This window comes from Epinephelus lanceolatus, chromosome 4, assembly GCF_041903045.1.
Source record: "Epinephelus lanceolatus isolate andai-2023 chromosome 4, ASM4190304v1, whole genome shotgun sequence".
NCBI classification, from domain to species: Eukaryota; Metazoa; Chordata; class Actinopteri; order Perciformes; family Serranidae; genus Epinephelus; species Epinephelus lanceolatus.
Window position 1 is genome coordinate 17,149,025 of NC_135737.1, and position 144,179 is coordinate 17,293,203.

Here is a 144,179-nt window from a genome sequence, read left to right on the forward strand (position 1 = left end):
TTGCATACAAATGTGCTTAGGGTAGTGCAGATATCATTCCGCTTATCATTTGTGGAACAGAGTTGAAGTGCTTGCCTCTAATTGACTACACTGCAAACAGTTGAAGGCCAGTCTGCCACCAGGCCACATTTAAACAAATGACATTGTGTGAGCTGGTCAAATGGCTTAATGTTTAACCAGAGTATGTTGTTTACCTTTTTACTCCTTTATTCACTGCTAATGTGTTAACAAAATTAAATTAAATAAAGAGGCAATCCAGCTCACCAGCTCTACAACTGATTAACAGTGTATTCTTAACAGTAATTTTCTTAAACACCTTCAAGAAATCAGTTATCTTTCCCCATCAGTCTGGACGTTAATGACGCTGGAAGAGTCTACAAATGTAGTGGACTGCGTTCGTAGGTTCATGACAGCTCAACAGAAAACACAGCAGAGCCCCAAACCTCAGCCAACAAGCCACAACTCCCAGAGTTCCCCCTGCTCGGAAGGTGTGGGCTGTAAATTACCTGGGCGTGTCGTTAACACGCAGGTAGTTTCGACACTCTCCTCTCGCGCTATCCGGGTTATTGACAGTCTCCACTTGGATGGTGAAGTTCCAACAAGACAGCGGAGGACTAAGAGGAACTAATAAGGATAATACGGCAGCAGCTGAATAAAAAACAAAGGTGAGTTTTCTCTCTACTTCCCGATCCTTACGTAATACTAGTGTTAGTATATTACGAAACATTGTAACAAATGGTGATTTTAGTAGTGTATAGATGAAGTTGGATAAAGTTGGCTGGATTCATCAAAACACCGGGGCCTTTATAAGCTACAATTTAGCCTTCATGCCTATCTTTATTCACTTTTTTCTGCCTAATAAGCATCTAGATTGACTGCATTTAACATTCTCAATATCTGTTTCTTCATAGTAGCCTACTTCCTAAAGTGCCCATAATAATCCCACAATAATTCTGGTGGATTTGGAGTTACTTCTGCATGATGAGTGTAATGTGTATCATAGATTATTACAATGGTTTTCTTAAGTTTTGAGAACCCTTTGAGTCACTAGAGTCGTTTATTTTAGTTACTGTGGAGAAAGTGAATGCTTTATCCATTGCTAAACCCAAATGCTTCCAGTCGTAGTGTACATGAGACTTTTTGTAAATCTGTCCCCACCCTGTTCTGTTTCTTTCAGTCTGAATGCATCATCCTAACTGACAACATTTTGGACAAGTCTCTTCACCACAACAGCTGCAGCAAAATCCAATAAAACATTCAGAACAGTTTATATTTTGCTGCCAATTTATTATAGATTTTACTCCTGCTTGTATGTGTGACTGAGACCATGACTGTGTCCCAAACCTGCTGAAAGATGCAACCAGGAGATCCACCCGCTCCACCACCCCCACCACCACCACCACCTCCGCCTCCACCACCTCCACCTCCACCTCCAGTACCAGGCCTCCCTCCATCCCTACATGGCCCAGGCCTGTCTGCCAAGGGAGCGCACCGGCGCTCCAGGATGCGCAATTTTAACTGGGAAACCCTTCCCAAACACAGTGTGGTAGGAAAGCACAACATCTGGACAGCAGATAAGACTGATGGGGAATATGAGCTGGACACTGATCACATGGAGGAGCTGTTCAGCCACAAGCAGGACCAGCAACAACTCAAGGCCCAGAATCGGCAGAGTCTGAGGGGCCTGCCATCTACTGCTTCAGGAGGGGTGATGGTGAGTTTTCCAGCCACAGGATACAAGTGTCAAACTTTGCTGAGTCTGTAAAACTTTAACTCCAAGAGTATGTCGCAATACATTGAAATGTTTTCTATTTTTGTTGTGTAATGCTGAGATATGGAGACAGCTTCTTCAGACCTGGATTGACTTTTTTTTCCCTCTGCTAAAACCTAAAACCAGTCTGCAGCAAACTCTATTGAATGTGGATATCCTATGTTGACTCATTCCACGTATGACATAAATCACGTGACTTTTTGGGAATGGGACTATAGTGATATTTTGAAAACATCACTTTTTAAAAATCTAAATAACCAGTTTATTTGTACAAGCATTACCGGATATAATGTTTGTCTAAGAAGCACTGTGTTTTGATTTAGAATCACTCAATACAAGGGTGGAGTTTAACTATTCTTCATCTCTGTCTCGGTATAATTGTGTCCTCTCACAGCACTATTCTGTATAATAGCATACTTATGCTCTGTATTCCAGCTATTGTGTCTAATAAACTACATTTATTGCCATTAATTGAAAGTCTTAAGCCAAAACACATCTATTCATGACCTTCTCTTTTGTTGTTTATTTGACGTTTCCCCAACAAAACTGGGTTAAAATCTGTTACCAAACTCATATTTTGACCTATGTCCCATTTTCCAAGAAAATGCATCAATGATGCAATGGTATCTTTGCCCTGATTGTTCAATACAATCATCTCAAAGAATCCCTAACCTTTGGAATCAACTGTCTGTTTGAAAAGCTGAGGTATCTGTGATACAAAAGACACTGCTGAAGCCAATAGTAAAATTATCTTAGCGACTGACAAGCTGATTATATCCAGGTCTGTGTCTGTTTCCATTCACAGGTTTCCATCCTCAACTCCAAGAGGAGCATGAACATTGGAATTTTCCTAAAGCAATTCAAGCGGTGAGTCAGTGTTAGTACTTCTAAGGTGTAATTGATTTTGCTCAATAATCTCGTCATACTTCCCTGTAAAACAGCACAGGATTAGGTAGACTAGTCTGCAGCATGACTGGATCATACGCACAAACATTTAAAAGCCAACATGTCCTGGCAGGTCTTATCTACGCTGTTCTACTGCTCCAACAGGTTACCTCCCTGGTAACCCTCAGATCAATTGTTGAGAATTATTGTAAATGTATTGCCCAAGGCTGTTTGGCATGTGCAGCAGATCCAACAGGGATGGAAAAAATTACCATACTGCTGTTAACAATGTCCTGCAAACTGACAACATTTTCAGTGACAGTAAAACAATATGTGTATCAACATATTCATCTAACTACTCAGGGCTTCTGTCTACTGTATTTTCCTCTAAACGTGTTTATGTTTCTTTATTTTTTCAAATATGTATCTTGTTGAGGGATATTCCATCATTATAATGTCCTGTACAGCATGTGTGTTTGTGAGGATTGACATCAGATGTGCTGCTATTTCGCAAAGTTATTTGAGCAGGTAGAGGCTTGTAGGTGACAGCAGCCCAGCTTTTCCAAACATGCCAAAGTGTGGTATCAACATAGACACAGACTGCTCATGAGAAGTCCCAACCCTAAACAAAAACATCAAGGTAATTCGTGCCTAAAGATCTGAACCCTATCTGTCTCTTCGTCTCACTCCACAGGCCTGTAAAAGAAATAATTGAAGACATTAAATCAGGAAATAGTCTCGGTTTTGCTTCTGGAAAACTGAGGGAGCTGTGCAAGCTGCTGCCAGATGAATGGGAGGTACTTGTGTCAACTGCTCATACTTTTGTAATGTGTCAAATGTGTTCTTTAAATCTTCAAAACTTGTTACTTGTAATTTGACCTTACTTTTTTGGGGGGCTCTTTTAATGAATGCAGCAGAAGCAGCTGGTTGATTTTAAGGGCGACCACTCCACTCTCCCAGAAGCAGATCTGTTTATGCTAATGCTCGTCAAGATTCCCAGGTGAGCTACCTGACTGTAATTTCATATATTGCAGGTGTTAAATGTCAGTGGTAGTTTACTAATGATGGAAAACCTTGTGTCTGACAGCTATGAGGAGCGTCTCAGCAGTTTGGTGCTCAAAGAGGAATTTTTTCCCCTCATGGATGAAATGAAAGAATTTATTGCCACTATGACAGCAGCTGGAAAAGGTACTGTTTGTTTTCCTGGATTTTATATAAATGAGACTCATAACGATATTGAGCAAAAATAGAATTGCAAACCCGTTTAGACTTAGAATTCACCATGTGTGTCTCCTTTTAGAGCTGTTGGAGTCGGATCATCTCCATTCTGTCATTCGCCTGGTACTGAAGACTGGGAATTACATGAATGCAGTGAGTGTGTAATACGTGATAATGACGTTTTGTATTATGTTCCTTTGTGTTTATGCATCTCTGAGTATCACATTATTTATTTGATTACAGGGTGGCTATGCGGGTAGTGCAGTTGGCTTTCGAATGGCTTCTCTGTTGAAGTTAGCAGACACCAAAGCAAACAAACCTGGAATGAATCTTATGCATTATGTCGTCATGGTAAGTAACTTTTATTACTTTGATCAGATTGCAATGTAGAGCCAGTTTTTCTGTATCCTAAGATATGTTTCTGAAATGTTTTTTTATACATATATATACAAACTTTTCTATTCACCACAGCAAGCTCAGAAGGTAGATGTGGAACTGCTTAAATTTACAGATGAACTCAAACACATTGAAGCTGCAGCAAGGTAAACAGTCTTGTTTACAGGCACTCAGCATGTTTTAACCCTCTTTTTATTTACTGCCAAGTCACAATTGATCTTGTTTTTATTCTCAGAATAAATAAAGGCGAAATTGAAGCAGAGTTTGAAAAACAGGTAAAGAAAGTTCAAGATGCCAAAGCAGACATCTTGAAGGAGGAAGATCTAATGGCACAGATGGAGGATTTTCTTAAGGTGAGGAAGCATTTTGTTGAGGAATTCAGCTCAGTTCGTGTGAATTTCGAGGGGTTACATGTTCTAATGTTTTGATTTGGGCTCCATTTAGGAGGCTGATGCCTGCTTGGCAGAAATAGAAACTGATCTTCAGGAATTGCAGTCAGTGAGTGACTCTGTGGCAGAGTACTTCTGTGAAAACCCAGACAAGTTCAAACTGGAGGAGTGCTGCTCCATTTTCAACTCCTTCTTTGAGAAGTTTAAGCGGGCCATGCAGGTAAGCCTTTGCGCTGGCATGTTTTCCTTAGCTGAGCTATAAGAAAACACTGCTGCATAAAACATTAACTGTGTGATTTTCTGCAGGAAAACAAGGCTCGAGAGGTGGCAGAGGTGCAACGGAAACACAGAGAAAGATTGCAGATTGCTGCTAAGCGCAGATCCACAGCTACATGCTCCAGTAGAGACAAGGAACTTGATGGGGTTGCATTGCAGTCCATGCTACAGAATCTTCTTACCAATCGTGCCTCTCGGAGGAGAATCGGAACCGGAAGGCCCTCATCCATGTTTGGAAGTCCCACAAGTGGCAGCCCCAACAATGGAAGCCTATCAGAAATTACCTCTCGGGCAAACCTCCCACCTGGTGATGAAAAAAGTGGAGGCTCTATTAGAGTGAAGGACATGGGCAGAAAAGAGTGGAATTCAGCATTTGAACTCACAGAGAACCCTTCACAAAAGAAAGCCCAGTCTAATATCGAGGATAACAAGACAAAAGTTGACATTCCTCATGAAGAAGAGGTGAAAACTTCCAGAAAAGAGGACCTCAGAGATTTTACAAACCCAGCCAACAGGACCACCAGCATTTCTTCCTCCTGTAGATCTTTCTCAGCCACCACTGATGATAGCGAGGAAGATCTACAGGATAATAATGAGGAGGAGGCCCACAGGTTACGTGAAGCATCCAAAAAAGTTTTGCACTTTCAGAAGAGCCGTGGCAGTGTCTCATCTGGGGACCATTCTCTGGAAAATGTGAAATCTCCTGGTCCAATTACCACCTTGCCACGTCAGCGCACCTTCGATGAAGAGACAGATAGGTATCCTGGAGACCCTACCAATGAGGATTTAATTAGATTTTTGCTCAGTCCTCAGTCCTCCTCAAAATGTAACCTTGGCCGCCGCCATACTCTACCCACCATTGTCTCTAAAACTCAGGAAGAGGAAGATAATCTGTTTGCTAAGCCTCCACTCAGAACTCCTAAATCTGCAGCAAAAGAAGAAGGGACACAGGCAGCAGGGAGTGCTGGACACCATTCCTCAAAACAAGTGTTTGACTTTACTGATGTATCTCACAGCTTTCAAAAATCTGCTTCACAAGACCAGACTTCTCCATCAGCGGAAAAGAAAAGCAAGCCAAATGATTCTGTGACCAATGCTTCCGATCGAGGGCTTGGGGAGCAAAATGAAATGGGCAAGGCAATGGAGCCCACAGGCAACCACTTGCAGAAGAATAGTGAAAATGTTCCCCCTAAGAGTACGTGGATTAAGGCTGAAAACCCTGGACTATTTTTTAGCTTTTTAAAACGCCTTGGAGACATGAGCAAACTACAGAGCAGCAAAGAAACTGTTCATAAGAGCACTGATTCTACTGTATAGGCAGGTCAGGGAAGCACATGTAACTTTAGTGTCACTTGTAATATACTCATCATGGTGATGATGTAGTGTTATATTTTTGTTACATTTGTAAATCAATAATGTGGTTGTGCAGAGATTGAGAGATGGTTCCAGAAAAGTAGTTGGAGAGGGAAAAGTTGAGGAAAAGCTATTTTGTATGTTGTACCACTAGATGGCAGAATATAACAGTAACATTGTAAACTGTTGCACAGAAAATAGGGCTGTTGTTGATCTCCAGGCAATCTGTACATTGTCTGGTGAACAAAAGAAAGATGGGCACACACACTATAAACATTTTTAGTTATTTTTTTTATCTGTTAATAACAATATTACCTTGTCAGTACAGTGTTGTTCTCTTTAGTTTGATAAATGGGTCAATACTTACAGTGTGTGTTCTTTTTCCAGATCAAAATATACAACCTTGCAGAATGTATTGAGAAAGTAAGTGGATGTTGAGTGTGAGCATAAGAGAGCATAAGAGTAAGAGAGCATAGAGAAATCAGATTGTAAGTTAAATCGTGGTTTAATTATTATTTTTGATACTTTAATAACTGGATGCTTGGATTTAGTGCTGTTATTTTTCAGTTTTACAGTCATAAATATCTTTGTCTTTTGCCTCTTTGTTTCCCTCCCCCGCTGCTATCACAGAATCACATCAAAAAATGCTGAAGGTTGAGGATGCTTTCAGGGTCTTACTCAATTCAGCTATTGTTTTGAGCTAAAATGGGTCAGTGTTACAAAGGCTGCCAGTATCTGAGCAGAAGTGAACCATGGACTGTCAGTGGAAAAATGAACAGTGCGGATCTCAAGTTAACATGGGAAGAGATTACTGGTTGAACACCTGGTGGCCTACTATGATGTAAGGGAACCAGTCTCCCTCCATTTACACAGCTTGTGGCAATGCTGGGCAACACCCCCAATGTCTCCACTTGCTAGAAGCAGAGACAAGAGGTCAGTGAGGCCACAGCTTGTGCCAATACATCTAGGATTTCAAAATGTAAGTTTGACTACTGGCATCTATTAGCAGTCAATTCTAGGGTTACAATAATTAGCTTTTTAGGACTATGTCCAGCTGTCTGACTGAAGTGTTACAATGAGGTAATGTTTGTTTTTGCTCTTATTTAAACACAACTAGAGTGCTATTTCTTTGCAGTTGAAATTGTACAGAACTAAGATGAATGGTCATCAAAATTACAGAAAAACTAAATCTTAAGTTGTGACATTGTTCCTTGTATCTCTCATCAGTGAGAACAGTAAATAAATTTGTATAAAACCTCGTTTTTTGTGTTAGAGAATCACTGAAAGTAAAAGGTCAAGACAAGTCTTCTCTCCACCTAAGAGTATTCATATTTTTATATTATATATGTATGGTCACAATTAGAAATTCAATCACATATTTGTACAATTCTACAATTGTTTGTAATGTGTGATAAAACAGCATACTCATTATAAGGTCCCAGGACATAATTATATGTATTTTACTACATTTGTTAGAAACATTTTACACCTGCTGTGACACATGCTGTCTATGATTTGATTGCATTGCATTATCTACGTATCTTTCACCCTGTTATTGCAGGATCGGCAGTTACAAATTGCTACAAGCAGCCATGAATATTTTTATTTCGATATTAGCTTATTTAATTAAAAAGAAAAGTAGCCTTAAAATATTTGACATGAAACAATGATTTGTTTTAATGTACAAATGTGTGATGAAATAGTTGGAGAGTTTGCATTCTCCTCATGTTACAAATCATATTATAAGCTATTTTGACTGTATCTGTCTTGGCAATGAGAGGTACCTGCAGTCTGTATTGTGTGACCTACTCACTGCTGCTGCTGCTGCTGCCAGACTGCAACAGCCATCTTGACTAAACTACGATGGATGCAGTATCCATGGCAACTCCACGTTGCAGAATAAAACCCAAAGATGACTGTGTTTGCCTCTCACCCCATGCCCCACCCCCAACAAACTCCCTCCCCACTGCATGCACCACCACAGCAGCCTCACACAGTGCATCCACATTACAATACAATGCCAATTTTTTTTTAATTCATCCGTTACGTCATCCTTCATCTCATTAGGCTTTACCTTCAGCATCTATCTACCCATCCCCCACTCCCCTGAAAATAAACCTTTAGAGTGAAAGATCCATTGAGCCTGAGCTAGTTGCTTTGTTCTTCAAATTCCCTGTTCATGTAGTTCTATAAAAATATGTATCTTATATTATTACATATTCCAATAGACTCTAAGACTTCCAATAGAAGTGCCCCGATCGCAACCCCCATACCACCATCCCCTGACTCCACCCAAATAAATGTATCATCCATAGCAGACCAAACAGGACTCCCCCTGTCTCTCTGCCTTCCCCTGCACCGTCTCATTTTCCTGCTGTCATAATATTACTTAGCATTTTCCCTTTTTACTGTTACAAATGCAAGAAACTGAGGCCTCATGAGGCAAGATTCAAAAGAACAGGACATGAAACTACTGTGAAACAGTGAAATCACTGCACTACAGTCTATTTCAGGTTTGAAGTCTGATTATTTTATTCAGCAATATATTCCCTGTGTCTTTGTATTCCAGTAATCCTTGGCACCCTATCAGTTCAAAGCTTAATGGTAATAAACTGCATCCTTTGTCCATTTAAGGGAACTGGGCGGTATCTAAGGAAGCCAAACCCCTTTGCACCAGACAGACTGTTCCCCTCAGTCAGTTCCTGAGATTTCAGCTCTTTTGCATATTCCCTACCCCTCCATATGTCATGGGTTCCTCAGCTCCTCCCATCAGCCATCTGACCAATGCTGCATGCAAGCCACTCCCCTAATCTCCTCCTTTCCCTTCTCCTCTTCCTTACTGTCCCCTTCTTCGCCCAGACAGACCCTGCCCTTTCCTTTCTGTCGCCCGGTCTCTGGATTTTGTTGTAGCGGATTGGGACGCTGACAATGGGAAGCTTTCTCTACGGCCTACAATGCTGACACTCCACTCCCTCCTGCTGGGTATTCATGTGAGTACAATCTTGGCTCTTCACTTCTTTTTATCGTATCGTATTTCTGCTTTCTCATCCTGTTTGTGACATCATCTGTAGTCCTAAATAATACAATGACTGGGATGAGAACAGATGAATAATTGATAATTCCATCCCATCCAGCATCTGTATTGGGAAATTACATAGGGACTGTACTTATTAACCATGATGTCCTCACTGTTGTTGTTTTTATTCATCTGTCATTCAAAACATAAATTAAAAGCGTTTTATCCCAGCCTTGTTTAAAAGCAACTGTTGCACTAAAACACTCTACTGCTCTGATTCTTTATTGCTTCCTCAACCAGCCCACACACTTCTCCATTTTAGCTCCTAGGCAGCCCTGGCTGCCGGCTCTGAGGCAGGTGGGCATCTCTGCTGCAGTCTGAGGGCTTGGCTCTGTAATCAGGCATACATGCTCTTTTGTTTAGAGGATTAGTGATCTTTCGTTGGTTTTTGGATCTGAATATTAATAGGGGTATATTGCTGGGAAGCTGTGTGAGCCACATGTGAATCAGCGTATTGTTTGCTTATGTCATACTGTGAGTCCTTGTGTTGCATTGTACTGCAGCAACAGCAACAGCCAATGCATTTTTCACACCTCTGGCCTCGACTGTGAGCAGATGGTTCAGTGGTTCCTTATTGAGTGGTCTTTTGTTCAGGGATATGGCTCATCTTTGAGTAAAACTATCTCAGAAGTCACAGGTTTGATGAGTTAAGCTGATGGAACTGTGTGCCTGGTTTCACTCAATTGGCTGCCTGCACTGGGTCACAGAGAGGTTGCAGACGGTCCTGGAGGCTGTGCCTGAGGGCAGATACTTAGCAGGGGTTACATGTCTGTCTCAGGGTTTCATTCAGTTTGTATAAATGGCTTGAAGTCTCAGATTATATCCAGTGTTCTTTAGGTAGACAGGGCGGGCAGTGTACGAGAATTGTCATAAACAGGGGTGCTATATTGAGCCTACCGGTACATTCTGAATTGTTTCAATACATTTTTGTAAATCTTGTGTAGGCTGCCAGGAACAGCGTTCAGATTGTAGTTTAGAAATGACTAGACATAGCTTTTGAACACAGGCATGTAGCAAGGATGGAGGATTGTAGCTGGACCCTACTTGTTGTCAAAATCAATTTGCTTTGCACCCAGACAAAAGATAAGATTGACAGAATGATAAATTATTGATTATTCAGGATAATTTGACCCTGGTCATTCCTTGTCATTGATCGAACAATCTCCAGGTTACATCACCTTTATGCAAATGAGGCCTATGACAGTAACCCTTACTGTGTTTATTTACTTAACCTGTACACTAAAATCAAATAGTACAGACCAAATATGATTTAATTCAATATCAGCTGAAATAATAATTTGTCGTCTCGTCTAACTAAATTAATATGGTGCACATGTTTGGATTTTTATACCACCCCTTAACCTTTGTAACTTGTTATCATAAGGTCTGTAAAAAAACAAAAACAAAAAAAAACATGCAGGACAATAGATACTGAGCTGAAGTGAACTCAGTTGTAGGTATTACAGTGCAACAACTTGGGCTATGAGAAACTACAGAAGAAATCCCATAGTATATTTGGTAATTTGATACTTCCATTTTACATCACTTCCTCAATAAAGATTGTCCATGAATCAGTTTCAGACTAACTGCATAGGCATATTGACTACAACTGATTGTATTCTGCTTATTATACTGATATGTTATAGGTCTACGCTTAAGATTGATCAAAGCCAATCATTGGACTATGTAATTTGCCCTCCCTTTAAGATGGATTTTCCCAAACCATTCGTTTAGGCTTGGCCATTTTCAATAACATCAGCACTTTAACTGGTTGAGGGCATTTTCTTTAAGTTCTGAATATGAGGCATCATAAGTATAACATAACCTCATGAAGAAGGATATAGTCACATAAGAAATTATATAATGTGCATTCTGAATATTAGATAAGACATTATGAGCATTGTTTTCCCCAGTCTAAGCTTTACATCAGTGATTTCAGGAAACAAATAACTTCACCAACATTGCACAAAGATCTTCAGGGTTGGTGGTTTATTTTATCTTAAAAACTTTGAAGAAATCAAACTTAAATGCCATCCTTGTTTTTAATGAACTATGTAGTTTAAACGTCTCTGACTTGGCACTATATAAAGACAAACTGAACCCAGACGATGCAGTGCCCCCGGGAAAGACAAGTACTAGCACCTTTTTAAGTTTATCATTTCAATATGTTACAGCCCGAAGATTAATAAAAGTGTGATCACTAAATCAGTTAAAGTTAACACAACACAGCACAGATCTCTGTTATAGATGTTGCAATTGCCAATTACATTTTTTCTTTTGCTCTTTATTATGATATAAAGAGTTGTTTTGTAGTCCATTCAGCACTGCTACAGTGCATTGCATCAAACTAAATATCTATGTTGCTCAACAAACCGCCATGCCAAAATTACATCCATTTCATGCTACATTCTGAACATTCACTTGTCATGTTGTGAAGTTACAGTTTGTTTGCAAGTTGCAACACCACCAATTCTTCATAGTGCACACTGATCATTCATAATCAAATCATCAAGTATAACATTGCCAGTGTATTTTGACAGGACAGAATATCCAAGACATCATGTGACCATCTGAGTCACTATATGAGACACCACAGTTACGCTGTAGCTCTTACTGCAGGTGGATAAGGGTAGCAGGCCGGGGCCCTTGCTTGTGCGCTGACCAACCTTTTATAAAATCTGCAGTACATGTTGTGCCTGCAGACATACTGCCTGCATGCCGCATTGTCTTCTGCCAGCCTTTGTGATAGCGGGCTCACTGGGAGAGACACAAATGTCTCCTGACTCCCTTTTTGTGTCAGTGCTGATTAAAAATTCTGCTGACCTACTGTACTTGACACGATGTGGTCACTCAGTTGTCAGATCTTATCAATGTACTTTCTGCAGACAAAGGCATAAAGATGGCTACAATTTTTCTGACTTTTCAAGTGCAGTAACAATTGCACCTTACAATTGATTTCTATAGTTTTTCAATGTAACAAGTGTACAGGCTTGGTCAGCAACTTTGGTCAGGTATTTATTATACTGAATATGCAAATGTACACCAATGCCTTAAAACTGAGGCAGGCATAAAATATAAATACAAACACGGAGCCCAGTTGAAGGTAAGATAAGCCACATGGAAACAATGGAACATGGAACAAACAGCAGTAAATCAAATCATTGCTGCACTGAGTCTGTTGTTCTCAAAAACCATACAGATTATGTCTACAGATTGTTTTTGTTTCATTATGTGAAACCCAACGTCCACCGCTATGACCAGTCTGACAGAGACTGATGAATTGAGACAGATGCCTTCATCTGATGCAGTGAAGTGTGAGGGGAGCTTGTTAGATGGAGGAGCAGGGGTTTCTGTGTTGTGTGAATAATGATTGATGAGTCATCATAGAACCAGGCACCCTCGCTGGCCCCACAACAGCCCCTTAACACTCCCAAAACACAAAAATGTACTTTAAGAAATTTGATTATCTGGACGTCCTGTACTCAGGTTTACATCAGCTTTGTTGTTCTAAACAGTACAAAGGTTCTTTGGGTTGTTATTGCTAGTACAAATGGGAACATGCAATCAGTCATGCTTGATCTGTATCTGAATTAGATTCCATCAGATATTGCTGCCATTTGACACACTGAACACAAGTTTCCCGTTTGTTTATTGATTTACCCCCTATAGGAAACAGGGAAAAAAAGCAAAATTCACAATACTTTATAGAAATGTAATTTAAGCCTTTTTTATGCCTCCCTGTGGTGAAACTAATTAACGTTGCTGGTTCAGTACATAACCATCTTTTTCATTTTTATTCTCTCGTTCTCTTTTTTCTTTCATTATCTCTCAGTCAAACTCAGGTATTTTTTCATTACAATCTGCACGCTTTTCAAAACTTCATCAAAGCAAAATCAGTAATAGGGAGTTTTTGCTAAATTAGATCAAAGCTATGTTTTGCTCAGGCCGAGTGTAGGCAGGAACAATTACTGCATGATGACACATGCACAGGGACACAACAGATGTGGATGGAAACATAAACTACAGTCTATATTTAAACACAATCTTGACAGCACATCATCGAGGGCCAGCACTTTCTACTTCAGGTCACTGAGACTTTTGCCCATGTTTACTGCTCCAGCACACAGCTGACTGCTGAAATGAACGATTGGAAAAACTCTTTAGTCTGAAGTTCTCTCTGCTGTGACACATACTGTACAGCAGTAAAATAAATTACACAGGAATCATCCCAAATAATGGTGCATATGATCTTAGATGCAGTTTGTAGAAAACATACCCACCTCTAACTCAAACATGGGAAGAGGAAAGGAAGGGAAAAATACTTTTTATGGCCCTTGAAGTGCAAACATCCTGGAATGCTGAGTAGTCACAGTGTCATTACTCAACTTCCAGTGGAATCACACCACAATGATATGATTGTAGTAGGCGTGTATTAGACATTTGCACACCTGTAACAGGTTAATTGCTTTGAACGTCAGCTTTTTTTATTCTATATGTGATGATGGATACATTTGCTGTGTCATGATATATCAGAAAGATGTCCTTATTAATATTAGAAGAATGATTTCATATAATATCAAGCCAAGTATAGGCTACTACTTTTGTTTTATCAGCTGAGTTTTCAAAATCATTGCAAGCGAGAAAAAGTACTTAATAGTTCTTTCTTTGTTAATGCTCATAATAGCATTTCTTTCTAGAACCATGTCTAAGTTAGTCAAGATGATCCATGGATCATCTTGTTGTGAACAGTTCTCATCAGAAACTATTTTCTGCCAAAACTTTACAAATAAATTATGGATTTTATCCTGTGGATGTTTTTTTCATTAACTGACCTGTAAAAATATATAGCCTATATATCTAAATTATCATTATACGGTTTTCTGCATCACACTTTATAGTAGCCTGACTTACCCAAGAGATAATATTTTGTTGGGTATTTCTGCAGAATCTTATGTAACAGGTCTCATAGATAATTTAAAAACTGTGGGTGAGAGAAGCAGATCATCTATTCAGTCTGACTTTTTGGGTGATTCTTAGTGGAACATTTTCTCATCCACATCCATTAGTCACAAGGCAAGAAAAAATGTTTTTCTTTTGTTCATTTCACTGTACAAAGTAGTGAAATGCAGTGTACTAGCAGACATGAGTCATTGCTTTTGCATTTAAGAGGACAGAAAAGCCTTAGAGTGATAATTTGCAGAAAGCATGGAGGCTCTTTAGCCCACGTACACAACTTATAATGACAAAAACAAGCGACACTTTCTAGGAGAGGTGAAGAGCAGGGCATGGCTACCTGCTCTCGTGCAGCAGACGAAATCCAAGCCGATTAAGCTAAGAACAATGTTTTCTCTGGATGTGAGCTCATGTTGCTGAAATCCAATTAAACCATTCATATCAGACATCCCTGTCTTTAGGAGGAAGGTGTTTAGCACACAAACAACTTACCTCAAGTATGGAATACCTCCTTATAGTCTGGTGCCTGTCACTGCTTCACTGGTGGTAATAGCATTTGAGTAGTGTAAGGGCAAGTTTATACAAATTTATGTGAAGTGTTTGCTTTAATTCAGATTTGAGTTGACTGGGGTGTGATGGTGTCATCACAGTCTGGGAGATACAGTAATCCAGATGGCAGACAGGGCCTGACCCTGCAGGAGGACATTAAGCCACTTAACTGTAATGCAGGGTGAGAGTGGCAAGAGATGCTTTGCAGTCTAACAGCTGAATTCACAAACAACATTTACATTCAGTGGATTTCCTGCAGGCGTCATGTTCGAGTATGAAAGATAAAGTACAGAGAAAACACAGTCGCATACTGACTCGGATAGCTGACTCCATCTGTATGAAGTGCTGATCATGCAGTTCCCATGACGGAGCAATGAAGAAGGTCTCGTCACATGCTGCCTCAAACATTACAGAATCCTGCAGATCCAGGGTTCTAGTATTTATGACATATTTAGGCTTGTAAAGTGCAAAATTTAACAATCAGCAGTGATTTAATTGATGTTATTTTTGTCTTTTCTGTCTATAATTCGATGCATTTTTTGCTCATATTATTCAGCTTTTCTCTAAGGACATGCATAACTACTCAGAGCTGCTGTCAGGGGGAGACTGTTTTTAAGAAAGATCCTCTTTCTGTGGTGAGGCGAGTGGGAGGAACTGAGCTGAGGAGGACTGCTGACAGAACGGACAGGCAGGGAGGAAGGGAAGGGAAGGCGGGAGGAGACTGTTACAACCCTAAAGGCAGTGGATAACCAGCCGAGAGGGGAGGAGCCTGAGGGCTTTGGCTCCTCAAGCTTCCTCCTGATGTCACTGTTCAGCTGCTGCAATTCAGAGTCCATGTGAAGGGAAGACAGTTCAAGGAGGGGAGGGCTTTTGAGGGGAGACAAGAGGAGGGGGAGGCAGAGCGGGTCGGGGAAGGGTTGGCTGTGTGGACGGTGAAAAGGCTCAGCAGAGCTCCGTAGTCAGTAGGTCTTGTAGTCACTTGGCAAGGAGCAACAATGGGGCCTGCATGCCTGAGAAAATCCCCATCTGCAAGACGTCTGTGGCTGAGATCAGGCCTGCTGATGCTATAAGTGCATTTATGTGGTTGTGAGAGAGAGAAGAGAAAAAGAGAGGACAATAGAAAGAAGGAAAAGAGATGAAGGGAGGGGAAGAGATGCGGGGTGGTGAGCTGTGAGCAGATCTGGAATGCCATTGTTAGAGCTCGCTGCTCTGTGTTGCAGAGAGGGACAGCTGCCTCTGAGGCCTGCTTGCTCATGTGAGACAGGCAACCCAGTTCACTGTAATTTTTCCCCCATCTCCCCACAGGCAGACAGACAGGTGGTGCCTGAACTCAGCCAGCTGGGTGTAAAGGGAAGGAACTAGGATTTGGGGAGTGGCATTTTAAAGCTTCCTCTTTCCTCTCCTTACTCTCAAAGAAAAAAGGCCTAGCTATATTTGTCAAGGCAGAGCCAAAAGGCAGAGAGGGGAACTTTAGCTCTTGCTGCTAGATGATGTGCAGGCCTCATAGTTAACCCTAGGGGCAGACCGAGAAAGCTGTTGTGTAGATGCGACCTCAAAGGAGAAATTACAAACCCTGCTGTTGCAACGGTGGATGAAAGATGAGGCGAGGCTGAAGAATTGTACAGTCATAGGACTGTGACGCATGAAGAGGCAATGGGTGAGTTGACATGGCCTTCTAAGGAGAGGCTTGTGTGTATTTTCTTAGAATTAATAATGGCTAGATCATGGCTCATAATTGGAATATTAACAACTGCAGTTATGCAATATTACAAATAATAGTAAGTCTTTCTTGGTTGAGTGGATCAAGTGTGGACACAGGAAATCTAAAAGACCAGTGTGCACTTTAAACTAGAAAAAAAAAGTGCACACTGGTCTTTTAGATTTCCTGTGTCCTTGTGATGTGTCGATTTGCAATAAATATGTTCTTATTGCACGTCCTATCCTCAAATGGTGCAGTGACGTTTCACAGTTACTGAGAATGCATTACGTTCTAATCCACAAGACTGTTTTTGGGACAAAGATAGCATCTGTTCTCATTTTAAGGGTTGCTTTTGGGTTTGTTGCTTTGGAGTTGAATCAAGTCAGTTACTGCTGTTGGGCTCACATTGTGATTGTATTAGCACCACAACTTCATGCACACCATGAAGCATGTGTGTGTCCTATTTTATGCTATAGATGTGAATGTAAACTAAGCAGAGTTCACCTTTTCATATAAATATGCCCTAGTTTTTTCTTGTGTGTCCTAAACAGTATGCTGCAGAAGAGGGTAGCTCCCAGCAATGTTTGTGTACTTATTAAATCGGCCATATCTCACTCGGTCAACTGGATGTTCTCATTTTTTTGTTTTGTGTTTTTTAATATGTGGGTCCCAACTAATAAAAGGATATTCAGGAAGGATGTTGCTTATTAGTGTTACAAAGTAAATACGTAGAGAGAAAACAACAAGAGAAACACTTGTGTGGAGGCCTAATAGTTTCTCAGTCAGCCGATATAACATCCACAGTTTTTACAGAGAAATGCATTACAGTTTTCAGGGTTTGACATTCACTATTGAATTTGTTTTCTTTTTGTTTGAAACAATGAATTGCCTTTGCTAGAGTTTTTATCATAACTCAACATGTAAGAGCTCTTCAGATACACAGATTTTTGTCAGACTTCAGTTTTCATGAAAGTGTCCTTAGAAAGTTAAAGTGTCTATAATAAAATCTAGATGAAGTGGATGGAGAGTTTTTATTCAAGAGGCACTATGTAGTCTCAAGGTTATTAGAGGATGTTGCTTGAAAGACATGGTTAGTGACAACAAGAGCAGCATCAGAAATTAAGTGAAAACTACAAAGCACTAGTTGCTAATGGAACATTTTAACAGGGGGCTTAATAGTTTCTGATTGTACAGCTGAACTGAATAAAGATACCTAATAATGTTACAACACAAACAAGCTAACATCACAACAGACCAATGGCAAATATGCTCCTAACATTACATGTAATACAGATTGATGCTGTCTTGTAAGCAGTCGTTGATTGGGTGTGTCTGTGGTTTTGATGTTTATGTAATCCTTTCTGTGCTCATGTGCAATATGGCAGATGTACAACATGTCATTGGCACACTAAGATAATCTGTGCTTGACCCAGTGATACAATTTCATGTAACAGCAACTACCATCTGAAAAGAGAACCAGCAGGAATCCACTCATCATCTGTAAATCAACAAATGTCAAACAATAAAACAGAGGACATTGTAAAATATTGCCAGGAAGTACACACAAGATGCATTTAAGCATTTTTTTTAATTACATATTTATATACATATATATATATATATATATATATATATATATATACATATACTAGACCTCTACCAACACTGTAAACACAGACATGTTGGCTCCTAGACTGCATAGTTTTCACGTCTGAGAGTTCTTCCCTGTGGTGTTAATCACGTGTATTCATTTTTCTTCCACTGCATGAGCTTATTAGAATTTTCATTTACAAAGTCAAACAACCTCTGGCCATGCGGGTGTTTGTTAAAAAAGCTCATCCTACTGACACAGTTAAATAAGGGAGGGTAAGCATTAAAAGGCCAGCAGATACATGATTTGAACGAGGTTTTATGTTAACAGCATTATGACTCATTTCTTCCTTTGCTTGTGCTGAGGGTAAGTGAATACGCCCTCCTCACCCGGCTTGAATGTTTCCTCAAGGCTTTTTTTGACCTTTCTCCTGTTTCTTTCACCCTGTGTGTGCAGGTTAAGCGGTCCCTGTGCCCCCTTTGAATGTCCGTCACTATGGCAAAGCGTGAGACCGGCAGCACCAGCCCTGTGGTCAGGCAGATAGACAAGCAGTTCCTGGTCTGCAGCATTTGTTTGGACCATTATCACAACCCTAAGGTCCTGCCCTGCCTGCACACCTTCTGTGAGAGGTAAGCTCTGAACCCGCCAGTCAAACTTTATTTGTACAGCATTCAGTGCAGTTTAACTTGCTTTACAGGTGATATACAATCTAATGTAAGATTATCTGAATTAAAGAGTAAAACAAAACCAGATGAGTATCTAATAAAAGCCATGAAACATTTTTAAGCAAAATTAAAAAATGAGACAGCTTTAACCACTTTAGAGCGAGATATACTGGAATTTATCCTTGTAATATTATTCGTTATTCAGAAACTGAGCACATAAAAAAAGACGTATAAATAGTTCAGCGCATTATAATGTTGTTTGTATTCACTTTGCCTGAAGTAAGTTTTTAATGGCGATACATTAAAGGGATGTTTAAAAATATTTTAAAATTATGTGTAATGGCCCAAAATTGCACCACTTATGCCAAGCTATTCTCTCGTCATTGTGGCTTCTGCATGATGTAAGGCACCAACCACTCTGAGGCTGGCCACATCAAAACAGACAGCATTCTTACTGGCACAGCATTTTTGGCAGCAAGCACTGATTTCCACAGCCAAAACTGCAAGGACCAGAATCGTATTGTCTTCTAAAGTCTAAAAGAATGGTTTTACATGTTTACACTATGTTGACACTGAAATAGGTGCTAGCTTGCAGCTTCAGCCTTCTAATTTATTTTTTTAACATCTTGTTTCTTTGTAGATGCCTACAGAACTACATCCCTCCTCAGTCTTTGACACTGTCCTGTCCAGTATGCAGACAGACCTCTATCTTGCCAGAGAAAGGTGTGGCAGCCCTGCAGAACAATTTCTTCATCACAAACTTAATGGAGGTGTTACAGCGAGACCCAGAGTGCATCCGACCTGAGGCCTGTAATGTTCTTGAGTCAGCAAGTGCAGCTACAGCTTGTCAGCCCCTCTCATGCCCCAACCATGAGGGCAAGGTAAAGTAAAACAAAAAGACAGAGGGTGTTATATAGTAGGACAGATCTATAAGAGATCATCTACAAGTTCATAACAACACTGTGCACTGTTAGAAGATCTCGTATTTTTTGGTATTCTTAATGTGTTTTAATTTGTAAGCAGATTTACACACAGAAATATGATGTTCAGTTGTCTCGTTCTCCACTGCACCATCTGCAGGTGATGGAGTTTTACTGCGAGTCATGTGAAACTGCCATGTGTCTGGAGTGCACAGAAGGAGAGCATAGGGAACATGTGACAGTTCCTCTGAGGGATGTGCTAGAACAGCACAAGTCAGCGCTAAAAAATCAGCTAGACGCTGTGCGCAACAGGTATGGGTTTCAGTACTTTAATCCATAATAAATTACATGATTGTATTTGGAAGATCTTTAAAGTACTGAGAATATAAGGAATGATAATTTAAAAGTTTTATTCTGTTTTTGTCTTACTTGCTTTTCTTCTGGCAGACTACCTCAGCTGACAGCCGCCATTGAACTTGTGAATGAGATCTCCAAGCAGCTTACTGAGCGGAAAAATGAGGCAGTTACTGAAATCAGTAACACTTTTGATGAGCTGGAGAAGGCCTTACACCAACGCAAGACTGCTCTCATTACTGAGGTGGAAAACATCTGCAGCTCCAAGCAGAAGGTCTGAGGTCTTTTCATTTTTTTTCTAATATTTCACATTTCAGTTCAAGCACCACTGACCGTCTCTTTGGACATTCATAGGTGCTTCAAGCCCAGCTGACCTCCTTGCTTCAGGGAAAAGAGAACATTCAAAGCAGCTGCAACTTCACAGAGCAGGCCCTGAGCCATGGCAGTGCCACTGAGGTCCTGTTGGTACAGAAGCAGATGGGTGAGCGGGTCAGTGCCCTGGCGCGACACACCTTTCCCGAACAGCCCCACGAAAATGGACATTTGGAATGCCAGGTAGAGACAGATGGACTGAGGCGCTCCATTCAGAACCTGGGAGTCCTGATCACAACAGGGACTGTAGGCCATACTAGTGTCGCCACTGGTGAAGGCTTGCGACATGCACTGGTCGGGCAGCACACCACTGTCACAGTCACTACGAAAGACAAGGATGGAGAACTAGTGAAGACTGGTAATGCTGCTCTGAGGGCAGAGATTTTCTCTGCAGATGGAGCGTGCACTGAAGCTGAGGTGGTGGACAACAAGAATGGCACCTATGAGGTTGGATATACCCTCCGCTCAGAGGGAGAATTCACCTTCTCTTTGCTGCTATATGAACAGCCTGTGAGGGGGAGTCCATTCCGTTTGCGTGCCGTCAAGCCTTCAGATGTCCTGCAGTCACCAGACGACGTGAAGAGAAGAGTGAAGTCTCCGAGTGGAGGAGGAGGTCATGTTCGACAGAAGGCTGTACGCAGACCCTCCAGCATGTACAGCACCACCAAGAAAAAGGAAAACCCAATAGAGGATGAGCTGATCTACAGAGTGGGTGGGTGAATAACTGGCTAGATATGCCGTTAATCATGGTGACTGAGCTGTCTAATGTTGTTCTTTATAGCAAAATAAGCTATTTTGTTCCACACAGTTGTTTCCTCTGTCTGTTCAAACTGTTCAAATGACAAGTAAAAGCTAAACAGTTGAAGAGATATGCCATGCAAAGTACAGCAGAACTGAGCTGCACATTTTTTACACATACATAGTGCTAAAGTAGCCTGATGTCTTGTTGTTATGAAAGGAACAAGAGGACGAGATAAAGGAGAATTCACTAATCTACAAGGCATCTCCACCTCCAGCAATGGAAGGATTGTGGTGGCAGACAGCAACAATCAGTGTATACAGGTCAGTGTCATCCTCTTGAGCTGAAATAAAAATGTAATGACTTCTTTACTTGCTGAGGTTTTGAAGTATTTGATGTTTCTCTTTTTCTAGGTATTCTCAAATGATGGCCAGTTTAAGATGAGGTTTGGGGTCAGAGGTCGCTCACCAGGGCAGTTGCAGCGCCCCACAGGGGTCACAGTGGACATGAATGGTGACATTATTGTAGCTGATTACGACAACAGATGGATTAGCATCTTCTCCTCAGATGGCAAGTTCAAGGTGAATGGTTTTAGCCAGACAGAGCAAATGTTTTCACTGCATACATTTAATATGTCCCACTGAATGAGACATATTGTGTCCCTCTGGCTGTCACAGAATAAAATTGGTGCTGGAAGATTGATGGGACCCAAAGGTGTGGCTGTGGATAAGAATGGACATATCATCACAGTTGATAATAAGGCATGCTGTGTCTTCATTTTCCAATCAAATGGGAAGCTGGTGACAAAGTTTGGAGCCAGGGGAACATCAGACAGACACTTTGCAGGTACTGTATGATACTTAGTACAAGTACCTATGATCATTTCATTAATGATGTCTCTTACAGGATGACAAGATGCGCACCAACTGATGCTTTATGTCTCAGGGCATGTGTTTGGGCCAGATTTACAGACTTTTTATGTTTTGAAATGCTGATTTGCACAAATCTCATTGTGATCAGCATGTTTCTATGCACCCTTTAGTTTTCTATGCAACTAATGTAAGCATGTATTGTTGGACAGGCAATGAATGATTCTTTACTATTGCACTGATAATCTTATACTGTAAACATGCATCTGATCATCATAGTACAAGACAGAGCTGTATTGGGGCGAAAGTTCATGATGCACGCTAATGCACGAAAAAGATTTGATGGTTGTCTTCTTGTCTGTCTTTCTCTCAAATTTTGGGAGAATAAAAACTTCTGTTAATAGGATTTGCTTGCCTTACTGAAGTCCCTCATTGATATGGCTTCAGTTGTTACACAGAAAGCAGTATTTCAGTTGAAACTCACCCGTTCTTTCAATTTAATTTCTCACTTGGACCTTTTCTTTTCTTTTAGAAAAAAGTGGTGCAAACATTGCACTGGAACAAAAGCTTAGTAAATCTGGCCCTGTTTTCAGTAAGTAATTAATTCACTGTGAATGTCAGCTAAGAAAATAAATCTATGTTCTTTTTACATGTTGATGCATCAGCTCTGTCATGTCTCATGTATTGTCCCACATCAACTCTCAAGAGTGTGTTTGTGTCCTGTGTGACTTGTAGTCCAAAAATAGTGTGGAACTTCCTCTCATGTGTTGTAAAGGAGTTGATGACTCATCTTTCCTCTCTTTCCCTCTCCGTCTCCTCTGCTGCTTCCAGGTCCTCACTTTGTGGCCGTAAATAACAAAAATGAGATTGTGGTTACTGACTTTCATAACCATTCAGTCAAGGTATGGCTTGTTGCAAGCATGTGCACAATCTCTGTTGTAGTAAACCTGCATTGAAAGTAAATGAATAAATGGCTTACAGGAAAAATATCTATAATTGAATTAATTTTACTTTCCACATCAACAGCAAAACTGTTCAGCTTTAATGAAACAAGACAAGGCATAATCAGTCAAACATAAACATTAGGAAACATACAATTAACAAAATAAGTGATTTTTTTAAGTTAAAAGTTAAACAAACAGCTGTGTGCCTGTCTGGCAGTGTTGTTTTAGATCATTTTAGCAATATGCTTTTTATCCTAGTTCCTGAACATATTTGTGTTATATGTAACAGCAGAGTTCACTTTCCTATTCTCTTCCCTGTTTTATCTCGCTTGCAGGTGTACAATGCAGATGGAGAGTTCCTGTTTAAATTTGGCTCCCATGGGGAGGGGAACGGCCAGTTCAATGCTCCAACAGGCGTGGCTGTGGATGCCAATGGAAATATCATTGTTGCCGATTGGGGCAACAGTCGGATCCAGGTTAGCTTGAGAAAACTACATCAAGTTGAATGCAGAGAGCAAGTTTGTAAGTATATCACTTAACTTTTTCCTCTGTGCTGTGTAACCAACCAGGTGTTTGACAGCTCAGGGTCCTTCCTGTCCTACATCAATACATCAGCGGACCCCCTTTATGGCCCCCAGGGCCTGGCCCTCACATCTGATGGTCATGTGGCAGTGGCAGATTCTGGGAACCACTGCTTCAAGGTCTACCGCTACCTGCAGTAGAGACCGGAGACAGCCATCTTCACCACTGCAAGCACTGACAACGACACAACACAATGTATTCCACAGGGTGCAATGACCTTTCCAATACAGCCTTTTGATGTGCACATCAGCTGATCTACTGGATATAATTAACTGTCTGATCCGTTTACCCTCCTTAACGTGTATTGAAGGTTGTTTTTAAAGTTGGATAATGTAGCATCCTTGGGACAAGTAATGGACATAAAGCTATGGACTGGTTTTATGGAACGTGCAAAAACATTGTTGTATGCTGTCGATGGTATTATTAAACCACACTTTATGTGAGACCGGACAGGGTAGGATGTTGACTGAAGTATTTAATGAGCCATAACTTGTCCAATGCATGACGTTTTATTTTATCTTACGGCCTAGGAAACAACACAGTGTACCCACCACTTGCTTTTCTCATAAACTAGTTAATGCTTACAGTGAAACTAACCGCTACGCTTCTCCAGCAATGAAATGTAAAATTCGTCATTTTCTGACATCTCACATAAAAATGTCACCACCATCTGTGCATTGATTTGCTGTATGTACTGTATATACATAAATGTATATTGTGTATATTAGATCACTCTGTATGTATGTGCTATGATTTTGAAACACAAAGCCTTTTGGCAAATCAGAGAGCAGCAGTCAAGGATTCCAGGATTTAAACGTGGTGTATATGGCAGCTGTTTCAAAGTGTGCTTTTTAAACATACTCAGCACATGCTTAAAAGAAGAGTGTCATATTTATTTCTAATGTAAGCAGCACAATAATCTTTTTTGTTAATATCTGTTGTTTTAAAAGGAAAAAAAAAATTAAAAAAATGGTAATTTATTTTATTTTGTACACTAGCTCAGCATTTACAAATTATTTTTCTAAATTGATGTGCTTCTTCTTCTTTAGAGCTTCAAACTTTACCCCTTTCCCTTAAAGGGAAATTTCACCTTAAAGCAGAATTCAGTATCCCCCCACATCTGGAAAACTTTAATTAGTGTTTGTGCACATGAGCAGCTCTTTTTCAAAGCAACAAACCCATCTTTTGTTTTAATTTAGGATGCCCTCAAAAACGAAAGTCTTGTATGTTTTCTGTTCAGAATTAATGGCTAATGGTATGGGCAATAGAAAGATTGTTTTGCCTTCAACAATTAAAAAGCTTTATCATTCATTGAAGTGCTAACACTTACAAACCAGAAAGAACACACATATCTCAGGAAATCTAGCTAAATTAGATCATCATGTCAATGGAACAACTTTAAATATTTATTTATTTTGATGATCTGATTTTTAGGGAGATGTTGGGAGCTTTGTGAGAAAACTGTTAATTTGTGCAAAAGTAGTCTGGATCCATGACCACAGAAATGATCGGGATGGAATATGAATTCTGTTTTACAGTGTTTTTTTTTTCCTTCATTTTTTGGTGTTCACATAAAAAATTATGAAATGATCTATAGTCTATTAGATGATGTTTGCCAGCAAACTCATCCATGCTTTAGAGTACACTCGCCTCTGATACTGTTGTAAGCCATCTAACAAAACGCTGTTAGATCTGAGTTTCTGCCTGCACTACTGTACATCAAGCCATGACTTCCAAGACCTGTACAAGTAGAGCTGTTGCTGCTCTTGCTCCCCCCAGTGTCCATTCTGTGTAAAGTCATAAGAAAACCTGTTGCCACAGCAGAAGAGAGACCAGGTGCAGGAAGAAGGCAGCTTCCTGGTCTGACATTATTACCCACAGCACTGTGCTAAACACCAAAACACAATTACCCTCCCCAGTGAAGAGATTTTCTAAGCTACAGGATATTACACTATCTCACCAGTTTAGTAAACCAGGAAGCTATTTTTCATGCACCTAATCTGTTGTCTGACTTGTTGCCAAACAGAAGCCCAGACATCTTTAAAGAGTCAAGGCTTTCCTTTTTCAGATGTGTCTGAAGCATTTACCCTATGCTGTGTCACACCAATACAAACAATTTTGTTTTCTCTATGAATATGCACTGGTAATAAAAGCACATGGTTTACTGAGTTGTTGTATATGCATTATGATCACTTATTATGCTTAACTTACACTGAGGGGAATTTGATCCGTTTCTAAATATGCACATTAAATTTAATGACTGAATAATGTAGTAAAGAAAATGATGAGTTAAGGGTCCACATCTTGGTTTCCAGTGAGCACATATTTAGATTTTATGATAATACAAGCAACTTCTGAATAGTTTATAGTACCTATTTCTGGCCTTGCATCTCATTTTCTTGGTAGTCCTTAAATGTTTCATTCATAGATAGGTTTGGTGATGGCTGCCTGTGAATGTGGGCATTTTTATTAGTCATTTATGGGCGTTGTATTATCTAGCGGTGAGCTGAAACTTCTCCTGGTTAGAATTCCTTAATTGTTGTTCAATGTTCAGGAGTGTTTTAGCAGGAACCAAATAACCCTCCTTTTCAAAATAATAATTAAAACCAGGAAAAACACTGCATAAAACAGTTTCACCATACAAATCAATGTTTCTCTGATGCTGTTGGGCATGAGATAAGCCTTTAGCCCAACACCTGCTACTGTGTGCTCACCATTTTTCTCTGATAACTTAAGATTCAGATGATCAGGAGGTTTTTACTGTGAGCTGAATAATCTGCAGAGGAGTCTTCCTCTCCAAAACAAACAGACTGTGATTTAAACCACCACTTAAAACATTGAATGAAGCAGTTTAATGTTTAAAAAAAATCTGTGTTTTTTCTATGCTCTCATCACAGTGGGGCTCCTAACAACAGTGGCTGATGCAAAAACAAGAATAGCACCATCTAAAGCCAGTGTTTAGTTTGTCCATTCTGGGCAGCTGTAGAAACATGTTGGTGCAACATGGCGAACCCCGTGGACAAGGACCCACTCCCTATGCAGATATTAATGGCTCAATGAAAACACAGCAATTCTTATTTTCAGGTAATTATACACCAAATAATGCATATTTATATTACATTGCATCTCTGCCAATATCTCCCCCCAAATCCTACACACAGAACCTCTAAAGAAACTGTTTTGTGACCAGTACAAAGAACACAGAAGACATTCACTGGGACACTGCCCATAAATGTTTCACACTAAAACATATATTTATTCAAAAAACACACAATTTCTTGAAAAATTATTTATTTGCAGACCATGCTGTGCTTGTGGTCTATGTTACAAATACTTACATCACATACAGTATGCATTTTTAACAGTAACCATTCCCAAAACATCCAAATGGTATATTTATAGGTAATACATATGTATATACATACATACATGTGCATAAAAAAAAGCTCAGAATGCACTCAAAGCATTAGAGTGGAATAAAAGAACCACAGTACATTAACACGGTGTCAAACTTAGATAAGCAAGCAAATTGAAAATATAAATCACATGTGGGGTAAACATTTCATGACAGTATGATATCACAGGTTGCATAGAATTGTTTTCAATTTTAAAACAAAAATGCAAATAAACTTGGCATTTAAAAAGTAGTGATGATGAAGTTAGCGTCTATTATACGATATACAGTAATATGAGGTAATCAGATTTTATGGCAATCCGGTGCCTGGATCTGGAAAACAAACAAACAAAAGCCAAAACACTGATACATGGAAAGCTTGTATGATGTTCATCTTATCTCCACAATGTTTAAATGCAAACATGGCACATAACCTATATATGTGTATTGTATACTGAAATCCCAACAACAAACAACTTACACAGTTTGAGAAAAGTAGGTTTAAAGCAAAATTTAAAGGGGGTGATACAAGATTTGTGTTGGTGCTAACAAGAATTGAAAAATAAATACATTTCAAACTAATAAATCAGGGAGAGGACAGCAGTTGTGACGGTAAAGATAACTGAGGGTAAAACGTTTCATTCCCTTTAAGTGAAATCTGCTAAACTTATTAGACAAGATATCAAGGTTTAACAAAAAATAATAAAATAACAGCACAGTCAACACATAGCCCTGTTGTGAGAAGGATCAGGAGTCCCAGCTATCTATACTAAGCTACAGTAGTTAACACTTAGAAATTTAGCATACTATTTGTGCCAAGAGTGAAAATAGTTCCTGTTGGAAATAGTGGATCTGGAACCGCTACTATAGTACACTGTACATTGCAGACCAGCTGTCTTGAAAGTCAACTCAATACTACAGATTCTAACTATCTCACATCTCTTATTTGATTTAGTACCATGTATCAATTATAAAGACTTAAAATCATACAGTGTTTTAACTACTAAATATTGGGGGGGGGCTTAGCAAGAACAATTGGCCATTGATAAATACTATTTTTCATTGGATACACTGTAAAACACAAACTGGTGGAAATACAGTAGATCAGATGTGTCTGTCCATTCAAATCAGCATTTAAAATCTTTTTTTTTTCTTTTTTACAATTTTAAACTGTCTTAAAATACAAAAATATAAATGCATGCAAAAGCATGTGCACAAGAAAACAATGTGAAAAACATTTTTTTCACTTGAGTGAATGTCTTACTGATCACACAGGACAAAACATAACATACATCAAAAAAACCTCAAAATTCTGTGATTTCTTAGGCACGCACTGAATCTAAGGACAAATCATTCTCTATAGGAACAGACAGGTTTACCCAGTGTAAGCAAACTATGGACAGTGTCTTGATGCAGCAAATCAAACATACAAAGCTCGTTGTTAACAACTACTACAGTATGTAAAGTATCAACCTTCTCTTGACCTACTCAGATTAACACCAAATGCCATTCAAGTTAAGAGGCATTTTCTGTAGCACCTTTGGAAACGTAATAACACCTTTTTTTGGATCAAAGGGCATCAAAAGCAAATCAATAAGTGAGTGCTGACAACTTGACTAGTGCCTTGTAACAGCTGCTAACAAAGTCCGTCTCCAAGTTAGTGTCCAGACCACTCCCTGGCTGTGGAAGTGATGCAGTATTTCAAGTAGATTTCTGAATAGAATCAAAGCTCTTGTAGTTTGTGTTGCTTCACACACAATCTTCAATTTTTATCTAAATGTGAGGCACTTGCAAAACAAAAATATTAACTAAAACTCTCAATCATCAGTCTGTTTGTTAGACCTCTGAGCTGTCACTGAGGGCTTGTGTCATCATGGGCTCTGCACTGCTGGAGCTCTTGGGTATGTCTTTCTTATCTTGCTTGGACCGGACCAGTAATACTACCACGATGATGATGAGCACTGTGAGGAGCAGCCCGACAAAGACCCCAATGATTAACACTAGTCTGTCATTACTGTTGTCTTTCTGGTTGAGCTCACGGGGGATAATCCCTTTGGTGAAGATCTCCCTCTCTTGGCTCGTCCTCTGCTGGCTGCTGCGATCCAGTGTGATGTGGAGGATGTTGGTACCACGGTTGTTACTCTGACCTATCTCCTCTATTATATCTGGCACATCGTTGACCGATCTTCTGGTGCGATGTTGACCTTTTGGAGGCAGATTTGTGTGCTGGCTCATCACATGGTACTCCAGGCTTCTCTTTCCTATGCCACGGTTAGCGTTGTCTCGAGAACGGACAGTATAGATGGTATGAATGTACCACTCTCTCCCTGCAGACACCTGGAGAAAGTTACAGTTTTAAAAAACATTACCTGTAGGTCATTTTATGGCACATCTTTCTGCAGAACACCATTTGTTGATGCTTAAGAGTTCAGTAATAAAAGAAAAAAAAATCTCCATAAAATACTGTTAATACTATTACAAATACAGCTACTGTTAATGTAGCTTACCTTCATGGACCCATGTTTGTTGTGGGGGTTTTTTTCTGCACCACTGTATATCTGGCCACCTCAAACATACGGTGTGACCAGTGAGTTACTGTGCAGTGGAGTTAAAAAGCAGACTTTTTTTTAACTACTGGAAAACACTCATCAGGCCTGTGGACATACTGATACTGACTTGTTCCTACTTAAAAAGCCAAGAAACACAGACTAACTGACCAGAGGAAGCTATCTGGACTCGATGAAAGAGGGAGAGTCTGAGTCACACATACGATCCTGTAATCAGAGGCCGCACAGTATAAAGGCCAGCCTGCACGGTGACAGGATTGCTCAGTCACAATAAGGTTTCCACGATGAAAGAGTCAGGTCAGTGAGTCTTTTTTTCCTCTAGGCTTGTTAAGAAGAAAAAGTAAAATATCAGAGGGTCACTTTCTGTGACTATGATATACATTATTTTCATCTTGCTCTTTTCACTTGCTCTACACACAGCGGGATGCCACACCAGTTCCCTGAGAGTTACATTCCAGGCTGAGCTAAGTGGCCACACAAAAATGTGAATTCCAGGACAAAATATCCTCTTGGATGCACCATAGATTGGTTAAATAATGAGAATGTGGACTATTCAAGCGTGTGCATTGAATGTGTCTCTTGTACTTGACCTTTACACTGACCTGGAAGAGAGCTGAGGACTCAAGTCTAAAACCATCTGACCCAGGTTGTCTCACTAGAGCTAAAGCGCTGTGGTCATCAACTGCAAGGAAGGCGTTAAAAGCTACAGTGCCAAATGACCGGGCCTGGGTTTCTGGCTGGGCCTTGTCCTGGAGTGAGAAGATGACACAGGAAGGAATGTAGGTTTGAATGGACACAAAGCACATGTGACGTGATGAGATATACTTTTGTTACTTACAATTATCTTGAATCTGTAGAGTAGTGAGGGAGCATCAGCCAGACAGCCAAATTCAAAGTTGCTGGGGTTGTATTTAGGGACGTATCCATCAGCACCAGTGCACAGGAATACTTTCTCTATGTTGCAAATGAAGGAGTCGCCCAAATTCTGCACTGGATCCACCATCACACGGCCATAAATTGTATCCCCTGTGGGAGGAAAAATACAGTTTTCATCGATGCAAAACACATGTAACACATGACGTGCATTAACTTCATGGCTTAATTGAAAGTTGTACTAAAATGGTTTGGTTATTTACACTGGTGCAGTTCTCTCAAATGATTTTATTTGGCTCAGACAACAATATCAAGAACCACAACAAAGTGCAGCTAACACTACTCTGTCATTTTTGGCAACAAGAGCTGTCCACGCTTACACTGAACAGCAGCTTCAAGGACTTTTCAGACTTCAAGACGTTGAGAAAAACAAAATTCAGGTTCTCCATAATTAGTTTGTTTTTGGAAATACATTAAAGTAGTCAAAATGACACTTCATAGAGGGCTTATTTTCATTTCAATTTTATTCTGTTGGGTCAGGAATGAATTTCTACTAAACTCGTTTCTGCTAAATCAACGAATGTATTCATTATTCAGGGATTTCTTTTTGATCTGTAGAGGGATCTGTAACAGTCCAAGACGCTAAGCAATGAAATACATGCAGCTGTCCATGCAATTTCAGTAACAATTTGGGCTCTGTTGCTTTTTTTAATCCACAAACTTTCAAGGGCAGTTGGCATTTTATGACTGTGTATTATTGCCTTACCCTGTGAGAAGGCAGTGTCACTCTCCTGTCCAAAGCCCATGGAGCCATCTGAGAGCCAAAGCGTCCGCTTAGAGAGTAAAATCATCTGCGTGTTCAGACTGAACTCAGTAGCCACTGGGTCGCTAACCTAGAAACACATAGAAGACAGACAGACACACGAACCATATTCAGAGACAAAGCCAAGCAAAGTTAACAGGTGAACAACCTTTTCTGATTCCGGTAAACACACCATTGTAATTTTTGTTCAGATGTCATGCGGATTACTGTTAATTTATTATGCTGATCTGTTCGGTACGACATCTATTGCACATCTGTCCGTCCTGGAAGAGGGATCCCTCCTCAGTTGCTCTTCCTGAGGTTTCTACCGTTTTTTTTTCCCCGTTAAAGGGTTTTTTTTTGGAGAGTTTTTCCTTATCCGCTGCGAGGGTCATAAGGACAGAGGGATGTTGTATGCTGTAAAGCCCTGTGAGGCAAATTGTGAATTGTGATATTGGGCTTTATAAATAAAATTGATTGATTGATTGATCATACACTATGCCTGGTAATTTGTAGACTTGTCAGTGTACACTGACATGTTTGAGGCTTGTATTTGCAAATAGTTTCAGTCTCATTATTCACATTGTGGACAATCAGACCAACACGTGTCAAGCTGTAACAAGTTTAGATAAAGAATTTGGTCACTTTTCTACAGTTCATATAATTGTCAGTGGGGTCTTTTTTTAACCTTTTGTCATGCAAAATAAGAAATTCAAACATCTTTTTGTTTTTATTTCTGGCAAAGCCATAAATGAATTTGGCCAGCCTTGCTATTATAACTGTAAATGTTGTTTTTGATGCTGGGGTGGTTAGATGTTGGCATCAGCATCAGGAGCTGGATACATAGCACTGCAGGTGCAGCTAAATGGATTAAAGGGGGGGGGGTTTGATTAGAGATTTGTTCCTGTCAGCGTAAGTGAGAAGAGTTGCAGTTTTATGAGTGCTTGATTAGATGAAGAGAACCAGAGGGGAGTTACCTCTTAGATTTTTCAAATGATGGGACAACAGAGAGAGGCAAGAAACTAAATAACCTAATAGAAGCCAAGGGGTGTGGCTTACAAGAAATAATAAATACAGAGAAGGGGTGAATTAATCTTGTAAAATAAACTTTCACAAATATTTATATGCACAATTTTTAATGTATAGTAGTAGTTTGTATTTAAATAACCAGTTGAGTATCTGTGTCGACTATATCCATGTCATCCATGCTTTAACTTGTTTGCCATGCATAGTCTCATACTGAGGACACTGGTCAGGTGATCTGTTTCTCCAGATCACAGGTGCAAGGGGGTATGGCCTGAGGAACAAAGGGAAGTGAATTCTTTGGGTGGTGTGAGACGAATGAGAGGGATAGATAGAGGGATAAAGAAGGATTGAGGAAGACTTCAGTTGAAAGGGGGGAAAGCATTTAGACCATTTTATGGTTGGACCTCATCCATCTAAAATCAGCAAGGAATCAGTGTGATTTGAGAACCACAACTGTTGAGCAGTGGGCTGAAAATCACGACTAGGCTGGATATCCATTTCCCAATACATCTGGTGAGCTCAGTCCTTTTTTTTCAGTGCATGGCTTTTTTTCCCCTTTTTATTGTGATTTGAAACGAAGACAATTTGATTTTGGACATTTTGGTCAGATTACGCAATCTTGTTAAGGTGGACTTTTTTTGAGTTGGACAAACCTTGTGGACAGTCAAGTGAACATTACAGTTATCTTATTGTGAGCTTATTTGGGGAGTGGTGGGTGTTCTTAATAAGTTGTTTAAGAATACATCTAAAGGTAGTGGGGGTCAGCAATTCTGCTGATAATGGAGCTGTGGAGTTCAGCATGTTAGCTGTACCAGATTAACCATCCCTCTTGCTTCCACTGTTCTTTTCTTTTTTTTTTTTTTTTTTTACATCCATCGCCTTTCCCTTGTTCTGTGCACAAGCACGATTGCCCCCTGTTGCTGTTCGGCTTGAATAGTGTTGTGTGGTTCAGTCTGAGCCACTTTGTCCCATTTACAGTGTATGATCACTAGATTTCTTTCATTGCACACACAGACAGCTAGTGGACCATAAGAAGATATTAGCTCAACTTGACAATATGTGTACTGGAAAAGAATCACTGGTTGCACCTTTAGATGATGTCTTAATGCTTTCCTTTGTTGTCAGTAGGATTTTTGAAGGCAACCCAAATTCTTTGAATTTCGTCTTTTAACCAGGTCTTGTGCAAAAAAAAAAACCTCTGACAAGGACAAATGCAATGAAACTGTCATTCAAGTCAGACTTCCAAGTTGGAACCTTGGGTAAGATCCATCCAGCCTGAATTCACTGACATAAACACACCTGACAGGTGGTGCACACAGTGAAGAGTGCAATGATATTTTCATCGCTTATATTACTTTATGTAGTGTTTTATGAAGTGTGTGTGTTGTGAGGCATGCTGTAAGAACATTGTAGCTGCCATTTCCATCTCCATTTAGTTGATTTGTGCGTCATAAAAGTCTTTGCGAGCATGCATCTCTGTCTTCATCCACACAAAACAAATGCACACAACAACTTTATGCCATGGCTGTAGTGGTTCACACTTGGTGCCCGTTTACACAATTTTGACAATTTGACAACAATTTTTGGTAATTGATGTAGGTCCTCTATAGATGCTTGTGAAGCTCAGAGACTTGACATCAACCATTGTTTATTCAGGGAAAATTGATTGAGCGTTAAGCTCTTTTGATACAAACATCAGTTTGCTGTGGGTGTCCATGTTGTCCTGAGCAGATGCACTGGGACACATTCAGATCTTAAGTCAGGAATACCAGTTCGGAATTACTGACTTCCAACTTGCACTGGATTGTAGCATTATTATCACAGTCGCTTTAGAAGTGTTGTCGTACCTTGGCTTCAAAATTAAGTTGATTGTTATAAGATGGCTGAACCTCTCAGTGCATTTTTAATTATGCTGATGTTAATTTAAGAAAATATTATCTTCCATTTCTTCCTATCTCATTTTAGACAAGGTGAGGTCACCTGCTGAAAGCGGATGTCCACGTCAAAGGTAAGAGGTTCTCTGGGATTGCAGACAGGAGGGATGGTGTACTCTAGGCTGGGAGGGGATGTGCAGGGGATCAGCTTTACTGTATAAGTGCCAGAGTAGTCACGCACCTGAGAGGGAAAATTAGGTTTAGTAAGAATTAGGAGTACAAACAACAGAAAATAATTAAACTGCTCCTTGGAAAAAAAACAAAATGTTTACTCACAGCAAAATCAGATATAAATGTCCACTGCTGGATGGGCTGGTTGTAGGTGGGCTCATTCCTCACAAGACTGAGGTTAAAGGTCAAACCAGGGTGGTCCGGACACATGACCATGGAGGTAAGTGGAGAAGCTGATGGAAAAATACATCAGTTAAGATATGTGTAGCATCAGCATGCTCAGCAGCCAAATAAAATACCTCAAAAAACAAAAATGATACATTTGATTTAAAATGAGTATTTAAGTGTGGCTTGAAATGCATCGTCACAGGTAAAAGCCATGAAGTTAAAAGCTGAGTCACATCATATACCACATCAAATTTACACAGTTAAACCCTACATCACTTCTATGTGACATACTGTACCTGGATGTGCAAACACAAATAGGCCTCTGAATCGAGCCTCAGTGCGGAAATTGACAACAAGTCGTCCCTGGCCATTTATACGCATGCTGGTTGGATACAGAGCGCCTGCAAAGACAATCACAGACACAGTTTAAATTTGGCTACTTAACTAATTCTTAATCCCAATTTGATGAGCATGACATATTGTTAAGTTATCTTCAATTTAATGCAAACTACTGTTTACGTGTTACCTTGTAGTTCAGCCTCTGGTGGGCTACCGACACCATCCCTCCATAAGATGGCAGTGTCATACACAAATGTGAGCCTCAGCTCTGACTGTAAATCGAAGTGCTGCCATCCTCCTGCTCCCACAGGGGAGTGGAAGACATAGGACACATGGAGTGGGACTCGTAGGGTCACATAGGACTGAACCAGATTCAATACCTGCAGTAAAAACCAACATGTTGTCTCAGGGAAAAACAATTAAATTATACTTAACAGATAAATTTAGCCTTGTTATAGAGATATCAGGAGGAAAACATCAAGATGCCCCAAATAAAGTGCATATACAATATCTCTCAAGATAAAATATTCTACCATTATAGCTGATTCAAGTTTTATTCTGCATAATGCTTCAGTCCATATATTGATCAGAGTTGGCAATGCATATTGGTGAACTTAAAGCACACTTCCATGCCTATAATGATAACTTTAAGTAGGCATTAGTAAATTAATATGCTCGCAATTAATATGCATGTACAGGGCTTGAAGAAAAACGGTGGCTTAAATTAAGCTGCTACATTAAAAGGGCTTAGTGGTTACATGTTGTGTTTTTCTTTTAATGAAGCAAAAGAGATTTATGGCTGCCATGTTTTTTCCTGTGTTGGACTGGATCTTTTATGCCTCTGCTCAGGTATTGCAGCTTACCATGCTTTACTTAGATTCAACACAAACTGAAAAGCCTTAGCTAATCACTGTAAGCTTTACTCCTGAGATGGCCTGCTCTGGCAACCCTAAGGTGCACACTGGTATACATATAGATATATATATATATATATATATTTTGCAGATTGTTTTAAAACTCCAATATTTTGAGTCCTGAATGCTTTAAAATCTATTTTTAAAGGACAAGACAGAATTGCTGTGGTGTCAGTGCTTAAACTGATATTTTAGATGCATGGCTTGCACTGTACTTTGTTTCTCTTTGGATGTCATGTGTTTAAGTATTGTCTGCTTTGTGTCTGTGTAAAATCAACTGTTTGTATCTTGTGCTGCTGCTCCCCTTGGCAAGGACTATTTTTGATCTTGATGGGAACTATCCTGATTAGATAAAAGTTTATAAATAAATAAGAATAACTGTAAGATTGAATATATACTCCAAGTGTTAATGGACTCTTGCCACCTTTTAAACTTAATCAATTTAAAACATTTCTATAGCAAATCTAATGTATCCAAATCACAACTTTTTGGTTAACATTAAAAAAACACAAACTGCACTACATTTAAATTTGTTAGGGATATTGAATTGTCCCAAACTTTCTCTCTCTAAAAGAATTGTCCTAAAATGGTCAAAACAAGTGGTGAAAGTCCTCAGAGGGAGCGCTCTCTGGTATCTGCACTTTCCTCTGACCTGTGAGAGGTACCTGCCTACACTGGCTCTGTGTTCATGTGGAGGCGTGCCTCTGGGAGCTGAGAGCTCAGGCAAATGATTTGCAGAATGGCCTTCTGACACAACCTGCTGGGCCTTAATAGATTCCTATGGTCCTGTTAAGCTGGGCACTAAGCCCTACACTGTGACATGACACTGGCCCTGGCCTGCACAGAGCTGTCTTCGCTCGGGCTGCCAACCCACTTAGAGGAGCACTCGGGTCACAGGGCACCCACAAACAAAGGCACTTTCTTTTTCCCTTGATCCTGCCTGCATATCCTGAAACTGAACCTGTGACGCCTCAGTCTGTGCATCTACATACCGTCTTTTGCTCTGCTCAGTAACCATAGCAACAAAATCTACATACAGTGCTGTACAAGAGCTGAATGTATACCATTTTCCCTCTTGATGGAAAGACATTCCGGACAAGAGGAGAGGTTTTATTCCTACAAGAGACTGTCTGAGTAGTCTGAGGGTCAAAACTATTCATCTCTTCCAGAACTAGCTGTTATTTTCTTTTATAAATGATTGAATTACTGCTGAGCAATGTGGTCACTAATTAAAGAAGATAAAAGTGGAGTGCTTACTGCTCACCATTTTGTGCAAAGTATGCCTATTATTGGTTTAACCTCAAGGTATTACTACTGACCAAGGTAAAGTTTATATTACCAGCAGCAGTCTGCTTACTTGTCAAGACATGTTTATTATTGCCACATTCTCATTTATATCACGTGGCTACAGGCAACAAAGTACCACTTGTTGAGAAAGGCTGCTATCACCTGGGTGATACCTTTGTTATTAAATAAACCTGAAGCCATGTAAAATGAGAAACTCCCATTATAATAACAAACCAATATACACTCTTATATACCTTCAGTGCCAAATTTATTTGCAAGTGCTGTAGGGGTTTAATTAATAATCCTGGGAAGGGAGCGCAGTGGAGGTTTTCACCATGATGTGCCTCCTGCACTCTTACTGCCCTTCTTTATCAACACTCTACCTTAATTAACTGCAAGTCAACTAACAGTAGGTTTCCAAGGTGAATGCAAATGTTGAAATCTGCAAGGCATGTATGCCAGGAGGACACAGAGGGCTTTAATATTTCCTCTTTCCAGCTTCATATACAACAGCTGCTGCTGCAAAGACCTCATTGCACACATGGCAGAACAGACGAATACAGATTTTTATGAGGCTGTTGGTTATTGACTTGCCACTTTGAGAAGACAAATAACTGCTCTTACCAGGAGTTGAAGGGAGCAGGGTGTCGGGTTAGTCATTACTACAGAGGTTAACATGGGTCTGCAGACAATGATGGATGACGTCTCTACAGGCTAGTATTTACTTTAGAATCTTGAAAAGAAAACCATGTAGGCAAGCAGGGTTTTAATATGCCTGTAAATGATTAATTTGGATTGAAAACCCAGGGAGATTTTGAATTGAAAAGTGGGAAAGACTCGTTACAGGACAGAACAGACCAGTGACTGCTGAGTTCACATTCCTTTCCTCAAGGGGGTCTGCTGCTTTACTGTACTGAATCCTTGCTCCTCATGTCTAGAGATGACAAAAGGGGTCAGAGGTTAGCCAAAGCACGAAGGTGGGCCTGCTTACCTGTCCATCAGTCCCAATGGTGCCTCCACAGTCACTGAGTAGCTCAGACATGTCATAGTAGCTGGTAAATTCCCACAAACAAGCCTCCAAGTTGAGGTTTCTGTAGAATCGTAATGCACTGGATCCCCTGAGGGAAGTGCTGTATTGGTAAGAGGCCGTCTCACCGATTACTTCTGGATTTTTGGTGGCTTCAGTAAGGAAGCTGTAGCGAGTCTTGACCTCAGTGTAGTCCAACAAATTGGAACAACGATGATTACCAACACGGGTACCGTCAGGGCTCAAAGTGAGCTCAAAGTTAGACAGGGCTCTGGTGGAAATTACAGGCAACATACCTGAGGAAGAATACACATAGCAGTCAGAAGGTGTAATGTTAGTTAGTGTAATGTTAGTAATGTTAGATTCACAATTTAGGAAAAAAACATTGAAATTGCTTCTTGTTAAGAGTGTAGTTGATGGGTGACATATGGGGTGAAGATGTTTCCAGCTTCACAGTTGAAAACTATGGTAGATATTCAATCTGCTGTTCCTACCATCAATATGGGGCATGGTGACAGTTAGTTTGATGAGGTTCGGGTGGTCTGTATCTTCTGTTCCAGTATACCGCAGCTTGGCAGAGAAGGGCTCAGCCCCCACTGTGCCTGCAACACGAGGCTGGCACATTCCTGCAACCACGCCGTAAACAAACAAACATCAAACGTTTTGTTCCCCTAACAATCCTCCACAGAAAATTCTTTTATGTTACAGTTTTCTGTCAGAACAAGGACAACAAGTACTGCGGTGGGAGAGCAAAATGCAGCCAGCAGCTGCTTATCGCGTTGAGCCATTTCCATGAGAGAGACTAAACACTTTAAGCTAGAGAATGAGCTGCACTCACCCTCGTCCATGCTGATAGACACTATGGGGCTACTGAGCTCCAGACCTTCATCACCATTAGAGTTCACACCCCTTGCGGCACACTGGACCCTGGAACCAGCCTGAAAGTAGACTGAATCCAGAGTGATGAGCTTGGAGGAGGTGAAGAAGGTATCAAAGTCCACTTCCCTCATAGGGCTGGTGACACCATCGGGGCCGGTGGGAGCGCTAACAAGCCAACGATAACGAGTTAGGGTGTTGTTGATGTTCTCGCTTACACAGATGGAGCCTGTTCTGTCATAGTCTGGGTACTTGGGGTTACAGGCCTGAAAAGAGAAAGAAGAGATTATGCTTGGGAGTGAAATGCAGCCAAAAATCCTTGCAGCAGCCAAAGTCACTTATATATACTCCTGATGAGCCCTCAAGGTAGTTGCTAATTGAGTGAAGTGTGCACATCTGCTAAATACTACCTCATTAACAGTATTTACCTGTAAAACTGCACTGAAAAAAAGTCTTGCCAAATTAATCATTTGTAGGGGAAATGACTAAAAGTATGCTATTAAGTATTCATTGGAATATCACTTGGGGCATACAGTGACACAAATGACAGGGTATCCGGCCACAGGGAGAGAGTCCCTTGTTCTATCGATGTCATCGTAATGCAGCAGAGAAACCACCATGGGCACCGAGGGGAAGGTGACATCTGCAATGCTGTTGGTCTCCTCAATGTAGATTATGGCTTTGCTCATCTGTTGATTGACAAGCAAGAGCAATTAGGAGGAAGTTAACAGAGAAAGGTTGTTACACACTTGACAGTTAAATTATATGCTAATTTAGCTTAATTTTCACCTTTGTCTCTGCAACCATGTTTTCATCAGGCTTCAGGTGCACGGTAAATGCCTCCCTCATTTCTCTGACACTATCATATAAAATCTCCACCTCCACATAGTGCTCTGTATCACCCTCTTTGAACACAATTTCTGCCAAGAAAGGAGAGATTTGATAATTATTTTTCTAGCAGATTTGAAATATTTTGATAAAAACGCCTTGCAGGATCATTTACCCTCAGATATGGGATGGTAGTCCTCCCCAGAGGTAGCAGATCCATCCTTGGTGTGAACTCGGACAACAGAGACCTTGGAGGTGTCTCCAACACGCAGCACTGGGATCTTCACCACAGACACTTGACCACTTTCCTTCGGCTCATTCACACTGAATTTGGTCTCTCCAAACCTAATAATCGGCTCTGAGATAGCATGGCATATAGTTTTAATCATGCTGTAACTCTGACATTACAGCACACCACATACTAAAGCCCCTGCATATGATATTGTGTTGCCTCAGTAACAATATCCCAAAAGACATAATGGTAGATCTGGGGAAACTGAGGTACAAATTGTCAAAGTTTTTCACAAATTAATTCTATGCTATTGGGATAACTTATAAGATGTTATAATCATCTAAATATTCTGAACATGGTGGCATTTAAACATAACTATTTAAGGAACAACATTTAGAAACAAAACAAAGGATTCTTACTGTCTGCATCGTCTTTGATCTTGATGAGTGTTTCGTTCTGCTTTCCAATAGATGCTCCATATGGAGATTCACTCTTGGGGCTTCCCAATACAAGACGGAGCTCTTCTTCTTCCTCGTGTTCTGTGTCATCAACTAGTACCAGTACACAGGGCTTTTCAATCTCTCCTGAAAGAAAGTAAAGGGAAAAGATACGGAACGACCATATATGTCCTTGCAAATGCTTTTAACATGTAAATAAAACACAAACCATGCAAAGGGACATGTTAGGTTTTATTACACCACCTGGTAAGAAGATGATGATGGAACCATCTGTGTTGGGCCTCTCGTTGAAGTCCATCATGACCTGGGCTGTCCCCTGCCTGCTGTAACAGCGCACTGTGGACTTGTAGCTGATATCTCCACTACGGTATACAGTGGCTGAGATCTGCCCTGAGTTCTCATTGCCCACATACATGGGATCACGGAACTGCACTTTTGGCACTAAAACATAAATAAACCCATACATTAGCACCAGAAATACAGTATAACTATCTTAATTCATTAAGAGGAACTGTTTGAATGAATTTTGATTACAGCTTCACTCACAATCTGAAACAGAGTCATTTATAAGGATGGTAGCCTTGCTCGGCTCCCCAAGGATCCCATTCATGGGCATCCGGAGTACCAGTTCAAACTTCTTTAGCCCCTCCAGCACCGGCTGGCCCAGGTCATCCAGGATGGTTACACGAAACGTCTGCATGGTCACCCCCGTTGCGAAGTCCAGATTCCGGCTGATCCCAACGTAATCCACACCAGCTGCTCCACAACACAATATAGGTCAGACATGTTTCAAAGAACATAGTGCTTATGGGATATAGCGGATATAACACAAATGGACTACAGCACTTGATCATATTTCGACAGCAATTCTCATGTTACTTCATAATTCATTTGTGAATGTCAGGCAGCAAGCAAGATGAAAGGCTATACCCTGTGTGCTGACAAATCGACGCTTTCTATCTCGTGGTCAATAGCCATGAACAGTTGGAATTTGTTGCGTGATTAAAGGCGAGCTGCAAGAAACTGGATATCTCCCCAAGCGCAAACAGGTTATTCATTTGCCATTCTTTGAAGAGTCTGAGTATTGAGAGCTCACCCTTTGCCCACAGGCTTTTCTCATGTACTTATGACCCAGTTATGTGCCTAACTGTGGGCTTGCATTTCTACCACCCTGCATATGATTAGATGCTAGTTATTTTTTACGGTTATAACGCTGGCAAGAGAGGAGATGTTAAGAATCTGTGCAAGAGGGAGAAGAGTGCCTGGGGGCAGAAGATAATAGAGGCTATAGGGAAGGCTTTAAGAGATAGTGACGAGTCTTGGAGTCCAAAGCGTATATAAGTATATCAGAACGCCTAACAGAGAAAGCCCTGACTTCTCTCCCCCTAGCCTAAAACAATGTTTACATTCCCCAGTTCATCCACCCAACATATCCAGCTCTAACATCTCCATGGACTGTTGAGCTCAGGAAAACAAAGAGTGGCAGGGTGATGACTTAAGTCTATTGTTTTTTGTGGTTTACATTTCTCTAAGCACTAACTAGCTAAAGCTGTCAAAGAATGGCGCCTTGCAGGGACACGTACCCTCAGCAGAGACAGGATCTGTCTTTCTGGAGCGCACTGTGACAGTTCCTCCTTTGGAAAGATCAGTCCCCGTCCTCCATACCTGCACCTCCACAAAGCCATCACTCTCATCCACGTGGTAGTCTGTGTTGCCAAAGTAGAAGACGGGAGCTGGGAAGAACAACAAAGGAAGGAGTGAGGAAAAGCAGGCGGGAAGATGTAATCTGTAACCATCTTTACGCTGTTTCACAACAGGATACCTGAATGCCTGTTGTAATTGCTGAGTTGAATCTGTAATAGCGTACTCTGTGAGATTACCTCTGATTATAGGAGAAATTGAGGGAATGTTTCCATCAAACCACCAGCAGGTAGTCAACACTGTAATTGTAGCCCTTAAACAACACTTTCTAACTTCCTGAAATTATGTTTTGGGGGGGATTTCTACATGTGTATTCATTCATCAAGTCACAAAAGCAACCTAGAGGCAGCAGAATTTCCTGGTTCTGTTCTGAATGAGTCTGGCAGTGGAGCTGACTTTGATAGTGATGGGTCTGAGAGGCAGACGGGAGGCATGACAGGAGGTCTGAGGGATGTAGAACTCAGTGTGCCAGCCCAGGCCTGCCTGACTGCAATTAGTGTTCCTATGAGCTGAGATTCCACTGCAGCCAAACTCACCCACTATTATTCTATTTAACCCTTTCAGAGTCTGTTTTCTCTCATGTCATGATGCTTGTGAAATGGTTGCTTAAGGGCCAGGGCCTCTGCATATGTGGTGCAGTCAGCTACTGTAACACTAACTGCTATCCCAAAGAAACTACAAATGGACCTAAACTGCAGGGAGTCAGTCAGAGTCCATTAGAGCAATACAGAAATAACCTGAGCAGCCACAAGCTGAACCCAGTCAAACGTAGCAGGTTTTACTGACAAAATGCATACATTCTACATTCACTTGATCAAATACATCATTGTTATGATGACTAATGGGAGCAAGCCACTACTGAGCTGTAAAAACCTTGTGCTTTTGAAAGCAAGTGTGACCAAATAATGAATAAATCAAGTGAATGGCAATGGCCATGGGCAGAGTTGTGGTTTCCATGACAATGGAACCCTGCGCCTACAAAACGGTACTTAGCTGTTTCTCATCACACAGTATGAGGCAAAAAGGAGAGTGGGGATGTGGAAATGGGTGATAAATGCTTTGAACAAAAACAAATCCATAGTGTTGTAACTGCCTGATGATTATGTTATCTAACAAAACCAAAATACAAGGGCAGGGGGAAAAAGATATTCTCTGTCAACAGTGCTGCCAGGCAGAATTACCAATCAAGAAAAATGTGTTTATTATTTTGCACTATATCATTATTCTTTCAAGTAATCTTAGTCTCAGATGATATTGCATATTTTGATGCAGTCTGCTTTGGCAGTAACAGCTCTACAAGATAAGGCACGTTCTAAGGGGGAAATAGTCTTTTAGGCAAAGCCTTGGGATCTGTGGTTCTCAGAGGAGCCATCTCTGTGGTTGAAATAATATTTCCCCTAAGAGCATGCAAAGGACAGAAAACTTTTATGCTTTAATCTGTCCTGAGAGCACAGTCAGGACAATGAGTGCTGCATCAAGAGGCATGCAGCTGCCAGAATTTCTCCCCACAGAGAAACCAAACAAAGATGGTTTTGGCTGCCTGCACTTGGTCCCCAACAGGAGGAGAAATCAGATCTACTAGCCTAAGGTTGGCAGCCAGGAACTCAGCCCCTGTTGTACTAGTCCAGTAATCAGATAAGGTTTGTGAAGCAGGCAAACAGTGAGCTTCAAAGAGCTATGGCCCATTAACTGAAAGGTAAACCACTGGCTCCTGGGTTCCATCAACCCTGCCAGCAACAGCATTCTATGCCACACTGCACATCTAAGGTTACCTGGATGTAAGTGGAGATGATCCAGATTTAGACCTACCTATTGTGTAAAATTATGTAAGATGTATTATCTTTCATTTATTCAAATAAACAACAAATTTCACTGATTTTCAGATTAGATTTCATATACTTATTGCATGACTTTTATTAGTATTGTCATAAATAGTTGCTTAACCACTCGGTTGCCTTCTTTGAAATTAAAAATACAAAACATGAGTCAAACATAAAAGCATCTTGCCCACAGTCATTATGTTGGCCAATTTATTGTGCAATATGCCAGAATAACAAAGGCAAACAAAGGGAATATCTTTTCTGTTGCATATGTGTGAGGATAAAATAAAATAAGCGGCACAAGGAGAGACGCAGGCCTCCCTAAGGGGACTGTTGCACTCCCACTGACTGCTTGATTCCACTTGAACTTTGCATGACATTCCCACAGCGCTAAGTGGCTTCTCTAATGGTGAGATTCAATTGAGCCCTGGCAAATGCTCCTCTGCCCACCGTGTGCTCGACAAATCTCCCTCAAGCAGCAAAAGCATACAAAAGCAGCTCCATATTCAATACAGAGTAATCTACAACTTTTACCGATGATGACTGTGAGAAACATTTGAAGTTTCAAAGAAGGCTCTGGATTGAGTATCTTAAGGCTGTTGATTAAAGTCAGCTCCTCTCTGCTTAAGTACTTTGGACATCTGTTTATATCAGAATGACTGGAAATCCAGGTGAGACATAATAACAGGGTTTGTAGGTTCCCCCTCAATTCATCCCCATCCAGGACATACTGCACACACATGGGACCCGCCCATCTTTAAAACACCTCATAATCATACCTTCAGAACCAGTAAAATTTACAGGCAACTGACACAGACTATAAATACAGGAGTGAAGTCCTGCTGTACAAGCATTGTCATGTCTTACAGCCCCAACCACCAAAACATTTTCCCGGATGTAGAGTCAATATCAAACAGCAATTATCTCTGCAAGAAAAGACAAGTTTTTCTAAACCCAGTGTAGTCAAAAAGCTAGAGTGGATACTGTAAGGGTGTGGATGTTTATGTGCAGATGGTCTGCCGCTGGGAAAATACCAGGTATTCTGAGGATAGCAGCTGTCCATGCATGCTACTGTAGAATACCTGGACAGCTTGTAAACTTAACAGTCTTTCATGCCAAGTTGCCAGAAGAGTTACCTTTATGCTGAAAAATAGAGAAACATAATTCATGTCCCTAGTGTATAGTAAACTGTCAACATTAGCAATAAACTTGGCAAAAAAGCAGCAGCTCCACAGTATCGTGTATCTATTTGTGCTTTAGTTGGAGGCTTCAGTGTGTGTATGTGGTATTGAGTAAAAGACAGAAACAAGGGTGTGAAAGGCTATTAGGCTGTGCATTCAGATCTCTTGATTAGCAACATGAAACAACAAACAGTTATAACCTTTAGCACATACAACCGCACACACACTTCCCCACTAATTACCACGGCCCCTTATTTGTCCCTCCTCTTGTTTACTGTTTCCTTCAAAATTGTGTTTTGCTGTCATTTGGATTTTGTTTGCTAGTCCTGTTGTGCCCTCACTTGTTTTTTGGAGTTTTCGGCTTCTGTTTATCTTTTGTAATTGAGTCCTCTCCTATTGTTTACTTTTAAGGTAGATTCTTTTCAGAGTTTTTCTACCTCTTTGTCCCCTCCACTTTAACTGCCTCTAGTATTATCCACTTTTACGTTGGAGTGTCTACACTTCTGTGTATTGCCTATTACAGCATGACTGGATTAACCTGGTAGTGGGCCCAGAACACAGTGCCCTTGCTTTAAATCCACTCTTCTCTCTCTCTGTGTATTCTGCATGGTATAGTAGAAAACACCCTTACCATGTCAGCTGATACTTTGTTGTAGTGATGAATGGTTTTAAACTAATTTTCAATTAATTAAATAACCACAAACCCAGTAACACACATAGGACCTGAAGAGATCGGGGCTTTGGCCCCTTGGTAATCTGGCCTTGTGATAGACAACCTGAACAACCAGCAGGGATCAAAAGGGCAGCAACCAGACAATGATCCCTTATGACCTTTGCACTCATGTAGACTGACAATGTGTTAGTTGTAGGTCTGGACAGGCTGGAAGCACAGCAGTTGGGAACTGATTCTGTGTGCATCTCTGTGACTGTGGGCAAATATTGTAACTTTACGCTAATTTGATGCCCACAGGTAACATGCTGTTAACAACTTGTTTTTCTCAGTTTAGCTACTGCATTGTGTTAGGAGTTAGAAAGATCAGCCATCCCTAATTTTATGACTCCACTTTTAACGATTAACAGAGGGCATATAGACTAAACCACGCATTTAAAATCAAAATAAATGTCAAGAATGTTCCAGTCCCCCCTATGCATAAAATTGATTATCAATTATTGTTTTATACATAGGGAGAATAAAAGTAACTGTACTAAATGTAAGCCATCTACTAAACAATTTGTTTCTGATTGAATTTCCTGGGGACACAAATTTGTAAAATGGGAAAAGTTTGGAGACCACCCAGTGAGATTTTCTTGAGTTTTGGTTACATTTTCTGTCTGAGATCAGTTGCCAACAAAGTTCCTTCAGAGGCAGAAATATCAATTCCTGTGCCATGTTAGAGTCTGGTGGTTTTCATTTCAAACAAAGCAGATTTTAATTACACTCTCTCTGCGGGTGAAGGTGTGCTAATTAGTGAAATTAATGTTTTGGTTGGAAAGAAAACATACATTCTCTTCCATGGCACACATCCACAGAACTGGTTATTATTGCAGTACAATCCAACACATTTAGTTGTAAAAGCTACAAACCTTCTCAATTTAGATTCCCATAAATTGTCAGATTAACATCAGACCTTGGCAGACAATACGAGCTCCACCCCCTCCTGCACTTGTGTGGTTTCTTGCACGTGCTTGTAGCTATGTAGGTGGCCAAGACTGTGTGTTTGCACGAAGCAGGGAGTGCATACACTGGTGCCCTGTGGCTTCTAACTTCATCATATTGTGCTACTCTGGTTTGCTGGCTTGGAAAGAAGACATGTTGCTGACATGCATTTTTGCTGATATCAGTAGTGTGTGTTTCTAAAAACTGTTTGAGCCCAAAACTTGGTTTAGCTGCTGAAAGCCCTCCTGGGGAGCCCCAGCATAGACCACTCACAGCCAGGGACAGGTGCTCGGCCAGGCACCGACTCCTTCCTCCCACATACACCCACTGGACAGCTCTTACTGCAAGAGGGATGACAAAGAAGGATGTGATGCCCCTATTTATCTCCTTTCCATATATACTGGAGTGGAGTTGGAAAGAAACCTGAAATAAGCACTTTATTAAGTCAGGATAGCTGAACTAGGAGTGAGGATGAGTCTCCTACTGCCCTTCTGCTTTTCCAGACAGATGATCGGTCTTGTTTTGCTCACCTCAGAGCTATTTACAATTTACTTCACCATCAGCACTCAAGCCATTTCATTATCACCTTCTTTGGGGAGATATGAAGGCTTGACACGCCTTACTTCTCCCTGCTCTTAATGTTCCATTTATTCTGAACACCTCCAGCACCTAATCCAAATTATATTGAGGATGCGGTGCTGTGTAAATGTAATACATATTGTGTGTGTGTGTCTTTGTGTATGGGTGTTCAGGCAGTCAATCTAATGTCAGGTACTTGTGTCACAATAATAAGGAGCCAAGTTGTTGGACAATAGCTCCAGGCAATGTTTCTCTCAATGTCACAATGACAACAGAATCACCATTTAAGAATAACAATAAAATGCACACAAAGGATGTTTCCACAAAAAGAGGCTGTAGTCTGGCTCTTACAATCATGCTGTATGGGGCATTCTTGTGAATGTGGTGCTTTCTGACAACTGATATGCATAAGGAGATTTTGATTGTCACTTGGCCACCCTAACAAAGCCAGAGGCAAAGAAAACATGATTACAGATAAAGCAGGAATAAACCTGAGTACAGACTGTTAACGCTGGTTGTCAGCCTGAGACAACTAATCCTATAATACAGTGAGCCTTCTTTTCTCCTGTTCCTGTGTGATAATACACAGAGGACCTCTAATATAGGCAAAAGCATGCCAGGAAGTCTCAAATCTGAAGAGCAAGAACATTTCTTAGTATATTTTATAATGAATTGACTGTTCAAGCTACAAAAATTGGATTACTCAGGCAAGTCATTGTTTATAAGAGTTTCACACTGGCTGAGTCTCTATAAACCAGGGGCAATCATGAAATACAGTTTGCCTTCCAGCACTCTGAAAAAGCAGTAATGCATGAACACAAAGATGCTATTTATCAGTAACAGGAAACTGTGCCCCTATAAAGGAGTACTTTCTTAAACCACTGACCCTTTGCCTTTGTTATTCTGAGACCACTTCCAAAGCAATCTTCAAGTTAGCTTATCTCATCCTATGTATTACTTCCTAATATCTGTGCTTTATTTGTCTGCCTCCCTGTTTCTCAAACAGCCTTGACCTTCATTTAAAAATGTAAATGCCAGGCAACCATATGTGACCGAGTCAGACAGTCACAGGAAGATATTAATCAATCAGTCAGCTTTCTGGCAGTTGTAAATACATGCACGACTTGCAGTGCTAGAGTCAGAGCCATCCATAAAGATTGTGACATAGCTGCAGTGGTAAAGCACTATTTTGTGAAGCAGGCTGAATGCCGTAAGGACCGACTGCTGTACATCCTATTAAAAACTTGTGTGTCTCAGCAGCTGCCTTGGCAGTCTGGAGTCAATACCCAGGAGCAGCGGAGGTCAAAAGGCCTTGTACTCACTCTCAGGTTTCACCAGACAGTGCTACAGTAAGACAACATTCCAGCCACGTAACCTCCTCCTTCCTCAAGCAGGTCAAATCCACTTGAAGTGTGTCTGCCTCGAGTCCCACGGGAACAGAATAGGAGTATAACCTGTTACATTGTCTAAAAACTGATGTATACTGACAAGACCTCCTCAGCACAGGTTCATGAGCAGATGATTCACCTTTAGCATTTATTTTGGCTATGATCTTAAAAAAACAATTAGATGTCTGAATATGTTTCTTGGGAGGGGAAATAAACTACTGAATGTGTCCTCATTGCTAAAGCACTGGAGGTTCACATTATTCAATGTGATTATTTCAGCAGTTTTCATGCTGAGGGAAAAGGTGTGAACAGCAGGACCATCGTCACTGACCAAAAGCAGCATGTTTTGTTTAAGGTTGGGCAGTCATTAGTTATCTGGATGAGTGCTAATCTGTACTCAAATCAGGATATTTTTACAATATTAATACATTTTACAAATCAAAGTCTATGGCATTTTCAGCAACATGTACAGCACTATGAAATGGGAGGGTCTCTTACAACTGGAGGACTCTAACTTACTTCAACTGCATGTAAAATAGTACTCATTTCCCAGTGGTCATGATTTTCTGACTAGGCCTACTTAAACCAAGCAATTAGATAACAGAATGCTGAACTGAATATTGCATCATCTCCCAAATTATGTTGCTTTAAATGGGTTTTGATTCAGAAAAAAAGAGACAGTTCCGCAATCATGCCGGGATTTTCAGCTCTAGTGTTGTCTGCCTGCAATCACAGAGTCTTGACTTCACAGCAGTGCTTCCGGAGATCGACAGAGTGATATGGAACTGAGGAATGGTCGTCAGGTGTCGGGGAACAAAAAGGCGTCAGGAAGATACGGGAGACTATCAGCCCTCCAGTCTGAGCCTGCAGATATGAGATAAAGGCTTTGCCTCCAGGAAGGAGGCTTGCACACTCAAACGCTTTCTCTTCGAGATTTTGCCAGACAAGCACAAACACAGACAAAAAAAAAAAAAATTCAACACACATTTCACATGCACAAGGACATATTTGCCGTCTGTCTGCCCACCTGCCTAACTGTTTGAATTTCTCTATTTGGATCAATTCAGCAAAAAATATCACACTTTCAAAACTTTTTCAAAACTCATTTTCAGCTACTGTCAAGGTGCTTATCCATAAAATAAGAGATTGCACATATACAGTGACACCTAAAACTAAATCAGATAAAAGCCCTTCTAGCCAAGAGACAAACTCAGGCTGCCTTTTCTTGTCGCTTTTATCAGAATTGAAAAAAACTTTGAAAGAAAAAGAAAAAGCACACAAAACTCTCTAAATGCCACACAAATGCCTCAATAATCAAAGTCTTTTAATTTCTAGTACCTGCCCAGACTATGTGATGCTGTACTGCATTCGATTTCACACGTATGATCAGTGAAATGTCATCTTACCGTCTTCCATATCGGGAATGATTGTGATTCTAGCTGCGGGGAACTCTGAGCCCAGACGGCCCCCCATGGGCACGCTGAGGGTGACATTGAAGCTTTCCTCATCTTCATACAGGGAGTCGTCAATGATCACAACCCGGCAGGATTTCTCCACCTCTCCCTTGTCGAAGCGCAGGAGGCTGTGATGGTCCTCAGGCCTGGAGATGTAATCAGAGTAGGACAGCACTGTGGTGGGGACGGTGCCTGTAGCAGAAACTGAGTGGGCAGAAAACACAATCACAGAAAACAAAGTTAATGATCTAAACTCTTCCACAATACACTATCTTTCTTTCCCACACAAATATCAGTACAAAAATATGATTTCTCTTTTCCCTGAAATTGTTTTTTCATGAGCAATGTTAACATGCATCACTGATATAAACGACCTGAGGATGATTTGCCTAGAAATTATTTTCTTAACTCAGTTATTCACTTACTTTTGTTTAATGCACTTTTCAAAAGTTTGGAATCTCCTGCCAGAAAAGCTTGATTCAGTACAGTCAGATGGCTGGCAGGATCACTCAATATTTTTTTGAATGGTCTTTCATGTTTTTAGATTGTATAAGGTCCTCATTACAAATAGATGTTTTGTTTGACAGAATTGCCAAAAAAGTCATGTTTCGTACATAGAGTACCAAATGCTGTACAATGGTTTAACCACAGTTACAGCTGAAGGGCAGAAAAATACAAATGTTCTTCAGAGCAACAGTTCAATAAAAATATAAGAAATCACTTGTCATTGGTAAAAGAAACTGGAAGCACAGCATCAAAATGTGTGTAGATTAATTTAGCAACATTCTTCAAACTTCATAATAGAAATAAGGTAAGAATCAGAATCAAAATCTGGTTTCTTGCCAAGTAGGTTTTCACATACAAGAAATTTGCTTTGGTGTACTAGTGCATAACATAAAAATGGTAAGAGATAATGAAACTAAAAATAAAAGCAAGCAATGCAAAAATCATGAAATACAGGATAGCGTAAAGTTATAATAAATAAAATTTAAAAATCCATTAAAGAATATGTACAATATGTCTGAATTTAAATGAAAGAGCTGTGCAGTTTTTAGAAGTGGTAGTTTGTGCATTAGTGTAATGCACATAGACAGTGTTAGAATTTGATTAGGGAATATCAGCTGAATATACAATGAACTCACAAATCTCAGTTTAAAACTACTCAGTCTAAACTGAGTCTGAGTCTAAACATTTGAATGGTAGTGTGTATACTCACAACTACTAATAACATTTGTCGTTCACTAAAGAATCATTGCTCAATGTCACTTGAATCATCACATCTATTCCTACAAATACACAAGGTTAAATTCTTAACCATAGCTCTCCTATTACCTTGCTGAGTATAGCAGATGACCATGAGCTCCTGACTGATGTCTCCACTCCTGCGCACTGGGATAAGCAGCTCACCAATGTCCTCCTCTATGTTGTATGCAGCTGAGGGTATGAACACTGTTGACTCTGTAGGTGGGAAAAATCAACACACATTACTTCACATCACATCACATCATTACTTTGACATAATGTGTTTATATTATTGAAGTTGAATACCTTCATTAAATGCTGATTTTGGGTACAAGCAAATCACTTGTGTATTATCAGTTTTCTAGCAAACTGAATAAAAAGGTGTATTTATTCTGTTTGCAAGCAGAGACATGTTAAACGATTAGTTTTTTGGCTCAACAGTTTTATGGGCAGCTCTCCATCTTTTTGTCTCCTTCCTTCTCTGAGCTGCATCCAGGAAGGTAATGAGCTTGCAACATTACAGCCATGAAATCCACAGAGCTCAGACAGAGGCTTTGTCTCCCTCTTGGTGAGCACTGTGGTCACCCACATTAATAAGGTGTTGGTAAGTCAACAGAACTTGACCTGTCCTTTTCCATCCTAGAGAACATGCAAAAAATTGCACAGATTGATGTGGTCAGTCTTTACTTCTTGTTTCAAACACTGAGCTGTTTTCAGTCTGAGCCACTTTAGTCTGTCTGGTGTGAAATAATTTATTTTTCAGTTTCATGGTGGCCGCCCCCAGGCTATTCCATTTTTCTGTTCTCAGTGAAAAGAACCAAAAATGCATTTTTATGAGCCTTCAGAGTTTATTTGACCTTGAGAGGCCAAAATATATTAAAACTTTAGAAACCCTAAACAGTATAATGATATGATAATAGACATATGGCTGTAGGAAGACAATATCTTTAAAAGGCATGAAGAAATAAAAACAGATTTTCACATCTTGCACAGAGATGGCTGCCAGTTTTGTTGATTGCCCTCCAGAGACTGATGTTCTGTGAAACAAAGTTCCAACTAAACACTTTGATTAGAATAAATTGTTGACAGCAAATTATTCCTTTTCACCCAATGAAGCCCTATGGGATAAGGAATATTATCCATATTTATACAACGCAGTTGTCTAACTCAGCTCTATTAAAGTCAAGCTGTTTTCAGAGACACTGTTCATCTGATTTTACAGAGCTCAATTCAGATGCAAGGAAGGTCAGCATGGTTATCTCCATATCCCTCTGACCTTGTTTAGCTACACTTGTGGAAAGAAAATACTGCCCATAAACATGGTTTGCTTTTTATTCATTATGTGGCTATTTCCATAATTGAGTTGGGTTCAGGATGTTGTTTGTTCCTCTCAGCATGCAGTTTTCATGTGAATTAATTTTGTACTTAAAATATCATGTGCTCTGATGCCCTCAGGCAGACAGACAGATGCATTTCCCTAAAACATGAATACAGAGATGAGGGCAAAAGGACTCCTGGACCTAAACTGAAATCTGTGCTGCTAGATAAAAAATCCAGCCTTCACAAATTTGTAGCCTTTTTCATGTCTATTGTTTAGGATTACCTACTTTTAGTAAATGCATTGCTAATCCTTTTCTTTCTTTATTGATTTTTCTTTATTGATTTTTGTAACCCACAGAGAAAGCACAGGCACTTGTTGCTGGCACTCAAAGTAGCTAGTTTGTCATGTGTCGGTCATTGAAACTGCGCCCCTATTCAAAATACGACTGACATCTGTGTCCCTCCTACAATGGATTTCTTTCTGTGTGACTGTTGAACATCTGCGCAAAACACTGCCACATGATTTGAGACACGTGACATCAAACGCTCAAACAGTATTTCACATAGCTGGAAAATATTCTGCTGTCAAACTCCACTGAAGCTTTACTTGAGACCAGAGTGTGTTGCACTGTTAGACAACAAAACCCAAATATACAAAAAGCAAGGTACTTTGCTAATATTTGTTTTGGCTATAGTTTAAGAATGAACTTATTCAGTCTCACTAAAACTGAGTGCAACCCCTATTTTACGTAAGATAATTTAATGTAAATATTCAAATTCATGTTAAATCCCTGAAAGTGAAATCATTACTTACCATCATCAGGGTCCAGGATCTCCACAGTAGCAGACTCTGGGAATTCAAGGGCTGCCATCACTGGTTCAGATAGAACAATCTGGAAGGTCTCTGACACTTCATACTCGCTGTCTGACAGGATCCGCACCTTCCAGGTGGCTGTGGTCTGGCCCGGATTGAACTGCACCTGTTTTTGAGATTTCCCCCGGAAATCTTTGTCCTTTTCTGCAGTGCCATCCTTTGTGCCTATACCTTAGGAAGGACATGGAAAAATTATCTTAATTAGGTAACATCTGCTAAGCATGTGAAAATGCCATACATCAGACATATCAGAGAATGTATCACCTTGTTCAGGTTTTGGTACCAGCATCCATTAATATACATTTTCATACCTACCTTATAATAAATGTATATTCTTTTTAAGTATGTGCATTCTGCAAATCCTGACATTTGTATGACTATGAATGGTCATACAGCAGTTACACAGATATTGTCACTAAAAGAATACAGTTAGACTTCAGTGTTTCATCTCCTCTAAAACTAGGAAAATGTCACATCCCAGTTGGTCTAACCCGACAATATCTGTACATCTTCTGGGTGCAGTTTCCCACCTCCAGTGTTTCAAATGGCCATGGTTGGAATAAAGCCAATTACCCCTCATGCCAGCTTGGTCTCAGCAGCAGTGGTTGGAGGCTGACTTGCACTGTCTGACCTTCAGCATGTGAGCTGTTTGATGGGGCCTACAGTCACTATAGCTGTGACACTGGCAGGATTCCTGTTGAGCAGGAGCACTGAAGCCGGTGAAATGTCACACAGTCTCTCCATTGTCTTTGCTAACTGGCCGCACAACAAGCAGCAGGGGTCTGGCAGTAAATAGAAAGAAAATGCCTGCACACCCAAAGGCAATCCTGTAGGCTTCCATAAATGTAGAAAACAAGAAATTACTGGATAAATGGAACACAAGTATGAGCATGAGTAAAAGGAACTTTTTTTTTTTTTTTTTTTTTTTTTCAAATGCTGTTTGTTCACAACTAAGAAAGGAAGGAAGAAAAAGCAGGGAAAAACTCAAATATCGCATCAGGACTACACACAAGATCTTCAAAAGACCACAGATTGAGAAATGCATGAGTTTGGGCTTTTAAGAAAATTACCATTCTGTTCTTTGATGAAAATAAAACGTGGGCTTTGATATGCAAGTACAGACAGAAGGAAAAGGCCCCTGCACATATGTGGTGAGATAAAATGGTCAAGCTCAATGGAGCTTGAAAAATCAGCAGTCTTCAAAGAGTAGCTAGGAGAGGAGAGAGTATGATTTGCTCCTAACTCTATCTCCCGCACAATGCCTGGATTTGATGGCCCTGATCACAGCAGTCACTCTGAGGCTTCGCAGCAAGTGGGCTCACTGTAGCCTCCAAACTGGTGCCACCTGCACTGCGCACATTGACCAGTGAAGCGGTAGCCCCACCAGTGGGCTTCTCTGATCCGTGTTCACTCAGGTGGGGCTGGGCAAGAAGAGATATCCACACTCTTCATGAGAAGGTACTGGCCTGGGATCAGTCACTATCATCCCAGCGCTGAGGCAGATGGATGGCTTGAATTGTCAGGCTGCTCTGGCGGCCTGCAAAAATGGTTCGCTGCTCTCCAATCCCCAAGGCAGCAGAAGAAAATGGAAACTTCAAATAGTGAGTATGATTACCTGGACATGAATAACCCATTTATGAGACTTATCCTAGTTATGATCATATTTGGGATATGGTGTTTACATGTGCCTAGACAAATCAGGTTATTCATATTCCCCGTATACATTGCAGTTTCTTTCAGAGTATTCCAGCTAGTATATTCAGGTTTCTTATAAACAGAATATGGTGTTTACATGCTTAAACACATAAACGGGATATTCCAAAAACCTGATCATAATGCACTCAATGAGTGTGTTTACAGTAAATGGACATGAATGACCCACCCATTGAGTGTACTGCATTGAGTGCACTGCATTTGAATAATCTGTAAATGATTCATTTTCTCTGACTTGAACATATAAACACTTAAGCCCGTTTATGAAAACCTCAAATATGCTGAGTGGAGAACTCCAAACAAAACCGGGACAGTGCTGCGTGTATACACCTTATCCCAGGTATGGAAAGCAGCTGACTACCTGCGCTGGCACGGCTTAAGCCAAGTAACATAATAGAAATGCAAATAATGCCGTCTCACTTCTGGAGCGATGAAGAAATGGAGTTTGTCTTTCGGTAAAGAAAAAGAGGCTGCTATCTTCAACCTGTACTCCCCTGTCCTATACAGGGCGACAGTGACAGGCTGGCAACAGTGAGGAAAAGTGTTTAACGGTAGTGTAGCTGATTTCAGGAATACATTGGGTGAGTGACTACATAACAGTTAGTGTGTGTATGTGTGTGTGTGTGTGTGTGTGTATGACAAAGAGAGAGATACACAGGGCAGACAGCTGTTAGTGATTGTAGCGGAGAAGAAATTAGTAGTTAAGCTGTAAGTGTTCGTAACTATTCGGTTTAGTGTTTAATATTTCCTGTCACTCTCATCTCCCATTGTCTGTTTGTCTCGTATATCACGTCGCCTGTGCAAACAGAATGCAGTAATCAGTGATCGGGTTAATAGTATTTTTCGTGTAAAAGGGAAATATGAATAACCTGATTGTCTGTGCTCATGTAAACAACATCTCCCAAATATAATCATAACTGGGATAAGCCTCATAAACAGGTTATTCATGTCCATGTAAATGCACTCAATTACTGTGAGAAAGTAATCACTGCTCTTGTGCTTGTTCTGCTCTTGTTAGTTGTGTAGGTCCACCTGCAGTGGGAATGCTGCAGAGATGTTTTTGAAGCATGTATGATAAAATACTCTGTCCAAAATAATTATTTCTTTGGTAACATGATTCTCATTAAAACCACAGTTTATCATTGTAGTGGTTTCTGAACATTTAAATATACTAATTTTACACCACAAACCGTATGCAGTTCCTCCTCATTCTTTTAGGTCAGCGAATATTTTTCTTGACTAAAAAATAAGGCCATTTAATGAGACTGACATAAAAAGAATAGAGTGGTGTATGATCAAAGAATCAATGCCTGTGGATGTAAACATGTACTTACTTACTGTGGTGAGAACTAGACAACATTAAAGCTTTCACCACTTCTGTATTTAGAAAGAGATTTTTTTTGCTATCGGTACTTTGAGGGCACTGTAAAACAAAATGGTTCTGAACTGCAAAAAAGCATTTAAATTGGAGCTTCTTTTGTGCGCTTTCCATCACCGACATAGAGAGGTACATCTTCCTCCCTCATCCATTATCATCCCCGTTCAAGGTGCCTCAATCATAAGAAAACTGCACTGTGAAAAGCTATGGTTTGGACTTGAAAGCACACAACAGTAATTTTGGACATTATAAAAATGCGAGGCATGTTTTCTCTGGGCACTGCACACAGAGTGCATCCAAAGTTTAAAGTAGCGCTTCTTTAATTTATAATGCAACCATTAATAAAACAGTAGTGTTGCTCCAGAAAATCAAAACAAAGGACAATTATGTGATTGTTTGCCAAAGATCCTTATACAAGATATATTATTCTGTTGTTTAATATTCATTTGCAAAGCGACCACTGTGTGGTCATCACAAAGGCATATCAGTCGATCATTTTTAGTGTTTATTTTATTTTGTTCTTACACCATGAGCAACATATACGTGCATTTTTGCTACCACAGTTGTTTACTTCTTGTTGTGGATTTTTATTGACTGTATCTGCCTGTATGTCTGTACGGTATGTGATGATCTGCCTTAAGATGTGGATTTTTTAATTGACTAAGTAGACAGAGGTAGTAGAGGCAGAGTAGATGTACTGTGCAGTGTGAGGAGCGATAAAGATCAGCAAGATTTGCATATCACCTCGGAGATGTTTCATTAGTCTGACACCCTGGGTCATACAAAGACACAAATGACAGTAGAGCAAATGATCCTATGGGATTTGACCTTTAACATCAGGTTATTTTAATCACACCTCATTTTTATGGACAGTATTCATGCTTGCACTAAAAAAGGCCAACGGTGCCAGCAGTAAGAATTCCTGCCACTCATAAATGTTTACAGCGGCTTTTATTTTGTTGATGTTGTTGTTTTAACAGTGTTAACAGTTATTGCCTGTTTAGGTCCAGCCAGTAAATTCCCTTGACTATTATTTGGAATGGCACCTTTTCATGCCCACCAACCTTGGGTGAACTTTCTCATGTGTGCATGCAGTCCCTGAGGGATTGTCCTATGCCTTTGTGTGATTGGAACGTAAATACTGACCGAGCAGACAGGTGAAAGGTCATGACTTGTGTGACCCTAAGGGCATCTAGGGCAGCCTTGCTTAGCCAGTTAATTTGGTGGTAAAGTAAGTAGACCTTGGGCAAAGCAACAAGTGAATAGTTCGTAGTGTGGATCCAGGAATATATCCACTATCTCTACAACACAAACATACAATTTGGGCACATTTTTTTGTAATCTACTGTACTTATCGTAATGAAAAAAATCTTGCACATGTATCTTGTGGTCCTTTTCCCACTCTCTTATTTTGTAGTATCTAGTTAATATTTTTCATAGATTATTAATTATATATAACATTTATTTATTCATTTACTTACTTACTTATTTATTCATTCTCACAGGACCAATCAATCAGATATTTTGTGTGCACATTTATGACCGTATACTCAAGGATCTCTTGTTGTACCAGTGATTCGCAATTATTGAAAAACTTGTTTTATTCACTGTTTTATACTGTTATTGACTGCTGATGCCTCACTCCTCTTAAGCGGCCAGTAGAGGCCTCAAGTTTTATGGAAACTGGCTCCGCTAAAAACAACAAGCCTTACATGTTGCAGATCACATTTTGGCCTCTGTCATGGCTCAACTGACATCCATAGAAAAGTTTGGTCTCATTTGGAAGTGGAGCACCTGTAGATTCATTCCATACCCGATATGTTATGATCTACTGCAGTTAGGCATGATACGAGATTAATTAGTCTCTGTTTTTGTTATCTTTGCCACTGCCATCTTTTAGTTACAGGAGCTGGGACAGACAAGCTGTGATGAGATTTTATTACATCTGATACACAGTGTCACACCACACTGGGAGCCTTCTTGGGATTAAAACATTTTATCTGCCCAATTTTGTAGACTTGCAGATTTTGTTGATTTGGTCACTTTTCCTTGGTATTTGCACTTCTACCATAAGTAAGTCAGTAATCTTTTTTGTCTGTTTAAATTGTTTTTATTGTTGTTATTTTCTACTTTCTTGTGCTGTAGCCTACAGACAAAGTTAATGCCATTCAAAATCCAGTTATGGATACACGGATCAAAGACTTGTGGCTGTGTTTTAGTCATTAAAATTACATTCATCCTCATTTATATTGTATCTATAGTTCACATACAGTGCCTGTTAGCAGGTAAACCTGAGCTGCTCTGTGCAGCGTGTTGTGGCATCGTCAAAAATAGACAAGGCATGTATTTTTATTAGCTTTCAAAACATGCTGCTGCATCTACTGAAATTACAAGAATTATCTAGAGTGCCTGCCATTAGTTTGTGCAGCCACTTGGCGGAAATCCGCACTCTATTGAGTGCACTTTGTGGTTTATTTTATTAATTTTGGTGCAGCTGTGGATCCAGATCAAAATAAAAATGAACATTTTTCTTAAAATAAAAAAGAAATTAAAATGCTGCGCACTCTCAGTGCTTTCCAGTAACTTTTAGTAATGATGATGATGAAAATCACCTCGGATGCAATTAGAATTACAAGTGACTTGATAAAATCAAAGGCAGTGTCTGCTTACTAACGAAGGAGGTCTCCCCCAGGTAGCCACGACGTTTCAGCACCACCTCCAGGAACTTGACTTCTTCATCCACCACGTAGTGTTCCTTCTCTAAAGAGATCCAAGCCCAGTTCAGGCGGAACTGCTGATTCTTCAGTTTGTTGCCTCCTGCAAACAAATACAGTTGAAAAGTTAAAGAAACTTAAAATGACTCCATAAAACTCATCACACAGCAAGGGAATACACAGAGGAAAACTCAAAAAGCCTCACTGAGACTTAATAATCCAAAACATGTTTTGAAAATTAACATAGCTATTTGTTTTGGGGGTGGCACACCAATTTTCAATACACCTTATTAGAATTACTTCTTGGTTACCTTTAGGACTTGACTTTGACACTCATCAGCACTCAGTGGGAGGTATGAGGAGTGCACAGCCCTTATGCGAAAGGAATAGAGTTTCTGCCGTCTAATTGCTTCATTTCTAATTATGATAAAAGGTGTCTGTTTCCTGTCTGAACAGGGTTATTTTATCCTTGTCTTTTGAAGTTGCATTCAAAGGCTGAGGCTACAGTCCTGGAGGGCATCACTGCTACCATTTGACCATAAAACTCAAAGCAGAGGCACGTACACAGGCATCAAACACACACAAGTACACAAACACTGACAGAAAATGTGCACACACTGACTCATAAGGAAACCACACCACACTTTAATTTAATTTCTAGAGCACTGACTAGAAGTCTAAATTATTATCCACTGGTTCCTAAAAATCAGCATGCATCCACCAGACTGCACAGTGAGAGCTGCTGCTGGCTGCTGTACTGGATCAGGATGGTGAGATGCAGATGACTGAGCCACTAAACATCTGGCAGCTCTGAAAGTGGTGGAATAAAAGTGAAACAGCCAGGAGGGTGCAGTGACATTGTTAAGAGGTTCCAAAGCATTGCTGTCGTTTGTGTTAGGCACGACTGAGAGTCTCTACCCCGCGCCCCACCCCTGTGGTTATGGCCAGTAAATCTGTTACGTCCAGCTGACTGCTCCACTGTGTCCATTTCCTTCCTCGATGGGCACGGTGAGACCTATACACATTCACCCTGGGTGTTTTATTATGTGTGAGGGCGCATACATTTACGAGTTTGTGTGTCTGAGTGTGTGTGCATGCGTGAAATGTTCTCTGCACCTGTTCAAAGCTTTTTCATTTAGTCTAATAGTATACATATTTTTTCACACAGAGTAAAATTGAGTTTTAATGCCTGAACATAGGTGCTTTATGACAATATTGTGCCATAACTGGGACACAGGGATAAAGTCAGTATGGCACTCAAGGACAACAGGGATCACAAAGTGTTACTCCCCCTGTCTCACACAAAACCAACAACTCATTTGAAAAATTTATCTGAGTAAAGTTCATTAATTCACAATGAACACATGGAGCTACTTTGATGTTTTCTACATGATAGAGGCCTTAAAGTTACGACTACCAAGAAAGTGAGATGCTAAAGAAATACGACATTCCCTTGTTTGTCGTCACAGTTCTGGTCACCCACAATAATGGGCTTTATCAAAAATGCTAGGAAGAAGAAAAATCCAGAAGACAGATGCTGATATTCCTTGTAGATTCAGTTCAGAGTGAACTTCAGACAGACTCTGTGATGTTAACATCGAGATGTAATTGGGACAAAAGGCTGCAGAAACTGTGAAGCTTGAGCAGAAATGCTCTGTTTTTTTTCTCTCTCCCATGAAACATGAACAAAATGGCTGAATCATTTAGTTGTATACATTGCATGAAATTTTTATGAACACAGAATGTCCTTATCTTTTGAAAAGTAGCCATTTTCTTTAACCCTCAGAGATGCCACATCCACACAGTTGTGTACAACGATGTAAATCCCTGACTTAGTCCCTGATGTAAGACTCAAAGCATTGTTTCCTGCACAGTTCATACTATGAGAAGACTTTGTCTCAGCATTTCTACTGTATATGGAATTCAAAATGATTGTGTGATGACTTCTCTCAAATGTCTGTAGTGGTCTGTTCAGCCATGAAGCCACTGTTTATGTGCACAGCGGATTCCTCTGTTAATCCCAAATAAATTGCTATTTTGTGTTATATTATAATTTGCATCACAAACAGCATAAAAACTATTATGAGGGACATGCACTGAATAAATTACATGGACAGCAAGAAAAGTTGTTTAGTGAGTCAATGCAGCATTAATATGATTTAATAAAATCACAAATAAGCATGATATCTGTTATGCTTTTTAGAAAGCTAACAATAAGAAAAACAATTCAATCTAAAACCATAAACGATGTGTACAAAGAAAACACTTTATATAGGGTAAACAGTTTTTGGCATATTGTGTGTTTAAAGCAACAAATACTGAAAATATGGACTTATTATTGTATTTTATCAACTGGTAACACAGACTTGGAAGCCATGTTTTTTTTAAATGAAAACATCTCAAGTGATAAATTTACAACTCACACATTCTTAAAGTCTACTACAGGGTTTTTGCTTCCTGTGTGTTCCACATCCGTCTTCTGGAGACAGGCAACCTGTGTATGACAGGACCTCCCCGCTCCATTTGGATTAAAGCCAGCCGCATGGCAGGCATGCCACCAGTAAACACTGCATGTGTGATCCTTGAGTTGTGAGGGAGACCGTTCTCCTCTGAGGTAATGGAAACAGAGGTCTTGGCTGTTTATCTGACTTCATATGTTGGCACAGACTTTGTCACGGTTATAACAACATTGATACACTTGATCTCACGCATAACTCTAGAAAATGACGAACATAAATGATATGCATCATCATGTTTCTACAATTGAACACTCAGGCAGGGACATTTTAGAACTGCTTGTTGGCAGGCTTTTTTCCTAAGTACCTCATACATTTTAATAACAACATCAAATGGTTACGTTTTACATAATTATTTACATGACAATGAAGAAACAGCCTACACATCAAGCTAAGCCTCAAAGGGGCTGCTCTCACTTTCAGGATGAATCACATTAAACACCTGTTTGCCTTCAACAATATTCACAAACATAAAGTGGCTCTATTAATTATTCATATCCCATATAAAGCAAGATCTGAGAAGGATACATCCAGCAGCGCTTTCAAATGTCAGAGAAAAAAAGGTTTATGTTCACAGTTTACACTACATACAGTCACACTATGACATGAGCAAATATTGAGTTTAGAAGGCTTTAAAGTCCCGGCAAAGCCTCAGTGTGGCCTTCAGGGAGCTGGAGAGTGGAGGTGCTCGTTTCCAGAGGACCACTTCACTCCTCCAGATTTCTTTCTAATTAAGATAAGCAGGGGTTGGAGTAAGTCCACTTCAAAGAGGCCCCAAGGAAAACACCACAGTTAATCTTTAACCAGCACTCACAGCAGTGAGACAGAATTTAGTGAACAATATCGGTATCTCTTGTGTTAGGGTCTTTGCACTGATTTGCAGAAGCATATATCATATGCAAGGAATACATCACATCAACTGAGTCACATGAGCTTTATGTTACATTGTATTTCTACATAATATCCATATTCTCATTAAAATCATGGTAATGAGTCTGAGTACAAATTTTAGTTGCTAGTCATTTTGATTCATTTACTGAATTAATTGACTGCCTGCATGTACACTGACTTGTTGGTTTCTTCTAAATCTTTTAGCACTTGTAGTGTAAGTCTCATTTAATAATAGAGTCAACCAAGTGTCACTCTCTGCTCTTCTAACCACTGACCAGCCTTTTTCATGAACCTTTTCACAAACACCCTTTTACTTTTCATGTAGTGGCACTTCTAAACACAAGTTCTGTCCACTCACATAGTAGATGTGTGAGGGACAGAAGCCTTTTGAGAGAAGCCAAAGAATCTGAGAGACTGGACTGTGCCAACCTAATGCCCCTGTCTCCTCCCAGCATACATGTTGCAGACAGCCCTTATTTGGTCACCATGAAGCATCGTGGGGCCATGATGCCCCGTGGACCCTCATCTGTTCATTCAACCAGGCAGACAGACAGGCGGCCCTTTGCCCACAGAGCCAGCACCATACTGATTAGGCAGGATAAATTGGGACAAGCCTGTGAATCCTGCTCAATAGACACAATGCATCTAAAAATACTTAATGATCATATACTGCAGACTTTGTGTGCTAAAAGTTTCCATGATGTGCAATAACTTTAGTCCACTGTAGCATAAAAATGTCAAGCACAAAGATAGATGAATAATTGTATCGTGAACCAGAGAAGTGCTCACAGGCCAGAGATTTTAATTAAGTTTTAGGTGTGTCATCCACAAGAAAATCGTTTCAAATGTTGCTAAAACAGACCACACTGGAAGAGAAAGCCACGGGAGCTTCTTATTTTAACGTCTTTAACTTCATAATAAAGGCATTAAATTTGAATACCAGTGAAGTATATTCCTTCTTTTCGTTTCTCATTAGCAGCAGATAAAGGAGACTAAAACACTTTTATGACCAGTGCTTTAGCCTCCTTTTATATATGTAATGGCAGTTTAAGCTCATGGAGTCAGTCACCTCAAGCTTTCAATAAATTTTAATTTTACTGTTTACTTTAATGATAGGGAAATACCAAAATAAATGGTGTTCCAAAGTGACAATTATCTAAATGGTACTACAAATAGTAAACCCTGCATCATGCATACAAATATTTTATAACGTGGATAACAAAATGCTTGGTAGGGAGTTTTTGCACCTACACTGGGAGCCACAAGGTCTTATCAAGCAGGTTTAAGTGCCTTCATTCAAAGCCCTGAATCTTTATCAAACAATATAACCATCTCTTTTTTGTTCTTAGATCAGAGCAGCAGGGCCAAGTGATGGTGATAAGGGTTAATCAGTCTATTGGTCTGTCTATCAAACATTTTGATCCTGAGCTAAGTACATCTGCAATTACTGACCAGGCTGTAAATATTAAGATTATTCAGGATTATCAGAGGATGAATCCTAATATTGGATAATCCTTGACCTTTTATCCAGGACAAATTTTCCTCTTGACTAAAACCCCTAGGTACTGAAGGCACTATATGTTAAAAACTAATGGTCAGACCTCTATGAAATTTGCTATGGCTATTTATGATCCCCAGAAGATGAACCATTTCCTCTTGCACCAACTCCAGCATAAACTTTAAACTTAAAGCACCATAAGGAGTAATGCTCTAACAGACTACAAAACTGCCACTATATCCCATCAAAGATTTTAATATTGTATTGTATGGCGAACAGTGTAGTCTCTAGGGGCTGTTAGCAGATCTTTCAACTTTTAATCTTATTCATTTTAAATTCTGCTGGGGTAGTAGGAATTCGTTTTTGTTTTTTCAGCTCCCTTTTGCTTCCAGGACTAGAAATGAAAGAGAAAATGGTCAGTTTACATTTAAGCTAGAGAATAATCAATAGCAAACACTGTTCTAAAGAAAATCTATGATAAGGCTTTAAAGAAAACATATCATCACAACTTCTATTAACTCTATAAAATCAGTTGTCCCCAGGTTTCATTATGTACCAGACCATACCAGCATACTTTTCACCTCTCCAATTAAGGGAAAAGGGATATGATAATCCTGTTGAAGGAAAGAAAGCACATGGCAGAGCAGAGGGAGAGAGCGATATGGTCTAATCACCCTAAGCCTTGTATCAGCAGTAACGAGTTGGCCATGGCTTGAAAGATTTAGAACTGTTATGATTTCACAGGCCCTAAACCCTTTTCTACAAGCACAGCCTTTCACAGAACTGGTCCACCATAAATCTGGCCGCTCCGCAGGGTCCATTCTGGCTGCTGTCGCCTCTGTGTCCGCTCTGACACAGTGGTCACTCTGAAGCGACATTTCAGGGGCCTGAAAGAAAGGCCAAAGGCACTTCTGAACAAAAGTGCTGGGTCAGAGAGCCATGCAAGGCTTAAGGCAAGCAAGGCTTTGCTCTCAGCAGGGAAAGTTCTTTGAGATTAACATATGAACCACAACTATAGAGGTGATTTAACTCTCAGCGCTCTTTCCAAATTTGGAGCACAACGGCTAGAATTACTTTCTTTCCTTAAACTTTCAATGACCATTTCATGAATAAACATTTGCTAACACTGTTTAGAAATGCAATAACCAAGAGGTGTCTCTGTATTACCCTCTTGCTCAGAAATATGACTTCCTATTCATTTCTATGGGAACACAGTTATCTTGTTATGTTGGCTGTGATGAAATTACCATACAATTTTGGAGGCTTTTTGGAACATATTTTCAGCACTCTATGGGTGTAGAAATAAATCACATAAATCATTATATTCTTCCCCTCGTTCAGCCTCATGCAGGCAAAATCTGACACTAAGATTGACAATTACTTCAACTGCTCAGAGTCAATAAACATTAAATTAAATGCTGCACCAACAACCAACATTCACAGAAAGTCATTCAAGGTAAAAAAAAAAAAAAAACTTATTAGTTTATGATTTAAATGTACCTCCTGTGAAGGTGCTTCAATGTTTTTATGAATGTTGTCCTCCACAATGTGACAGGCAGTAAACGACCTTTATAGCATAGCAACAGCCTTCTCGTTCTCACAGTTTCTGTTTTTGATTCCGATTTGCAGCATACGGTTGTTGTGGAAACTGCTCCGTAACTTACTTCCTGGGTCACAATGTAGGAGCCCTCTTGCCTGTGCAGAAAGGCAGTGAGGAATTCCCAGAGCTCTTGTTTCAGATGGGGCTCCTTTATTTGTGGCCCAGGAGAGAATTGTGTCAGAGGAAATACTGTACAGTGTGATTGTAGGGAAAGGTCACTCCTGTCCTGGGAGTCTGCTTCACGCTCTAGTGTCCTCAAACACTGCCACAAATGACATCATTTGTCATCTGCTACTCTACTCTACACATAACCAACACATTGGCTGGAGAGATGCATTCTTTAAAGTTAGTGAGGAACATTAAAAATTAATTTGTTAAAAAATATGAATCAGTGGTGTACTTTAAAAAAAAGTCCAAGGAGCAGAGAGAAAAACAACTCAATACAGTACCCTCTGGATATTTACTAAGGTCACCATTTCTCTGTGTCTAGAAATTACTGGCATCCCATACAAGTAAACATCCTGGGTTTTTAAGTATAATCCTATTAGCCTCGCCTGGAAATATTAGTTGAAACAGAATCGTTCCAAACACCTTAAGGATTAGCAGGCGGCCAACTCTGGATGCACAACTCTGTAGAAGATCTGCTCTGTCGCAGGTTGCTGATTTCTAACCAGGGGCACAGGGTGTCCTGCCAAGCACCCAAGGTCACGACTTATCCCTGATCATGGCTACATCATTAGGGCTTGGAAACAGACTGTTCAGACTTGGTTGGGCACAAGTTATTCTAGAGTATTTCCTTCTTTTTGGTTAAGCTATAATCATTAACAAGATCATGACTTATATTAACTCTATTTGCAGAGATTGAGAATAAACTTTCATTTCTTCATTAAACACTATCATGCATGTGAAAAATGTACAATATAATTCCACTGATATTCAGACTGTAAGATGCATTTTTTTGCTGGGGTTTGTTTAGCAGAATAATTACTGCGATTAAAAAAATGAAAGGATGAAAAGTAAAATTCTCGTGTATCTCTGTACAAGTGAGAACATAAATCAATTAGTCAACCTTGCGTTTCGGAACCCATCCAAAAGAGGCACACAAGTCATTGCTGAGGGCTTTGCTTGTGTCAGTTGTGTAGGTGAGGTCAGACAAAGTATTCCTTGATTGCCCTTGAATGGCATTCCTGTCTGTCAAAAAGGATGCAGCCTCAAGTGTCTTAATTAACAGTCAGCCTCACGGTTTAGAGAGCAAAAGCCTAAACTCTCAATAGCAGGGGAAATAACAACAAAAGGCTGAATTAGCAGCTGCAGGGCTTTCTTCAGCATTCATTCGTAAAGGTCATTGTGGACTTAAAATCAAGAGTGTTTCGCTCATTACCAGTCAATTGCGTACAGTATGAACACCCTGACAGCCATGATGCCAAAGTAGCTTTGGTAATTGTGTGACCCACTGAAAAAGATATAGTGTCAGGGGAAACCTGCAAAAATATATCTACAACCATTTACAGATTATATATTAACTCATTACCACACCTTTATAAATAAGGTGAAGGTTGTAAAAGAATAACATGCAACAATCCTTATTGGGCTAATCTTGGAAAACACATTTTCAAGTCGTGTCAGACACTCCCTGACTGAACAGATGAGCTCATGGAGACAAAAATTTGTCTCCATCCCAAGAACTGAAAGGCGTGCATTGTTACAAGTGCATGTGCTAAATGTAAGTCAACTCTCCAATGCTGCTGGCGACAGAATAGAAAAGAACGTAGGTAGTGAAATAACAAGGGGATACAAGAGGAAGTGTGAAAATGTGAGAGGAAACAAAGCAACGTAAGGATGCGGGATGAAGGGACTTGACAAAGACACGGGGACGTGCTTTTTCTTGACCCTTGAATGCACTGTGTTTGCTCTCTTGTCAGATCGAATAATGGTGGACTGTTTGCTGAAAGCAGCAGTGTGAGGCCATAGAATATAAAACCCCATCCCAGTCCCACAGACTCATGTGCTCCATACTAATAGAGCGGGGTGTTTGTTGAGGCTGTTCTCAGGGCCTTCACTGGTTTCATTTATAACAACATGTTTCAGCTGTATTTCACAGTTGTTACTTGCAAATCCTCACATGTAGAAAGGCTTTTGCCTGAGAGGAAAACGCTCCCTGAAAAGCTGAAATGGTAATTTCAGAAGTAAGAAGTGTTAAATGACTCTTGGTTCTTTGTTTATGACTGGTGAAAAGGAGCCTTTAAGTAGAACTGCGCAAACCTGCATGTTAAAGATAAGCATGCTAGTCTGCATTCATGAAAAGAGGGGAGAAAATGTCTAAGGATTTAGTGCTGTTATTGTCTCCTTCTCGTAATATTGGACTGCAGATTAGTCTGTGCAGTGAAACAAACCCAGGGTTCAAAAACATTTACAGGTATGTTAAAAGAAGATTACTTCTAAGGATGCTTGCAACTTCTTATTTAGACCCTCAAACTGCATGTATTTCTTCCTGGGGTTTGAATCATTGTAACAAAAACAAAAAAAAAACAACAACTTCTGGATGTCTACTGAGAATGAATTTTTTTGTGCAAAGTCAGGGACACTCTGGTAGTTGCAAGGATGAATTCTGTGACTTTTTGGGTGTAGTAGTGGCCATGCAAATAACATTCTGAAGCGTATTTGTGTACAGGGATTGTATAATTCTGGTATTATATAAAAGTAGTATATTTAATCCTATCTTCTAGTTATATCTGATTTATCTCTCTCTCTCTCTCTATATATATATATATATATATATATATATACATATACATATATATATATAATTATAATTTGGGCAAACTATTGCCACTGTGTTAGTTTCTGAATATAAGCTGGTGCAATGGTTGAACAGAAAATGCATTATCATAATATACTGTAACTATTACAATTATTTTATTATTATTTATGCTGTAAGAGTATAACATAGATTATACTAATCAGTAGCTTACTATGTATTGAACTATTCAAGCCTGTACTGAATGCAGAGTTTTAAGCCACATAACATGAGCTGACATTTCAATCTTTATAGTCATTATTGTTATTGTTTGATGGGAGATTTGGTTTGCAGCAGATAACTAAAATAGTCAAACATAATTTAAAAACTCATAATTTCAAACTTGACAAATGACATCTACACAGAATGGTTATTACACCATCAATTGACCATTCTATTAGCAGTTGTGATAAGCAATGATGTTGTATCAGCAGTCATTATTCTGAAATACAAAGGCAGCAACAAAGTGTTTCTAAATCTAAAGACGCCTGACAATAAATGGGCTATATCAACTGAGCACAAAATGGCAAAAACTCTGCAAACATGCCACATAAAGTTAGCATCAAATATGTCAAAAACTCTCAACAAAAAGTAAAGTTCACAAGCTTCAAAAAGCTGCTCTCTATGTCAGGCTGCTATTCAGAGACCATAGGTGTTCAAAGCTAACTCAGAGATGCACGACCTGGTGTATGGAGCTCAACACCTGGACCCCCGAGGAATAGAATAAAGTAATAAGATGAAATGACTTCTATTTCCCAGACACAGAAAACTATTAGATCTGAAGGACAAAAGCTAAAAGTCAAAGGGGATAAACATGAGAGGAATGCTGAAATTGCATTGTTGCCAACACCTCTATCTGTGACATTTTAAGTCACGCACACAGAATGCCCTTTAAAAATTATTAACTCTCTTTAGAAGGTAAATTAAGTGTCAATTAAATCTGTTAGCTGACTATCCCAAAGGTTTCACAAGGGCCCAATAGCACTAAATGTCCCCTGCCTTTAATGAAACACAATGTGCTGAAAATAAGGGTTTTTGCCTATGACTCATTGACCAGTGATAACCTTTAAAGTATTACAGAACAATTTAGAGGTAATTGTAATAGCTTCTGCCAATTACTTGGGGATTTAAGGAGCTAAATGTAACCGCTGTATCAGATTGCCAAGTGGTCTAGACCTGTACCCTGTGGCCTATCTTTGTTTCCCTCTTCCCATTTACTTGCTAATATGTAACTCCTCACTCAAAGCCCAGGTCCTGGAAAACCAAGATAAGCCCAGGCATGGTCTAGTTAATTTCAGGCAGCAAGACATTCCTCACTATTCTTCATGGGGGGAGGGATGATCTGGCGCTCTGGACATTTCCCTGGTTGTTCCACACATGTTTTAATGTCTTTTTTATCCTCCTCAAAGCCACATGGACCAAGAATTTAAAAGAAGATGAGCCTATATTTGCGGTAGACTAATCAAGTCTATGGCAAATATCATAATAATTTCTATTCATATGTAGATGAGGCTGCATACCCGCAGGGCTCACCTACTACATTTGAGCCCTCACAACTTGTCAACACAAGCGGTGTTTAGAGAGTGAACTGCACATCAGCACATTCATGCCATTGCTACAGGCGACAGGAAGCAGCTTGACGCCTTGCCCCCACCAATAATGGGACCAACAGAGCACTTCTATCTTTCATCTCTTCTGACTGCTCTTCCCTCCCAATTCTCTTCTAGATGGCTTCTCATATCCTGCCTATCAGGCTTCCCTTATGGAGGAAAGCAGGTGTTGGTGGAGGTGGTGGTGAGAGGGAGCTTGATCCACACACAGAATCCCCAAAGGATTTCATCAGCACCTTTTATGAGATGAGAGCCCTGTTACTCTCAAGACACTCCAACCATGTTCATAGGGAGAATATGAAATGCAAACCTTCTCAAGAGAGTTTACTTCAAACTGTGTAACATTTTCAATTCCCCAGTACTGTATATATTTTCTTGGCATACTGAAATGCTGATGATACCAAAATGAAAGGAGCTGATTTTTGCCTGGCCTACATCATAGCAGCCTAATCAAAAGAGACAACAGCTTGAAATCAAAGACAAAGCAGTTATCAATTAAACTGCAGTTGATGCCCAGCATCTTGATGCAACATTTTAGCAGTGCCAGCTTCATCTCTGATTATGGGATCAGGCAGCTGGCCCCGAGATGGATAGATGGTGGGTGATTTGTGTGTGCGACTGTGTATGTGTGAATCTTTCTGCATAAAAAGTGTCTACAAAGGAGATGTACCCTGCATTGGGCTCCAATCCTGAAACCCTGGCTAAGCTGGAGAGAGTTGTGACACTACAGCCTTAGCCCAGCAGTCACAGGCTTATCATGCAGCAGGGCTGAGAGGAGCAGCTCCGGCCCACTGCTGGGATTCAGGGGCCAAAAACACATTATCCAGAGTGATTTTGCAAAATTGAACAAAAGCTCTGCCACTGTGAAAAGAGAGATGTCACAGCAACGACTGGGGCTTAGGGTTCCTGCTGTTTTTTGGGAATATCAGATTTGTCAAAACACAGTCTCATTAAAGTGTTTGATATGTTACGGCCAAAAATCAAACAAGACACAAATGGAGTGCTCCCATAATTTTAATTTTGCTTTCATTGTAGATGAAAAGACACTAAAATGGTTTCATTTTGCTGAATAATTCAGTTTTCCAATCCATTTTCCACATTTATTATCTTCTACTATTGCCAGTGCTAGAGAGCTATATGTCTTTTTCTAGTTTGATGGGACTACACACTTTTTCCACATAAGAGGGATTTTCTACAAATGTATTGCTTGAACAACCCCAGTTCTGCTAGACTGATATCCTAAGGCAGGTATGACGACACATATCATCATCCAGGGAACAAGCCTGGACCTGGGGTTTCTATACTTTTGGGAATTTGCCTTTGCTTTGTTAACCTTGGCTCCACACACTTACTTTGGCAGCATATTAAGACAGAGGAAGGGAATCATCACATAAGGTTTTCCCCTCTCGTTTTTAAAAGGAAAATGAGGGCACGTCAGTGTGAAAGGGTCCTAGCCACGTTTAACCCAAATCCTATGTGATATGCAATCACTACAGTAATGATACATTTATAAGATGCTGTCACTCTTCTAAATCATAATTGATCATTAATACATTAAGAGCTCTCTTTTCCTGTCCCTGTAGACACATCTCACACAGTAGACGATGCTTTTTTTTGACTAAACACAGACTTTTTAGCAGTATTTGGCACTCAAGAGAAAACAAACTACAATGGAGAAAAAGAAGCATAAAACAAACTGCTTATAGCAATCCAAAAAACGTAAGCCAATGAAATTCAAGTAAAAAGAAAAATCTTCATTGGCTTATTCATGATATGAAAATGAAACCTCTCATCAACATGTTTTGGCTGACTTCCGTTGTACAATGAGCCAATCATTAATAGTGGCTTTTTTTAAGAAGAAGAAGACTTTACTCCTCTGCTGTTCACGCGCATTGAAGGAAAATAATTTGCAGATACACCTTGCTGTGTTGTGTTGAATAGAGAAGATTGGTGCTGGGTAATAAGCATTGAAAATACAACTGCAATGCAGACCGGTGAGAAAATTCTAACTCAAAGTTAGCGGCTAAGGTCATAAGGGATCAGTGAGACGCGAAAATCACTCTCTATCTAAAACGATTAGCCCAAATCCTCGCTGTAATTCAGTTTTTCATCCCCAAAGTGAAGCAGCTGTTACCCAGGAATAGTTCCTCTAATCAGCTTCCAGATGTTTTATCACAAAGCATTTTTCCATAACAATAAAACGACTACCTAATATTTTATTGGCTGCAGCACAGATGGAATATGAGGAAAACCTAACGCCCCAAAAATCCCTTTACAACACAACAACTGGACCAGCTATGTAATTTGTTGAAGCTTAAAGCATACTTTATCCATATGATTTACACTATACTGTAGGTTCCCAAGGACAGAGGAATATTATACACCCTAAGAAAAGTGTAGGGGAGACATTTTCATTAATAACAGGATAGAAACACACAGAGAACTGCAGAGTCATCACCTGTGTGGCGATGGGGATATTATAGCATACACAAAGTCTATATTAACCTCACAACTGCATGTGAGTGCATGTTTCCCCTTACTTTTGTTGTGCTCTAGCACGCTATGGAGAGAAAGATAATCCCCCCTAACCTGGGATTAGACAGGAGGGGAAACGGATTCAAGTATGCACTCAGTGTCACAAGCGATTACACACAGATAACATGGAAGATGTAGAAGATCTACACGGCAGATGTTACTGCATTCCAAAATGGTTCGGAGGATTTATTAGGTCAAGGTACTCACGATGACCTGAACCTATCTTGTTACATGAGGCAGAAATAACAAACAAAACACGCTTGTTGAGGAGGGCGGCGCTGACTTGCATTGGAAACTTGAAAGGAGGAACTTGAAATTTCTCTCTGTTTCAGGGGCTGCTATGTCAGAAGAAAATGCTCCAGTCAGGAATTTTACCCATTCATCTATAAATCTGAATAATTGATTTTCATACTCTATGCACATACTAAACAAATCTCACAAGCTAAATGGGAAACACAAGGAAACTTTGGACATAGCTGTGGAGTTTGACCTTCAGAAGTAGCATATTTTTATGAACTGAACAATCAATGATCTTTTGCTGCCTCTTTGAAGCTCAGTAAAAAAATGAGTTGGTAGTGAGTGCTTGGAATGAAAAACAAAGGCTACAGCAGTTTGTCTGTCGGTAGGAACATCCCTGATGCTGACTGACTGGCTGCAGGCAGACAGGGATTCAGCTCCACAAACAATTGCCTGGGAATGCCAGGGCTTGTGTGTGCACAGGTAAGCTCACCTGAATACATCCGAATCCTCAGGACACAAGGGGTGGGCTGGAGTCCACCAAAACATAGCAATTAACTGACTTAGAATGACAGAATCAGTCCCCTCCCCAGCGCACATAGATATACAAACATCCAGATACCAGTTGTGTCCTAAACAAGACAATTTCTGAGCATTTTAAGAGGTTTCAGTCCCACTCGTCTGTTCATGACTTCGCTGTCCAGGTGTGATGTCTTGTTAAAACAGGAAACAGACACCCACAAATTAATATGTGTAATATCAGTCCTCTGTGATCATTCATGCGAAGCTTTGACAAGCTTGACAAATAGTAAGACACACAAGCAGCTCTGAGAAAACAAGCCCTGTTATTTCCTTTTTGGAAAAAAGGAGCACTTTAAATAAAGCTGTACGGCAGGGTGCAAGATCTCTAAAATAAGGAAGGAACTGGAGACAGAGGAAAAAATAACACATAAAGTCCACAAATTACCAATGATTATACACTATTACAAAGAATTTTCAATATAATTGTTGTCAGTTTTGTCATTATGTTTGTTCTACCAAAACAGGGCTAGAAATAGTGTTTTAGTCAAATAGTAAAAATCCTTTTATTGTGACACATACTAATTAAAAATTTTGGGATGTGGCCTAATTGCCATGTTATTATTTGTGGCAAAAAGCCCATCTGTTGTCTATATGTGGCCAAGTTAATTGAGTGAAGCAGCAACTTCTCTTCATCTAAATTGCATAAGAATAATTTATCCAGCTAAACAAACATCCTACTGAGTGTTTGCCATCCAGTTCTTATAAATTCATGAATATTTCACCACTTAATGCAAAGGTCATTATTGCAGCCAATATTCACACAGAAGTGTGCCAAACAATTGACAAGAGTAGTTCAGATTAAACATAGATTTAAATTAAGACTCTGAACAGCAAAGTTGAAATGACACATCAAGCAGCAGATGCATTGCTGCCAAGAAGATCTCAGCCCCTGGCAGCTCAATTTAAAAAAGCCAAGACTGTGCCCTGCACCAAAACAATCCATCTCTCAGTGAAACCATGATCTCAGCTTCAACAGCTAAAACAACCTTGTGGTCAAACTGCTATAAGTATTTGGATTGAGGATAATGAATGGCTTGGCACTTTCCATTCATTTTCCTGTTGCAAAACAACATGCCAAGAGAAAAAATGTGTGCCCTGCCATATGATGGATTCAGGATTTAAGTCACTCTAATTTTGCATTGACAATGTAGTCAGTACAAATCCTTTAACAATTGTATGTGTGGAGCACTGATCTTAGTGCAGACAACCCATCTTTAAGCAAAGGGCAAAGAGATAAGAAATAGGTTAGTGGCTTTAACTAGAACTGAGATGATTAGACAATGAATCAATTGTCAGATAAACTGAAAATTAATCTACAGTAAGAGTGACAACTGATAAATTGTTAAAATAATTTATCAGGCTAGATCTTGTTAGGTGTGCTGTCATGCTGCAAGAGCATTTATGGGTATGGTGGAGTGGTGGGTATGTGGAGAGCATTAGAGTAAGAGAAAATGGGGGAAGCTTGCCTAGGGTGTAAAATGTGCTAGGTCCGGCACTGAAAATGTAAAAGGGTTTTAATTACTACTTTCTGCCATGTTATAGATTAAATGATTAATCAGCTGTTTTAAGGGGATAATCAGCCATTATTAGCTACAACCCTGGTTTCAATCCTGCTTCACAGTATTGTATTAGTATTGTATGTATGTACTGTAAACACGCCACAACCCTAAAACTCATTCATATGCTGAAACATTTCATTGCCAATATTAATTGGCAGTCATACACATACTTAAAGCTGTGCACACATTCATGGTTCATCACAGCTGTTAGCCAAAAACTCCTGGAATCCCACTGAGCAGCTGCAACATGAAAAGTAACTTTTCACCCTAAAAAAAATGCCAAGTGCAGTTGGTAAATTTCCCAATGAACTTGAAGTGAGGAGGAGAATGTTTTCCACCGCTGAACATGACATAGTGCAGCTGTGTGCCAGTGAACACCATTCAGCTCCTCCCCAACACGACTGTTCAAAGAGCTGGAGGCTCTGTCTGGGGATTTAGGGCAGCCACCAGCACAGCTTAAATCTTATTAAAAAATGTTCACTGACTGCCTTACAAGCTGCAGTGCAGTATGTGTTGAATCCTTATGGATGGGTCATCCAGCAAGACTCGAGCAATTTGTCAGGCCATTTAGGTGCAAACATAAAGCACAAGTCCCATGCCACTGAATGATAACTTAGAGCTATGTGATGTGACTGTTGCAATTTCATATTTTGTATTATTTGAGCACACAACTATGAATGAGGGCAGAATACAACATATGCTGTTTTAAATCCTCTTATCAAGTCTAAAAGTGATGTAAAAATTGAAGGGAGTGCTGGAAAAAGTGAATCTAATTGCCATTTCTGAAAGATAAACTACCAGTGTGGGATACATGTCATCAAGCATTAACCAAGCTAAAAAGTGAAAGAACGCGACAGAGGAAGGAAAGTCCAGAGAGATCCTTGAAAAATAACCCAATTGAGACAATAGTAAAGGCACTAACTGAACCTCACTCAACAACAAAAGAGCTCTGCATGGGCTTGGCATTTGCCAGCAGCTCAGGTAAAGCACTTGCATTCAGTATCACCCTCTGATGAGGAGTTGTCCCCTTCATTTTAGTCATCACTGATTAGCACCCCATCCACCTGTTGGCATTGATGTTAACCTGTCTATTATTGAACTGAAGCCACAGATTAGTCCCAAGTCGAGAGATGAGATAATGTGTATGGGGGCCCACTGAGGTGCTTGTGGGAAAAGAGGGCCCCTTAGATTAGAAAGGTCCTTTGTGCTCACTCATCATGGCTGAAGGGTAGCAGAAAGGACACACTGTCAGGCACGCTGCTTCTGCTAATCGGCAACACCGGCATGATTGCCTCAAACCATTCACTGAGCCTGTGCCTGATTACATATCTACAGTGGAAGGAAGGTCTTTGCTAATTGTTCTACTAATTACTTACTTGCTAAATTAATCATTACTCTCTAAATAAGGAAGCTGTTCTATGCAAAACAATAATGGGTTATCATGGGTGGGGTGCTATAGGACTGTACCTATGTTATACTGCACAATAAGACTAACATGAATGTTCAGAAAAAGGCTAATAAGAGTGGAAGCTCTGACATTCAGATTTTTTGTTTCAGAACTATTGGTTAAATGGAAATTAATGGAGCATGACATAAACAAAAGTTAGCAATAAATAGAATATTATTCTTTCCGTGTTGTTCACTGCATGCCTATTCTATCATTAACTCATGCTGAAATAAGGAGCAGTGTAAAGTTATTGTTCTGGAAATTCCTCCCATCTGTGCACACAGCTTTTGCTTAGTAATTCTGCTAAATTAGGCACATTATGAAGCACACACATGCTTTTCCTTTCCTTTTGAAAATAAGTAAGAGTTTCTTGAAGTTCAAAATTCAGCATCTTAATGGTGTGCTTACCACAGAGTATAATTTCACAAGGACATGTTCAGGTCAATTAACTTACCACTGTCCTCAATGGAAAAATAAAAGATGTCATTTGTAGCATTGTCGCCATCCCTCAAAACATAGCATATGTTCATGTCGTCAATGTCAGCTGAAAAAGAAATACATTTGCATAAATATCCATGATACAGTTATCATAAAAGTTTACATTAGTTATGAGACTGAAATGACAAATGGGAAATATGCCCAGTTTGTTCCTAATAGACTTTTTGTCAATAACTTCACTCGAGCCCTGCTTTAAGACTGCACGCTGAGACGGTGCGGAGATATGTGCCTGGTGTATAGTGCCTGGGGTATCTGAAACGAGAAACTGCCTGGTAACAAGGACTGTATATCTAGACTTCTGAATGACAAATAACATAAAGAAAAGCTTGATTATTGGGGCTCCATCACAGTGGTCTGTTTGCCCTCCTGATAGTGTGGTGCTAGACAGGGTTCTTTATAGCCCTGGATCTGGAAGATTGTGGAGTTTACAGCCCTTGCCGTCTTCAATATTTGATGTCAAAACATTTCCCTTCAAAGGGACCGATGCATAAAAATGCATAGCCACGATTTTCAAATGCCCAGGAGATAGTGTCTTTATTTACTGTCTGTTTATTCTTGTGAGAACTCTTGAAATATTGAACAGGCCTCTTGGGGAAAGCATCTCACAGTGACTCAGTAAATAAAAGTAGGGAATACATGGATATTGACTGTACACTGATGCTGCTACCCTGATTTTTCGCATTTACTAAGATTTACCAAGACACCCCTCTGGTCTGCTTGAAATATAACATCTGTACTTATGTTTGCATAGCCAGTGGTCTGCTGTGAGCCAGGCATTCCACCTATCTATCATCATGTCTGTAATCCCCTTTCCCTCTGTTAGAAAATATGACTCTGGTAATGTACAAATCACCATCATTTCTCTCCCAAAGTGAAATACATTAGGCACTGTTTGAAAAATGCACTCTCCTAGTGAGATCTGGTCAGCCTGAGGCACTGGCATACATCATTTCTGTAAATAGGCAGTCTCCTGAGTGAAAACAAAAATCTTATGTTTGAACTCAGCATTTTTCAGGCATCACAAGGGAGTACATTTAGCAGAGTAAGTAAATGTAAAGCGAGTTTGAGAGTGGGCTCAAGGGAATTAAAAAACTGTCTCCAATATGAGCCCTTGCAGTGTGTTACAAATCCAACAGCATGTCACAGTAATGCAAAGTTGTTTGAAATGTAGCTCTCTTACCTTGTGTGAAGGTGTTGATAGTGGCATTTCCTTTGCCTAGGTTGATCAGGTAGCCGTGTTCTGGGGCAACAGTCATCCTAAAGTTCACAGAATTCTGAACACTGTCTCTGTCCTCTGCTTTAAGGGTCTTCCTGGTGATCACAAACCCCAGGTGGCCAGTCTCCAGAACCCGCAACGTTGGGGCACCCTTGTTCACCACAATCTGTGGTACCCCATTATCCACTGAAAGGATGCTAATCTTCATCATTTGGGGCTTTCGCGTCTCAAATACCGTGTCGGGGAAAATGTAAAAGTCTGTGTGAGTGCCGTCAGTGACAGTAAAGGAGAAGCTGTCCTCTGTACTCTCTGTGCCATCATGCTTGTAGCTGATCATGTTTTCATTCAGGTCCTGCTTTGTGAAAGAGGTGACAGGCCGGGTGTTGTTAAAGAGCAGGCGACCATGAACTGGGATTTGAGTGACTGTGAACTTCAAGAGGCGGTCAACGGTGTCTCTGTCCTCCACTGTTAGCTCAAAGGGCGTGATGAGTTTGTTCTCTCCCTCGGTCACCACCAGGCCATGAATTGTTACCACAGGCTTTTTATTGTCCACATCTGTGATGGAGATGCGGAAAGTGCGGAACACAGGGTTGTAGCCATCAGTCACTTCAAATTCAAAGCTATCCATTTTCACTTCATCATCAGAAGTGTGGATGTAGTAGACTTTGTTGCCAGCCAGCTGGAGCTGTGTGAAGGATGAGATGGGCATCCCAGGTGTGTCAGTGCACTCCAGGTGTCCTCTCATGGGAGCTCTTGTGATTGTGAAAACCAAGTGTTCGTCTGGGCTGTTGAGGTCACTGGTGCTGAGCAGGTCTGTTGTCAAGGTAACTCTGCCTCCCTCTTTAAGGGAGACACCTTTACTGATCACATCTGGGAAAACCATGTCAATGCCACCCACTGTGACATAGAAGTATCTGTCAATCAAAGGGTTGATACCATCGGTCACATCAAATTTGATGAGGTCTCGAATCCCCTCTTGCCCATTATGATTGTACACAATTAAATCTTGATCAACTTCATTTTGTGTAAAGTTCATTCCAACTGTGATATTTTGCAATGTCCCAGAAGGCGTTGCCCTCTGTAAATACCCCTGACCGGGCCCAAAGCGAATAATATAAGTCAGCATGCTATCCTCAGAGTCCAAATCAGTAGCTTTTAAAACATTGCTGTTTATGACTTTCACGTCACCTATTTCAATTTCAAGGCCGTCATTGATTGCCATCCTCGGGGTCTCGTCGTCCACAGGGATAATCATAACAATTACTGTTTTCTCTACACTGAACTTTCCATCTGTGAGAACAATATCAAAGCTGTCCTCTGTGGTTTCTGAGTCATCATGCTCATACACAATGCTGGAGGCCTCCCTGATCTGATCCAAGGTGAAGTTAGAGACAGGGATAGTGCCAGTAGTGAGCTGATTGAGAATAAATCCGTGCTTGGGGGGTTTGGTAATAATAAATGTGAGCTGATCAGAGGGGAGATCTGCATCAGCACCATTCAGAATGGGAGTGTCAATGACTATGTTCATGCCCTCCATAACTACAAACTCTCGCATGTAAATCTCCGGCTTTTCATCATTAGAGGGGATTATGGAGATAGGGAAAAAGTGCCTTTCAGAGAAATTGATGCCATCAGAGCATCTGAACGTAAACCTGTCCTCCACTGGCTCGACTCCTTTGTGAATGCTTTGAACATAGTAAATGTGATTCCGTCTGATGTCCTTGATGGTGAAAGCACTGATAGCTGTCCCGGACCTGGATTTCTCTGAGCCTGGGGCAGGGGAGATATTTTCCACATACCCTGAGGTCGGCTGTACAATGATTGTGCAGAGGAGGTCATCGCTGGAGGTGTCTGCATCATCAGCACTTATATGAAGAATTTGAATGACATTCTTCTCTCCCTCAACAACATTGAACTGTGGCCCCACAAAGACCTCTGGAGCCTGGCTGTCCAGGGGAAGAATAGTTACATGCACTCTGACACCTGTGATCTTATTTCCTCCTACAGTCCACTCATCGGACATATCTGTCAAAGTGAGATTGAAAAAGTCCTCTTTTGTGGTCAAGCCTATCTCCCCACTGGTATGAGCATAGACCACAAAGCCGTTAATGATATCAGCTTGCGTGAATGTGCCAGATGGGACGCCTTTCACCAGGATTTCACCTAATGATGGTGGGTCCTCCACAATAAAGGTCAAACGGAGGTCATCTGTGTCCTCATCTCTCCCCTGAATGACATTACTTGTGATTTCTGTTGCTCCATTTTCCAGTACATCTATGTAAGAGCCAATGGTGCCAGCTGGGAGACTGATAGTTGGAGTCTCATCATCAATTGGCTTCACACTAATCTTTATTGTAATTGGGACAATGTGGACGCCATCACTGACATCTATTTGCATCAAATCTACAGTTGATTCATCTCCATTATGGATGTATGAAATTCTGTCATTTCTGATATCCTCTAGGCTGAAAGTGTCTCCTCTTGTCATGTCAGTGAATGTAAACTGGATCTGGCCATGCAGTGGAGGCTGAGTAATGGTGAAGGATATCTGCTTGCTGTCTGTGTCTGTGTCTACGGTGTCCAGCTCAGCACTTGTGATGATATGTCTGCCACGTTCAAGCACAGTAAATCCAGAGTTGGTTATTTGAGGTGGCTTGTTGTCCACAGGCTTTAAAAATATAGTGAAAACTCCTTCTACAGTATTTCCAGAAACATCCTCTACAGTGTATTGAAACTGCAAAACATGGCTGGTAATTCCAAGTTCGAGATCAGGCGGTTTGTAAGCTATTTTATGGTGGTTAATTTGCGCCTGATTGAAAACTGTGACTTCAGTGTTTGGCTTTTCAGTTAATACCAAAGCTCCCAATACAACAGGGCTGTTCTCATCAGTATCCGTTGGTGGCTTGATGATTGTGTATTTGAGATCCCGATCCTCTGAGTCCAAGTCAGTGTAACGAAGGAATTTCTTTCGGAAGTAAGTAAGCTGATACTCATGCACAGTCATTTGTAGAGTCGTGCCAGGGTACAGTTCAGGTGGGACATCATCAACAGGGAGAATTTTGATAATGAACGAACTCTCACCCGACTGATTTGGTGGGTCATTGTCATCATGAACTCTAAACACAAACTGATCCATGACTGTGCTGGTGCTGTGAGGCCCAATGTGCTTGTAAAACAGTTTACCGTCAGTAATATCCTGCTGTAGCCATTCAGTCACTGCTTTCTCATACAACTCATCCTCCGTATTAAACTTCCAGGTTGATGGGTCCTCTGGGGCCTCAGACTGACGCAGCAATACCTGTCCAATCGTGGAAGAGGGAGGCTCAATTGTGAATTTTACTGAAGAATCCTCTGAGTCGATGTCTGCGGCACTGAGCATGAGTGAGGAAATTGGCATCATTTGGTTTTTGAATAAAACTAAACCAGTGTTGGCATTGATTATGGGAGGCTCATCATCGGTTGGCACAACAGTGATGGGAAACAGAAACTCCACCTCATTTGTGCCATCTGTCATTCTGAAAATAATATTATCACTGTATGTATCACTGCCATCATGTTGATAAATGACTGCTCCAGCATCAAGGTCAGCTGGGGTGAAAAACTTCCTCCTCGAGCCCAGAACAGTTAATTCTCCATGCTTCAGCCCATCAATGACAGTGATTTTGACTTTGTCTAAATTGTCCTCATCGCTGATTTCCAGATTCTGTGAACTGGAGAGAGGCCTGGACTGACCCTCGTACAGTAACTGGCCAGTATTCCTCGTCACCACAGGGGCCAATGTGTTCATAGGCTTAACAACAATCATGAAAGCAAAAGGGTCTGACACAGCCCCCTCTGTGTCCACAACCTCAAATTCAATCTGGAAAATCCGCTCAGTGTCTGAATCCACAGCAGGGGGTTTATAGGCGATTTTCAAGTCTTTGAGGTCTCCTTGGTAAAATGAGGTTATTGGTAAATTCCTATCATCTGTGCTCACTATGTAGCCCTCCTCAAAGGACAGGGAGGATGTGATGTTGAAAATTAATTTGTCCGGATCAGACTCAACATCCTCTGCAGCCAGCATGTCCATGGTTATTGCTGTCATTACAAACTGGTCTACCTCCATCATCATCATGGCAACAAAACTGGGTTTAGGAGCTGTGTTCTCCTCTCCATCTTTAATCCTCACCAAAATTTGGAAAAACTCCTGCTTGAGCAAATTGCCTTCCTTATCATGCAACTCCACAAGCATTGGAATGTAATCTCTGTTTGGTGACTTCAAAGCAAAAGTATGCAGATAACGGATGTTCATTTTAATAAATTCATCACAGTCCACCATTGTTCCCAGGCTGTCCTCATCCACAAGTTTTCCATACCTGGGCAGCACACTGCCACTGGAGAGAGAGGCTATCTTGCATTGTTGTGCACTTTTATCATAGGTGAATTCTAAAATTCTTCTATCAATGGGGTTACTTATGCCGAGCAGTGTCTCGACAGTGAGTGGCATATTTTTGGTTAACACTTCCAGCTGTGTGAAAATGACTTCCACCTCCATCATAAATGGTATTATAATGGTATCCGTTTGGGTGTCATACCTGAGTTGTAATCTCACTCTATCCCTCGGAGGACTCCTGGAGCCAAAGTGAGAATACTTCACGTCGTTGGGGCCAAATTCACACGGAAACTTTTTCGGAGACAAGTGTCCAGGCCTCTGAGACAAAGGATCATTGTCCAGGACCGTTATGCTGCATCTATCACCGGGCTGAACTTGGATAACCAAATCGTTGATGGGATCAATGAAAACTGATCTCCCGAAAGGCACGCGGATCCCATTATTGGCAACCAATATCGTGTCCTCTGACAGCTCGGACCTCAAGGCGTATGATAATCCATAGCTGTCAAAACCCTGCGCAACTGCATCACCTGTCAGAATCACCGCAAGCAGAACAAAAGCAGCGCCAGTCCCGTGCAGATGCGGGGGAATAATCCAAGCCATTTGTAGTGTGGAACCGCAAACGAGACACGTTGAACTTTGCGCATACAGCCTTATAAACTAAGTACGGCGGTTAAAGTTGCAAGGAGATAAAATCAGAGTTGGATAATATCACGCACCTATGGGCACTAAGGTGCACCATTCTCTCACAGCAGCTGTACACTGATAACATAAACTTCATACTCCTGCTTTGCTGGAGTAAGGACAGTTACGCCCTCCTTTCAGCCGATTGGTTAATATCTCCGCTGGAATGCGTTTGTCAGCTTTTAAATGGACGTGGCTGGTGTCATTCTGGGCACACAAAACGATGCCGCGTGGGCTGGACCTCATCAGGTTGGATAAGGTGAGAAAAATACATGAATAATGCGATGTTTGGGTATAGGTGAAGATCTATAGTCTGTAGTATGACCAGGAATATATAATGTTCGAATTACTTCATTTTACACTGTCAGGTGTTATGTTTTAATTATCTACATTTGTTCTCTAATCAAAGCTACGCAATCACCCCAGACTGGCAATAAAGGAAAGCAATTAGAAGTAACAACTGTAGAAGAGTCTTCACTGATAATCTAACTGGAGAAATGCTCTGTCTCCCTCTCGTGGTTTGGGCTGCTGATGATGCACACTATCCTCGATATTATGCACATATGCCACTTTCATATTACTGCTGAAAACCAGCCCGTCATAAAATTTCATGACCAGTGTAAGAGTATAGTTCTGTGTATAGGGGGCACATGATGTAGGAAAGTCATTATACCAGCTTTTGACTGTGGTATGTTTTTATTCACATCAGAGCTGATGGAAAGGAAGCACTGCAGGAATCTGACTGCTTCCAGTAATGCAATGCAGCCAATCCATGTGGCCACAACACGGCTACTCATCTTGACATATTTCACCCTGCAAAAAAGCCCACAATCCACTCTTAAATCATGAGTCAAAAGTTCTATTTATTAGAGTCGTGCAATGACATAGTCCCATTCCCTGCTATCCTGCTCTCTCATCACACAGGTCCTCCAGGTGTCAGACGCTTCCCCCAGCAGAGCATTCTCCTCTGGCTCCTGACAAGCCCAGTCATGATCCAGCGTCTCTCTGCGCCACTCATCTGGAGAGCCAGTGTTGATTAAGAGGACACCCACACAGACATTGTGCAGCATAGCAAGGCAGGTTAGAATGACTCAATTATATTAAAAGTTGGTTTGATTTTGGCATGTCAAGCACCACTACACATCCAGATAAGAATCACAGATATTTTAGACTTATATGTGTCTGTGGGGGAGTCTGAAAGTCAAAATCTTATACTGTCTCATTACCAGGCTCCTATATGACATTTGTACTGTTTTCACGTTAACTTAAATGTCAGAAAATTGGGGGAAAATATCTGATATATCTAACTCAACCATGGTAATCATAGCTACAGGTGCAGCTGTTCTGTATGTTTGATTTACCCCACTGCCTTTGTATATATTAGATGTACACTCATACTTATGCTCCCCTGTCAATGTGTAGCATCTTTAGAGCTTTATATTGCCAGGAAGAATTTGACTTCAACTATGCTCAGTCCCCTCTGATCCTCTTTAGATGTTTTTCATTCCCTCCACAAAGTAGTGGGTGCAACCACTGTGTCTGCGCCTACCTATTGTTGCGCATTAATGACATACAAACCGTCTCACAGCTGGCATGTGTTGAAAATCGGTACACAGTAGCTGCCATAACAAACTGTGCAGTTGAGTTGCACTGGACACTGTTGACAGGGTCCAATTATAAATATAGCCAAGCAAACTGCAAGACAAAGCCCCTAGGCCTTGACAGCTCCTAGTTACAAGAGAAAATGAAAAAGAAGATGAATAGAACTTTCTGACAGCAGCGATGGCAGAGAGGGAAATGGATCATACCCAAACCTTCAGGCTTATTTTTGAGGCGAGGGGAAGTTTGATGATGTTCTGTCATATCACATTTACATCAAATTTATTGTAATCGACCAATCCTTCTTAGAAGATAGAACTGTTGGTCTGTAAAGGAAGTGAGGATACCAATCGCACTCCTGATGTGCTGGTGATTTATTGTGAGGCAAAGATACACATGGTGCAGGTGGGGTTTAGGCTGACATATTGCAGTTCAGCTCACTTTTGAATACTACTTATAAATGTTTATCAGAGTAACAATAGATGATTTTAGGTTGCTCATTTTTAAGCTTTTCTCACTGCTGAACACTGACAACAAAATATTCAAAGCTGTTTGTGCAGGAGTTCATTTAGATTTTCTTTGTGGCAGTTAGCACTATAGAGACTCAGTTTGTTTTGCTTTGTGATAACTGGTGACAACTAAATGTGCTTGTACCAGCAGTCCAAAGACACACACTGCCACGGATTGTTGTTGTACGGAAAGATTAACTTTTAATTTCCTCTCAGCTGAATGCACTGCCCTGTCGTCAATACACACACACCGACAGGCCAAACACTGAAAGTGACACCACTGTCATTGTACACTGGTTAACAGAGACATGCATCATGTAAGGTGCCTTGAGCTTAGAGAAGTGACATCAAGATAACCTGATACACAGATAATGAGGTGCTGCAGGAAGAGCGTCAGTGTGTTCAGTGCTGAAATCTATAGCCTAACAAACCTGTAATCATTATTTTGTTTGTATGTCTGTACACACGCTGTCTTTATTAACATTAACAACCATTATCATTGTTCTGCATTTGTTGTCATATTTCAGTATTTTGTACTTTTCTTGAGTAGCTATGGCATTACTGAACTGTGGCTGGGAAAAAAGTCCTAATGTGGTTAACAATAAATAATAAAGTAAATACAAATGACAATATCCAACATAATTTCTAGATAAAATGTGAATTTAGAGAGTATCTCTAATCAATTCCAATTAATTTCCTCTGGCTGGAAATACTTATGATAATTGTCTCCTTTGGTGTTAACCCTCTGTTTGTGTCAGTGTTGCTAAAGTGACTCCATTCTAACAATGCCTTGGACTTATCAGGACTATTTCTGTTAGTGGTTATTCCTTGGAGACAATGCAACCCCGGCCTCACTGATCTCATTAAAGCTATTTTAGTTCATTACGTCTCTGTCAGGGACAATTCTTTTGATGGTTGAAGCCGGAATGGTGGCAGCAGCTACTCTGAAGTCTTCCCCTATAAAGGTAAATTGTGTAACCTATAGAAACACAACGAAGAGCCAACCAGCAGCCAAATCCATCTTCCCCGGCTTATATTACTCTTGGGATACTACAGATCTAAAAAGGCAGCAGAACGAGTCAAGTTTAATCATATTCTTTATTTGTGCTCCCGAATTCCCCAGGTGTGTGTGGACCCATGTATGAAGACTATAATATATGGCCAGAGCAATCATACTGCTTACAAAACAAGTCAAGGTTTATTTACAGCCCGCTTTTAACAAATAGGTTCATTGCTGTGCTTTGGAGAAATAAATGAGACAAAAATAGATTTAAAAAAAATCCAAGGACAATCAAAAGAAAAGGAAAAACAAGTACTAATAATGGGGACACAAATCTGTGTGTGTATTTGTGTGTGTATGGACACAATGTAGTGGTAGGCTAAAGCTCTCCGGACCCATTATGTTGACCATCACTTAAAGCAGGGCATAACCTCAGACTTTAGTGGTTTGTTTAGAATGCAGGAGTAAAACCACAGAACAGAGTGGTGCTAACGTGACTAATGGTCCTGGCATCTAAGCAGAATAATATTCACCTGTCTTCCAATTTTAAGCCACAAAAACATTTTTTTTTCTGTTTAGTAGTGTATAGAAAGAAATTTTGTATTTAAAGATTCATCTATGTCAATTTCATGTAAATTCTGTAAAACAAAAACAGAAAATACTTTATGTAAGTGTTAGTCAATAGTAATGTATATATAATATATTGCTACATGTAGATTTTAATCATAATAGTAATTTCCCAATGCAGGGGGAATAAATGTATGTCAGTCTTTTTTTTTATAGTAAACAGTGCTGCACAAACTTGTGCATCATGACTCACGTCCTCTTTACAACCTCTGGTCAAACAGCTGAGCACTTTCAGTAAGTGACTGATCCAGCTCTGCTTAAGAACCACAGCAGGAGGTTCTTTCTGCCAGCTGCCATCTTCCTGTACAACCAGGCCCCACTATGTCAGAGCAGGGGTGTGGAAGGTGAAGCCTCATGCTTCCTCCAAACAGACCTAACCTGATACAAACATGCTCACCCAGACTCATTCATCTTTATAACATCTTTACATTATCTGTATCATAAGTGCACCAGAATGTTACATTATAATTTAATTTAATTATCCATTTAATTTTTCACTTCTTACTCTATGTCCACCTCACATGTACATATAGTAAAAATTCTCCCTCTTTTTTATTTAAGTTAGTTTTCTATTGTTGATAAGTACTCTTCAGATTTTTTGCTCATTATTGTTCATTAAGTATTGTAAAGGTTTTTTTTGTATATATTATCTGCGATGCAGATACAGCATTTGCTACAAAACTGCAAACTTTAAATATTTTTGCAGTTGGGAGGTACAGTATACAGTATAACATCTAGGTAAATCAAACATACAAAAAAAAAATACCAATTTCTGTGTTAAAAGACAAAAATCTGGCTGTTACTTGTGGTCAAGTCATGTAAGTACCACCATATTTAAACTGAGGATTGGTTCTTTTCTTGATTTAATGCATGCATATATTGCCTAGGCACATTTGATAATCTTTGATAAAAAAAAATAAACTAACATACATAGAAGGCATTCATTCAATCTATGAAATGTTATTTTTAGAATAATGTAAAATGCTGAGTTCATAGAATGTTATGTTAGTTTTGACAACACTAAAGATGTAGGTGTGTTATCCGGAAATACTATGAAGAAATTAAATCCGGTAAATGCAATGTTTTACATCATCTCAAGTCTGCCACAACCTACAAACAAGTTGTGTAAAACGCATCAGTCTGTGCTGGTGCAAAATAAAGGTCTCTGTCTGAGACATTAATTGTTTCATGTTGTTGCAGTCTTGTAAGGACACCATGTTACAGACAGATTTTAATGAAATACGATGTGTAATGCTGTGCCCAAAAGCCTCTAACAGTGCAAAAACAATTGCAGGGGCACCAGGGCACTGTCAGAACTGCTTTCATTATATTCTGACTAACCTAACTGGTATGGTGGCAGTTAAGGACACAAGTAAAGGCCAACCAGCAGACATTTAACCATTCATCCATAACTGAAAACTGCGTCTTTGACTTCAGACTTTTATGCTATTAAAAACTCAAAATCTCGGGCATCCTGTGGAGGTGTGGTCGCCTACAGGCCAAAGGTTACATCATTTAATCGGATTGCTGCCAGATACCCCGCAGGCCTTCCTTCTCCTGATGAGTTTTAAAGCTGATAGGCACTTAACATGTTTGCCCACCCCGCGGGCTGAACTCATTTCTGCTGCGCAAAAAGCAAGAGAAATGAGAATTCACCTGGTGGGAGTCACTGTGTGCCATCTGCATGCTGTCTCTTCATCAGCAGAAAACTGTGAGATTTGTGATTGATTATTATAAAACACAAAATGCAATTTGTTTAGCATCTGACCATCTGCACTAAAAGAAAATTATTTATTCATTTTTACTAAACAAAAAAAAGAAAGAAAAAAACACCCAAAATGGCACAATAAAACAATGCAATTCTAGAAAAAGAAATGGTGATAATCCATAATATTTCCATTAAACTGAATTAAGTGTAAGGATTTTATCTTCTTGTGTGCAGTGGGCTTAACAGCTACATATTCTTGCAGTTCCTCTTTGCTGTATTTTATCCTCCACAATCCTTTTGAGTTTCCAGTTTCTGCTGAGCTGAATGCGTTCTCTTTCTACGCTGTTTGATCTAAAGTTGGGGACTAAGTCAGCAACAATATCATCTAGACGTAACAGAGCACATTCACTAGATGCTCATGAAAAAGCTGCACACACTGCACATGTGGGGACAGTAATGCTTTCTCTTGGACTGCGTTTCAGGGTTATCATTGTTATGTTATTATGAAGATTTATTTTTGAGAAAAAGATCCAAGTACATTTTGTTGGATTTACTCTGACAAAATGAAATCTACTGCCTCAGAGTGACAGCATCTATGTGAGTGCCTATTGTTCCAATAGTCTGGGGAATGTCTCAAATATTCCTAAGTCCCCCTGCCAAGCTGTAATTGACTTAATCTTTCCATTAGCCCCAAGTCACCAAAGTCAGCTGTCATCTGTTAGAGTTAACTGTTGTAACAAGGTGCTTTTCATGCTTCCTGATAGATGTGAAATTCAGCTATGAGACTTAAGGGCGATTTTTAACCCCCTACCTCACAGCACTTCACACAAATGTACACACATCTCTACTGCTGACAGCTCTAATAAGCACCAGCACACAAACTGACAAACTCTTGCTCATTTTTGTCAGTTGATGGGGTGTTGCTGATCTTATTGAGTTTGGTAAATACCCCTGCAGACAGACATAAACAGAACCTATAACCTTCACACATCTTCACCTCTCCACAGGAAGTAAACACAGATAACAAATTCTTGCAGAGTATATGGAGAAAAACTCTATACTGCCTCTATTTATATGAGGAAAAATCTACTTTTTTTTCTTAAATTTTAAGAAAGTAAGCTGCAGTATTCAAATGTGCACATTTTGCGTATAATACCCTATAAATTCCAGCATCTGTGAGTATCATATACTTCACTGCCACTGCCAGAAGATGGCAACATCACATTATACATCTAGTGTATTGCAACATATACACTAGAGTTTTACATCATAAATAAATTATGACAACAGCTACATGAAGTTAGGAGACTAATAAAGAATTAAAGTTGCAAATGCAATTAAAATATGACTTGACTGTAGTGAATTTGTTGTAAATTTGTATTTTCATGTGTATTAGGCTTGATTGACTAATATGAAGCTAATGTAAAGTACTGACCTCAGCATTAAAGCTTCATTGTTATTATTAACATGTAACATCTTAACCAAAAACAGGGATTATAACTTCAATCATCAGTTAAGGAAACTGTAAGTCCACTTTGAACCACGTTTTCAGTTATGTTGAAAACATATTTATGTGCTGCTTGTACTCAGATCTGGTACTAAGTGGGAATAGTAACTATTATGAAGCAATAATGCCATACCTGTGGATACAGTTTTCAGATGTGTTCAGTTTGGTTCAAGTTGTCTTGAGCTATATACTGTTGCTGTGTTGTCTCACCAGTGAAAGACTGGCAGGCCTAATTAGTTCAAGACCTTATATAATGATTTTGAATTTCTGCTGTGAGCTTGACTATTGCATCAGTGTTCATTTTTAGAAGCGAGGTCGAAACCTGGCCGATACATACTACATCTAATTGACAGAGAGCTGGACTGCAATGCCAAATGAATTCTGCACCCAGCTGCACAGCAAAGACTGATGACCTCCTGTGAAGTCATACCAGAGATGCATAAGACACAGTGTTAAATTTTGAAAATGCATCGATTCCACCATTAAATATTTGACATGTTTCTTGTACAAGAATGCGAGCTGTTTGTGAAGAGCTCATATAAAGGAAGGGAATTCTGCTGAAGCCAGCATTCTGCTCAGAGAAGACTCAACAAAGACTGATAAACTGATGTTATTTCAAATGACACAAACAATTTCAGAGTGCTTGCAACCACGTGTTGGAATGTAAATGTTTAAATAAAAAATGACACATAATAACTCTTCTCTGGCTTATTAATGAAAACATGGTTACCTCTAGGCTGGATTACTGCAATTCCCTATTATGAGGTTGCTCTAATAAGTCTTTAAAAACTCAGCAGCTGATACAGAAGGTGGCAGAACGTGTACTGATAGGAACTAAGAAACAAGATCATATTTCTCCTGTTTTAGCTTCTCTGCACTGGCTCCCTATAAAATCCAGAATTGAACTTACAAAGCTCTAAATGGTCAGGCTTCGTTATAGCTTAGAGAGCTAATAGTACCCTATTATCCCACCAGAACCACTGCGCTCTGAGAATGCAGGGTTACTTGTGGTTCCTAAAGTCTCCAAAAGTAGAACAGAGCCTTCAGGCTCCTCCTTTGTGGAACCATTTTCCTGTTTCAATCCAGAAAACAGACAACATCTCCACATTTAAGTCTAGACTTAAGACTTTCCTTTTTGATAAAGCTTATAGTTAGGACTGGCTCTGGCTTGCGTTGGACGAGCCCCTAGTTAGGCTGACTTAGGCCTAGCCTGTCGGGAGATCTTCCATGATACACCGAGCACCTTTTCTCCATCTCTCTGTCCCCTTGTAATGGTTTTGGGTCCGTGAAGCACACCAACCTTACCAAGCCCGGTTGTACGGCTACTACAATTTCATACAGGAACAGAATAGTCGCCACACTTACTTAAAACCATCACTGTTGTGTTGAGAAATAAAAGAAATGCAGAAGCACATAGGTATCCGTCCAACCAGCGTGGGGTGTGCTTACAACAGAACCAACTCATAACAAGCGCTGCTTGATGACATTGCTGTTAAGCGACACAGTATACACCATGTTAAAGGCACATTTCATATATTGGACTGTTACACCCTCAGTCTCTGAAAAGTTGGTTCTTCTTCATTAACATTTACATCCCATTACTGCATATTGCTAACTCGGCTTTACTGCATGTCACAAGCTCGGCTTCAGCGGTCCTTATCCGCTGTGAGGGTCCAAAGGACAGAGGGATGTCATATGCTGTAAAGCCCTCTGAGGCAAATTGTGATTAGTGATATTGGGCTTTTTAAATAAAATTGAATTAAAATTGAAATGGTTGTTAACCTTTATTTTAACTCAGAAACACATTGAGGTAGAGACCTCATTTATAATATAGCCAAGTGAAAGACAAATAAACAAATAGGGTATTCACTGGTACCAAGAACACAAGTAAGAAACTGAGTTGAAAATGGCCATAAAAGTAAATAAATAAAGCTAGTAAAATGAATAAAAAACTAAAATAATGGGGCGTCGGTGGCTTAGTGGTAGAGCAGGCGCCCCATGTACAAGGCTGTTGCCACAGCGGCCCAGGTTCAACCCCAGCCTGTGGCCCTTTGCTGCATGTCACTCCCTCTCTCTCTCCCCCTTTCACGCTTGTCTGTCCTATCAAATAAAGGCTAAAAAATGCCCCAAAAAATATCTTAAAAAAAAAAAATAAAATAAAATAATAACTTTATCTCAGTGGACAGAATTATCAATTATCCAAGTGCTATCTTACATTATATAAATATGCCACAATTAATATTAAACTGTGGGGCTGTAGAAGTGTTCTTCAGTTTTTTATTATTTATTATATGCAGATTAAAGACATAAACCCCAAGTGCTACCACAAGAAAGTGAGAGTCATTGCGTACTTAAGAATAGTGAAAGCAGTAATCAACATGCCAGGAACTGGGTCAGAGGAGTCTTTGGCAATAGCAAACATCATTAACAAACATGTGGCCCAGATTCTCAAACCCTCACTGAACATAAACCTTTGTAGGAAGTTTATGTGCTTCTCAAACAGTCTCCCTGTTATTCACTCAGCGGGAACCTTCTTAGGAAATATTTTGCCTCTCAGGCGAAAGTCATCCAGGTCCCAAGTATGGAGCTGCCACTAAAGATCAGATGAGACAGACAGTAATAATATATGTTTTTTAAATCTTATTGGTAGACTGGTGGCCTTAGAAATCTGTGCAGCAGATGAGGCTCATCAGCATTTTGGCAGGGAAGGAAATCTCTCTCTGCCCTCTAGTGGCAAGTGAGTTCAATAGTTCATTGAGTGAATTCGATTTTGACTCTATATATTCACATATAATTAAAGAGTATGACTTCTCAATAATAATAAAAAATAGCAGCTGTGTGTTTCTCACAACTGATAATAACATACTACACCTGTTTTACACCTACATTTCAGAATATTACTGATGCAAACATCAGAAACATTAATAGCTTAATTTATCGTTGTCCTTTAGAGCAAGTTAATGTAATGAAATAACTGTTGATCAGTTTGAGGGTGATAATACGTTTCATTCCTGAGTTCTGAAATTTGGAGTTGGAGATAGCATTCTGTTTTGATTTGTTTCAGGGATTGTGGCTTTAAAATGGTTGGACTGCAGATTTACCAACAGAGCCTGCTCTCTTGGTCTTTGACATTATAAGGCTAAACACAAATAGCGCTTTGCCACCATACCTGTATTTGTGGCATTACATATTGTCTGGGCAAGGAAGAGGAAATATATTGCAGCATAGGTCACACTCTGCAGTCTGGTGTCAACTAAACAACAAAAAGGTATCAAAAATAAAACATACAGTGAGCTGATTATATGAGTGTGACCTTAACTTAAATTGACAGGATAGTGTTATGGCATGCAATTCAACCAGGAAACTTTTATATTTAAAAAAAAACAACAACAAAAAAACAGAGCATTTGAAACATGCCCACATCATGGCCCTTTCTTATCAAATGGAATAAATAGAAAAGACACTGAATGCTCCTCAGGGCAAAGAACTGTACAGCAGCTGCCTCGACTGTGCTCTGCAATACTGAGAAGAAACTGGACAAAAAAGAAGGATATGGCATCTGCTCATATCATAATAGATCTTTTTAAATGTCACTCATGAACCTATTGATCATTTTGATCTTCATTGCACAGTAGAATAAGAATTTCACCTTGAATCATTATTGGTTGAATTAATGAGTTTACTAATATAAATCATTTTTACACAATTTTCTTTTACGTTTTTCTTATGTTTCCATGAGGAATATTTTGTTCTGAAGTCTCATTACTACACAAAACACTACTAATTCGATTTTTATCAATTTTCAGTGGATGAGACTGCCTATACTCCATATTCAGTTAAGCAACTTATCTTACTTCTGTTCTTGTTCCAAAGAAAATGACAGGGTCAGTGTTGCTATACATATTCCATTGGCCACAATGCTTACTCAGTTAAATAAAACTATGTTAAATAAACAAATGGAATAAATAATGTAAATTACCTCAGCAGACAGAAAAACATAATATGTCCTGAGTAGCCTATTAAGCTGTCCAAAACTGCTTGTAATTGACATAAAAAATAAATGTGCTAACTTAAAGTAGACCCATTTGAAACTGACCCACACTTGCAAGACCTCAGAAGCACAGAAGCAGGAAGCTGTTATCTATTATTGATGTCAAGATGTTTACAGAGTCTTGTTTGTGGTGCAACTGCAACATGATCTTTTCTCTTCAGAAGTCCATTTCTGTGGAGTATGGGTGTATTCACTGTGGCCATAAAGGTTTTACTGACTTTTTCTTTTATTTTTCTGTTTTATGTTACTTTAAACTCAGTCTTGAAAGAACTCTATGTGATCACTTTGTGGGAATCCACAAGTCTGAATTGCCTTAAGTAAGAAACAGAAAGTCTTGGATTGAAAGACTCCCTTATCTTAAGTCAGACTGAAAAACAGGAAAAGAGATTTCATCACACTGAAGTGCGCAATTAGCTGCATGGAATCTCACACTAGTTCTCATTTTGTCAATAAAGTACTTCAAAATTCTAACATCTTTTCCTTGATGTCACTTTTGGTCTATAGTTTAAACATGCAAAGTTGTGACAACTCTTTTGGGACAGGTTTACCTCCATAGTCAGTTCTTGCAGGAGCATGTAGGGTAGTCAGATCATTAAGGAAATTCGGCTTACCTGGTTTGACTGCTTTCAGTACTACTTAAACTGGTGGCAGTCAATCCCTCATCCCCCTGGGTTTGGTTTGTTTATATTGAGTTCGCTTGCCACTTCAGACAACATCATCACATTTTCCACTCGGCCAGTGCTGAATAGAACATATTTTCACTTTAGACAATTTTCAAATTAAATCTGACATCTTATCTCCTTTTGTTCTTCTTCAGGTGAGGTTGTGCCAAAAGTGCGCTTTTAACTAATCAACAAAATTTAATGAGTTTCGTTTTAGTGATATTGTGCAAACCATGTTGGGCCAATTAGAGCCATTTGGTCCAGCTGTGTAAAACCATGATAACTCTTGACCAGCTTTTAATGTTTAAAGAGGTTTTGCAATACATACAGTACAGGCCAAAAGTTTGGACACACCTTCTCATTCAATGCGTTTTCTTTATTTTCATGACTATTTACATTGTAGATTCTCACTGAAGGCATCAAAACTATGAATGAACACATGTGGAGTTATGTACTTAACAAAAAAAAAGGTGAAATAACTGAAAACATGTTTTATATTCAAGTTTCTTCAAAATAGCCACCCTTTGCTCTGATTACTGCTTTGCACACTCTTGGCATTCTCTCCATGAGCTTCAAGAGGTAGTCACCTGAAATGGTTTTCCAACAGTCTTGAAGGAGTTCCCAGAGGTGTTTAGCACTTGTTGGCCCCTTTGCCTTCACTCTGCGGTCCAGCTCACCCCAAACCATCTCGATTGGGTTCAGGTCCGGTGACTGTGGAGGCCAGGTCATCTGCCGCAGCACTCCATCACTCTCCTTCTTGGTCAAATAGCCCTTACACAGCCTGGAGGTGTGTTTGGGGTCATTGTCCTGTTGAAAAATAAATGATCGTCCAACTAAACGCAAACCGGATGGGATGGCATGTCGCTGCAGGATGCTGTGGTAGCCATGCTGGTTCAGTGTGCCTTCAATTTTGAATAAATCCCCAACAGTGTCACCAGCAAAACACCCCCACACCATCACACCTCCTCCTCCATGCTTCACAGTGGGAACCAGGCATGTGGAATCCATCCGTTCACCTTTTCTGCGTCTCACAAAGACACGGCGGTTGGAAGCAAAGATCTCAAATTTGGACTCATCAGACCAAAGCACAGATTTCCACTGGTCTAATGTCCATTCCTTGTGTTTCTTGGCCCAAACAAATCTCTTCTGCTTGTTGCCTCTCCTTAGCAGTGGTTTCCTAGCAGCTATTTGACCATGAAGGCCTGATTCGCGCAGTCTCCTCTTAACAGTTGTTCTAGAGATGGGTCTGCTGCTAGAACTCTGTATGGCATTCATCTGGTCTCTGATCTGAGCTGCTGTTAACTTGCGATTTCTGAGGCTGGTGACTCGGATGAACTTATCCTCAGAAGCAGAGGTGACTCTTGGTCTTCCTTTCCTGGGTCGGTCCTCATGTGTGCCAGTTTCGTTGTAGCGCTTGATGGTTTTTGCGACTCCACTTGGGGACACATTTAAAGTTTTTGCAATTTTCCGGACTGACTGACCTTCATTTCTTAAAGTAATGATGGCCACTTGTTTTTCTTTAGTTAGCTTATTGGTTCTTGCCATAATATGAATTTTAACAGTTGTCCAATAGGGCTGTCGGCTGTGTATTAACCTGACAACACAACTGATGGTCCCAACCCCATTGATAAAGCAAGAAATTCCACTAATTAACCCTGATAAGGCACACCTGTGAAGTGGAAACCATTTCAGGTGACTACCTCTTGAAGCTCATGGAGAGAATGCCAAGAGTGTGCAAAGCAGTAATCAGAGCAAAGGGTGGCTATTTTGAAGAAACTTGAATATAAAACATGTTTTCAGTTATTTCACCTTTTTTTTGTTAAGTACATAACTCCACATGTGTTCATTCATAGTTTTGATGCCTTCAGTGAGAATCTACAATGTAAATAGTCATGAAAATAAAGAAAACGCATTGAATGAGAAGGTGTGTCCAAACTTTTGGCCTGTACTGTATGTATTGCAAAACCTCTTTAAACATTAAAAGCTGGTCAAGAGTTATCATGGTTTTACACAGCTGGACCAAATGGCTCTAATTGGCCCAACATGGTTTGCACAATATCACTAAAACGAAACTCATTAAATTTTGTAGATTAGTTAAAAGCGCACTTTTGGCACAACCTCACCTGAAGAAGAACAAAAGGAGATAAGATGTCAGATTTAATTTGAAAATTGTCTAAAGTGAAAATATGTTCTATTCAGCACTGGCCGAGTGGAAAATGTGACGATGTTGTCTGAAGTGGCAAGCAAACTCAATATAAACAAACCAAACCCAGGGGGATGAGGGATTGACTGCCTGTTTTCAGTTATTTCACCTTTTTTTGTTAAGTACATAACTCCACATGTGTTCATTCATAGTTTTGATGCCTTCAGTGAGAATCTACAATGTAAATAGTCATGAAAATAAAGAAAACGCATTGAATGAGAAGGTGTGTCCAAACTTTTGGCCTGTACTGTACATAGTATGTCCAATTCAATATTGTGTTCATAACATATTATCGCATGGCACTGCTAGATAATGGTGCTGGCTTAATTGTATTGATAAATGCACCAACCAGATTGCCTTGCAGTTGTCTCATGATGATTGTGGTGTGATAATAGCTGCAGTGATGATAATAATGGCCGCAAGTGCTGTAAATGAGAGATTCTGTCAATTCAGAGGGAAGAGAGTGTATCTTATCATACAGTGCATCCTTTCAGACTCATACAATACAGCATCTGCCAAAAGCACACACATTTCTCCTGAGCCCAACACATACTAATTGAAATGACTATGAAAAAAAGGAAGAAATAGTGAATGTGAACTCATGATACATAAAGCATGATGCACTTTGTGAAGCACATTAATACAACAGTGTCTTCTTACAATGATGGCAGCTGATTAAAATTAGCTGTTACCTGCACAACACAATTCATAATGTGCAAATGCTTGAAACAAACAAACTAAAAGCATCATAAATATAAGGTCTCAGCAGGATTTCAATATCAAAACAAAATGTATCAAACATAATCAGTTTTGACATTTTATTATCTTATTAACGTAAGGTGTCTTTTGTTCTGTTCGCCTCTGGATTTGGAAGAAAGAAAGAGATGCCTTGGAAAGAGGTTTCTTAGCAACTGTGTATGCTCACACTAGCCAGCTAAAGACTGATGTTAAACATCTTACAGCACATTTTACATAACTGCATTCCTTACTACAGTAATTAAACTTTAAGAGGTCAATGGGAAAACATATTGGGAGATATGAAAAATAAATAAAGTTATTGCACATCTTTCAGGCTCTGTGGCAGGCAGTGTTTTTCAGGGCTAGTGTCTCATCCAAATCAGTTTTAATGGCCAAGTATGCACATAGAAGGAATTTGACTCCATTTTTTTTTACTCCATTTTGTTGCTTTCAATGTATAAACACAGAAAAGGACATACAGCAAAAGCAACAACAACAATGCTGAGCAAGGTAAACTTAAACATTTGACTAATTTGTACAGATATGAATATTTATACATTTTATGAAACACTCTTTAACTCTTGTGAACATTTCATCACAAACAGTCTTTGCAATTAAAATATAAGATGGAGAAAGGTTGGACACAGAACAGTTAGAGTCTGGGGATTTTGGATTTCCAAAAGACCCTTAGTCTACAAAGTGGGAAAGTGGTGATTGTGGGAATGCAGATTTTGGACATGCATGTTTCAGTCTCAGTAAATCATATTGTAATGACAGCCAATAGAGCCACTGTGTGTTTTCATATCCTCATTATCTACTACATGTGTATATCTTCCTTGTGGTTTCCAACAAAGAGCACATGATAAATTTTCAACACTGTTTAAGTTCCCTTATAAAATAATTAAGCTACTACAATAGTAATGCACGCTTGCATTGTATCTTTAACTATTTATCTTTTTGGTGTAAAGTCTCTCTGCTACTGGCATGTTTGTATCGGTCAGATGGAGGCAAATGCATAATTTTTAAATACTGAGGGGGACATGTCCCTTCCGAAATCTAGACCTATGCATATGCAGGCTGCATAGTCCAGGGTGCTTAACCAAACTTAAACACTGTTTTCATTCTCTTGGCATCCCCAGTCTATTAGAGAACTATTAGCCTACCATATTGTCTAATAGAGGCCGGGGCCTTTATTTATGTCAGCTAGAGAGTACCAAGCCTTATTTGAAACAGGCAGAGGCCAGCCTTTATTTCTATTCCCCTCAGTTTGATACATGTATTTACTCATAATCTTCACTGTTTTCTGATCTGCTCCTTTTTTCACTGTGAAATTTATATTATTGCATTTTGCTGTTATTACAAGCTCTGACCAGATGCACTTGCTGTAGTAGGTCTACAATATTTTTGTGTTTTATGTTTTATATTCATAAAGTCATCCTAATACCAGATACCAGAAGCCTCCAGTGGGTGTTTGGTAGAGCTGTTGAGCTTCATTATGTAAAACACACGTCACTTCCTCCAGTCGATTCACGCAATTGAGGAAAGTTAATGTTCACATATCCTTTATTCAAATGTTCTTCTTTTCAGGTAGGAGTCCCTGATACTACTGTAATGTTTATGTGTCAGGTAAGTATTTGTGAAGGAGACATTTGTAGCCTATTCCAGTCAGTGTTTTTTCATAACACAAGGCAGTAACTTTCATGACGACATGACTGTGGTAGCCAGCCCTCAATACCGCAAACCACAACTCCATGATGGGGACAACATTATTCCTGTACAGCTCATGTAAAATATGACAACACGATGGGGTCTAATCACCAAAAACTCCTAATATTTCCTCAACTTTCCAACTCTGCACTAGGCCAACCTTTTATCAGTTAATAAATGTGTTACATCTTGTTACCCTGTGCAACCTCAAACTTAGCCTATCTAGAAAAAATTGCTCTGTCACTTTTAAAGTTGGAAAACAAACATTTTTGGAAATGCCACAATAAATATGTCACATAATGCATAAATCTCATTAACAATTTTCAGAATATGTTGATTCAATGCATGTATCTCCATATGTTCTGAATATTCAGTCAGTGTTGTTTTATCCTCTATAGTATGAAATCGTACATTATTTATCAATCTATATGAAAGAGACAAGAGTTTAAGGTGCTTGGGTTGAATAAATGTTGATCAGTTCCAGTGGCATCATGATTTTAATCTATCAAAAAATGATAAATACATACATAAATATCACTACAATTTCAGTAACCCCTCAGTCCATACATTTTTCTTTAATTAGCCAGCAAAAACTTAAAAAGATAAAAATAAACAAACAATGATATGGGAATTTCTTTACTGTCACATGTGTTACTAACAAAACGCCCAGTTGTTTTAGGAAAGAAAAAAAAACTACTTCAGCATGACTCTCCGGAAAATGTAATGGCATTATACTTTACTATGAAAATGAACAGCGGGCAGCTGTTTTTCTTTATGAGAAACACTTGTTCTAGTGTAAAACAGCAATCCAAAGTGTAAAGGGGCGGTGATGGCTGAAGATGCGTTTTCTGCCGATCAGTTTTGAGCGCGCAGTTTGTGCGAGAGGATACAAGAGCCAACTTGTGCTCCCACCTCATCCGACGCGTGTATTATGCAGAGACACATGTAGGGCAGTAGTGTTTCCGTAATGCCCCTCCAAGCAAGAGAGCGAAAGGGGTGGGCAGAGGATTGCATGACATGCCAATAAGTTACGGTGTCTCCAGTGGAGGATCCGACCGCTCAAGTTGACAGCTGTGCCCTCTGGTTCTCGGTCGAGTGGGTCTTGAGTGGGTCTTGAGTAAATGAAAACTGGAAAGCAACAGGAGGTAGGTAAAGTTCCAGTGTTTCTTCTGTGTATGATCATTTTGGGCGTCAAAATACTGTATGGGATTAAGCACTTTTCTTACAAACTGTTGAAATGGTTTTCTTTCTTAGACAACATGTATTTTAACCATGATTACCAGATTATGTTGACTGTTGTGGATTTGCACAGACAGTGTGTGCAAAAAAAACTCTGACTCTTTTTTTGGCCAAACACCTTATGTCCTAAAAATACCATTATAAACTAATTCTGAACTACAATACATTATTCCTCCATTCGATATTTAAAATTATATTGCATTGTCAGTGGGTGTCTTCATGGATAGCTTTGATGGTCATATTTTTCCACCTTCTGAAACATCAAAGCTAACACTGAAAATTGATCTCCTATCTTCCCCTGTTTTTTTATTTCTCATCCATTCTAAGTAGAGTGTGTGATGCTGGAGCAGCAATGTCACAGCTGTATTACAAGAAAACTGAAAACTCCTCATACAGGGACCGCATCGCTCTGCGGATCGTGCGAGCTGAGTCTGAGCTCTCGGCCCTGGAAAAGGCCTACCTGGGGGCTGTTGAGAAGGGGGACTATGCCAGTGTGAAACAAGCCCTAGAGGAGGCTGAGATCTACTTCAGGATCAACATCAACTGCATCGACCCCCTGGGCCGCACAGCTCTGCTCATTGCCATTGAAAATGAGAACCTTGAGATCATTGAGCTGCTGCTCAGCTACAATGTATATGTGGGAGATGCCCTGCTCCATGCCATCCGCAAAGAAGTGGTGGGTGCTGTGGAGCTGCTTCTCAACCACAAGAAGCCACGTGGGGAAAAACAGGTAATGTTGATCCATGATAACATCTCACATACAGTTTAAATTCCCACAGGCGTAAAGTCTTATAGACATATTGCTAGCCTTTCTTGCCAATGTAATTTCTTGTACAGCCTTGCATTCACAAAACTTCCTCTGCCCACACAATTACATCTCATACAATTACTGTTCTGTATACTCAAATTTGTATTTGTTACTAACCCGTGTACAGAGTTTCCAGGAACCTTTGATGAGGTAATGACATCATTGAACATGGTTAAATTATGGCAGAGGAATCATGGTGCCTCACTGTCAGCTACTCACTCCAGTTAGGCTTATGAAGTGGTTTCCATTATGTGATATTTTCTTCAGTCTGTGTGCATTTCAAATGCTTACATGTCCACGCCTGCACAGAAAAAGGAGTCAGTGGGCAAAAATACAGTATCTGATATGGTTAATCTGCATCGAGGAGAAATTTTTTTAACTGTCCAGTTTGGCAACAACTGAAATGTTGTGGCAGATTTGTAAGATTGCTAATGTCAGTTAATATTAGGTTGTTTCTTTCATCTTACATGAATCAATTAACCCTTTAGAGCAAAATATACAGAGTATAGTATATTACCCAACTGTTAAGTTTATCTGTATTATTTACTTCTGGCAGCGTTGTCAAATGATCTCTGCTACCAGCTGGTCATATATGTTCATGTGATTCTGATAGCATCCTTGGGATACACTCGCAACCTTTCCAGACTCCACCCCGCTCTCCTGCACTAGATTACAGCGCTCCACAACTCTGTACATCAAAACTATTTTGGAAAATACATTCTGAGATTGTGGTAACATGCCTGCCTTTCATTAACACCCGTACTAGCTGAACAGCAAATTTTTAAGTTGCTAGAATGGTACATTGAAACCACTTTGGTCAGTGTTGTGTCAGATTGATTAATATGGCTTTGGGAGTGAGATGTTTTCAGTCATTTTATTCTTTGGTCTAAAACTGATAGAGATACAGAAAATATGTAATTACTTGCTTTCCTCTGTTCTTAGTTCCAGACCGGGCTGTGTCTATTTTAAGAATCCAACTCTTATTTTCTGCTTGAAAGTTGCAGCACTGATACTCTTTGATGTGCTGCTTTGGGTCTTTTTGCCACAGCTTTTACAACATAAAGTAATTCTCCACTGTTTGGTTTGCGTTCAACTTCTTGACATCTTTGTAAATATGTTTTTCGACGCTGCTGGGTCTCGCTGTAATAGATTTGGTGTATTCTATGAAGAGAAGGAAAAAGAAAAAAGGCTGTAGTTGCTTCCAACCAGCAAGATGTTTTGAGGCCAGCTGAACCACAAGCCATTAGCTGTGTGCTTGCTGTTAGACAACATGTTCAGAGACATGAGACAGATGAAATTAGACCCATTCAAACCAGCTGTTTCAGATCCTGTGATGGGGTTTAAAAAACTTTTTTTTATGAACTATCTGATAAAATAGTATACTGTAAAATGATTCTTTTTCATGTCATGTTTCTTTGTTTTGTCCCCCTTTGGCTTCCTGGAAAGGTCCCACCAATTCTACTGGACAAACAGTTTTCAGACTTTACCCCAGACATCACTCCAATCATCCTTGCAGCCCACACCAACAACTATGAGATCATCAAACTGTTTGTTCAGAGAGGTGTTTCCATACCTCAGCCACATGCTGTGCGCTGCAACTGCGTGGAGTGTGTGTCCAGTTCAGATGTGGATGGTCTACGTCACTCACGCTCTCGTATAAACATCTACAAGGCCCTTTCCAGCCCATCTCTCATCGCCCTCTCCAGCGAGGATCCTTTCCTCACGGCTTTTCAACTCAGCTGGGAGCTGAAGGAGCTTAGCACAGTGGAGAACGAGTTTAAATCAGAGTATGAGGAGTTGTCCCATATGTGTAAACAATTTGCCAAGGACCTCTTGGATCAGACCCGAAGCTCTAGAGAGCTGGAAATAATCCTTAACTATCGTGATGACATTAACCCTCTGATAGATGAGAACACTAATGACCTGGCCCGCCTGAAGCTGGCTATCAAATACTGCCAGAAAGAGGTAAGCTCTTTGTTGATTATGATGTCCTCTTTATCACAGGATTGCTGTTGCCTACAGCAGTACACTAACAATTGTCTTGGTAACACTGGCACACATACAGACATACTGCAAACTGCCAGCCTTTAAAATATTGACACTTGTGGAACAAGTAAAACAAAGATTGCATTCTTTGAACAACATGGACTGGATAACAAGGACAGTGCCAAGATGAGTTGTTAATGGCCTGAGATGGGTGGAGATGTCCTTTGGGAGTTTGGAACAACACATAATTGCCAGGCTGGCTCTTAGAAATGCATTACAGTAGCACTCTCAGACAGTCCCATGACAATTAGATAATTGGGGATAATGATGGAATAAGTGATGCCCATTTCCCCGAAATACATACTCATAATATTTTAATTAGGGAGGGAACCTTTTACTGTCCTTTAACATCTTTTGAGTATTTATCCCCTAGATGCAATGCCAACTTTCTGTCATTTGTTGTGAAATTGAGCCACTAAAATTTAAACATTTTGATTGCACTGACACAGGAACAGAATAAGATGTGTCAAAAGTATTTTATGTGGCTAAATCACATTACTTATAAAGTTTATAATGGATTATATCTGTAAATGTACATATTTTACATGGATATTTGCTTAACACAGCAACAAGTGACAACAATGGGGCTGGTAAACAATGATTTCTCTTCATAGAGGCAGGTCAGATAATGTGGAATTATTTCCTTTTACTACATTTACACAAGTTAAAAAAAAACAGGTCAGGATTGTTCTGTTTGTTTCGTCGAGCTTATGGGTCATGTTTGTACATAGCAGTTGTGTAGAATTTGTAGAATTAAAGGCTCATAAAATCTGTGCATAATCTTTTACATATAAATTTAATTTTGTCCTTCAGCATTTAAGAGTCTTTGCATGCAGTGTTTTGGCTTTTCATATTTATTTTTTAATTAGACAGTTAGCAATGTCAGGAAGGAAGATCAGTGTGACTGTTAACAACTCGATGTGCCACTATTGGTCTGTGGCAAAAGGTTTTACAGCTGAACTTAGAGGGCTTAGTGGCTATTTGTTATGGACAAGTTTTATTTGGTCGATTTCAGACTACATTTTACATTCATCATCTACTACCTACATGACTACTTCTACTACAAATAACAATAATGAAAAGAATGATACTTATAATAATGATAATGGTAATGATGACAGATTTATCTGCAGTGTGACTGGACTTTCCTTAGACCTGAATGCCCGAAGACTCAACTTCACTTGAGCTGTGGAAACAGAGATGCTTTCAGCTTTGAACCAGTGAAATCCTGGAGCAACTTTATCTTGTGTTATTAAGTATTTGGCCAATGCAATTCAGAGTGAGGCTAAATAAAGATAAACCAGTTAACCTGGTAAAACAAAGAGCTTAATGTTTTTTCTCTATTTGTTGTTAATACCTTCATTCTTTGTGATTACATCTAAGTCCTGCTTAAGAACATGTTAGCTATACAAGCTAAATATTTTAATTGTTCAATGAGCCAGGGCCACTTCAAACAATGTTTTACTCTGACCCCCATCTTTAAGAGCAGGTGGTAAAAAATCCTTTTTATGTCATTTTCTGGACCTTTTGTTTTACAGATGTATCATCAGAATGCATTGAAGAGATTTGTTCTGAGCCATTTTAAAAGATACAATTAAGAAAAAACAATAAGTTAAAACCATAGCATTTCTGCTGTGTCACTGTAATGGCTTGTATTTAGAGAACTCAAAAATGGTTTGCTTATGAAAACTTTGTTGTGACCGACTGTAGACTTGAGCTGGACTTATCTGGAATGATAAGTCTTGGACTTGTCCTCAAAGAGGTTTACAACTTAGACTGCATCCACACCACATAAGGGACTGCAGGGTTGTTTGGCAATGTGGGGAGTGTCACTTAAAATGGCCCATTTGTGTGAGTGTGGAGGGTGGAGTCTGACTATAGAAGGCAAGCCATCTTAGCAACTGAGTATTTGACTTTTTTCAACACCCCTTGCAATCCCACCGTCACAAGCTTGCCACACTACCTACATTCAAATGAAAAGGAGTACCGTCGTTTTCGTTGCAACGCCTGATTTTGTGTGAATGCCGCCTTAGGTTGACTTCAGGTTTTTTCTGTAGGTTACATCATTTTTAAATACACAAACAAACAGATGTCTGAGTGAGTTTCATTTTCATTTTAAGATTGGATATTGAGGAAGTTGACTATCCCTTGGATCAGATTGGAAGATAAGTGTCATCATTTTTGGCCATCAGTATGCATGTGAGGAAACATAAACTGAATGTTGCTATCTACCAAAAATGACAGAATAACATAAGTATTTTCTGTGGAACGGATTCTGATCATGTTCAAGTAAACTGATTAATTATTATAATTTGAATTAATAGTCATTATATGGTATGTCATCAATAAGAATGTGCCTCAGGACAAAATTCATATTTCTATTTGAGGGGAAGGGTGGTGTGACATGTGGATGGGGTGATTTTCACCTTCCAAAAATGTCCTCAGACAAACTCTGGTACTGCCAGATGCCACTTTTTGCCTCGGGTCATGCTATAGCAGGTCAACAACAAGGACAGATAGGAAACATTAAACTCATCAGATTCTGCATTGATAGATGACCTCATCACCCACAATTTAATGCTATAGTACCATAATGGGGATCCATTTGGCTGTAACTTTGTTAAGATGAAATTAACTTCAATCACTGTCTGCAGATGTCGAGCAGATGTTTCTATCAAATCTTACAGTTCATCTCTTCTTAACAGAGCATTAGAGAACACTTCGAAAATGTTTGCCCACTTAAAACTTTTGTCTTTCATGCTTACAAGATAAAAATCTGTCATTAATTTTGTGTCTCACGAACCACGTGTAGTGTTTTACAACTCTTGTGATTGGATGTTAAATAACTTGTGCTAAAATAATGTAAAAAGCATAAGCAATTGCTTTGCTGCACATTATTTCATGAGTGCCTTGACTTTTAAGTATGGCCTTTGCCTCTTTCTCTCCAATGAAGTGAAGAATGTTGAAGCATGTGTTTTACATCCCTAAATGTTGCCTTTGTAGCAGAAGGTGGCTTTGTAGTTTTCGTCATTTTAATGTCATAAATGGGAGAGTTTGAGACTTCTGGAAAAAACAATTTATGTTACATCTGTGTAACGAGGTGTTTTTGGTCCAGACATTTCCCAAATGTCTGCTGGTGCTACCTGTACAATTTAACAGTGTATGCTAGGCAAATGATATGTGCAGACACATGGTGTATCTGGGGAGAGCTGTTGTTTCTGATTAGCAACTGAAAATCATTTTACACATGTTGGTTCAATGTCCTCACTTGGAGGGGTTCCTGATGGATAGTTTTAGAGACTTCAGGAAGATTCCACATATTGGGTTGTTAAACAAAAAACTGAGGGAGCTGTGCATGTCCTGTTGAGCCTCATGTAAGGGACAGACAAGCTTTGCTATTTTGAGGAAGAATTGAATGGTTTAGTGGCAGCATTACTGTGTCTTGTCAAAATATTAAGGGATAACCACTCCTACTTAACATACTTGTGGACTAGACACCACAGCATAATAATGAATAAAGATTTATCCAATGGAGTAAGATTTTTTTTTTTTTGCAGAGACCAAAAACAACAGAAGTTGCATATTTGTTGTTCTAAAGAAAGTTTTTTTGCATGTATTTCATGAATCATGCTTTTTTACACAAAAACAAAGATGTAAATGCCAGTGCTATTTCTAGCCAAGATAATCATATACAGTAATTTAAGTTTTACAAGCCGAAATGCAGCAATGGTGTGATACTATGTAATGCAAACATGACACTGAAGTTTTGAATACAACCTTTATGAGATAATGTTTTTGTCTGGTTTTGTGTATAATTTTGTTTTTCAGTGCTGTTTAGAGGTTGTGGATGGAGGTGGTTTAAGCTTAATGGCCTGTGCTCTGATTTGTTCATCAATTTCTAAATGGATTTCTAAGACATTCAGGTAAATAAAGCAAAAGTTTAATTTTAGTTAACATGTCTTTCTTTGTCTGTCCCTTTCTCTCAGTTTGTCGCTCAGCCCAACTGTCAGCAGCTGCTGGCGTCTCGGTGGTATGATGAGTTCCCAGGCTGGAGGAGGCGTCACTGGGCAGGAAAACTCATCACGTGTATCTTCATTGGTCTCCTCTTCCCACTGTTATCCATCTTCTACCTGATCTCTCCAAAGAGCCGCTATGGTTTATTCATCCGTAAGCCCTTCATCAAGTTCATCTGTCACACTGCTTCCTACCTGACCTTCCTCTTCCTGCTCCTCTTGGCCTCACAGCATATAGCCACCACAACTGCGAACTATCAAGGCCCAGCTCCCACCACTGTGGAATGGATGATCCTGCCCTGGGTGCTTGGTAAAAACAAACACACACACACACACACACACACACAAACAGACAGCTGTTTATCCTCATGTTATCATCCACTTTTGTACATTTGTACACAAACTGTAGTAACATACATTTGGAAAAAGTCAAACTAAGGAGTGTGATTGTGCAGTATATGCTACTGGACTATCTGCACAGTGGTTGTTTATCACATTGTGTTCCTGTGGATACTTGAGTGACAAATTACAGTGACCAATGACCTTTGTTGTTTTTTCATCTCTCCAAGGCTTTATATGGACTGAGATCAAACAGATGTGGGACAGTGGTTTTGAAGACTACATAGATGACTGGTGGAACTTAATGGACTTCATTATGAACTCATTGTATCTTGCAACCATTTCTCTGAAGATTGTTGCCTATGCAAAGGTACTGCACATCTTACAGTGCAAAGTCATTCTAATCTCAACACAGTATTTTTAAAACTGGTATATTAACAACACCTTTTAACTTTGTTACAGTCTCAATCATGATTAATCTAAAGTTGAATAAATTTAAATGGTATTAATAAATGTTTTTTCTTGAATTTTGCTGTAGAGGAGTCACCTTGTGCGCTAGAAAATAAGAAACTTTGCAGCATCCATTTTGGTGCAGTCTATTTATTCATTTTATTCATTACAGTATTGTATTCATTACAGTACAGTGGGCAGAAACCCAGAGACAGCTGGGAAATGTGGCACCCAACTTTGGTTGCAGAGGCACTGTTTGCCATCGCCAACATCTTCAGCTCCTTACGCCTCATCTGCCTTTTCACTGCCAACTCCCATCTGGGCCCCTTACAAATCTCACTGGGACGCATGCTCTTGGACATCCTCAAGTTTCTCTTTATCTATTGTTTAGTGTTATTAGCCTTTGCCAATGGCCTCAACCAGCTCTACTTTTATTATGAAACAAAGGAGGACTGCAAGGGTATTCGCTGCAGTGTGCAAAACAACGCCTTCTCAACGCAAGTTGGAGTTCTTAAATAAATTGTTTCTGACAAATCTGCATTCTTAATAATTAATGTGTTTGTTTTTAAGCAGTGCATAGTGTGATTTATGGTTGTTTGTTTTTCAGGCTGTTCGAGACACTGCAATCATTATTTTGGTCTGTATTTGGCCTGATTTCCCTCTATGTGACCAATGTGAAACCAAAACATGAATTCACTGAGTTTGTGGGCACTACCATGTTTGGCACATACAATGTCATCTCCCTGGTAGTGCTTCTGAATATGCTCATTGCGATGATGAACAACTCCTACCAGCACATTGCTGTGAGTACCGTAGCTTACCTATTTTACAGTTTTACCACACTCATTTGTATTTGTATTCATTTGAAAATGGTTTTGAAAAATTGTTGTTTGTCTTTTCAGGATCATGCAGATATTGAATGGAAATTTGCAAGAACAAAATTATGGATGAGCTATTTTGAAGAAGGAGGAACTTTGCCATCTCCATTCAATATAATACCCAGTCCAAAGTCAGTTTATTATCTATTCGGATGGATAAAAACACATTTACTGATGAGAACAAATATAAAAAAGCTTGAAACCTTTGAAACGTTGGGGGTAAGTAGCTTCCAGAGATTTGCTTTTATCAGTATTGCCACAGCTTACATTTTCTCTTCAGAAATGTATTAGTCAGTAAGTTAATGATCATCATGACCTCCTACTGAGAAGTAAAGTAAGAGCATTTCACCCTACCATTGTAAAAACAAATAACATGTTGCTTAATGGAATTTTTTGTCTTTTATTTAGAGACGTGCAGCCGAAAATGTAAGATTAAACCATGAGTATCAGGTTTGCAGCTTCGTTTTCTGTAATACACTGTGAAATTTTGATGTATTGTTTTTGGGTTGTCACTGATATTTTGATAAAACTTTATGTAAAATGAATGTGTAGTTTTACCTTAAAAAATAATTTGTATTTTATAGGAGGTTTTGAGGAACCTTGTGAAGCGGTATGTGGCCGCAATGATCAGAGATGCCAAGACAGAGGAAGGGCTGACAGAGGAGAATTTCAAGGTAATATGCAGTCAGTTACTCTTTTTTTCATTGCTGTGTTTTCCCTGCTGTTTAATCTCTAGTTCTCAACAATTGATAGGAGTTAAAGCAGGATATCTCCAGCTTCCGCTATGAAGTCCTGGGAATGATGAGGGGTAAACCTCAAGGTGGGGTCACAGGTAATGTGGCAAGCTCCACCTTGGCTTATCCTGGAAACTCGTTCAGATATTTTCCCAAATTCCCAACTGATGATCCTCAACAGAAGCTGAATGTGTTTGATATGCCCACCCCCACCCTGCAGAGTGGAGCTGCCACCACTAGCTCTGTGGGCTCTAACAGACAAGCCAATAGCTCATTTGTTGCATCCTGCAGAGAAGAGACTCAGAATGAGCTTTCCAACAATGTCTCAGATGTTGGGTCCCTTCAGAGACAGAACAGACCCCCCCTTCAGAAATGTGATGAAACATTTTCACTGTCAAAGGAAGACACATTGGGATCTGGTGGACAAAACCAAGAACAACATAAGACTAAGAAAGTAATCGTGGAAGTCTTACAGAAAATGGAGGAGGACATTAAGAAGACTGAACATTCTTGCAAAGAACACATTAAGAAAGTGCAAAATGGGCCAAAAAAATATAAAAATTGATTGTGATTGCAAGTGAAAGACGTTAATCATGTTTTAAAACATTTGTGGATTGAATTTAATTCAGAATCAATTCAGAGTCAGAATCAAAATAACAAAATTCTCTCACAGTAAAAACTTACACTATACATAAAGTTTAAATAATCTTGTATTCTGTAATATAACGAAAGGTATAATAATGTCATGTTATCTCACATTATATAACATGCATTCACCTATGATTGATAGAAGATATACAACAATACTGAGTGGGAACTGACCTCAGTAAGTGCTAACTTGATGCTCAGGGAAATGTGAAACAAGTTAGTCATGCATATTTTACCTTGAGTATTTAATTCCAAAGAGCCCTGACACCCTGTTGCCTATGCTATCCGCTTCCACCCTGAACTGTCCTCTTACTGTGATATGCAAAAGTATCCAAAATATCTGTCTGTAGAAAAAAATATATTACTTCTCATATGCTGACAGTATATCCAGTCATTTTTGCTGAATACAAATCAAGAAAATTAACACAGAGTAAAACCAAGTTTAGTTGTTTGACAAATTATCCCACTGATTAGCAGGTAATGTAGTAGCTAGCCAGTTCAAAGATATGGGTCAGCTTCTGTGTCACTGCCATTGCCTCCCTGACCGTTATAGTATGAGAGGAAATGCTGTACTCATAATTGTGTTGTTGGAGCAGAGGATGCACACCATGTAATCCAGTTGAGATTTGTTGCACTTAATACTTACTATTATTACTAAACTAGCTACATCATATACTATACCTTGCTTACTGTGCAATTTTATTGCTTGTACTGTAATGCAAAGAAATTGCTCTGAAATTAAATAAAAGAGTTTGCTGAATCAAAAAGCAGTGTTTCAGATTTGAGTTAATTACAACACCGTTTTACTCACCTTTCAGCTTGTTTTCTGTGTTAAAAAATATGCAGACTGCATTTAATTAGCATTAAGACAGAGAGTAGATGGCACAATGATAGAGAAGAAAACTACTGAAACTTGTTGAGTTGGCCCTTCTTTTGGTTTGCTTTACTGATTAAATCTTCTCTCTTATCTTGTTTACTGCAGAAAAGAATCAAGTAAATAGTTTGTTACCTTCACTCTGGCTGTATATAGAGAGGTCCCTCCGACATAGTGCACAAGACATACAGTTTACATGGGCATCCTCCTTCAGAGAGATTTGTCTCTTGTGCGTTTTGTCCTGTAACAGGAGCATTATGCTCAAGGTTTTGTTGCACTGTTTATTGTAGAATAACTGCTTGTTCGGTATAATCATGTCCTCCCTATCCAATCAGTAAGAGCACTACTAATGATCCAGTAATATAATAACATAATCCTCAATGGGGCTATTCCACATGTTGATGTTGATTTAATAAGCTTCCAAGTTAAATAAGGAGCTTAACCACTGTTAAACTTTAACACTTACCATCAATTATGTTATTTACAGCTCTCTAATGATGTTATGATCATGATTAAAAGAATAAGTGTTAGATTATTACCACCTATCAAGCATCAAGCGCCCTCTAGTGATGTGTAAGCTTGTAAAACACTAATGTAGTGTGGTCGGCTAAATGCAGATAAGTACACAGTAACATCACTGTGTAGAGACTGTACACCCACTGATATAACATACACATTTAAAGTGGAAAACTTCTAAACCTGTGCAGAACATGATGAAGGCTGTGTTCAAAATCATATAGGCCCACCTTCTGCTTTTAACCTGCAATCACTAACATATTAATTAGTGACTAAGTATAGTCTTAATTGATAGTACTTGCAGTTATTTATCAGTTGTAATGATAATTACGTTTTTATTACTTATATATTTGCACAGATATTCAACTCCACACCTTCATAGCTTGAAGCTGCAGACAACCTGGGGTGCTGGATGAAATCTTTAGCTTTCTGTTACCATAGCAGCTGAGAGCAAACCACACTATCTTTAGAAAGCCAATCAACAGACTGTTTGGGGTTTTGTAGTATATCTGAAGAGCTTTCTCAATTTAGATTGATATTTCTTCTTTTTCCACTTAAAAGGAGCTTACCACCAAGATACAAAGGGAGGAAACCGCACTTAGGATCAAAACGTACTTTATCCGTTCTTTGAGGCGCATGCAGTGTTTGTGTCTGTGTGTCAGTGTGTGTGTGTGTGTGTGTGTGTGTGTGAAAGTAAGTGATTCAGAGTGTTCTGATTCAAAGTGTAAAAGCCACACTGCATTTCATTATCACTGCAGCATGTTCATCGGTGCCATTATTTCTCCATGCAAGTGAGACGAGTACGAGTCTTTAGTTAGAAAATTGGCTGCTCATTGGAATGTTGGGATTGTAAAGTTAATGTATTCCAGTCTTTGAGAGACGGAAAGCCCGGGTAGGGATTTTATGTCTAAGTGCTTTTCTAAAGGCCTTCACTAATGAAGTTCATAAGAGGCTTGCTGCCTTGAAAGTATCATCTTTTTAATGGACATGTGGTTGCTGAATGGATGATTTTCTGATCTTTTCAAGTCACTGGTTAAAAATACACACGTAATAGACAAGCATAACTGAGGCCACTGGTTTTCTGTTTCAGAGCTGTGACTCAGTATTGGATCCTGGGCTGAGTATTTTCCCTTTTTACAATCCATTGACTTAGTTGCCAGGAGGACATGACTTTCCTGCTCACATTTGTAACATCTGGCTAGCCAGGAGGCTGAACATGTGGCACAATGAATAGTGTAAGTGATGCCACTTTGGGTATGCTATGGGCAACAACAACTTCTGCTTAAGCTAAACAACAGCTGCACTTTCAGAACTTAATGTTGGATGCTGTGGTTCATTTTGCTTATTAGTAATCAACCAAAAAAGATAGAATACTACAAATAGCTGCCTTTATATGTTTGACAGGTGTGCTTATGCTGTTTATAAGGAGTAGCTTATTATCATCTTCTTTGGCTAATTCTAGGGCTTGAAATTATGCATGTGTGAGCCATTTCACAGACAATAATTTTCAAAGTTTGTCTGTAGTTGTAGCTATGGTACTACTGCATATATGAAGGTACAAATGGCTGTGCCCTGTTAGTTCTTCACTTGCCAAACAGTTTGAGAAATGTATCAGGTTTTGTTGCCTTGAAAGGCTGGTGTTGCTCCAATAAGAATTTGACAATATTATTAAAGTGGTTTGATAGATGTCCAGGCTGAATTAATGAGATACAAGTACTAGCTTGCTGGTAATTAGCTACATTTATATTTACATAATGACTCAAGTAGTTTAAGTACTTATTTTGACCTTTTTTTGTGTAGTTAACTGCAGAAACTACAAACAATTTTGAGCCATAAATGGAAAGGAATGGAAAATACTGTAATTCAATCCTGTATGATCACCATTAGTCGGAAGTATTGATAATTGCCATTCATTAACAAAAAACAAATGTTCAAAGAAGTTGTTGCATGCCCTTTGATGCACAACATATGCACACCCCTTCTAATGCACAACATGGGTCAAAAATGACCCATATCCATTTCCCATGTTATTTCATGCTGGCTGAGTGTTTCTTTGCTCTATCTTCTGAAATCAAATTATTTTATGATTGAATATTCCAAGTATTCTTTAAATATCTTGTTTTTGATTACAACAGATCATTATTTCCATTTTTCTTTTCATACTTTACGAACAAGAATAGTTTTTGTATTACTACTTAAAGTTTCCACACGGATCAAAAATGACCCAATGACTCATTCTAGAACATGCGCTTCAACTAGTAGCAGCAAAGTCTGGTAGCTCTGCAATTTTACTTAGTTTTACTGAATTTTTATTATATTTTTCTCAACTACTAATGGATACTTCTGTGAAGAGAAGAGTTTATTCAAGAGAGGAGCTCTTTCGTTGAAACGGAGCAAGTCTGGAGGACACCATCCTATTAAGTTAGTTAGCCTATTTAACTACTTGGCTAAGTAGCTTAGCTAACTACTTAGATAACTACTTAGCTAACTACTTTGCCAAGTAGCTTAACTAACTACTTGGCTAAGTAGTTAGTTAAGCTAACTACAATAGTTAGCTAACTACAAAGAACTAAAATAGAATATGTCAACAGCTAGCTAGCTAACAGTAATTACTTACAAGTAATGTACTCACTCTCAAGGTAACCTAAACCTAATCAAATATTATGTACAACTTTATTTTACAATTATCATCAAATATTTTCTTAGGGTAATGTTTGAACAATTGTAAAACAAGACTTACATGTATCAGATGTGCAAAGGGAGCTGTGCTGAGCTGTGAATAGTTGTCCAAGGTAAGTGTGTTCCTACTTCCAAACAAACAACTCAGCCAAATGCTGACCCATGTGTGCAAACTTGATGTAGAAATACAAAAGCTGTGGTTGTTCATAAAATAAGAAAGGAAAAATAAAAATGATGATTTGTGCTAAAAAAACAAAAACAAGATATTTACTGAATACTTGGAATAATAAATGATAAAATACATTTATTTCAAAGATCTATCATAGAAACACTCACCCATACATGAATTAACATAGAAAATGGATATCGGTCATTTTAGACCCATGTTGTGCATTAGAGGGCTAGTGATACAAAAAGGGTTTTTATTCAAAAAGTAAGAAAGGAAAACAAAATAAGGATGTATAATGATCAAAAACAAGTTAATTGAGAAAAACCTAATACTGAATGATGAAATTAATTTATTGCAAAGATATAGAACATAAACACTCAGTCGGGTCACTTTAGACCCATGTTGTGCATCAAAGGGTTAAGAAGCTACCTGGTAATCCTGCTTGATGCAAAATCCCAACTTGGTCCCTGGTTCCTGAAAGGCAGGTGTCTGACTGATGGACATTATATACAAAACCAAGGCTGACATTCCCTGCACTTTCTGATCATCATCATCATCATCATCAATATTATTGTTATTATTATTTTGTTTGTTTTTTCCTTTATTCTTTTTTTATATTTTTTATTTTATTTTTTTGCAAACTCAGTTGAGGGGCATTTTTCGCTGGCATGTGACTTTTATGTACTATTATTATATGTTGTTATAGTTTCATATCACATGTACATTGTCAATTCGATCATTTTACAAAATAGTATGAACTATTTTTTCTAGGTAACTTTATTAATCAATCAAAGTAGATTTCTCCCGAGGGTGTCTCTGCAGTTGTTCACCTTCTTCCAGTGTTGCTTTAGTAATAGCTCCCCTAACACTGTAAAAATCCACTTAAAATACTGTGAGACTCACTGCCTGCACTCCCTCCCACCACTAGGTGGTGCAAACTTCATGCTGAACGATTCATACGATAAATTCTCTGGCATTTGTTTAGACCAGAGATTATGCAATGTTTCTTTGTTTGCGGTCCAAATAAATGACACGTTTACAGAGAAGATGCAGCTGGATTCTGTATCTCATCTGCTCATTATGTCTCTTAATGTGGTGCTGAGTTTCAGGGCCCTAAAAAATACACAGAGCTATTTGAAGCAGTACAGTGAGAAGCGTATTTGTTTAAGCAGTTCGTTTAAAACTTAATATTAAGCCTCAAAATCTTTTTCTTTCTTCAACATAAACTGCTAACATGTGCATACAATTTTACTTGTTTTCAATGCAATGCAATCAACTTTTAAGGTAAAGAATGCCTTAATCAAGTAACACTTTGCGCAGGATTTTGAATGTGACTTCGGGAAAATTCTTAAAACAATTGAAATGAACAAGTCTAGAATGTTTTTGTGAAAAATGCCTCAAAATGTGTGAACCCATAAATGTGCATAAAAGGCTGGAAAGACTGGAAGTTTTACTGAGATTACAAAAGCAGTTTGTGAATGTAAGCATGGTCCCATTTTCAATAACAGCCCTCCATGAATTATTTAATATATTAAAATGTTTTACTAAATATAATTAATCAAACAAAAATGATAAATCACAGTATATTTGTATAAAAATGTGGCTGAGAAGTTCTGGGTGGTCCACACATGCATGAAATGTTGCCATCCTCCTTGAGTGGAGGGTGAGACTTGTGGTATATAAACTCCCACTCTAAGTCTGCTCCCTCTACTCTGGGTCTGGAGGGGCTAGCTAAGATATCAAGGATGAAGCTCCTTTTTGTAGCTGCCTTTGCACTCTTTGTGCTCTCTACATTTGACAAGGCTGACTCTTCAGCTTATGACAAAATAGTCGCCCACAGTCGCATCAGGGCAAGAAAAGAAGGGTAAGCTTACTAATATTTTTCATTATGATTATTTTGAATGTTTTTTCATACCTTTGTGATGTTATCCTAGTTTATTTTGCATGTAGTAGTATTGAGCTTTGAGCAACAACAATCATTAGCTTTAATCATTTGTGCACATTTGCCCCTCTCTATTTTTATATGTAATCTGCTGTATTATAATGCAGACACATTTTATTTTACAAATATCAATTGTTCATTTATGGCACATGTTACTGAATGATGTTACCTCTACTTGTTATTTCACTTAGAAAGGTTGTGCACCAGCAGGGTATAGTTGTGGTATTATAACTCATATCTGACAAACCAATTTCATCTCTAGTAGGCGTGGATGTCTTTATTCATATTTGACAGTCTGGTTTCAGAAGCACCAGGGACAGTTGCCAAATCATTATTCACACTTCACAGTCTGGTGTCTCACCCAGCAGGGCTGTTTGTCAAATAGTAACTTAAATTTATTTAGTTTCCATTAAACTGTACTCTTATGTTTTACCTGCTAATTAATGCCTCATCCCCTTTTGACCCTCAATTCTCATCAGACCCAATGTCTGCGCGCTCCAGCAAGTCATGGGGACCAAGAAGAAGTACTTCAGCACCTGTCGTAATTGGTACCAAGGGGCCATCTGTGGAAAGAAAGCGTGAGTTATACTTTTTGTGTTTCCAACAGGTTGAGTTGTTTCTTCTGTTAAAAAAAAAACATTACAAGCAAATTCAGTGACTAAAAAGTTTAACCTGACAGTAAATTCTGTAAGTTTTTTGAAAATGTAGCATTTCTCTTCAGTGTCTGCTTCTTCTTCTTCTGCTGCTTCTTTAAGGGTGTTCATGGAAACTTGAATGTTTCCATAGAGACAGACATCTGTTATCTTACTTCGAATTAAACTACCGCCTAGAATGAAAAACACATTCATGGACGTGGCCCTAAATCCTTTGTATTGGAGACGGTCCTGTTCGATCCTATAAACTGTACATTAGGGTTTTCATAACTTAGGAAGCCTGGTCATCGTTGAATGCCACTGTGGTGAACCACTGATTCCAGGATATGATGTGGCGGCAAAATGTTGACTCTATTCATGAATGGAAAAGAACTCTGCTCAATCATTCTAGACAACCTCTTTTTCTCTTATTGTTCCAGCCCCCACAGCACTTTTGTGTTTAAATATGGATCGAAGCCATGGCTATTTTACAGTCTTTCTCCCTCCTTCACATGCACAAACACACATTCAGCCTTCCCTCTATGCTTGCATTATGCCTAAGTCATGCTTAGCACTCTAAATAGGCTTAGTTATTCATGATGAATACACACTGCTCATTGAACTTGACAAATGATAATGTTGGAAACAGCCAAAGAATTTTATCTATTTCAATGGGAGTCTGACATGGGACTGTGGGATCAATTAAACCTAGCTGGGCCAAGGTTGAATTCACACAGTAAGCTGGTTTATGGATTTATACCTGCTATAGTATGCAAATCAAGGTCTCCTGAAAGCACAACTTATAACTGGTAGATTCCAGTTTGAGTTACACCAATTTATTCAACCCAGAGCTGCACTGGTGGCAGGAATTTGCAGAGATTAGTGGGTCAATTGAAGATAAAAAAATATATTTTTGGTAAATAAATGTTAATTAACTTGGTTTCTGATGCAGTGAATGGACAAAAATGGTAAAAAGCAAGTCAATTTAAGATTAGGTACAAGGTATGTGTTAGATGCACAGAATGATACAAAAAAGTGGGGTACATGCAGTATACATTTGCTAAGATCCACATTGTACATATAGGCTGTACTTGACTCTCAATTATGTAAGTCGAATCAGATTTTGCTGTTCAATATGAATTAGTCAACTATTAGCTTATTTTCTTCTGTACAGAGTTTGCAAATTTAAATGGGGTTCAGCTGGATGTTCAGTGTTATTGTGACATTCATGTAATATAGTAAACAAGCTAATTATGCTAATGACGGATCAGAAATGTGCAACAACCTTTTTTGCTGACGCTCGATATCAAACAAAAGCCAGAAGCTGTATCGTATTAAGTTGCTGTGAGCCATAAATGTACCACTCATAAGCAGAAAGCAGAGGATAACGGTATCTCAGAGCATTAGAATGGAAAGCCTTTCTTCCTCTAGGCAGCTGCCTCTGTGTCTGCAGCTGCCTGGAGGAAGAAAGGCTTTCCCTTATAATGAAAGTAAAGAGCACTCACTTTGTAGCAAAATACTGATACCAGTACATTGCACAATGACTGGCCAAAAGAAAAAAAAACTGCTCAACCTGACACAATCTCAACTGAGGGGTCACCCACTGATGATTTGAATCTCCAATTTTCAGTTGCAACTGTAATATACATACACATATATATCAAGTAAGATTTCCTAAACGCATTAGTTATCGTGACACAGATCATATTACCTTCCCCAACCAAACCTATAACTCTGCCATCATTCCTCCCACCCTGTCTTCTACAAGCTCCCAGATGCTTTCCAGCAGTTCACAAGCATGACAACAAAATAGAAATCTGTATTTCAGTTTAGCCGTATGTTTAATTGCTTCAGTCAGCATACATGTAAGTGGTGCTGATTTAAAAGCAAACAATTTTGCTAATCATCAGTAAATTTCGCATCTAGCAGAGTACATACAACTTTGACAACAGCATCTGTCTGATTTAGACCAATCGGGACAACAAAGTTTATTCTTAATGTAATTGGTGTAGCTTGAACTGTAGATGTAAGATGTAAGAGATCTTGCCTACTCTACATAAAAAGCAATAGGAAAGCACTACCATCTTGAACATATAAAATAATTCTGGCAAAGTCACCGACCAAGATGATCTAATAGTGCCTATATTGCACTTTTTACAGTAGTTTTTGGCAAGTGTTGCAGAATCTTACTTTATTCAGCCAGCCAAAGTACTCGTACTTGTCCCAGTGAGGTTTGATTCAACAAATGAGAATATTACTGCTTCCAGAGCAGCTCTGTCTCTAAGAAAGATTTGTACAACCAAACTGCCCATTAGTGATGGGTTGAATTGGAATAAAGCCACATACAGCTTATATTATGTTAGACAAAATTATCATCATTCTTAGTGGAACAGTTCTTTTATAGAGATGCTGACAAGTCAAAAGTTTCCAACGCCATGGCCAGACACAATCCCTCTGTGTGGAGGAGCAATGTAGCGAGGGTTTTGCTGACTCTGCCCCAATGGGGCTTGTGTGATCTCATCACAATCCCTCCAACTCCATTCAACTGAGGTGCAGCTAGCCATGACCCAAAAGCCTCGGTCTCTACCCTGTCTGAATTAGATGACATGGTTTTTCTTTTTGCTCAAACGAAAACATGATTTATTTTTAAGAGATGTTGGAAACCTTATGTCAGAAGGCTTTTTTCCCAAGAGCATCTTTTGGTTATTAATGATGATAAGTAGGTATAATTCAATCCAACTACATCTTTGTTTGTTCCCAACCCTGGTAATGGAGTCACTATTGCCCATTTTGATCTACACGTGGCACACATATGGAGCTTTCCTGGTGTGCAGATCTCACAGGGAAACTGCTGATGAAGAGGAACTGCTGAACCATGGCGCACTCCTCATCTTCAATCTTATTTTATGTTATGTAATACCAGTACAGTACTGTACTGTACATACACAACCAAATATAATGCTACTTGTTACACTGTGCCATTGTAAGTGATCAATTTGTAAAAGTCAATGACTTATTATTTGAATCATGTTGAGCTGATAAATGGAAGAAGAGGCTGTTTCCTTGTCAAAAGTTTTTTTAACAATAAAAACTGAGCAGTCTGCAGTAATGAACTCACCAGCCAACTCTTGACGCATGTGGTACTGTTTACCCCTAATAGGTACATCTGTGGTGTTCTTCATGTTTTGTCGGTCTTTTTATTGTTGCATACCGGTAAGTTATTTGAGGTTTATATCTTTGTTTATTTGTTAACTTGGATCCCCTTTAGTTGCTACCCTGGTAGCAACTATTCCTAATGGGTTCCGCACATAAAAACTCAACACCAATATACAACATACATAAACACTCAACACACCAACCCACATACTGTACTTCTCACCCAAAACCCATATTCCTTTCCCACTGTAACTGAAATGTACATTTCCAAATGTCTGGCTTTCCTAGAGCTGGAAACAATGATATAGTTCCAACATGTTCAAACCTGCTGACGCAAAGGGTGCAGTCATGTTTATATGTAGCAGCTGCACTTTGAATTTTATTATCCTCCTCGGGCTACAGTGTCCAGCACTATTTACAGTAAGTGGAGAGCAGACACTGCTTCACACATGTTTGTCCAACAGAAAATAAACATTTCTCATTTGTATCTAATTGATCTAAACCGAAATCACAATAGTGATTCTCTAAATTATAAAAATCTGTAAAAGGAAAAGCTCTAAAAATCTGGTGACAATTGTTTTTCAGATTAGCTCAACTGTTTCCACAAAGACCATTGGACCCTTTAAATGTTCCTGGTGTCAACCAAAATTTCCTAAAACTCAACTGTAATTACACTGTAGCTTTTCAAGGCCAAAATCTGAATGTTTCTGAGGTTAACCTAATGCCAAGTGGAGTCCAATCTAATTATTTAGCTTCAAAGAGGAGGTCTTGGTTTTATAAATACGCAACTGTAATGGTAGCATAATCCTTGAGGCACACTTTCCCTTTCCATTAGGTTTCGACCTAAACTGTAGGATCACATGGTCTGTTTGGGTAATGAATGAAATGATGAGTAACATCTGGAAACGCTATAAGACTAATGTGAAATGATGATTTAGCTCAAAACATGGCAGCCCCCCAAAATAAAAATTCCTTATATAGCTATGTAAAAAGATGCTTGTAAACAGTCTTTCAAAGGATGTGCTACTTATTTGAGATGATATCTACACTTCTGATCTGTGTGTTTTTCCTCCAGGACTGTGCTTTATGAGTGCTGCCCAGGGTACATGAAGCTGGAGGGCATGCGTGGTTGCCCTGCAGGTACAGTGGGTTAAGTGTAACAGTGTGGTCAATGTATAAAGGTTAGATCAGGCCATATCCTCCAACTGTAGAGCAGCTGTGTGCTATTTTTGAAATTAAACCAAATAAACTAGAAAAGGATGGTGCAGCATATTGTCAACAGATGTTGAGTCTTTCTTTCTAAGTCTATTATCAGACTGACAGGCTGACATCTAATAATGCTTACTGTAAATCTCTTCATTAGTGGCTCCGATTGACAACGTGTATGGCACCCTGGGTCTCGTGAAGGCCACCTCAACCCAAAAGTACTCTGAACTTTCTGAGCTGAAGCCTGAGATTGAGGGATCTGGATCCTACACCTTCTTTGCCCCCAGCAACGAGGCCTGGGAGCTTTTGGATGAAGTGAGTCTAAAACAAAAAAAAAGGTTGTGGGAGCTCTCTGTCTGTGAGATTTTAACATATAATTTTCTTCACCTAACAGACAGTAAGGAGTGCACTGGTCAGCAATGTCAACATTGAACTGTACAATGCTTTACATTATCACATGGCCAACAAACGCCTCTTGACCAAAGATTTGAAGAATGGGATGACAGTCACCTCCATGTATAATGACCTCGGTCTCCTAATTAACCATTACCCCAATGGGGTGAGTATTATCACTCAGTATTATCATAGCAGTCCTCTTACTGTATAACTGCACTAAAATAACTTTAATTGGTATAACATTAAAGTGTACATTATGTGCAGGTGGTGACTGTGAACTGCGCTCGGATTATCTATGGCAACCAGGTTGCCACCAATGGAGTTGTGCATGTCATTGACCGTGTCATCAGTGCTGTTGGAAACACAATCCGGGATGTCATTGAGATTGACGATGACCTGACAACTCTAAGTGTGAGTAATACATGTTTTGTCAAGGAAAAACATCCTGAACTAAGTGCAAGCACATGTTGCATAAGTTATTAGAATAAATGATTAGTATGCAGAATTCAGAAAATTCAGAAAATATTGCAGATGGATCAAAAACAGCAAAACTGGACAAAGTCCACAGACTAAAATTTACCTATGCAGGGATTTAGAAGTAAATGAAAAACACAGACAGACTTTTCATTTGTGATTTAGTTACTTGAAAAAATTTCTTCAGGTGTTGGGGTTGTTATGTCTATCACTTGCAAATGATTCTGTTGTTCTCCATTGTATATTGAATTCCACTAAACACTCCTGCTGGTAAAATCACCATTTAGGATGTGGCTCAAAACTCTGGACTTCTGGAGAAGCTGGGTCAGTCAGGACATTACACTCTCTTTGCCCCCACCAACGAAGCTTTCGAGAGTTTGGGCAGCGACGTGTTGGAAAGACTTCAGGGTGACAAGGAAGTCCTTAAAGGTAAACCAGAGTTTCAGTCATAGAATTCTATTGCTGTTCCAAAAGATCACTCAAGGCCAGTCAAAAAATAGCAGTCAGCAGCAGAAGAAAATGATTTATATTAACTGTTACAAACTAGACCCAAATTTACATTTATTGATGAAAGTACAGGAAAAAGAAATGCTGTGATTCCCTGGCGGCATGTTTCCTAGACTATGTCGCCCATAAAGTGATTTTTTTTTTTTTTTACACGTTCAACTTCTTTCAACTCAAAACAGATGATGCTACAATGGATCTGGAACTTAAACACATTTGGCAGCAAGCTGTACATAACAAAGTCTTGTCGAAGAGTAATAAGAATAAGTCTCAAGTTTCAAGTCACACATGAAATTGTTGGTGGGAAGTCAAACGATGCAATACATAATTTGACGCTTTGGTAATGTTTTTGGCATTCATTTAGAGTTACTGGTTGTGAGTAGGTCAGGATCCATACACTGTAGCTGTTAGTATTTTTTTTTTTCAAACATTTGCAAGAGTTATACCACTATAATCGTCAACTGGGGCAAATTAAAGCCTTCAAATGTACTGTAAACTCTTTTAGTTATCCCGAAGAAACCAACAAAAAAGTGCAGAATTTCAACATTTTTAACATTAGCTTGTTTTGCGTCAACACTGAGAGGCAGGAAACAGCTGCTTTATTGAGCAAGCTGGTCATATTGGCAACAACCCAAAAAATTTTATTAGCCCACAGCTTGCCTTATGATGTGAGATCAGACCATTTCACACAAAGTTTAACAGAACTGTGATGAAATCTCAAGTCTTCTCAGTCAAGGACCCAAGGGATCCAAAGGGTCTTCAGGTTCCCATGGTGTTTTATCCTCAGCTGCAATATGCTGAGAGAGGACATAAAACAGCCCATGCAGCCAACTGACCTACTCTGCATTAAAATAAATATCTACTTATACACCTAAACCAGACTTTGTCTCACTTTTTCAGCTCTTTTGAATTTCCATCTCCTGGACTCAGTCCAGTGCTCTGAGGCCATCATGACTGGCACCTCTTACGAGACCCTGGAGGGCAACAACATTGAGATTGGCTGTGATGGCGAAAGTCTAACAGTCAACGGCGTCAAGATGGTGCGCAAGAAGGACATTGTCACCATCAATGGTGTCATTCACCTTATTGACAAAGTGCTCATGCCAGACTCAGGTTAGACTCCCATCTTTTCCTCTTATTCAAGCAAATCTGGCTTATTACATAAATATGTATATTGTTCCTGGTGTTTTTTTCTTTTCTTTTTTATAATCCTTATTTTAATGGTATTGGAATTTCTTATGCCCTTTAAGCTAAGCAGGTGATGGAACTGGTGGGAAGCTCCCAGTCAACATTTGGTGATTTGGTGTCCGAGCTTGGCCTTTCTGCTGACATGAGAGCAGACGCCGATTACACTTTGCTGGCTCCCCTCAACATTGCCTTCAATGGTGAGTAATACTGCTTGTAATATCACACAGACCCCTGTTTTCCATTTAGCATGTGGCTAAATATGAACCCTGTCTGCTCTACACTTAGTCACAGTCTGGAATAAAGGGGAATATTTTTTAATCTCCCCTTGCCTGCTGAGTCATAAGTAAATAGATATGTACATATTTGGAGCTTCAGGGAAATTATGGATTTATTGGGGCACTGCAGAAACATTATGCCATGTAAGACCAAATACCCACTCCCCCAGAAAACATTCCTGGACTTCACCAGAAGGGAGTGGAGATGTTTTGTGTCTGTAACAAGAATGTGTAATTAATCCAGACTGAATACTTTTATCTTTGTAGGCATACAGTTTTAAATGGGTGTAAGGAATGCACAAGTAACAGCTGGATATAACAGCACCCTTATATTCAAACTCTAAATTCTTCTATGTACAGTCATATCTCATGATGTGTAGGTAACTATGGTTCATCTTCTGAACTGTGCAGTAAATCAAGTCTCTCATAGCAGATTTGTCTTTGCTCACAGTTGTATTGCTCTCTCTCTGGACAGAATGATAAGAATATAAATACCTGTTTCTGTTGCTAAAGCCAAAACATTAGATGTAAATCTACAATGTTACGATATGTTTTATTTAAATGGGAAATACAATTTCCTCTGTAGATGAAGTGATGTCCATGGATCAGAGCTTGCTCAGGATTATCCTGGAGAACCACATCTTGAAGAGAAAGATTGTCCTGGGACAGTTGTTCAATGGCCAGCAGCTGGAGACCATTGGAGGAAAAATTCTCAGGGTCTTCATCTATCGTACGGTGCGTCCTCTTCTCTGAAGTTGTGCCCAGAAATTATGGCACGATTCCACTAAACACACACTATATGCATTACCCCTCTCATTTGACCATCAATCCTCATGTCTTTGAGATGTGACATTAATCCCCTTGCCTTTAACTTGTGGATTGTTTCTGCAGGCTGTGTGCATTGAGAATTCCTGTCTGATAAGAGGTAGTAAAGAAGGAAGCAACGGGGCCCTTCATCTCATGAGGACTCTGTTAAAACCGGCAGAAAAAACTATGTTTGAAATTCTGGTAGAAAATGGAGGGTTCAAGTAAGTACAGAGAAATGTTAGTGAAATTGGACTGCGGTATTAAAACGCAGCATAATACTCAAACCACATCTTTCTGTATCTTTCCATTAAATCCACATGGCACATATGGCAATGAGAAAGTGCTGTTGTTGCAATATGTCAGCCCTCAGTGGTTTCTGTAACAGCCAACTTACTGTTTTCTTCTCTGTGCTGCAGGATCTTTTTGTCTCTGATGGAAGCTGCTGGCTTGACTGACCTGCTAAAACAGGAGGGAGACTTTACTCTGTTTGCCCCAAGTGATAAGGCTTTCGCTGGTTTGAGCGAGAATGATTTCAACTTGTTGAAGAGTAGGTCTCCCAGACTCCCTTTACCTTTTAATGTGTTCAAGTACTCATGTTGATAGTTTAAAATCAAATAAAATAATGATAATAATAATTATGATAATAATGATAGTTTATGTGCTTGCCACTCTTAATTTCAGGTGACATAAATGCTCTCAGAACCATTCTTCTGTATCACATCAATAAGGGTGTCTTCATTGGTGGTGGTTTGGAGTCTGGGGTGACAAACCTTCTCAAGTCTCTTCAGGGCAGCAACCTCAAAGTGATGTCTGTAAGTATTTAGCACAGTAGGACTAAACATCTTTTATCTTTGGTCAGTAAACTTTATACCTTAAGCAATTCAAGCTTTATACCTTTTGTTATCTTTATGATTAAAGGTATAAAAATGTATTTTAATTATTCAGTAAAATTCTGATATATTATTTTTATCTGATAAAAGCTTATCTTCAGTTTTGTAACTGAGTAACCTCAGAAAACTAATAACATGATTTACTGTAGAATAGAGTTCATTCCTCATACAGGTTCATTCAGGTCCATCATTTTGTGGTTTTCTTGTTTGTAATTGTTTTAACTGTCTCCCCCAGGCAAACAACACTGTGCAAGTGAATTCTGTCCGAGTCCCTGAATCTGATATCATGGCCACAAATGGAGTCATTCACTTCGTCAACCAAGTCTTGTATCCCGGAGGTACAATTTTCTAACCAGTCAACTTAGTTCATATTCCCTTCCTTTTATAAAATCTGTCAAGAGATGCACTTTCTGCATGACCCTAACTGTTGTAAAGGCCCAACAGTAGTTAACGCCCTGTGCTTTCTTCCAGATATCCCTGTTGGAAGCCAGGATCTCCTTACACTATTGAGGAGGTTCATCACTTACATGCAAATTAAGGTGTCATATCAAAAAGTTTATTCTTGTTATAAAGCTGCAAGGCTTATAAGCTTATAAAGGCCAGGGTGCAGTTTTCTCTCTACAGATGTTGTTTTTTTTATTATTCCTTGGCTGCCAAAATATTCTTTATGTAACCCAACATGCATACAAGACAAGAACCTGCTTGAAGACCATCTGTGAAAAGCATGAAGCTAGTGCTTTTAAAAAAGGGCATATCTTCTGTAACAGATTTTTATCTTTTTTTACAGTACATTCCAGGATTCAGATATCAGGAGATTCCCCTTACATTTATGAGTAAGTAGCCATAATATTGTGCTTATTTGTGTTGGTTATTGTTTTTGCAAAATACAGTATTCTTAATCTTCTGAGAGGCACACTTCACTGTCATTAATGGCTTTATATCTCGTGTTGTTATCAGAGACGATCATCACTCGTGTCGTCGAGGAAGTTACAGTAATGATGATTACAGAGTATCATAATGTGATTCCTAATCAGTAAAAGCGGACAGGTTATGTTTGATTAATGAAACAGTTTCATGCATAGAATAGGGTAAAAAAATAGGGAGGCTCCTGTCTGTTGAGTTGAAACATGTACTGATAAATCACGGACGCTTTTCATTTGTCCAGATAATTTCACACACATGCAAGTTCATGCACACACATGCAAGGTTTGACAGCTGAAGTAGCATTAATAAGACAGAGGACAAAAGAGGATCTTTCTTTCTGCTACTGGCTAATTACTTGTACCAGTCAGCAATAAAAAAAGAATAATAAAAAACAAAAATAATAAGCCTTATATCTAAAATATCAAGAACCACAAATAGAAAAAACAACACAATTTATTAAATTGAAACAGCAGTGCAAATTAAAGAGACTAGACTTTAAAGACTAGATGCCAGAGATCCTGTGATTATGAATCACATTTTTGTTAAAGCAACCTTTCTGATCCAGTGAAAGGTCCATTTGTTATGATACCTGCATACAAATGGAAAATTCTCTGTATCGAGGGGCTGTGCTGCCTGTCATTTCAATATAGTGACACATGCCTTCTTTGCTTTTTCAGTTTCCAAAGTGACAAGGGTTATTCAGGGGGAACCTTCTGTGACCAAGGTCACCAGAGTCATTGAAGCTCAACCCTCCATCACCAAAGTTACCAGAGTCATTGAAGGTCCACCCTCCATCACCAAAGTTACCAGGGTCATTGAAGGTGATCCCTCCTTCACCAAAGTTACCAGGGTCATTGATGGGAAATATTTTTTACTTGAATCAATATGCCAGTAGCTTTATACCATTTATCATCTTACAATTTTGTGAATGCTGTCGTCTGCAGGCCCTCAGTACTCAGTCAGCACTGGCACCACCAACATCGACCTGGAAGGTCAGTGAAACTAATTCAGACTTGAAAACAGAAATTTGATGAAGCAATGCATAAGATTTGGGGGGATTTAGTGGCATCCAGTGGTAAGGACTACAGATTGCAACCAGCTGAAACACCTTCTGGTTAGAAATCCTTTAGTCTTCACTGTTAAGGAGGTTTTTAACCGGGAGCTGGATTACCCGCAGAGGTTTCTTCCTCCACAAAACAAATGAACAAGGTGACTTAAACTGGTAGAAACACAGAACAAAGCAGTTTAACATTACAATCAGTGTTTCTCCAATGTTGTTCAGCATGTTAGAGATGAGCCGCTATAGTCCAGAGGGGTTGCTAACCATGGTAGTTGATGCAGAAATGCAAAAATGTATATGACACTGTCTAGAGCCAGTGTTTGGTTTGACCATTATGGGCTACTGTAGAAACATGGCAATGCAACATGGCAGACTCCATGGACGATATTCTATTTCTGCTGTTATATCCCCCTAAGTCCCACTAACTGAACCTGGACCCTCAAGAAAGAACAATTGTGTGTTTTGTTTTTTTAAGCACTATAAAGAATGGTGTTCAATGTTTTATCGTTCAGTTCACTGCACGTGTGCACATTAGCCTCCCATTTGGTTGGATTTGCAAGGACATATATTTTCCACTGATACATATAAAAAATTTTAAGTCAGATTCACACTAGTTCAAGTGATATACTACAGGTGATCCCGCTTATAAAATTTGGAAAAGTTAAAACACAAACATGCTACAGTATAATTGATGCTAATAGGTGATTCAATATGTAAATTTTATGAAATTGCAGGTGTTTAAACGCATGCTCAGGTACAGTGTTAAGATTGTCATTGCTATATTAAGGATAAAATAACCAGAATATAACCTAATTATTCTTTGAGCCGAATTTAAAAATAATCCACTTTCTCATTAAGTATGTTTTCTTTTTCCTTCAGGAATTGACCTTTCAACACTTAACGTTGAAGGGGACGCTGAACGACTTACCAAAATGATCCAAGGTGAGTTTCATTAGTTTGTGCATCTCAGAGACTGGGTAAGAATATTTTATAAATAGTGTGTGACTTATATGTTTGTGTGCCTTTGAAGCAGGCAATACGAGAAGAACCTCTACTTGAAGAGTTGTAGGTAAAGAAAATAAATCAGTGCAATTTCAATAAATACAGTGTAATCTGGGAGATAGTTCAGGTGGTCAGTCGGAGTCCGCTGCTGTGTTCTCATGGCATAATCTTCTCCCTGTATCATATATCCAACACACCCCTTCAATCATGGCAGGTGTGCTTAAAGGAATAATTCAACATTTTGAGAAATACACTTTAGTCAATCACTTTTTTGCTGAGAGTTAGATAAAAAAGATTGCTTCCACTTTCATATATAAATGGTATTAATCTTCTCATTTAACTCTTGGCAAGAAAGTAAATCAGTGCATTTCCTGAAATGTCAAACTGTTAACACTGTTAACTGTTTGAACCAACTGTGCGCTGCTAACCCTTTTGCTGCCATGCTTGGCGCCACAATGTTCATGTAAAAGCTATGCTGACACTTGATGCTAAGGCCACAGTGGCTGCTGTTCATACTGTATAGCATTTCATGAGCCCCTTTTTCACTGCGGCATCCACCTGTAGGCTCTGAGTCTATACGCCTCAGTATAGGTGAAGTTATCATCATCACTCCCCATTCCTGCTGTGCTGAGCTGAGCTTGGTGTTTCTTTGTAGGGAGTGATGAGATCAGAGCCAAAATGCCAAACTTAAACGCAATACATAGTCTACATTCACATAATAATCTATTTCCATAAGTTGAATGACTTACATGTATTTATGGTTCTAACCTTTTCCTTTTGTTTACCAGCTGGCAGCAGGAAGAGGCCAAAGGAATGAGCATGGGCAGATGAAAATATCGACGTTATAAAGGCAGAGTGAGACACCAAACCCAGACGATAAAAGTGATGTTTTAATACAGGGGATACACTTAGAATGTCAGTGATTCCAAATATACTGTAACAGGTATATTTGACAAAAATAAAACTATTCTCATAAACAATTTAATGGTGCTTTGAATGTATATCTAGTATGAGTGTGCAATGTCTGGAAAGAGTTCAGCATATTCAAACAGTTCAAATTAACGTTTTGGCATGACTTTAAAGACACAGAGCAAGTCAGGGTAGCAATAAAATCCAAGCCATTAGAGAAGTAATAAAAACATTTCAGTTCTAAATTTCTCTGTGCATTTGCTAGAGGTGAAGGTTAAAACAAAGAGATTTTACTGGCTGTTTTGGAAGATTTATAAATCTTAGCATGATAAACATGAAAAAAATAGAGGCTTAAACTGTTACATTCTTTTAATTTCTGTGGCTGTAAAGTGGTTAAGGTTTTGTGTAAATTTTTGTTTCATGTGGAATGATGTATCCAACTCCAGGGTTTTTTCCTTTGTTTTTTATTACATCTTCCAATAAAGTGCATTCTTTATAAACATACGCCAGTTTGAAAAGGGCATCTGAAGAGATTGTTGTTTGGAGTCATTTCTAATGTACTTGTGAAGTCCTTAAGTAGTCAACATTGGTTCAGAAAAGAGAGTCAAATTTCAAATCTAAATATCATGTCTGCATTTTATATTTCCAAAAACGAGGTCTTTAAATTAGACTGCAATATTTCTGAGTCATTCTTTTCAATGGCCCAGTCATTTTTCTGTATGTTTAAGAGGGAACTTCCAAGTGGACATTATGTAAAATATGAAATAAACTGGGTTCAATGTGCAAAATTACTCTTTCTTTCATTTTTCACAGAAAGTGTGTAATTCCATATAATGCTAATAAGATGCTAACTTACCTAAAAAATACAACTTATTTTATGCTATGATACTACTACGTAGCTTAATACAAAAACAAGTCATTCATTTTAACTTTAACTTCAGTAATTACGATTTTATTTACAGTGGGTATTATGAAATAAACAACAATGAATGCACTGTTATATGTTTATCAGAAGATAAATCATATTAAAGTCTGTGTTTGTGACAACACAGCCAGTTAAAGTTTTTGCCCTGAGGTTGCTGGGACATATTGTGAGCTGTTACATGCAGACATTTGGGACAGGTCCAGCTCCTCTGATATTTGGCTCATGTGCAAAACTCCTCAGTGCTGTTTATGGCCTCTTGGATGGAGTAAAATGGGTAAAAATTTGAGTGACTGCCAAGATACAAACACAAACTCTTGCAACATATAAAAACACAAACATGGCAAAATGTAAAAAGCAATGTTTTGTTTATCTGTAAGGTTATATTAAAATAATTAACTGTTTGCAACAACAGGCTTTATTGAGTCAGGCAGCTGGTGCACCACTGTTTGAAGTGGTGAAGTCATTATTGTGGTGCCATTTAAATGCTGCTTTATTTAGTCATTTTAAAATGACATCTTAAGTGAAGCATTCTATCTGTTCAGTGGCTTGTGGAAAACCAAAATAATAACCTGCCTGCCAAACAAACAAGAAGTACAAAAATATGATGCTTCATTGTTTACTATACAACAAGACCAACAGATATATGTTTGACAAAAAATTGAAGATAGCACTTAAATACTGTATCATATCTCAACAAGTCACTTGCTTGTTTGACACCATACCAAAGAGTTCACTGCACACATCTGATTAAAACATGCAGAGCTGACAGGCCTCCCTACTGGATACATGTCATGACAACATATATTAGGCTGCTCAGTTTGGTATCATGTCAGTATTTGTAAATCTACGTTCTGTATTTTTCTTACATCTTGATAAAAGATAAGTAATTGTTGTTGTGTAATGTAAAGATGGAATGGGAGGAACTATAATACTGGAGGTGGGCTGGGAATCAAGCCTCCATGACCATGAAGGTAAATCTTTTATCCTTCTGTTTGTTCATGTAATATTTTCTCCTTCACTAACATCTCTGAGGAATATGTTTAGATTGTGTCAGCCACTGTTACATTAGGTTTGGCAGCAGATACTACGTGACTATTTAGACAAATTGCTACAGTAACATGCAAATGTTGCTATAGAGAGAGTTAATACATTCTGCAGCCAGATGCACAGCAGGCAATATTTTATACATTTACAACATCGTCTGGAAATTGAGAAAACATCTGCTGGAGGGTCATATTGCTTTTCCATTTGGTTTTGGATTTTCCACACTTTACTATGTAGTGATCTCCCAATCAATTATAAAGGCATTTATGAGACTGCTGGTATCACCAACCACAGACTCAAATTTCACATGACAGTTTCCACTGCTCGTCACTATCACCAACAGACAGCTGTTTGCTCATCCTTAAGTGAAACCACACAGGCAGAAAATTTAATTAGTAAAGCATGTACAGTTCAGATGAAAGAAAAGCACACATTTTCCCTAAAAGCAGTTATTACTATATCTAACTGAGATGTTCAGGATTCAGTGATGCAAATTAATGATTTATTTATCTCATCAAACTTTACAATGCATTAAGTTTACATTTGCATATAAGTATGATGAATAGTATGATGTTCTTGATGTAATATACAAGTATACCTCATTGGAACTAAAAATGTTGGAGTTCAAGGAAGGTTTCTTCTGTTTTTAATTGTCCCAAATCACTCATATAAGCATACCAGGAGAACTCCATGGTCCAGTAAATGTGTGTATCAGTGAATGCCTTGGATGCAGCTGTGTGAAAGTGACTCGTCATCTGGATGCATCACTGACTCAAAAGAGCTGACATTTTCCTGGCATGGTGGCTGTGTGCTGATCCTAGGATGAGTTTCTGCTGTATTGCCATCATGTATGGACCTGGCCAAATAAAATCTGTCTTCATCTACATGAGCGGAGTACAACTGAACATTATGTACCCAAGCAGAAAAGCAATTTAAAATTTACTTATACAGAAACCAGTGTGAATCTACATCCTCTTGCTGAGTGGCAGTTCCAGATCAGAGCGGTGCTTCTTTACATTGCATGACTGCAAAATCATAACAAGTCGTCGGAATTAAGAGGGTGACTGTCAAAACAACTAACTATTTGCTTAAATAGGTAGTAGGTTTGTCTGACAGTAGCTTATCGACACTATCAACTAGGCCGGTAGCTTTTTCTATTTTTGTTAGTCATCCCACTTGACTGATGTGAATGCACATACTACTGAGTTTGTAAATCCTATATTGCCTGTGCCAGATAACTAGCTTTGTTGGTGTGGGTATCACCAGTATTAAGTTTCATGAGGGAGCCATGATACCCTGACAATGATAAAACTTATGATTTTGTGAGACCGACGTCAGCCATCACGATTTTTATCTTTTAGAAAACTTTCCAGCCTGTAGGTCTGCTCCCCTTTCCCCACTCAAATCCAGTGTGACATAGTTCATTTTCACTGGACATCTAGTAAAGGCACTAGACATTGTTGGATCCCTTTTGTATTACCTCTAATTTGTCTTATACTCATGAAAAATGTGAATTTAGAATTGCTGTTCATAACAAGATACCATTCTCTGTCAGTGTTGTTGTTTCCAAGTGGCTGATAGAGTCACGGAGAAACTATTAGTTCTCAGAAGTTCAGACAACGCCACTTCCACTAACAGTCAGGTCAAGTTTGCTATTCTAAGAAGTGAATGATACACATCTGTGTGTCTGTAGGACTATTATCAGGATTAGTATCATATGAGCTGTTAATTAAAACATCCTAAGTAACACTAGGAAGCCTAATACGAAGTAAGGTAATTTCACATTTAACATAGTTGATAAGAATCTATAGAGCACAGCGACTTCTGTTTTCCATCTCTGTGGTATGTGTCATATGGAGAAGCAGATTCAGAGGTTATATAACCTGTCATGGTCTGACAGACTGCCAGGAATAATTGCCAGAGTGACATAAATGGAGCCCAATAAATAACCCTCTATATTTAAATCAGACAATTTATTCAATCTTATTATCCAAGAGCTTTATTTACACTGATGCTACGTGGCTTAAAATATTTCTGCCTTCCAGTATATGTTCTATAAGTATTCCTTTATGTATTTCCACCCTGGAACGTCTTTATTTCATTAGAAATTAAATACCAACTATAATTGATAATATCATAATTATTCATCATAATGAAGTAATTTATCCTAGGCACTTCTCATCTTGGCTATGTCCAAAATATGCAGTCTTTGAATTTTACCTGACTGTTTCCACTCATGAACACCAAGAAGTTGTTACATAATATTTGGGCTGCTAGAATGATGTATGAGAGGAAGATTATAGGTTCATCCCCTGGATGAATTTATTGTAAAAGAACAGATTTCACATAGATGTTTTAATAAGCACCTGTCAGCTTTTGTTTCTATCACTGTTGATAGCTGCCAGTTTATAGATTAAAGGACACTGTGCATTTTGAAATGAGCAGTGATGAGCAGATCTGACATGGTGAGCTCTGCAGATTGTTGAAGAAACTGTTGGTAAAGTACAGGGTTAAATTCTTACCACAGTCCAGAATGTGTAAGAAATTGTCATAAATGAATACTGTTAAATAAATACATCAAACCTTTCAAGAAACTTGGTTCATATACGTCCATCTTATTTTTTTTTGTCTAATCTACTGAGACAAAATTACAACAAAGCCACACTGAAACCTTACATCAGCCTTACTTGAGCAACAACAGCCAGCTATCAGTGGCTAACTGAATATTTTAATGTGGCTGCAGCTGCTTTGTAGTAAAAGCTCTATGGGGCCGCCTTGCTTTATCCCTTTCATCAAATTCACTGAATTCAAAGAAATACTGAGAATACTGGTTACGAGCTTTATTGTTATTGCTTCTTAACCTTGCCATGACAGTAAATATTTCACACGGTTTCTTAGCCACACGCTTGTGCACCAAATAGACCAATATCTTTATGATGTAAACATTTATGCTGTCTTCAGATGGATTCAATACTCTTCTCATGTGAGAAACAGACAGTCATGTTTTATATTACTTCATGCAGGTCCAAAATACCAATCTTTGGCTCTAGTGTCGATAATTACGTAAAACGCAATAAAAAGCACATGTGGATTAAATAATATCTTGAGTCTGACAAAAAACATGATCCTTTTGTTTACCCACAAATCTCTTCATATTCTTTTTCAAGGAAAGCCATCTGCCAAAGTCAGCTTGTGACACAATTCGTAAACACAAAATATTCACAACAGCCTCCACTACTACTACTTCAACCACCAATCCTCAAGTGTTCAATGAGGATCTGATGACGCAATATCTGTAACAAATCGGAAATTCACTGGACGATTGCCACACAGAAGCAATAACTTAATGGAAAGAAATCTATTCCTGGACCCTTTTCTGATGCTGGATTAAGTTTTGGATAAATCACATAAGAATGGTGCTCAGCATAGGCGTTTCTAGTCCATTTTTGGGGGTGCTGAAGCACCCCTAACTAGAATCCCAGAACCCCTAAAATTTGAGAGATTTTTATTTATTTATTTATTTTACTGTATGTCCTTTTTTAACAAGCTAGAAAAGTGTCAAAACCATACAGTATTTGGTTGAAACGTAATATATTAACAACAAAAATACAGCAGCCTCCTTGCCTCAAAAATGGTTTGATCCTCCCCATCCCTCCCACCTTTCCCCGACTCGGGCTCTGAGCACTCTATCTGCACAGAGCAATGTGCTGCCTTCCAGAGTGGGTGATATGCAGTAGTGGTCTAAGTACCTGGCTTAAACCAGGATATGTGGCACATGTCTTAACTTCTACCACTCAGTACCAACACATTATTATCATTACCAGTTCTCATTTTTGCTGCATTTAATCGTAGGTCACTGTTTATGTTGTTAGGTAGGAGTTAGCTGACGTTTTTTCTAGCTAGGAAACGTTACAGGTGGTCAGTACCACTGTCCTCTATTTGAATTGGAATGAGAGAAGCTAGCTGTTGTGTCGTGTGCATGTGTTAATATTAAAGCCAAGGTGCTACTGACTAGCTAACTGACTGGATGCCCATTAACATTATAACTCCTATTGTGACAAGAAGGGAAAAGGCAGAGACAAACACTGAAAAAGTCAGTTAATGTTAATGTGTTAATGTTACATGTTGTGCATTTCATTTCAAATAAAAGTCCAAAAAATAAGCCCAAGGTCCATTTTTGGTATATTTTGTACTCACTATAGGGGGCTGGTTTACTCCAGAAACATACATACTGTTTATGTGTATGCTGAGGAGCTGCTGTATCAAAATGAGTTATCCTCCCCCAGAAATTAGGGTTACGATATGTTTCTTTTATGATTCCAATCTATTCTTCTTTTGCTGTGGCTCAGCATTTAAATAACCTTTATCATATTTAATGGTTTAGTCACAGACTTTCCCAAAAAGTGTTTTTCTTTCACAAATGTGGGAATGAAATTGCGTTAAAATGTACAAAACAGTGAAATTTATCTTGCCTGACCGGGCAGCTCTCTGGGTGCTCAGCACCCCTAAACCTCTGATCCTAGAATCGCCCCTGGTGCTCAGGACTTTGATATCCATACTGAATGGTCAAACTGCTTGACAACATGTGAGATGTAGTGAGCAGTTCAGAAGTGTGGCCACCTTTGAATATATTTCCAGCCTATAAGTTTGATACTATCAAACTTTTAAATGCACATGTTGCACTTCAGATGATTCCTCAAAAACTTTTAAAGTTTGGAGGGTGATAGCTTGATAGCTGTCAGTTTTTTTATGCTTGTATTTTGTGTGATTTCACATGGTTGATTTTCTGTTTCATGTATTTTCAACATACTTTATGTTTTACATATTTAATCTTTATATGCTTTTTATGTTTCACCTACCACCATAAAAAACCCTTTAGGTTAATACAAAAAAGCTTGTATGGTACATGGTTGGTGGTATAATGTATAGGTTTTATTAGCTCAAGGACAAAATACTTCGTAAACAATTACACTTTTCTCTCTGTTTTTGAAATTACAAACTTATTGATCATGCTGTGATTTATACTGCATTACACAACGTGTTAATGTGAGAGTGTTTGTCATTTCAGTGTATCTTAAGTACTGTACCCCGTACCCCTAATACCATGGAAATGTAAGATGAATTGAGTGCTTACAGACAGGTCCTTTTGTACCTCTCAGAGGAAATTGTGGCAGGGATACATTTTTCCTGAAACTGAAGCTTTTATCCATAAATAATTCACTTTTTCCCCCTCATCTTCTTCCCCAAACTGTACTTTCCAACTCAAGGCTCCTCTGCCTTCAATTTCTTTTAAAGATGTCACTGGGAGGTTTCCTGCAGTATATCACTTTGCATCTCACATTAATATTTTCTCCCAGTGCTGAGCTAGAATTCAGTATCTGAACACTAAGACTAGTGAGATTACAAAAAACAATACGGGCAGTTTGACCAGCTGCACTCTCATGTTTTTCCCAAATTCCATGGCTGGCTCAAATCACAAGAGGGATCAACAACAACTTCCCAAACAGTTTGTTCAACACGCACACGTGGATGGACAAGATTTTGTAATATTCAATTATTTGGAAAACACATAAAGTTCTTTGGTAGTAAGAGCTTCAATATTTGAGTTATTCTCTTAGATTTGATAAATGTCACACTTCCAGCATCAGTGCAACAACATCACTGACAGAACCTCAATCTTGTTTTTATAGCTTTTCGGTTTCCATTTATGCATTTCTGCCGAACATACTGTGGAGTTGTACATTTGACCTGGTGACTTGTTTTGAATTAATATCCTGGAAGCAGACAGCTCCTGCGTGCTGATGAGCGGGACACATGAGGATACGAAGTTCAAATCATTCTTGTTTATAGCAATTCATCGACTTCAGGTTCAACATCTTTCATTACCTGGGCCAACCCAAATTACTTATCATGAGCCCTGGCTTGCAGGACAGCTTGCATGACACAATGAGGATTTTAACTATTTCAGAACCCCCGAAACAATATGAAGGAGACAAAGGTGATTTGTTTATTGGTATATCATTGTATGCCAGCTAACTGTCATGTAATGGTAATTTCTGCAAAATTAAATGGCAGTCTGGTGTTCACTACTATATTTACTTTTTCTTTGTCCTTTTAAACAAAGAAACAAGCTCAACAGCTGGGAAATGTTTTTCTGTGCAACTTTAGTGCTTCCAAGAAGAATGTGGTCACTTGTCTAAATCTGAGTTGAGAAAGTCTAGTGTGACATAAATATGAGTATTCTGCTTTTCTTCTGGAGCACCAACCTTCTATACTGCAGACATATATTAGATACTCGTGTCATAACACACTTTATTTTTACTGGATACTCATTTGAGCACCCTTGGCTTAGGTGACAGCTCCGAGATTATTCAATATTATTGGGAAACAGTTTTAATTGGGCCGCATAGCCAACAGACCATGCGCAGGTTTGGCTTCATCTGTGTTTTTTCATGACTCACCCCTATGGAAAATATCCAGACATTTTCCACTGTGCCAAAGGTGGACATGCAGCGCAGTGTTCAAGTGTGTACAGTATCCAAATGGTGTAAAGTCAACCACTCAGTGATGTATCTCCACACAATACAATTAACCACAACTTTTCCTTTTAGGGAATACCAACAGAATTGCAGCACTGAGGTTATAAAAATAATGTTACATAACCTGTTAAGGAAGTAGTTAAAATAACGTAGCTTGAAGAGGCACTCCACTGATTTTACACAAAGAGATTGGTTTATTTGGCATGGGGGAGAACAGCTTTTCCGACCCTATCGGCAGACAAGATTGCCAATATTGGATGATTCTGCAAAACCCCAGAATATGTTCAATGCAAATTTCTAAAATTCCCTGTTTCTACAGTAACAGCACATGACAACTACAGTATGGTGAGGATTAGGGGCAGACTATGAGACAGTGGGCCCCTGGGTACATATATTCAAAAGGCCCCACCACCTCCTCCAAGACACACAGACATTGTGGTGGTTTTGCATCTCCTTGTAGTTGTTATGCATCATTTTCTGCATTTGTGTCTTTTTTGTGGTCATTTTGTGTCTCTTTGTGGTTGTTTTGTGACTTTTTGTGGTTGTTTGTGACTTTTTGTAGTGTTGCGTCTTTTTAAAATTATTTTGTGTCTTTGTGGGGTAAATTTGTGTCTCTTTGTAGTCACGTTGTGTCTCCTTGTGGTTGTTTTTGTGTCTCTTTGTTGTTTATTGTGTTCCTTTGTGGTTCTTTAGCCCATTTTGTGGTCATTTTGGCTCTTTGCAGTTCCAGGTGAAGGCAAGGGGGCTCCCCTGACCAATGGTTACAATGGGCCTCAGTGTACGCTATCGTGCATGTATTGTCTTGACACAAATAGAGACATGACATCGGACAACATCAGCGTACATATTGCCCAGCAATCATCATTGCATATCTGACAAAAATATCAAAGAAAACTAGTCATTTGGTTGAGTAGTTTTACTAGTTTATTTTAGATTTTATAGCTGATACTGCTGTTACACCCCTGCCCCTAACATTTCAGTAATCCATCCATGGTGAATACTGCAAAAAGATTATGGCTAATGCAAATAACTTGTCGTTACAGCATGATTAGGATTAGGCAAGTAAACACCCAAGCAACTACAAGGAACTCTCTTTTGTGTTGATTTTTTTTAAAGTAACTACAAGGAAATTTCATTTTGTGTCGACTTTGACAGCCCCTGTGGACAAAAGCAGTAGCGCTTCCGTGAGCACCACCGATTTATAAAGATCTTGAGCTGGCTATTGCATGCATTTGTTTTGAAAGCAAGTGAAAGAATGATGCAGCATATTCTTAATACTTTTTTGTTTTCAAAACGCAGTTTGCAGGATGCATAGTGAAGGTGAAACAAAGTTAACTTTGTGTAAGCCACCAAAGTAAATTCATATTAGTTTGAAAATACATCTCGCAATGTATTTCATAAGTAAAATAGACATATTACATACCACTGGGATAAAAGAGCCAGTTCAGGATTGGTTTTGGATCCTTTCAAATCCCGCAAATTCTCTCCATCTCTTTTTGCCTGTGCTCGATGACTGTTTCTTTTAGCTTTTTTTAATTCTTTGGTCAATACTTTTCTTTTTTGTCTTTGCTGATCCTGCCCTTGTATTAGCCATAACAACAAAATATAACATCAAAAATAAAATTCTCTCTAGTGGTGTCAGTAGCTTAGTGGATAGTGCTGGTGTCCCATGTATAGAGGCCTTGCTTCAGCGGTCGAGAGTTTGACTCCGGCTTGCAACCCTTTGCTGCATGTTGTCCCCCCCCCTCTCTCTCTCTCTCTCTCTCTCTCTCTCTCTCCCCATTTCACACTGTCCTGTTCATTAAAGGCAAAAGCCCAAGAAAATAATCTTAAAGTAAATGAATGAATAAATATCTTAAGAAAAATCTCCTCTTGCTTCCTTTTAACATACTACTTAGTGTAAAACTTTGTCTGGGAAAATGTAAATATAGGCTCTTCCAGTCTGGGTGCTGTATATGGTTTCGTCTGATTGACAAGTATTAGGAATAATTATATAGAAATAGCATCTTCTCACTAATAGTCTTGTTTGCTTATGTAAGTTATAAAGATACATCAGTATTGAATTGAGACTGTTTCATAACCAGTTAAAAACTTCTTGTAGTTGCTTTAAGATCAGAGAAAGATTGTGGTTACAGATAATAACATGGCAAATGTTAACTGCATGTATGTGATGCAAACTGCAGTGTCCTGCATGAAAGCTCATGCACCACGCCAATCCCTCCATCCTTACTTTCTGCCTCACTATATATCGGGCACAACACTCCCTGCAAAGTTGGCACAGGATGTAAACTGTGTGGCGTGGAATCATCCAACAAAGACATTATACCTTGGAATTCTGGCCTGACTCTTCTTATATAGGCTTCTGTATAATGTCCTCAGTGGTTCTGGAGAAAGTTTTGTCCGGTCTGAGATAATAACCCATGTGTCGATACCACATTTACCTTGGCTTGGGCCTGGGGGCTAAATATTTTTAACTGAAAGCCTATACATTACAACTGGGGGCATGGAGGGAAAACACGTTGCATGTGTGGAGGCTCCAATCCAAGACTCTAGTCACTCTAGCCAAGTCACATTGCGGGGAATATAGGGTAATTCATTCTTAGAGTTTGGACTAAAAGTTTGGATATCTTGCCCTCTGCTGCATTCATTCTGACCAGTCTTTTTGCTTAATTTGTTTTTAGTGAGTCCCCCGACTTTATAGAAGCTAGAGGGCTCTATTAACAAAGTTACTTATTTATTCTCTGACTTAAACCAGTTGTAAAATATGTCCCCCTTGTGTTTCCTTATTTTCAGTGGAATCCAAGTATTAAGAGTTTTTTTTCTTAAGTTACAATGCATCAGAATAGATTTATGAACACACATGCACAGCAGGGAGCCAAGGAAACTCTGAATTATGCTCCCTCAGGGAATGCTGCCGAAAACTATCCACTGCACATTTCTTCATAATTAAACCATTAGTGCACAGGTTCACACTATTGTTCATTACAGGCTACACATAACTGTTTTGTTATTGCTGCTGGTCACAAGAGCAGGAAGGTAATATTTCACTCTTTTCTTTCAACATCTATTAGCTGGTGGCCAACAACCCTCCCCTTCCCCTCCTCCAGCAGTTTCTGGGATTCATGAGCCATGTAGATGGGATTCCCTGCATTTTCATGGTCCAGATTTCCAGTCTGCCATTTCCTCTGTGTCCAGCCGGTGGTAGTGCGATGGTCTAAGATTTGGCTCAATGTTTCTTTGTTACTGCAGGGAGCCAAAGTTCACAGATGCACACAAAAAATGTGAACAACATAATGTTCTTAGGAAGTCAACTCATTAAATCACTGATTATACTTCATAATACAAGGATGGATTTTTGTAAGAAATTCCACATAGGTTGTTTTCTCTGGAAAAAAAAAAATCGTAAGTGAAAGGAACAGATTTTCATTTGGTTTCATTAAAGCCATGCCTGACCTAACCTCGTCATCCCCACGGACTGCAGCAAGTCCATCATCACATATTCATGTTGTAGAGCATGGTTTAACCCACAGAAGTTTATTCTGAATTCAAGACAGTCTTCAAAGAAACTGGTGAGGCTAAATTACTGGAAAATGATGCTCAACATATTTTGAATTTTCCATGTGATGCAGTGCTGAGATCCATAAATACTGATCACTTGGACATTAATATTTCACTCATTAGAACTAGCAGACAAAATGAAATATGTGATGAGTTCAAACAGCATTAAAGGCTGTTTAAAGATCCCCATCAGACTTGTTTTGAGATGTATACAACTACTGTTTGTTTTTGTTATTGCTGGCTAGCGTACAGTAAATATCATTTGTTCTGTTATCACTGGGTTGTGTCGTTAATGTGTTAACTGGCTAACTAGCATGTTGAATCCATTCTGTCAGTCTTCTGGTTTCCCTTTTTGAATGACGAATACAGACTACTGCCGCCTGCTCTCCTCTCACACAGACGCAAAATATGCGTGCAAGTTGGCCATTGGTTGTAGTCTTTGCAGTATGTTCGATTGCAAGTTTTGGGCCAAGACACAGATGACGTGAGGCGATGCAGCTGTCTGCCGTCCTTGCCGTAGCTCTTTGATGTTGGTTTGGTGTGTCTGGGTCTTAATTTCTGTGTACAAGATGTCTTCTTCTTGACTGGTCTACTTAGTCTATGTGCTCTGGACACTTCAACACTGCACAACACACCTCTGTAAATAGCATGTTGGACTCTGATTTGCTGGCCAAACTGTGATGAGACAAAATCCTGCTTGTATGTACGTGCCTTAAAATTGAATATAAGGTGAGCAAAGAGAAACTTTCCCCCTTCGGCAGATTGAGTTGAAAACAGCCATAGTTTCATACTCATACATCATTCTGCACAGTAAAGGTCAAACATCCATGTGACGCCACAATTAGCAAAATACATGTATTGACTGGAGGGGGACATTAATCAAACTTTGAATCTCTATGGGAAATTCAAGGAGACATTAAGATTCAAAAGGTCAATCATAAACCTGATGCTTTACTTTATGGTGGTACAAAAAAAATTTAAAGCCTTTTTTATGGGTTTGTGAGATAAGATAAGGAGTCCCAGACCGCCATGACTGTGCATCGGATTACAGCTAAAAATGTCATGTGTCTTAAAACGCGTTTATTTTTGCAGTAATGTACACAATGACTGTGGAGCCATAGGGTTGCGGGGTGCATACTGAATACCTCCACACCAGGTCCTGCCATGTTATTCATACATCATCACACAAAATTTATTACATGCTTAAATGACACATTTTTCAGACCCTGAAATGTGAATTGGTTGTTTCGATTGTAGCCTTGAGATAAGATAGCAGAGCCACACCTTCATGCAGCTGATGAATTCCTCTATCTGTGCTGGCATGCTGAACACATCTCCATTTTTTTTTACACTGGGAAATTTAGCCAAGAATGCTGTAAGTCATGATGTGTCGAGGCAAGTGGTGACATTGTTTATGTATGGCAAGATTTTTATTGGATTTTTACTGTGATTGTGGGTTATGTTACACAAGTAAGTAAATAAAT

General features: G+C 39.3%; 5 protein-coding genes across 11 annotated transcripts; 4 read left to right on the forward strand and 1 right to left on the reverse strand.

Moving 5' to 3' along the window:
* The first annotated feature begins 539 nt into the window (after window positions 1-539).
* fhdc4 (FH2 domain containing 4) lies at window positions 540-7,547 on the forward strand. The gene is made up of 12 exons (XM_033631035.2): window positions 540-665; window positions 1,178-1,714; window positions 2,577-2,638; window positions 3,351-3,453; window positions 3,571-3,656; window positions 3,744-3,844; window positions 3,957-4,027; window positions 4,118-4,225; window positions 4,346-4,416; window positions 4,506-4,623; window positions 4,715-4,879; window positions 4,966-7,547. The coding sequence occupies exons 2-12, from the start codon at window positions 1,355-1,357 to the stop codon at window positions 6,250-6,252; spliced, it is 2,532 nt and encodes an 843-aa protein (XP_033486926.2). The 5' UTR covers window positions 540-665; window positions 1,178-1,354; the 3' UTR covers window positions 6,253-7,547.
* A 1,593-nt stretch (window positions 7,548-9,140) lies between these two features.
* Window positions 9,141-25,769, forward strand: LOC117259600 (tripartite motif-containing protein 3-like). 3 transcript variants are annotated; one of them, XM_033631036.2, is made up of 13 exons: window positions 9,141-9,278; window positions 18,613-18,785; window positions 19,462-19,702; window positions 19,902-20,053; window positions 20,189-20,369; window positions 20,450-21,179; window positions 21,426-21,529; window positions 21,620-21,787; window positions 21,884-22,052; window positions 22,608-22,667; window positions 22,907-22,977; window positions 23,355-23,495; window positions 23,589-25,769. In XM_033631036.2, exons 2-13 carry the CDS (start codon window positions 18,640-18,642, stop codon window positions 23,739-23,741), a joined length of 2,316 nt encoding a protein of 771 aa, XP_033486927.1. In that variant the 5' UTR covers window positions 9,141-9,278; window positions 18,613-18,639; the 3' UTR covers window positions 23,742-25,769. The 3 variants fall into 3 exon arrangements, with proteins under 3 accessions (XP_033486927.1, XP_033486929.1, XP_033486928.1); XM_033631037.2 differs by lacking the exon at window positions 9,141-9,278 and adding an exon at window positions 16,384-16,523; XM_033631038.2 differs by lacking the exon at window positions 22,608-22,667.
* A 1,106-nt stretch (window positions 25,770-26,875) lies between these two features.
* frem2b (FRAS1 related extracellular matrix 2b) lies at window positions 26,876-83,651 on the reverse strand. The gene is made up of 24 exons (XM_033631018.2): window positions 78,469-83,651; window positions 77,245-77,334; window positions 59,475-59,621; window positions 53,654-53,884; window positions 51,610-51,735; window positions 50,230-50,481; window positions 42,081-42,230; window positions 41,044-41,253; window positions 40,741-40,938; window positions 40,459-40,623; window positions 39,983-40,165; window positions 39,769-39,899; window positions 39,513-39,668; window positions 38,942-39,245; window positions 38,598-38,729; window positions 38,068-38,399; window positions 35,063-35,255; window positions 34,833-34,937; window positions 34,474-34,601; window positions 34,244-34,378; window positions 31,202-31,328; window positions 30,401-30,588; window positions 30,165-30,311; window positions 26,876-29,332 (listed from the first exon to the last, which is right to left on the reverse strand). Exons 1-24 carry the CDS (start codon window positions 83,477-83,479, stop codon window positions 28,832-28,834), a joined length of 9,342 nt encoding a protein of 3,113 aa, XP_033486909.2. The 5' UTR covers window positions 83,480-83,651; the 3' UTR covers window positions 26,876-28,831.
* A 17,051-nt stretch (window positions 83,652-100,702) lies between these two features.
* trpc4b (transient receptor potential cation channel, subfamily C, member 4b) lies at window positions 100,703-111,786 on the forward strand. 2 transcript variants are annotated; one of them, XM_078166956.1, is made up of 11 exons: window positions 100,703-101,016; window positions 101,438-101,840; window positions 103,365-103,883; window positions 107,951-108,287; window positions 108,547-108,686; window positions 108,956-109,263; window positions 109,374-109,569; window positions 109,669-109,863; window positions 110,053-110,094; window positions 110,229-110,318; window positions 110,398-111,786. In XM_078166956.1, the coding sequence occupies exons 2-11, from the start codon at window positions 101,463-101,465 to the stop codon at window positions 110,941-110,943; spliced, it is 2,751 nt and encodes a 916-aa protein (XP_078023082.1). In that variant the 5' UTR covers window positions 100,703-101,016; window positions 101,438-101,462; the 3' UTR covers window positions 110,944-111,786. The 2 variants fall into 2 exon arrangements, with proteins under 2 accessions (XP_078023082.1, XP_033486963.1); XM_033631072.2 differs by having other exon boundaries at window positions 101,441-101,840.
* Window positions 111,787-116,967: 5,181 nt separating this feature from the next.
* On the forward strand, window positions 116,968-131,133 carry postnb (periostin, osteoblast specific factor b). Of its 4 annotated transcripts, none has more exons than XM_033631040.2 (21): window positions 116,968-117,128; window positions 117,686-117,784; window positions 122,070-122,134; window positions 122,358-122,515; window positions 122,595-122,759; window positions 122,861-123,007; window positions 123,358-123,499; window positions 124,475-124,687; window positions 124,825-124,959; window positions 125,624-125,772; window positions 125,929-126,065; window positions 126,261-126,391; window positions 126,526-126,656; window positions 126,970-127,072; window positions 127,206-127,273; window positions 127,522-127,567; window positions 128,336-128,479; window positions 128,603-128,650; window positions 129,598-129,660; window positions 129,749-129,787; window positions 130,509-131,133. In XM_033631040.2, the coding sequence occupies exons 1-20, from the start codon at window positions 117,010-117,012 to the stop codon at window positions 129,775-129,777; spliced, it is 2,292 nt and encodes a 763-aa protein (XP_033486931.1). In that variant the 5' UTR covers window positions 116,968-117,009; the 3' UTR covers window positions 129,778-129,787; window positions 130,509-131,133. The 4 variants fall into 4 exon arrangements, with proteins under 4 accessions (XP_033486931.1, XP_033486933.1, XP_033486932.1 ...); XM_033631042.2 differs by having other exon boundaries at window positions 129,752-129,787; XM_033631041.2 differs by lacking the exon at window positions 129,749-129,787.
* The last annotated feature ends 13,046 nt before the right edge of the window (window positions 131,134-144,179 follow it).

Coding starts and splice junctions, on each gene's coding strand:
- frem2b (XM_033631018.2), bottom strand. CDS start 83,479: ATGGCTTGGATTATTCCCCCGCATCTGCACGGGACTGGCGCTGCTTTT. Junction 41,254..42,080: donor AGATCCTGTCTCTGCTGAGG/GTACGTGTCCCT, acceptor GTTGTGGAGCAG/CTGGTGTGGATTACGTTGGG. Junction 38,730..38,941: donor GTCTATCAGCATGGACGAGG/GTGAGTGCAGCT, acceptor GCGTGGTTGCAG/GAATGTGCCAGCCTCGTGTT.
- trpc4b (XM_078166956.1), top strand. CDS start 101,463: ATGTCACAGCTGTATTACAAGAAAACTGAAAACTCCTCATACAGGGAC. Junction 103,884..107,950: donor TCAAATACTGCCAGAAAGAG/GTAAGCTCTTTG, acceptor CCTTTCTCTCAG/TTTGTCGCTCAGCCCAACTG. Junction 109,264..109,373: donor CAAAACAACGCCTTCTCAAC/GCAAGTTGGAGT, acceptor TTTGTTTTTCAG/GCTGTTCGAGACACTGCAAT.
- postnb (XM_033631040.2), top strand. CDS start 117,010: ATGAAGCTCCTTTTTGTAGCTGCCTTTGCACTCTTTGTGCTCTCTACA. Junction 128,480..128,602: donor AGTTACCAGGGTCATTGAAG/GTGATCCCTCCT, acceptor TGTCGTCTGCAG/GCCCTCAGTACTCAGTCAGC. Junction 129,661..129,748: donor ACTTACCAAAATGATCCAAG/GTGAGTTTCATT, acceptor GTGCCTTTGAAG/CAGGCAATACGAGAAGAACC.
- LOC117259600 (XM_033631036.2), top strand. CDS start 18,640: ATGTCCGTCACTATGGCAAAGCGTGAGACCGGCAGCACCAGCCCTGTG. Junction 21,530..21,619: donor GCAACAATCAGTGTATACAG/GTCAGTGTCATC, acceptor CTCTTTTTCTAG/GTATTCTCAAATGATGGCCA. Junction 22,053..22,607: donor ATCAGACAGACACTTTGCAG/GTACTGTATGAT, acceptor CTTTTCTTTTAG/AAAAAAGTGGTGCAAACATT.
- fhdc4 (XM_033631035.2), top strand. CDS start 1,355: ATGCAACCAGGAGATCCACCCGCTCCACCACCCCCACCACCACCACCA. Junction 3,657..3,743: donor ATGCTCGTCAAGATTCCCAG/GTGAGCTACCTG, acceptor TGTGTCTGACAG/CTATGAGGAGCGTCTCAGCA. Junction 4,226..4,345: donor TTATGCATTATGTCGTCATG/GTAAGTAACTTT, acceptor TATTCACCACAG/CAAGCTCAGAAGGTAGATGT.